A 144,179-nucleotide genomic window follows, 5' to 3' on the forward strand; every position below is an offset into this window, starting at 1 on the left:
AGTGTTGGAAAGTTCAAACATTCTACTTCACATCGTTTTTGCTCTTTGGGAAAGTATGGTAATGTTCCAACTGGCCAATCAAATCTGTTATTTGTCTTTCTATTTATTTGATATTTCACTCTGTAAATGTACATTTAATGAGATTTACGATTATCCCGATTCGGTGACATGCGTTTTAAATTATATACTACTAGCAAATAACTATTATTATTATGAAAACATTTAGTCCGTTATTTATGTGGGGAGGCGGTAAGGGACCTGGAAAATGGATGGGGGGGCCTGGCCCAAAAAAGGTTTAGAACCACTGGTCTATGTTTTGTAACTGTGCATGCATGAAGTTTATGGGTTGTATAAATTTAGATAGATAAGGACACCTGACAATTCTGTAGTGTGGGATAACTGTGCACTTTTCATTCTGATGCATTATTGATCGATATCCCCTCACTATATTACCTTAATTTTGAAGTTCATATTGCGCATGCGTGATCCAGTCTGAGCCGCGCAAGCCGATCTCACGTCACTCGCGTACTGTGTCCGTTTTGCCACCAAGCGCTTATCTCTGTAATTATCTTGCAAAAAGCACAACTAAGCAGAAGAACTCTCGGTTATCTACCCTCGCACATTTCCGATTCTACATAGCGACAAACGGTTCTCCACCTGTGGATCTGGTGCGGGCGTTTATCCGGCGTATGAATGGACCCGACATGGACGAGATGCCGTTTCACAAAGTCAAGACCCGGCGGAAGAGAAGCCACTGCCCGCCCGGTGTTATCGCCTGCGAGGACGAGTTCGACTGCAAAGAGCTCGAGTCTCTCTTTCACAACTACAGCCTGAAGCTGGAGCAGACATCCACTCTTAAAGCGCTGTCCGTGCTCATTCTGATGACGTCCAGTCTGAGTCTGCTGGAGCTGCTGTCCGGACCTAATCTCACCATCTCAAAGGGCTCGTACCCCGTGCACTTTATCATCTTCATCTCCCTCTTTATCGTTACCAATGTCAAGTACCTCCAGTTGACTCAGCTGCAGCAGATCGTGCACCTGACTCTGCTCTTCAGCTTCACATTCTCCATGCTCTGCTGTCCGTTTCCGTACGTGTCCGGCGGTTCCGGTCCGGATCAAGGCGTGTGGCAGCTCGTGCTGCTCACATTCCTGGCGTACTGTCTTCTCCCGGTTCGGACTTTGCTGGCTCTGCTGTTCGGGATCATGGTCGGTGTATCGCAAGTGATAATCACAGCCACGTCAGTCTCGATCAAAACGCACAAACTGTGGAGGACGGTAAGATTATAAAACATGTGTAATTCGCTTGTTTGTTCAAATGTAGTAATTGGTCAACAGTTATTTAAGGGTGCAATAACTCGTAAGTTAAATAACTTCAAATGGGTAGAAAGGAAACTGTTAATAAAGCGTTACCAAACTGCCTGTGCCCTGCAAGTACAATACAAAGGCTATATGAGTAAAATTGCAACACTTTTCCATGAACAAACAAGCCGCTTCGACTCGTGGTTTATACGTCAGAATGTATTCGGCATTATTTGCTTTAAGAAAAACCACAAGCTAGGAATTGTTCATTTTCAACATACATTTTCATTATAATTTACAGAAGATGTTTGTCTTTTTTTGGTCGAAAATAAATTACGGTTTTTGATGAAAACATTCCAAGATTATTTTCCATATAGTGGACTTCAATGGTTTCCAAACGGCCACTATATGGAGAATAATCCTGGAATGTTTTTATCAAAAATATTCATTTCTTTTCGACTAAAGAAAAAAATACATAAACATCTTGGATGACAACAGGGGTGAGTAGGCTACATTATCATGAAAGTGAACAATTTCTTTATCCGTTTTTAATTCGAAATTCTGCGTTTCCATCGCTCGTTTCTGATGCCAAACATCACAATGCACATATGTCACTTTTGCAGCTGCAATAAGTTGAAAAAACACCAGTATTGTACTGATTAGTCACTGATCAAATGTTCAACTAAAGCAAACACTGTGTTTCACAATCTCATATTCATCTTGAGTACCTATACATTAGTGTTCCGGCATCCAACCATTTTGCCAGATTAAAAATAAGCAATAAGAAAAGAGTTGAATTAAGGCCACTACAATTAGTATTGCATAATTGGTATCTTGGAATACTATTTAGTTTGTTCAAATTAATAAAAGCGAGAGACTCAGACATATGACTTAGTTTGACTTACCGCGTTCGATTCATGTCCGGCATCTTTTAGTACTGGGATCGCCCCATCTATCAGTTTCAATCGATCTCCAAATCCAGCTCTAACCACCGTTTACATTCGTCACCGAAATGCAGTGAGCAAAAAACACTGCTTAACTATCACCAGCCGAGTGAAGCGGCATTGATGGGCGGCTGTGCTCCTTCTCACGCTATGTGTGTGCATGGCCTTTCGCTCTGTGGATGACGTGTGGGTGTGGTTTTCCCGGATCTCATTTTAGTAAATAATTTATTATGTCTTTTCATGTGACAGCACTGAAGAAATGACACTTTGCTAAAATGTAAAGTAGGGAGTGTACAGCTTTGTATAACAGTGTAAATTTGCTGTCCCCTCAAAAAAACTCAACACACAGCTAGGCATGGGCCGGATACCGGTTTCAAGGTATATCAAGGTTTGAAAGAGTCAAGGTTTTAAAACCACTTACATTTTTTGTGATACCGTTTCCAATGTATGAGCTGTGTTTACACAAAAATAAATAATTAAGTCATGTAAAGCAATGTTTGACTTTTCGAATGGAATTAGTCATTAGAAAAGATACATTTTGTTTTTTTTGAAAGAGTATAATAATTTAAAGTTTTTTTTGACCTGATATATATGTGCTATGAATGTTGGTAAAAAATTAAATGTAATTGTGTCCAGTTTTGCAGACATTTGAAAAATAATACATTATAGTGTTGTAATTGCAATACCGTGTAACCATGACACTTTTGCTAAAGGTTTGTTAAACATCAAAATCTCATACCGGCCGATGCCTACACACAGCCATTAATGCCGCTGGCAACAAAAGTACACCCCAAGTGAAAATGTCAAAATTGGGCCCAATTAGCCATTTCTCTCCCCTCATGTGATTTGTTATTTGTTACAAGGTCTCGGGTGTGAATGGGGAGCAGGTGTGTTAATTTTGGTGTTATCGCTCTCACTCTCTCACACTGGTCACTGGAAGTTCAACATGGCAACTCATGGCAAAGAACTATCTGAGGGTCTGAAAAAAATGGGTTGTTGACATAAAGATGGCCTAGGCCAGGGGTCAGAACCATTTTTAACCAAAGAGCCATTTTTCCAGTTTTGATTAATTCATTTTTGCAAAAGAGCCTTTCCAAAATGACAATTTTTTTGAAAAGGCTCTTTTATATACAGACATATAAAATATATACAGGTGCTGGTCATATAATTAGAATATCTTCAAAAAGTTTATTTATTTGACTAATTCCATTCGAAAAGTGAAACTTGTATATTATATTCATTCATTACACACAGACTGATATTTTTCAAATGTTTATTTATTTTCATTTTAGTGATTATAACTGACAACTAAGGAAAATCCCAAATTCAGTATCTTAGAAAATTTGAATATTACTTTAGACCAATACAAAGAAAGGATTTTTAGAAATCTTGGCCAACTGAAAAGTATAAACATTAAAAGTATAAGCATGTACAGCACTCAATACTTAGTTGGGGCTCCTTTTGCCTGAATTACAGCAGCAATGGGTGTGGCATGGAGTCGATCAGTCGGTGGCACTGCTCAGGTGTTATGAGAGCCCAGTTTGCTCTGATAGTGGCCTTCAGCTCTTTTGCATCGTTGGGTCTGGCATATCGCATTTTCCTCTTCAGCATACATCTGGGGCTCCAAAAAATGATTTCCATTACTTACTGTATAAACAACTTAGGCTACAGGTTTACATTAGGCCTCCATTCAATTAAACTTCATTATCTAAACTATAATGTTTGAAAAAGTGCACGTTAACATTTATGCATTTGGCAGACGGTTTTATCAAAAGCGACTTACATTGGATTTTAGACTGCTGTGGACTGATCTGCGAATGTCTGACATCAAGATTGTTTTGAAAGCACACAGAGCTCTGCTCTCATGGCACTTTGATGTCATATGCCGACCGGTCTGCGCAACACCTCATGAAAGAGACATAACTTGTGTCTTGCTAATAACGTTGTAGTTCGGTTTGTACGTGGTCAAGAGAATGACACACCTGCATTGAAACTCCTCTGTCAACCTTGACAGCTGTATGTATGGACTTTATATGATTCACATGCGAGAAAGACTGTTCACACGGATATGAGCAGCTAAACAAGCGCACCCATACTGACGCGTCACAGTTTGCTTCACTCAGCTCACAGGATACTTTGCTGCATGGTTTGTTTTAAAAGCTTTTTACACATGATTACATAGTGAAGCAACAAGTTCTGTATCATACACCACAGAGAGGCGTAACTTTCAATAAAAGCATGACGCTTGCACTTCTTAACTTCTCGCGCTCTGGGAACACTTGCACATAGCACTGCATGCGTGTATTGGCCAGGACATACCTGAAATATTCATATGTATTTTTATGTTTTTTTACGATCAATGTTGTTAAAGGCTAAGACATTAGGCAAGCCACATGATTTTTTAAAAGAGCCACGTGTGGCTCGCGAGGCATAGGTTCCCGACCACTCGCCTAGGCTATAAGAAGATTGCCAAGACCCTTAAACTAAGCTGCAACACGGTGGCCAAAATCATACAGCGGTTTAACAGGACAGGTTCCACTCAGAACATGACTCGACATGGTCGACCCAAGAAGTTGAGTGCACGTGCTAAGCATCATATCCAGAGGTTGTCTTTGTAGTAATGCTGGCAGCACTCATACGTCAATTTCCCAGAGGTTGAAGGGGTGGGGGTAGGCCTGTCAGTGCTTAGACCATATGCCGTACACTGCATCAAATTGGTCTGCATTGCTGTCATCTTAGAAGGAGGCCTATTCTAAAGATGATGCACAAGAAAGCCCGCAAACAGTTTGCTGAAGACAGGCAGACTAAGGAAATATTATTTGGATCAGATGGTGTCAAGCGTGTGTGGCGGCAAACAGGTTGAGGAGTACAAAGACAACTGTGTTTTGCCTACAGTCAACCATGGGGGTGGGAGTGTCAAGGTCTGGGGCTGGATGAGTGCTGCCGGCACTGTGTGGAACCATGAATGCCAACTTGTACTGTGACATACTGAAGCGGAGCATGATCCCCTCTGTCTGCAGGGTAGTATCCCAACATGATAATGATCCCAAACACACGTCCCTGACGACCACAGCCTTGCTTAAAAAGCAGAGGGTAAAGGTGATGGACTGGCCAATCATGTCTCCAGACCGAAATCCTATTGAGCATTGGTGGGGCATCTTCTAACGTCATCTGTACAGTACACGCTTCTCAGTTATATACTCATGTGCATCTTCTTTATTCAGCGAGAGCTGCACAGACACGCGTCGTCTTCATACATTTATGAAGTCAGGTGGGTCTGCGCAAGCTGAGCGTCTTCTTTAAACACCAAGAGCTGCACAGTTATAAAGTCAGACACATCTGATCTGTATCGTGCGAGTTTATAAGCCCCTTTTGCCTTGTTTATATTTGTTTACAATGTAATTTGAAGCACAGAGCAGTGAGAGTAATGTGACGAAAGGGACAATATCAAGGAGGCTCAGCGTTTTGATACTGATTTGATACTAATAAGAAGGGTGCAATTCCTCCTATATTGCGGTTAGAGCCAATCAGAGCAGAGCTCAACATTCATATTTGTGACCCCTCCAAATAGGGTAATAACACACCTTTTCATTCTAAAGACACTTCCTAGGGTTGTAAATAAACAACCGTTTCTGGATCATTTGTGCACTTAATAAAACGACATACATTCTATGTAGATATCAGAGAACAATTGAACATATAGTATCTATTAGTTCTTAGGCACCTTTACGTTAAAATCTAAATCTTGACTAGCCATCTCAAATTACATAAGTTAGATGGCTTGGGTGGAGCATCTGTTAACTCCTCCCCTTCAACTGTCAGTCTACTCACAGTTCCATTTCGGAAGCAACAGCTACTTTTATGCATCAAATCGTAGTGAAAAAGGGACTTTAATTAAAAATAAATATGAATTTAATTTATTAAACAAAAAAGTTGTCACACAAGGTAAACAGGTCAACATTAACAATGGGTCAGGGTGGGGCAAAGGAAGCAGGGGGCGTTCAGTGCGTTATGGTTTTTCAGTTTAGTTAGAGTACTGTTACACAACTACATAAAGGGATATTATAAATCATTAATAATTCAATTAAAAACACAGAACTGATGAAAGTGCTTTGGGTATTGACAACTGACCTCTGATTGGTACTGCAATGGGTATTCACCAAACCATTTGAAATATTTCAGCATGATTGGTTGTTTGATGTATGTGTATTGTCCACCGCCCAAAGGTAATTTCATACCCTATTCACTATAAAGGGTTAATTTTCAAAGGCTCCCAACGTAAACATGCAACTGCTCAGTCCTGCAAATCCAGCCATGGAATCACTAATGACAGGTGGTACTGTAACTTCTTTTAAGTAACATTTATTTTGCATGAGGTTACTTTAACTGTCCTTTGTATCTGTGTCAACACAATTGTTCAATTTACTTTCACTATTTAAGATCTTTGCTTGATGAAAAAACCCTGAAAAGTGATATTTCTCCACTGTCAAGTAAAGGCAGTTCAATTCAAATCTTAAAGAGTTCAGAGAAGTAAGTCCATTTACTGCTTAACTGGATTACAGGCACTTACAGATCTCTACAGGACACATGCTCAAGGGCCAGAGGATTTATTTAGCCCAACGTACTCTGCCTAGGGTACGAACAGACTTTCAGTTAAGATTTAAAATATCTGAATGTTACTGCAATAGATAATACCAAATATATGATTTACACTTGGTAGACACTTTTGTCCAGAGTCACTTACAGGCATTCATTTCATTAGATCTGTTTTTTAGGAAATCAAACTTATGACATTTCTGCTGCTAATGCGATGATCTACAAATCTAAATGACACAAGTTACTGAAACTATAAATGAATGTTCCTTGAGTTCTCCCCTGTGACCTAACAGAAAATCTCAGGTGGTGTTATTCTTAAATGCTACACAATTCTATTGTTAAAAAACACACTCATACTTATGCATTGTGGTGGCGTGATCAGCAGAAAAATAAATAAATACAGCTCTGACAATTAAGAAAGACAAAGCATCCAAATCCTGCATGACTATCCCCAATACAAAGTTGTCTATCGCGTTTTTGCACAATGCCAAATTTACATTGCAGAATAGATTCCCGCTGCCATATATATAATAGTTATGTTCAGTTTCATTGGGTGCATTCAGCATATGACATCAGAGTAGGGGTGAACACACGTCTACCAAAGAATCTTGAGAAAATATTTCTTATGAAATTTAAACATGGTTATTTTTTTAAGGCGGGGATCCGGCGAACGTAAAATAAGACTTTTAATAAGACAAAGTAACAAACCGAAAGTAAAATGCCGGCAGCTCCCTCACGGTTGACTGCCGGCCACACAAAAAAACTGTCCCCGCACCTGACGACCGTAGAGCAGTTGATGCCTGCAGGACCACCTGATCAAATATGGCAGCCATTGATCCCATTCCGAACCGTCTTACCTACAAACTTACAAAGCATTGCCTTTAAGGTCTGCCTAGCATTGTATAGACTTCTCTGATCTGTTCGAAGTGAAATGTTTTGCTTGGTCTGTAAGGATTTCGGGAAAAACAACTGCACCGGAGTTTTAACAATTTGTCTGGTCTTTATCTTTCTAAGAGGGAATGCATCGGGGTACCTTGTAACATAATCACACTGATTTACTTCTCTCTAAAGGGCCCACAATGTCCATCGCTTCTCTACTAAACGATACATCAATTTTGGGCAAGTTGACCAGAGGTGCTCCGTTACCTTTCTTAACTGGGGCTGTTAACTGCCATTCTGGACAGGACTTACAAAAATCTATAACATCCATGTATGAACGTGGCCAATAAAATCCATTTGCAATTCTTGCTTGGGTTTTCTTTTGGCCTAAATGCCCTGCCTTAACTTTGGAACAGTCTTCCTTGCACTGTCAAGGAGGCAAACACACTGTCAGTTTAAATCTAGACTAAAGATGCATCTTTTTAATCTTGCATACACTACACTATCATAATATATATATTCCGAAGATTTAGGCTGCACTAGTTAGATCAACCGGAACCAGGAACACTTCCAATAACAACTTATGCATTTGTTGCATCAAAGAGTGCAGAATAGTACTCTACTCTCAGCCAGTCTTGTCTCATTTTTCCAAGGCAACTAGAGGGGGCAGGACGCAGTCCAAGGTTACCAGAGCGGGCAGGGCACAATCCATACCCAGACCTGACAAATGCTGTGATGATAGAGCTGGACAAAGGACAAAAGGACAAACCGACTCTACAAAACTTCAGCCGCTATTAGATTATTAATGATAATCTTAAATCAATTTTTGCCTTGTTGTGCAAACACTGTCGAGCTTGTGCAGAGGCTGCAGCTTTTGCCAGACGGGAACTGGAATCCACTGGTCAGGCCTGGTTTCCCTCTGAGGTTTTTTTCTCCTCCAATGGAGTTTTGGGTTCTTCGCCACCGTTTGCATACTGTTTTGCCTGGCCGGGTGGGCTGCTAGAATTTTATAGTCTTATTTAATTAAAACTGCATATAGGAATTTATTGTGTCTGATAGTTGACCTTTGTTTTGACTTACATAACCTTTTATGTTTTGCTATAGTCAATGTTTTCTTGTACAGCTGCTTTGTAACAATGAAAATTGTATAAAGCACTGTGGTGAGGAAGGCGAGACGAGAGCCGTGAGCCGGGGCATGATTGATAGTTGCAATCAGCTGTGCGCGCACCGGTCCCGCATATATCACAGAGGAGATAGGAGCTTAAAGAGAGGACCGGGCCCGGACATTTGTTAAATTTGTGTTTTGTGGCCGGCAGTCTACTGTGAGGTAGACTCATATGTTACATTCATAACATGAGCCTGTGCTCGTCTGTAGGTCTCAGCGTTGATTACAAACTTGCATAGAATTGCCTTCTTGACTTTACAGGCTTTAAGCAATCCGTTCAAAGCTGGTTATATAGTGTTCAATATCATCATCCTCATGAAAGATCTCACCCTGTGGGGTCAAAATGATCATTATGATGCTGAGTTGCACCATACCTACTGTGAAGCATGGGGGTGGAAACATTATGCTTTGGGGAGCAGGACGACTGATCCGTATAAAGGAAAGAATGAATGGGGCCATGTATCATGAGATTTTGAGTAAAAATCTCCTTCCATCAGCAAGGGCATTGAAGATAAAACGTGGCTGGGTCTTTCAGCATGACAATGATCCCAAACACACCACCCGGGCAATGAAGGATTGGCTTCGTAAGAAGCATTTCAAGGTCATGGAGTTGCCTAGCCAGTCTCCAGAGCTCAACCCCATAGAACATTTTTGGAGGGAGTTGAAAATCTGTGTTGCCCCAAAACATAGTGCAACACAGATTTTCAACTCCCTCCAAAAATTTCTACACACTGTTGCTGGTAGTTTGGCCCATTCCTCCATGCAGATCTCCTCTAGAGCAGTGGCTCTAGAGGAGATCTGCATGGAGGAATGCTAGAGGAGATCTGCATGGAGGAATGGGCCAAACTACCAGCAACAGTGTGTAGAAAGCTTGTGGAGACTTACAGAAAAGGTTTGACCCCTGTCATTGCCAACAAAGGGTATATAACAAAGTATTGAGATGAACAATGTGATTTTCTGGATTTTTTTCTCATTCTGTCTCTCATAGTTCAAGTGTACCTAGGATGAAAATTACAGGCCTCTCTCATCTTTTTAAATGGGAGAACTTGCACAATTGGTGGCTGACTAAATACTTTTTTGCTCCACTGTATGCCCTCTTTCTTGACAGTGTATGGCTCGCATTCACAAGAGCACGTCTTGTTCGTCGTCTTCTTGGACGAGACCACTTTGACACATGCGTATTAGGTTTGTGTGCCGAACGCCGCATGGGACTTGCCCCTATTGGATGCCGGTGCTCTGACTCGCAACACGGAAGTGCAAGTCTGTGTTTACAGAAGAAGATGAAGAAGTGCTCTCCTGAACGCGTGCCATACACTGACAATATGTTTAACGTATGTTTAAAAATCACACAACGTTGATAATACAAACGCAAAATACTTGGAAATTAAGAAAATGTATCAGGAGGAAATTGAAGCCACCATTAAAATGCTAAAAGTCAAAGTAAAGTTTTTAGTCTGTTTTTTTCTCACTTGCAAGACTACAATAAAAAAAATTGTTAAATAAAACTTCCATCTTAATGACATTTTGGTAGGCTGGTCTTCACACTGAGATTAGCTTAAGTAATATTAAATTGTATTGCAGGTTATTTTTATGGTATATGCTTTAATGTTTCTTTTTTAAAGTGATGGTGTTATGGTGGTACATTTTACAAGTATTACCATATTTTAGTTACAAGATATACACAGGTTAAAAACTGCAATAAGCAAAGGCACTACAGTCCCCCTTGTGACTTCTATAGAGATGTGAAATAATTGTGATGATCTGAAACCACCGCGATGAGAACATTATTTTATAAAGTGAAAGTGACCCATTTGTCAGTTATGGTGACCCATAACTGAAATGTGACCTCTGCATTTACCCATCCAGTGAGTAGTGAACACACGTACTTCAAGTCGTGAAAACACACCCGGAGCAGTCCGCAGCTATAAATGCAGCACCCGGGGGTGAGTTGCCTTGCTCAAGGCCACGTCAGTCACTACCTGCTGGCCCTGAGAATTGAACCGGTGACCTTCTGGTTATGAGTTGACTCTCTAAACATTAGACCACAACTGCCCCGTGAAATCGTGAAAGCCCTCCGCGTGACACACAATGGATTTGTATGTGTCTTAAACACATGAACATCATGTCCAGAGTTGCCCTGAGAGTTTATTTCAGGTGCATTTAACGGTTTTCTTTGTTTGAGAAAAACTAACGTCACGGAACTATACACATTGAAAATCAAGTGTGGGAGCGTCTTCACAACAACCCGCAGGGTTCTCAAGTCTCACGCATTGGCCGTGAGAAACAGGCAATTCAAAAAGTTTACAGGCCACACCATGTATTTCTCACGCCGAAAAGGCAATGCCAACCAAGTTGTCCTGCAAACTTTATATATAACGTTGTATACGAGGCGCAGGCACACAAAGTGAAGTTTCCTGCCGCCAGCACGTATCTCGGCCAGATTGCGTTCGTTACTAGGCAACATAGATGCACGAACACATGGAAGTTGACGGAACATTCTCAGCCACCGTACAGTATGTTCGTTACTAGGTAACCAACAATATCGCGCAAACCAACGTCGTGATGGAGAAGGTAAGTTGGAAGAAAGCTATTCTAACATTTTAGGATAGAACCTTTAATATATAGCCCATCGTATACATATTGATGCAGTCAAAACATTATCTGAAAACTAAGAGAAATGTTAAAGGATATGGGAAGGAATGAAGATGTATTTCTTCATTTTATATAAAATTATATACTGTATTAATAATCTTTCTAGTTACATTAATAATGCTACATGTAATTTGTGCTGGTTAATTGTGAACAATGGGTAAAATTGGGGCGGGGCTCCATTAGGGTTCCTCCCCTAACTGCATGTGATCTCACTCCAAGCTTTTGACAAAACTTGAGAACCCTGAACCTGTTAAAATAGAACACAGGTTAACCTAATCGCATGAATATAAAAATATAGTAGTGTTCTATAGTATTTGATATAGAAAAATGTAGTATTCTTAATGCAAATTGTTCAACTGAAGTATACTTTAATATGTAGGTTCAAAAACACTATGTTATCTAGGATATTTACTGCCGTTTTTTTATAGGCGTTGTAAATACTATAGTATAGGCTAGGTGGATCGAGATTCTTTGTTATGAAGATCGTTATATGTTTTTTTCGGAGGATCTCTCAGCCCTACATCAAAGTAACACATAAGTGATTTAAAAGCATAGGCTGCAGTCTAAATTTGAATCGCTTTTATGGTACATGGTTAATGTTAATACTCTGTGCCACATGAAGTCGAATACACATACTGTTGTCTATTTTATTATATACAGTATCTCACAGAAGTGAGTACAACCCTCACATTTTTGTAAATATATTTAATATTATTATCTTTTCATGTGAGAACATTGAAGAAATGACACTTTGCTATGATGTAAAGTAGTGAGTGTACAGCTTGTAAAACAGTGTAAAAATTGCTGTTCCCTCAAAATACACTGAACAAAATAATAAATGCAACACGTTTGAGCTGTACTCAAATATCTTAAGATATATAAGACTTTTTCTAAAGTGTGTCATGTCAACTTTACATATATAGTGCTTTTTACAATTTAATTGTTTCAAAGCAGCTGTACAAGAAATATATTGACTATAAGCAAAACATATAAGGCATAAGACAGACACACAGATTCAAACACACCCACAAAAAAAAACACTCCACACAACACAGACCAACACACACACGCGCGCACACACAGATGCACATTCACACGCACATGGGCCATCACCGAGAAACACACACACACAAGATAAGGAGAGAGAAACACAGGTCAAATATTTCCTATATACAGTGTTAATGAAAAAAAACTTCTAATTCTAAAGCAGCCTCCCTGGCCAGGCAAACAGTGCAAAACATTTAACCAGAGTGTGTCTGACTCCCGGACAGTGCAGGTAAGACTGTTCCAAAGTTTAGGCGCTAGATAGGAAGAGGATCTGCCGCCTGCACTTGATTTTGAAATTCTAGGGATTATCAACTGACATGACGCCTGAGAGCCTAGTGGAGGTGAAGGACTGTAATACTGGAGAAGTTCACTCAAGTAATGAGGAGCTAAACCATGTAGGGCTTTATAGCCAATAAGCGAGATTTTAAAGTTAATGCGATGCTTTATAGGTAACCATAGAGTGTGCGTGTGAAGCTAGTTTTGTAGTGTGCACAAAAGAGTTTGACACTGTGACCGTATAGTACTGTATGAGAGAGTTTGATAGTTTGTGCGCGAGTAAAGTTTGTAATATGTCTTGCATGGCCTCTCATAATTTAAACCTGCAAGCACAAACTCCAATCCAGTCAGGCCCCACGATTAATTCAGTTCCTCCCTTTTATTTGCGAAAACTCTTAAAAAGGGCAGTTTTCAACCAAGTTTCCTCATACCTATCCCAGAACAATCTACTGGATGACAAGCAGTCTGGCTTCAAAACAAACCACTCCACTGAGACTGCACTGCTATCGGTCACAGAAGCACTGCGGCTAGCCAAGGCCAAATCCTCGGTCCTGATTCTGCTAGACCTATCTACAGCGTTTGACACGGTCAATCACCAGATACTGCTAGTAACCCTGTCATCCTTAGGAATCTCAGGCTCCCCTCTCCGCTGGTTCCATCAATCTTTTTTCCATCTACATGACATCCTTAGGTCCCATCATACAGGCACAGGGCTTCTCGTATCACTGTTATGCTGATGACACCCAGATCTACATCTCGTTTCACCCAGACGATACCACTGTAGCAGCTCGCATAACAGCCTGCCTAGATGAAAGGCAGGCCTGCCTCAGCTTGGATGAAAGAGCATCACCTGCAGCTGAACCTGGCCAAGACAGAACTACTCGTGTTTCCGGCACACCCCACGGTCCAACACAATCTCACCATCCAGCTTGGCAATTCCACTATCACTCCCTCCGAATCAGCCAGGAACCTCTGAGTCATATTTGATGAACAGCTGTCCTTCAATGATTACATGCCGATATGCCTTATTTAACATTCGCAAGTTTAGACCCTACCTCACTGAGCATGCGGCACAACTCCTTGTCCAGGCCCTGGTAATCTCAAGGTTGGACTTCTGCAATGCTCTCCTTGCTGATCTTCCTGCAAAGGCTATCAAACCACTTCAGCTTCAAAACGCAGCAGCACGCCTCATCTTCCAACAGCCCAAAAGGGCTCATGTGACACCCCTTTTCATCATTCTCCACTGGCTACCGGTTGAAGGCCGGATCAGATTTAAGTCACTGATGTTTGCCTACAGGACTATCACTGGATCTGCGCCGGCATACTTTCACACCCTACTACACCCCATCAAGAACCCTGCATTCAGCAAACGAGCTGCGCCTTGTAATGCCTTCTCATAAGGGCACTAATTCCCTTTCCCGCTCATTCTCCTTTTACAACTCCTTCCTGGTGGAACATTCTTTCCAATGCGGTCCGGCCAATCACATCTCTCATTACCTTCAAAAAACTACTTAAAACACACCTCTTGGGCGAATACTTGACAGACAAATTATAAAACAGGAAAAAAACGTACACTAACCTTCTTTTCTCAAGAGGTAGTGGTCTAGCTTTTGTTGAAAATAGTAACTTTGTATTAGCACCTATTGTACTATTGTTATTTTTATGACATATCGCTTATTGCTCCCCAAACTCTTTGTAAGTCGCTTTGGATAAAAGCGTCTGCTAAATGACTTAATGTAAAAGAAAATGTATGAACTTCCGATGTCGTCAGAGTTTGGGATACAAGTTTCCGGTTGAATTACTTAAACTACTTAACATACCATAACAATGACCAGGGAAAACCAAATAATCTTTTTTGTCGCCAATATCAAACATCAGCATGATATCAGAAAAGTTGTATGTTCTCAGTTGGCGCTGCCTTGAAATGAGCTGTTTCCTTATAATGGACTTCTATGGAGGAGAAAACGCTTGATGTGAGATTATTTAATATAATAATAATGGCTTGTTCTTGTTCAACAGCTAAGTTTATTACAAGTGACATTTTACGTGGTTTTAATTTAATGTGGTTTTCTCCAGTCGTTGTTTAGGTATGTAAAGATGTTTAAGGAATGAAAAACAGCAGTCAGTTAAATGGCCTTATCCACAGCAACGTATTTATAAACAGCCGGTTTCAAAGCAACAACATAAACAAACGTTGCTCAGCATGCACAATTTTGTGGCCCAAATTTAACTGCTGGTACACATCTGCAAAGAGTCACTGCAGATCATTTCTTATAAATTAAATTACATTAAATTAGATAAATTTCAGTTTAAAGTTTTACCAGTAGAAGAACTATTACTTGGCTGTACTTAAATAAAACAAAGTTACATGACACATTCAACAAATTGCATATTAAATACAATTATATACAACAAACTATTACATTTATTTAATATTAAAACAAATTTAATTTAATTTAATTTAAATAGCTAATAGTTACCAGCACCAAATGCCACATTCAGTTAAATTAAAGTATGTTATGTGCAGAAAAGGGTCCGTCACAGAGTTTAATCTACATCAATGCCTTATACTCTTTAAAATAATAATAATATCAATATTTGTTTAAAACAAAATCCATCAACCGCAGCAGCTGGTGCACCTGTTAAATTCTGTGTTGGATAGATGGTCTCATTTCGGTTCACTTCTGGACTTTGAAGGCTGCATCCTTACAAATCTGAGTCCTCTCCTTCGGAGGTTGCATGCAGTTGCATATAAATACATGTGGCAAAAAGGAAATCTTATCATGACTAATAGCTTATTTGCTCATTTAGTACTTGGGCAGGGTACTGTGGCGCTCTGTTGAATGGGTATCAGCCCAATATGTTTCAAGGGTTGTTTGATTTTTATGTATGTTGTTTTGTAATAATACATTTGTTAATTAATTTGAATAAGTTTCAGTAATGCTTTTTATTTAATTTCTCATGTGTGTGTGTGTGTAAAACAGTTGGTTGCGAACATGGTGCTCTTCACGGGTGTGAATCTATCTGGTCTGTTTGTCCGAATGCTGACAGAGAGAGCTCAGAGGAAAGCATTTCTCCAGGCCCGAAACTGCATTGAGGAGAGATTGCGCATGGAAGACGAGAATGAAAAACAGGTGAACACATTATATTTGGGGCTAGTACTTTGCCTTGAATCATTTGTCGACAGTTCTGTTTAGTGACACTAGTGCAGCAAGATAATACACTTTAGCTTTATGAATAAGAATTACATCAGTTAATTGTCTGTCCTGTATAATTTTAATTGATTTATTACATATATTGTGTTCATGATTTTTTTATTTGTCCTTTTTTCTCCTATTATCATAAAAACACAAAATGAATGAAATGAAAAATGCTAATTCGTCGCACACTCTCACAAAGGAGCGTCTCTTGATGAGTCTGTTGCCCAGGAATGTTGCAATGGAAATGAAGGAAGATTTCCTTAAACCCCCAGAGAGGATATTTCACAAGATTTACATCCAACGGCATGACAATGTCAGGTAAAACTCTGTTAGCTTATATTTTTTGTTTGTGGTATGTTTCAAGCATTGGTGGAATTTAGGAAAAATAATTCTCAACTGGAGGGCTAGTTTTTCTCCGGAAATTGAATTGCGTTGTGTTCACTATATATTAAAGTATTGCACTCCTACTCATTGAATTATGGCATCAGCCGAATTACCGATTGTTTTATTTAAAGTTTTTTTTGGATTGGATTGGATTCAATTTATTGTCATTACACACATACAAGTACAGTGCAACGAAATGTATTTTTAGAAGAAGATAAAGCATAACATGGGGAAGGTGAGGAGAAAAACATGTACACAATACACCATAGACAAGACTTGCAACAGGGATAAGTAATCCAGTTCCGACAAACAGCCATCTGATCCTGCTGCCATGGTGGCGCCGTATACAGACCCGCTTGTCAGGCTGGCGGGTCAAAGCGACGGAGGCGATGGATCTGGGGATGGGAGACCGCCCTCGAGTGCGGCCTATGTTTGTGTGTGTTGTGATAGTCTGTGTGATAGTCTGTGCAGGTGTTTCAGTAGAATGGGGGAGGGACGCAAGAGCGTCTCTCCGTACTGCTCCACTCAGGGTTGAATTCCAGCAGCAGCGTTGGCCAAGGCGGAGTCAAAAAAGATAAGATTGATTGTTTAGTCTTGGGGCGAGCAACCGCATTCCATTTCCACGGCTACTCTCTTTGTCCATTTTATCAATTTTGGCCTCCAACAACATCAATTTTCCTTTGCAAAGTCGTGAGCTTCTCCGTGATAGAATCCATATTGCGGTTATTAGTCTCATTTCCAGAGCCGACCGCTCTTCCCACGACTTCCATCATAACGGGCAGCCTTGTGAGACTTTTGAGAGCTGTTACCGTTTTCTTAATTTCTCCATAACTAAGGGCACAGCCTAATCCAATCAGCATAATACCTGTTATCATGGTTCCGAATAAGTAGATATCTTCAATGTCCTCCACGGAAAGAGGAGCCAGAAACACGATCCGCCATCTCTCCCAGGCGTCCATCGGGTAGCCAGCTGCGAACGTTCCGTCAGGGCAGACAGGTTCCCCCGAACCCAAGCTTCTCGTCGAGAAGATCGTGTCAATAGCGTTGAGAGACCAGTTGATCAGATCCATAATTTCAGTTGTAGAGCAGTGCAGAGAGAATCTCTCAATAGATGATACGAGACGAGACACGAGATCAGCAGGAAAAAAAGGGGAGGACGGGAGCAAGAAAAATGCGAATGCCTCCTTTGAGAGAGCGAAGAGAAGAGTATAACGCAATCTAGCTTACGGTTCGGGTGTGATGTCTTTACTTTATAATATAGTTACGTTGCACTAAGTGTGGAATATTTTCAAGTCCATGCTGGCCGGAATTTTTTTTTTTTGAGGAAATTTTATGTATAACGCAATCTAGCTTGACAAAAGAAGCACATAAGTAGCAAAAGTATGTGACTTTACAAAATGGCAAACAGAGCAGCAGGAATCCTGGCACTGCAGCTTGATGGATCTGAAGAGAAATATGACCTTTGGGAAACCAGATTGAAAGGCTATTTACATACTCTGAAGCTAAAACAGACTATTTTGCATGAGCCCACTGATGCTAACGCTGAACACCTAGCTTGAAGATAGACGTACAAATGTTGATTGCTATGCTGAACTAATAAGACTGATAGATGATAAAACTACGAAGATGTACAAAAATCAGTTATGTGGTGTGTGTACGCAGGGAAAATTCACTCAGACAAAACACTTTCAAATGCGCCGGCAGTGTGTAGTAGTTTTCTGATGTTAAGCATCTTATAGGTTTTTGTTTTGTTACCTGAATGGTCCACGCTCCAAACCCTGTTTCCATGTTGAGCGATGGGTTTTGCACACCCCAACCGGGACCTCGCCGCCCTAGTGGGGGCCAGGTCGCGGCGGAGAGGCTGATGGCCTCCGTCTGCTATTTCGTCAAAAGACTCGAAAGTCTTCGATGATGCCCAAGCAGCCCACGCTGTGCGATGGGTGCATCAGGAAAGCGGACTCTCTCGACGCCTCCCATCTGCACAGAAGAAACCACCGTCCGCAGGGGGGCACCTGAGGAGGGGGCACCGGAACCATGGGTGGAGGTACAGGGCTGCTGGGAGGATGCAGACACCAAGCGGGACCACAACGCCCTAGTGGGGGCCGGGTCGTGGCGGAGAGGCTGATGGCCTCTGTCTGCTATTTCGTCAAAAGACTCAAGTCTTTGACAATGGGTGCATCAGGAAGGCGGACTCTCTCGACGCCTCCCATCTGCGCAGAATTGAGCCAGAGGTGTCTCTTGGACCACAAGAGTGGACATCATCAGACCCAGTGTGCGCATCATCACGGAGAGCGAGGTCTGCGGCTGTGCGCAGGATCTGTATAACCACTGGGTTCTGAGCCTTGGTTGGTGCCTCCAGGTAGCACATCTGTGGACACAAGTGCACTTGTGCCACGAGAGCATGCTCTTCCTGGGATACCAACATAGCCCTTAGCTGCTTCAGAGTCGAGGGAAGTCACGGCGACCGAGCCCGTCTGCCGCCAACGTGCCGAAGGGGGCGTTCCCGGTTTCCGTAAGCTCGTCGTGCAATGCCTGAAAACAAAGAGTCGAAGATGACTGGTTCTCAAGTCAAACCCCATTCTGTCAGTCTCGACACAACGTCGAGAGACCGACAGAAAAGGAACACATTAACCTTGCATTACAAGTGTATTGTGATTGTCAAAACATTTGAACTGTCCCTTTTAAAGATGTTTCCACCCCATTCACAGTTGGGATGGTGTTCTAGGATTATACTCATCCTTCTTCCTCTAAACACAATTATAAACACTAAATGAAAATGCAATTATAACAACATAGGCAATAAAATACAAAAGTGCATCAAAAACTAGTCCACAGTATACAAAGCTAAGAATAGTTTTTTTATTTTATTTATTTTTTTGAATAAGAAAGAAAGGGAAAGAATTAGAATAAAATCAATCAGCGAAGTGTTGACGGAAGAGATGTGTTTTTAGGCGTTTTTAAAGATGGCAACAGAGTCTGCTGATCTTGTAGCAGCAGGTAGATCATTCCACCATTGTGGAACAGATCCAGAGAAGGTACGGGAGAGTGACTTTTTTCCTTTTTTGGGATGGTACCACTAGTCGTTGTTCCCTTGCAGACCGCAGTGAACTGGAAGGAACATAGCGAGTGGAGATACGATGGTGCGGACCCGGTGGTGGTCTTGTAGGCCAGGAGCATAGCTTTGAACTTTATGCAGGCGGCAACAGGGAGTCAGTGTAACCTGATGAAGAGCAGAGTTACATGTGCTCTCTTCGGTTCATTGAAGACCACTCTTGCCGCCACATTCTGGATCATCTGGAGAGGTTTGATTGTGCAAGCAGGAAGTCCAGTCAAAAGCGCATTGCAATAATCCAGTTTGTACAAGACAAGAGCCTGGACTAGGACTTTTGTAGAGTGCTCTGATAGGAATGGTCTAATTTTCCTAATCTTGTAGAGGATCAATCTACAGGACCGGGTGGTGCTGGCAACATGACTTGTGAGGTTAAACCGATCATCGATTACCACCCCCAGGTTTCTGGCTGTGCTGGACGGTGTAATAGTTGATAAGCCTAGTTGAATTTATTTTAGATTAGATTCAACTTTATTGTCATTACACATATACAAGTACAGTGTAACGAAATTTAGTTTAGGTCTAACCAGAAGTGCAATTAGCAAGTGCAGGATATACAGTTAGAATAAATACAGAATGCAATATTGAGAAAACATTATACAGTGGGCGTGGATTATGAAAATATTTTACAGTAGGTATGTACTATGAACAATATATACAGATGACTATATACTATGAACATTAACACTATGAACATTAATGTACAGGTGGATATGAGCAGATAATATTTTAGACTAAACAATAGTGCAAGTGATTTAAGTGTGCATAAATTATTGACATTAGCTGTTAAGGTTGCAATGCAATAGGTAAGTTAATGCAGTTGTTGAAGTAACAATGCAGTGGATGAGTTAAAGCGGTTATTAAAGTTACGGTGCAGTAAACAAGTTAATAATAGGTTGCAGTCCAGAAGATGAGTTAATGCAGTTAATTAGGTTACAGTGCAGTAGATTAGTTAATGCAGTTATTGGGGTTACAGTGCAATAGCTGAGTAGATGCAGTTAATAGAGTTACAGTGCAGTAGATAAGTTAGTGCAGTTATGAAAGTGGTCCATTAGTGCAAATGAGCATTCAGTTAAATATTTCAGATGTGCAAGTGAGCAGTATAGAGTGCAAATGATGCTGTGCGTGTGTAAACAGTCCAGTAGAGCAGATAACATGAAGTACTGGTGTGTACAGTTCAGTCATGCATGCAGCCCTGTAGTGCAATGTAAACGATGTTATAGCAGCTTGGAGTTCAAGGTAAGAGAGGTAGTGGAATCAGTGGGGGGCAGAGTTCAATAATGAAACTGGAAGCGCCTACCGGAAGGCAGGAGAGTAAACAGTCTATGAGCGGGGTGAGAGGAGTCCTTGAGAATGCTGCGAGCTCGACGCAGACAGCGTTTCTTCTGGATGTCCTCAATGGGAGAAAGGGTAGTCCCTGTGATGCGCTGGGCTGTTTTCACCACCCACTGCAGTGCCTTGCGCTCAGCAACAGAACAGATCCCGTACCAGACTGTGACACAGTTGGTCAGGATGCTCTCTATCGTGCAGCGATAGAAGTTCACCAGGATAGTTGAAGACAGTTGGTTCTTCTTCAGTGTCCTCAGAAAGAAGAGACGCTGGTGAGCCTTCTTGACCAGGCATGAGGTGTTGGTGGTCCAGGACAGGTCCTCCAAAGTCCCCAGGAACTTAAAACTGGAAACAGCCAACTTTTCAACAGCCATCCCATTAATGTGGATGGGGTCGTGTGTGCCTCCTTTCACCTTCCTGAAGTCCAAGATGATCTCCTTTGTCTTGGAGGTGTTAAGGAGCAGGTTGTTGTCTGAGCACCATGTGGCCAAGGTGCCGGACCTCCTCCCTGTATGCAGTCTCATCGTTTTTGCTGATAAAACCAATCACCGTTGTATCGTCTGCAAACTTGATGAAGGAGTTAGATCCGTTCACAGGCCTGCAGTCGAGTGTAAAAAGGGAGTAGAGAAAGGGGCTCAGTACGCAGCCCTGTGGTACACCAGTGTTGAGGGTGGTGGTGGTGGTGGAGCAGATGTGGCCTAACAAGCTGAGGCCTGTTCGTCAGGAAGTCCATAATCCAGTTGCAGGTAGGGTTATTAATGCCTAGGTTTCCAAGTTTGACGATTGAATGGCAAGGTTGTGGTGAATCTTTGGGTTGGCCGGGATCACAAGCAGTTCCGTTTTTGCAAGGTTCAGCTGCAGGTGATGATCCTTCATCCAAAGCGAGATGTCACTCAGGCATGCCGCGATGCGAGCAGATACCATCGGATCGTCCGGTTGAAAAAACCTTGCGCGCTGCAGGAGTTTAATCCATGGCGGTGTAGTGTGTTACTAATAGTAACCGTTAAGACGGTTGTCCGAGCTCTCTTCAGGTAATTGACCATGTCCTCCCGTGTAGTTCTAGGCTGATCCCTCACTTTTTTCAGGATCATTGACACTCCACAAATCAAGATCTTGCATGGAGCCCTAGTCCGGGGGAGATTGACAGTCATCTTGAATTTCTTCCATTTTCTATTAATTGCACAGTTGTTGCATTCTCACCAAGCTGCATATTGTCCTGTATGCCATCCTAGCCTTGTGCAGGTCTACAATTTTGTCCCTGGTGTCCTTAGACAGCTCTTTGGTCTTGCCAATAGTGGAGAGGTTGGAGTCTGTTTGATTGAGTGTGTGGAAAGGTGTCTTTTATACAGGTAACTAGTTCAAACAGGTGCAACTAATACAGGTAATGAGTGGAGGATAGGAGGTCTTCTTAAAGACCAACTAACAGGTCTGTGAGAGCCAGAATTCTTCCTGGTTGGTAGGTGATAAAATGGAAATTAAATATTTAAAAATCATACAATGTGATTTTCTGGAATTGTTTTACATTCTGTCTCTCACAATTGAGGCGTACCTACGATGAAAATTACAATCACTCCATTCTTTGTAAGTGGGAAAACTTTAAAAATCAGCAGTGTACAAATACTTATTTGCCCCACTGTATTTATTAATTTAAACTTAAGTCATTTTCAGCAGATTAGTAGAGCCGAAAGTGTGCCTCGCTCTCTAGTCCTTTCTGCCACCATGTTGCTTTTTTTGTAGCCGTTGCCATGGTGAATCGTAATATTGGATCTCCATTTTTAATGGCTTGTTGTAGATGTGGTGCAAGTGCTTAACTCAAGTTAAGCCTACCCAGAGTTGATATAACTAATTCAAAATGTTCTGAAACCAAAAGCTCAAAATTTGAATCTCTGTGTAAATGAATTCCGAGTTCACATTTTAACTTATTGAAAACGGGGTCCAGCTGGGGTGTATTCCAGAATGCTGGGTTAATTTACAGTCAGTTTAACCATGAACAATCTGTTGATTTATCGAGACCTTGCTTACTCGCGAGGTATGTCGGTTCCAGAACACATTTGAAGGGAAAGTTTAATCAACCTCCAGCAAGTTACCCAGAGTAGACTCTCGCTCACAGGAACAACATGATCTCACGAGTTACCATAGAAACGGTTACAAAGCTTAAAGTTTTTGACAATTTGCTACTATGTAAAGTAGTGAATGTACAGCTTGTAAAACGGCAACAAATTGCTGTCCCCTCAAAATAACTTAACACACAGCCATAAATGTCTAAAAGTGAGTTCACCCCAAGTGAAAATGTCCAAAACTTTTTATCAGCTGATGAACAGCCTGTTTGAGTTTAAATGAAGTATTGACTAATCTCTGCTTTTTGTCTCTTGCTTCTGTTTCTTGTTTTGGCATTTTGAAGCAGTACTTATAACCTGGTTAGATCCACCAGCGAGAAATGTGAATATTTCTATTGTTTCCCCCGGTCTTAAGATTTGTTCAGGAGTGTCTATATATATGTCTTTCTAAAATTCAAGCACCTTACAAAAATATGATTATAATACAAAATTATATAAAAAGTAAATGGAATAAAAAAGTATTTTCTTTTTCTTTTTTTAGCATCTTGTTTGCAGATATCGTGGGCTTCACCAGTCTGGCGTCACAGTGCACTGCACAAGAGTTGGTCAAGCTCCTAAATGAGCTTTTTGGCAAGTTTGATGAGCTGGCTACGGTGAGTCATTGGCAAATTTTTTATTAGTGTTGGTGTGGTGAGTATGCTTACAGGAGCAACAGAAGGATGGGTGATGACGGAAGTGGGAACGGATATAAATCAGTCTGCAAGTTAACATTGATAAATACATTTTCACTTTAATAAAATAGATTCTAAAACAAAAAGGGTAAATACCACTATTTTAGAGAATATCATGTTTTATCAGTTTTTTTAAGCAAGGACGCCACCATCTTGAACTACGCCCTGTGGCGTTACAGGATTTGTTCTCTGCCCAAGTTAATCACACAGATTGATAGAGAGATTGATAGACAGGACAGAAATAAAAGACAGAAAATAGATTAAAGACAGAAAAGACGTTAACAAGTTTGGATTATTTTTTTCTCTTTTACATTTTCTGGGGACCCCTTGCAAGCTTTTGGAGGCTGCCTGGGGTCCCAGGATCCTTTGGTGTAGGGTAGACTTTTCTGTCGTCTTATTAAAAAAAAATATTGTACTAACCTCACTATTCTTAGCTTTGTATACTGTGCTAGGCTTTAATGGACTAGTTTTGATGCACTTATGCATTTTGTTGCCTATGTTGTTATAATTGCTTCCAATGTTTCCTCATCTATAAGTCGCTTTGGATAAAAGCATTTGCTAAATGACTAAATGTAAATGTAAATGGGTAGAGTCTTGCATGCGGGCGGGTACTAGCAGGTACCCAATGGGGTGAACCGCTAATATTTGATGTAATCAACGGCATGAATAAATATGTCATTTGCAGTTTGGGCTATAGTGAGGACTCAATTCTTGTCACAATTTAAATAAACATTTTAGCTCATCAAATTTCCTGGTCCCTTTTCTGCATTAAGCTTAATTTAGCCTTGATGGCAGCTTAGCCTTAAGCGGGTTTGGTATAATTTTACAGAAAAAAGGTAAGGGAAACTATTGTTAATATCACATGAACAATATAGGCTATTTTTATTTTACAAATTTTGTATAGATCAAAACACAGTTCATAAATCACTAATGAAATACAGAATAGCCATTTTATAAAAATATTTTAGTGGATTCACTCTTCCCTATTGAGTTACTACGTTTCAAAATGCATTTAACAGAAATTCGTAATATTTTGTTGCTTGTAGCATGAGAAAAAATAGTTTTGTCTACATAATTAGATGTAATGCGGGTGCGGTTCGGGTCGTGATATTTTTGTCAAACAGGTAGGGTCAGGTACAGAATTAAATTAGCGCTGCTGTAAGTTGTCGGGTCAGGTGTTCTTTTAATTACTGTGGGTAATGGTGTGTGTTTATCAAACAGGACCCGTTCAGGACTCTGGTGTAGAGGACATAAAGTTGTTATAAATAGGCGGTGAAAGGGAGAATAGCACTGCATAGCTGGATAGCGGCAGTGAACCCTCTGGCAGCAGTGATATTCATGTGATATTCACACTCAACAGGAAACAAAAATCGCCCTGACTTTGTTTTTACTGCCATTGTAATGGTTAAAGCTGCCGTCCACAGTGTATCATCATACATGTGTGGTTTGTCATCACAGCTGCATACAGAGAGACAAGGTGGTCTGGATTAAGTGCATGCATCACATAAGTGTAGACCTTATGGACCGATAGTCTCACTTCATATATCCAGGAAGCGAAGCAACACTATTAAAACTTACCAGCAGTTACTGCACCACCCGGCTGCTTTAAAGCTTAACATCAACCTCCTAACCTTAGTTCTCAAGTCAAACCCCATTCTGTCGACACAACGTCTCGTTCCCTCCATCAGGGAATGGAGGTTACATACGTAACCGAGACGTTCCCTTTCTGTCGGTCTCTCGATGTTGTGTCGACAGAATGGGACAGGCCAATGAAAATTGACGAATTAAATTTGCATGCCGGACTCCGCCCCCGGATATCCGGGTATAAAAGGAGCCGGCGTGCTGCATTCATTAACCTTTTGTTCTTCGGAGCCTTCGCATCCTGATGCTGACGACTTTGCGGACTTTCTTCAAGTGTTGCTGGTCTTACGACGTGGTGCAGCGGACTGTCCCTTCTCCTGTGACTTCCCCTGGGCGTCTCGGCAACTTCCAAAGCTTCTCTCTAAAAGAGCAAATTTCTGACAGCGCGGCATGTCCCACTGTGCTCGTGGGTGCAACGCACTCATCGAGGAGGGGGCCGGACACGATGTCTGCCTCAGGTGTCTGGGACTCCGGCGGAAGATGTGTGGATGACGGGATCGGTTGATTTAGGTTCGAACTGCCAATGATTTTCTGGAACCGTTGCGTGCATTCACACACATCCTAAAGACATGTGATGTGTACACACATTTGTGGATGCGAAGACATGCGAAGACATCAGTGCATACATTTGTGGAGCGAAGACATTTCGGATCATTATCTGGTATCATGCTTGCTTCACTACCCAATGGTGGCAAATCAAACTTAAAAACGTAAAAACGTCTAGATCCGCCTACCTTTCATCACTAATAGAAGAAAACCAGCATAACCCTTTTTATGTTTTTTATGTTTAAAGTTTTTATGTTGATACAGATTAACCAAAAATGAATCGTCAGCGACTTCTGATTCTGTATACCAGCATAGCAGTGATGAATTTATGAACTATTTCACAAATAAAATCCAAGATATTCGAGAAAAAATTATAACTATGCAACCAGAAGTGAAACCCGCTGAACAAACGACTAACTACACCGCCTCTAAGGAGAAATTACGCTTATTTTCTACTATAGATCACGATGAACTATCTAAAATCATTAGATCATCTAAATCAACTGCATGCATGCTAGACCCTATACCTACAAATCTACTGAAAGAGATGCTCCCAGAAATTATAGATCCTCTACTTAGCATTATTAACTCATCTCTGACATTAGGACATGTGCCTAAAGCATATAAGGTGGCTGTTATAAGGCCCCTTGTCAAAAAAAAACATCTGGACCCTGGAGAACTAGTTATCTACAGACCTATTTCGAATCTACCTTTCTTATCTAAAGTTCTGGAAAAGTAGTCTCAACTCAAATATGTTCCTTACTCCAAAGGAATGAGATTAATGAAGATCTCCAGTTTGGATTTAGAGCACATCACAGTACAGAGACTGCTCTAATTAGAGTTACAAATGATCTGCTTATGGCGTCTGACCGAGGTTGTATCTCCTTATTGGTGCTGCTGGATCTTAGTGCTGCATTCGACACCATTGACCTCAGCCCGCTCCTACATAGACTCGAAAATGATGTCGGTATTAAGGAAATAGCTTTGAAATGGCTTAGATCTTATTTATGCGACCGTTTTCAATATGTAGCAATAAACAATGAGGTATCACGCAAATCGCAAGTCCAGTATACTGTATACTGGACAACCAAGTATACTGCTTAAGTATTGATGGATGTTCCATAAATCCATCATCTTCAGCGAAGAATCTTGGCTTTATATTCGATAGTACTCTGTCATTTGAGAACCAGGTCGCCAACACCTGTAAAATTGCATTTTTCCATCTTAAAAATAAATCTTAACTACGTCATATGCTGTCACCATCAGATGCAGAGAAGCTTATACATGCCTTTATGACATCAAGACTAGATTACTGTAATGCACTATAAGGTGGTTGCCCTGCAGGCCTATTACAAAAACTCCAACTGGTCCAATATGCAGCAGCTCGAGTTCTTACACGTACAAAAAAGTACGAGCATATTAGCCCGGTTCTGTCAACCTTGCACTGGTTACCAATAAAGCATCGCATTAACTTTAAAATCTTGCTTATTACCTATAAAGCCTTGCATTGTTTAGCTCCTCACTACTTGAGTGAACTTCTCACATATTACAGTTCATCACGTGCACTACACTCTCAGGCGTCAGGTCAGTTGGTAATACCTAGAATTTCAAAATCAAATGCAGGCGGCAGATCCTTTCTCCTATCTAGTGCCTAAACTTTGGAACAGTCTTCCCTGCACTGTCCGGGAGGCAGACACACTCTGTCAGTTTAAATCTAGACTAAAGACGCATCTTTTTAATCTTGCATACACTACACTATCATAATATATGTATTTCAAAGATCTAGGCTGCACTAGTTAGATCAACCGGAACCAGGAACACTTCCAATAATAACTGATGCATTTGTTGCATCAAAGAGTGCAGAACAGTACTCTACTCTCAGCCAGTCTTGTCTCATTGGTTACTAGAGCGGGCAGGATGCAGTCCAAGGTTACTGGAGCGGGCAGGGCGCAATCCATACCCAGACCTGACAAATGCTTTGATGATAAAGCTGGACGAAGGACGTGGCGACTCTACAAAACTTCAGCCGCTATTAGATTATTAATGATAATTTTAAATCTAACTTTTGTTATTTTGCCTTGTTGTGCAAGCACTGTCGAGCTTGTGCAGAGGCTGCAGTTTTTGCCAGAGGGGAACTGGAATCCCCTGGTTAGGCCTGGTTTCCCTCTGAGGTTTTTTTTCTCCTCCAATGGAGTTTTGGGTTCCTCGCCACCGTTTGCATAGTGTTTTGCACTGTTTGCCTGGCCAGGGGGCTGCTAGAATTTGATAGTTAGAATTTTAACTAACACTGCATATAGGAATTTATTTGACCTGTGTTTTGACTTCCATAACCTTTTATGTTTTACTTGTAGTCAATGTTTTCTTGTACAGCTGCTTTGTAACAATGAAAATTGTAAAAAGCGCTATATAAATAAAGCTGACTTGACTTGACTTAATGTAGTCGTGAACGTAGAGCTTTCAAAGTGAAGGAATGTTTCTTGCAGTGATTTAGGCTTTTTTTAATAGTTTTTAGTCATCGAGATTGTACTCCCCAGTGCACGCTTTTATCAACCCATAAGCGCTTCAGTCGTTTGTTACTAACATATGGACAATGCATATAAGCACAACCAATTATTACTGAGTTTTTGTGGAACGTCTAACATATATTTATGGTTCACTTTTTGTGCATATGTAAATTTAAAAAAGAATTGTGACACTACATTTATTTGCGGTTCATATTTTATTTATTCAGAATAATGCAACAATTCTCACCCCATAAAAGAAACACCAGAAAACTGGTTCTTCAGAACAGCTTCTACAGTGTTAGATGCCTAATGGGGTTATCCTTAACTTCATATCAATACTTACAGACTTTATGCTTATATTTTACTTATGTATTTATAAGTATATTTTACTTATGTATTTATACGTATATTAATTGTATATAATATAATAAAATAATTGACTCTTCTTGACATTATAAACAGTGCATGGATTAAGACACGCATTAGCTGTCATAGTTTTGTTTTCAGAAGCAGTTTAAAAAAAACCTCCTTTTCCTTTGTATTTTTGTAGGAGAATCACTGTAGGAGAATCAAGATTTTGGGTGACTGCTACTACTGCGTTTCAGGACTAACACAACCCAAAACTGACCATGCGCACTGCTGTGTGGAGATGGGTCTGGACATGATCGACACAATTACGTGAGTCTGTCCTTAATTCCAGGAGTCATTTCTGACAGACACTAAAGGCTGCAAAATAATTCTATAGGACATGCAATAAAGTACTGAAGAACACGTAATGGTACTAAAACCCCCAGAGTAACCAGCTGTAAAGTGTTTAGCTCAAGGGCAAAACGATGATGGTTTTTCTCTATAAGTCAAGCCCCCACAGTAGAAGTTTGAAGCACTACATTTATATGTATACCAAAAAGTTTGTGCAATTTGTAATTTCATAACTTGTTAATTGTATTAAAATGTAAATAAAATAATCTTTAAATATAAGAAAAACATTATATATAAGAAAGGATCACAGAAGTAAACATTCTGGAAAAGATAAACTGCCTCGTATGTCATGAACGTGGACAGAACCCAAGTGCAGGCAGATGAAGGGTTAAATATAAATCTTTTATTAAATAAAAAACCCACGATGGGGAAAACATTAACAAAACAGGAAGGCAAACAAAAACTTCACACAAGGAGGAAAAAACAAAACAAGGTTCTTTGAATAATAAAATAATAAGTCAAGTATGCAGGGCAGACAACAGTGGGAACAAACAATGAACCTACGAGGGACAGAGCGCAACTGGGACTAGATAAAGGGAAATACAAAAGAGGACTGATTTCATAGGGAGAGTGGCAGCAGGTGACTGGGATGAACACTAAGGGAAAGCTAACAGGAGGATTGCACGGAGCAGGTGAGGGTAATGACCAGGGACGGTGACGGTCAGGTGACAGGACTAAACACTAATTCGGAACTAACGGAGAAACAAGGGGACGGGGCTAAAGGTACCAAAACAATGCCCTTTCTCGACATAAAACACATGGGTCTGACATTGACATTGTATGTCTGTGTTTGTTAGCTAGCTGTCTATCTTAAATTACGCAGTTGCGTAGCTGTTTGCTTTCAATACCGTCATCCCTTCCAAGCTAATCGTCAAACTTGGAAACCTAGGCATCAACAACTCAGCTTGTTAGGTTAGGCCCCATCTGCTCCACCACCACCACTCTCAACACTGGTGTACCACAGGGCTGCGTACTGAGCCCCTTTCTCTACTCTCTTTTCACACTCGACTGCAGGCCTGTGAACGGATCTAACTCCTTCATCAAGTTTGCAGACGATACAACAGTGATTGGTCTCATCAGCAACAACGATGAGACTGCATACAGGGATGAGGTCCGGCACCTGGCCACATGGTGCTCAGACAACAACCTGCTCCTTAACACCTCCAAGACAAAGGAGATCATTGTGGACTTCAGGAAGGCGAAAGGAGGCACACACGACCCCATCCACATTAATGGGATGGCTGTTGAACGTGTTTCCAGTTTTAAGTTCCTGGGGACTCACATTTCAGAGGACCTGTCATGGACCACCAACACCTCATGCCTGGTCAAGAAGGCTCACCAGCGTCTCTTCTTTCTGAGGACACTGAAGAAGAACCAACTGTCTTCAACTATCCTGGTGAACTTCTATCGCTGCACGATAGAGAGTATCCTGACCAACTGTGTCACAGTCTGGTACGGGAACTGTTCTGTTGCTAAGCGCAAGGCACTTCAGCGGGTGGTGAAAACAGCCCAGCGCATCCCAGGGACTACACTTTCTGCCATTGAGGACATCCAGAAGAAACGCTGTCTGCGTCGAGCTCGCAGCATTCTCAAGGACTCCTCTCACCCCGCTCACAGACTATTTACTCTCCAGCCTTCCGCTAGGCGCTTCCGGTGCCTCCGGACAAGAACCAGCAGACTAAGAAACAGCTTTTTTCCCAGAGCTGTTTCATTATTGAACTCTGCCCCCCACTGATTCCACTACCTCTCATACCTTTAACTCCAATGCTGCTACAACATTGTTTACATTGCACTACAGGGCTGCATGCATGACTGAACTGTACACACCAGTACTTCATGTTATCTGCTCTACCGGACTGTTTACACACACACAGCATCATTTGCACTCTATACTGCTCACTTGCACACCAGGAATATTTAACTGAATGCTCATTTGCACTAATGGACCACTTCCATAACTGCACTAACCTATCTACTGCACTGTAATTCTATTAACTGCATCTACTCATCTATTGCACGGTAACTTCAATAACTGCATAAACTAATCTACTGCTCTGTAACCTATAAACTGCATTAACTCATCTTATGGACTGCAACCTATAAACTGCATTAACTCATCTTATGGACTGCAACCTATAAACTGCATTAACTCATCTTATGGACTGCAACCTATTAACTGCATTAACTCATCCACTGCACTGTAACTTCAACAACTGCATTAACTCACCTATTGCACTGCAACTTTAATAGCCAATGTCAATAATTTATGCATACCTAAGTCACTTGCACTATTTTAGTCAAAATTATTATCTGTTCATATCCACCTGTACATTAATGTTCATAGTATATAGCCATCTGTATATGTTGTTCATAGTATATACCTACTGTCATATTTTCATAGAACATTCCTACTGCAAAATATTTTTATAGTCCATGCCCACTGTATTATATTCTCTCATATTGTATTCTGTATTTATTCTAACTGTATATCCTGCACTTGCTAACTGCACTTCTGGTTAGACCTAAACTACATTTCGTTACACTGTACTTGTATATGTGTAATGACAATAATGTTGAATCTAAAAATCTAATCTGTTTGCAAACTGTTTAGCACTGTTTGCCTGGCCGGGGGGCTGCTAGAATTTTATAGTTTTATTTAATTAACACTGCATAGAGGAATTTATAGTCTGTCTGATATTTGACCAGTGTTTTGACTTTCATAACCTTATATGTTTTGCATATACTCAATGTTTTATGTACACTGACAAACGGTGGTTTCCATGGTGATACCGGTGGAATATCGCACGGCTCTAAGCCAATCAGATTCGAGAACCAGAAAGAACAGTAGTATAATCAGGATTAACACCCTCTAGCGCCAGCAGCTGATTTACAACCAAAGATTATGAGTATTGACGTTAATGGGATTCATTTAAGTTGTTCACTTTATGCATTGATTTGTTTACATTTATTATAGAAGTAATAGTTTTATATGAATATAATGGTTGTTATTTTGGAGTCCCTTACCTAAACCTAAACCTAACCATCTCTCAACCATACAATATGCAACACATGAGTGAAAGTACAGTAATATGTATTTATTGAATAAATTGACACAAAGTCACGGAAAGTCACTGTAGCCAAAAGGTAACTAAATGAAGAAATCTATAAATGAAACGCACAAAGTCAAATGTAAGTCATGATGCAATCGGTCACAAGAGCAATGCCATTTTGTAATCATATCTAACGTATTAGTTCGTCTTGCGGTAATTTTAAATGTGTGTTCAATAGATGCGAGGAATTACTTCACTCACTTTAGTGTCTTTTCATCATAAAAATAAATAGTTTGACCTCGTTACACTTGAGAAAATGAAACTTTTCACAATGCCCGACCTGCTAAATTTGAATTTCTTCCAGTTGTTATTTCATGTCGAAAGATGATTAGAGCTAGTGTGTGTGATTAGTAAACTGCGGGTCACGCGTCACTGATGAAATCTTAAACTCTGAGTTGGTTTACTTGGAAATTAGAAACTTTGAGTTTTTGGTTTCAGAACAGCTGATTTGAGTTAGTTCTATCAACTCTGGGTAGGCTTACCTTGAGTTAAGCACTTGCACCACAACTACGATTTACGACATTGAACTATGATCAATGAAATTTTTCACTCTTTGTTATATTGCAGCCATTTGCTAATATCATTTCAGTTCATTTTTTTTTCTCATTATTGTACACACAGCACCCCATACATTTACATTTATTCATTTGGTAGACGCTTTTATCCAAAGCGACTTAGAAGTAGTTCCATAATCCTTAAATGAAAACCCTTCCTAGAGCTGGCCGTCCGTCCAAACTGAGCTATCGGGGGAGAAGAGCCTTGGTGAGAGGTAAAGAAGAATGAAAAGATCACTGTGGCTGAGCTCCAGAGATGCAGTCGGGAGATGGGAGAAAGTTGTAGAAATTCGAACCATCACTGCAGCCCTCCACCAGTCGGAGCTTTATGGCAGAGTGGCCCGACTGAAAGCTTTCCTAAGTGCAAGACACATGAAAGCCTGCATGGAGTTTGCTAAAAAACACCCGAAGGACTCCAAGATGGCGAGAAATAAGATTCTAGAACTTTTTGGCCTTAATTCTAAGCGGTATGTGTGGAGAAAACCAGACACTGCTCATCACCTGTCCAATACAGTCCCAGCTGTGAAGCATGGTGGTGGCAGCATCATGCTGTGGGGGTGTTTTTCAGCTGTAGGGACAGGACGACTGGTTGCAATAGAGGGAAAGATGAATGCGGCCAAGTACAGGGATATCCTGGACGAAAACCTTCTCCAGAGAGCTCAAGACCTCAGACTGGGCCGAAGGTTCACCTTCCAACAAGACAATGACCCAAAGCACACAGCTTCACAACAACTCTGTGACTGTTCTTGAATGACCCAGCCAGAGCCCTGACTTAAACCCAATTGAGCATCTATGGAGAGACCTGAAAATGGCTGTCCACCAACGTTTACCATCCAACCTGACAGAACTGGAGAGGATCTGCAAGGAGGAATGGCAGAGGATCCCCAAATCCAGGTGTGAAAAACTTGTTGTATCTTTTCCAAAAAGACTCATGGCTGTATTAGATCAAAAGGGTGCTTCTACTAAATACTGAATACTGAATACTTTTCTTTTTTAATAAATCTGCAAAAGTGTCAACAATTCTGTGTTTTTCTGTCAATATGGGGTGCTGTGTGTACATTAATGAGAAAAATATTTACTTGAATGATTATAGCAAATTTAAGGGGGTCTGAATAAGCTCCGTACCCACTGTATGTCTGTATTTATTAATGCACTTTATTTATACTTTAAGTAATCTCTCATCGTCCACAGAACATTTTGTTCTGATGTAAATACATGTACGGTGTTTGATGTTATTGATGGAATATGTAATAATATATATTTTGATATATCTAATTCGCTGTAAAGAAAAATGGTGCAGTTTTAATAAAAATGCACCGGGAAATGACAAAATTCCACTCGGGTCCTAAATTGCTCTCCTGAAATCAAAGTACATTCCTATGAATTAATGCAGCTTCTTCATTTACTGAATCCTCTGTACAAGTAAATATCGAGATGGTCTCTGTGTGATCAAAATGTGTGCTATCAATGACTGTATTAATGAATGAGGTACACCACTTGCGTTTTAAAAGGGCGAGGAGATTGAAATAAACTCTGGGTTTACCAAAGAAAACCTGCTCCCGACCAGGTGAGGTTCACAGAGTAAGTTACTATGGTTACTGAGTATAAGTGACCTCTCTTTTAGAAACGGGCTTTCTCGAGTTTGACATACTTCGCATTCTGAAACAGAAAACCCAGAGTTTCCCTTATTTCAGGGTTAATATACTCCGAGTTTAATGTGGACTCGGCTGTCAAAATTCTTCTTGGGAATGCAGTGTTTCCCACAGGATTTTGAAAGACTGGGGTGCCGATGATGTCACACACTAATTAGCATATTTGAGACGTAAGACATCATGTTTGCGTTTGGTCTAGTTTTGACACTTGAAATCTGTTTTGCTTCTACTCCCTGATCATATTATACAGTGATTATACAACTGAATGCTATTATCTGTTCTGTTGTACACCACTTGCATTTTTTATATCTAGAATTTTATACTTTTATATAATTAACCCTGCATATAGAAATGTATAGTCTTGTCTGATATTTGACCTGTGTTTTGACTTGCATAACCTTATATGTTTTGCTTATAGTCAATGTTTTCTTGTACAGCTGCTTTGTATCAATGCAAATTGTCAAAAGCGCTATATAAATAAAGCTGACTTGACTGTTTTATACACGTTTTATGTCTGACTGTGACGACTCAATTAAAATCTTGTGTTCAATACAAGCAGCTGTCACTTTAACTGCTGCTAAAATCCATCGTCTGAAAAATTGAGATATATGAGGTGATTTTGGCTATATCAGCATACAGGGCTCCAGACAAAAAACAACATAGGCTCCTACAAGTGAAAAAACAGGCGCCAAATAGTTTTTTTAAGAGCCACATAACAATGAATGTAAATTTTTAAATCACTTACTTCTATCCAGGTGTGTGAACATCTTTAGACGTTTTCAGCATTTTCATGTTGTATATGTTCTGGGAACGTCTAAGGCCACTTTTACACGATGAAAAACTGAAAAGTTTTTCTTTTGCGGTTTTGAAAAGTTTCACGTACACACGACAACGTTATTAAAACAATCCGCATTTACACAGATCCGCAAAAATGACTCAAACGCTGTATTACGGCATCACTTTGTAAAGAAAAAATAACAGAGTCCCTGACGATTGATTGACGGCTTATTGGAAGGCGGACCTCAGTTGCTAAAGAGACCATAAATCTACACTTTGCTGGAGAAGCGTTAACAAACTGTTGCGCATTCTTGCGTACTTCGGGGTTTACACGGAAGTTTTAAAAAGTTTGCATTATCAGTCCCCTAAAACGCTGTTTCCGTGTAAACGGACAGCCAAATCGCATAAATTGTTTTGCGCTTTCACTTGAAAACGGTCTCATGTAAACGCCCCTAACTTAAAAACTGAAGGTCTTTTCCAACTTATGAACTATACAAACAGACAACAATTTGTCTTTTTCACTTGCCACTGCTTGTAGTTTGGCTGTCTCTTTTTTTTGTTCAGTTTGTATGGTTCAGGATGAAACCATTATGACCCTTTAGTGCTGATCCTGATTAAGTTTTCCAAGGTTGACACTTGGATTGAGTTGCGTTCTTTTCACTTTATACTGTTTTGAGCTGAAAAGCCACGTTTGCATTGAAAAGCCAAAATTGGTAGGACAAACATTATCTCAACTAGATGCAAAACATTCTGGAAATATGTGCGATAAGGTTCTTTTTTCAGTAGGACTTCCCACAATCTGCAATGGGATTTATCTGAAAATGGTCTCCTATTTCTTCTCTTAGGAGAGCACCTACTCCACTTGAAGCAACGTACTCGGTTACTAACGTAACCTCGGTTCCCTGAGATACGGGAACGAGTACTGCGTAGCAGGACGCTATGGGGAAAACTCCTTTTTCTCCGATGACTGAAGCAATTCAATAGCGCAGTGAAACTGCACGGTGATTGGTTGGAAAAAAGTAAAACTTTAAACCAATCGTAGCGGAGCTGCCGGACCAATGGCGATGGCACCCGCCAAAATGGGCGGGGCTTATGGCTATATAAGCAGACACATCGCCATAGGGTCTTCAGGTTACTTCGACTGAAGCGACGACAATGCAGCTCGTAGCACGGCAAGGAACGCAGTACTCGTTCCCGTATCTCAGGGAACCGAGGTTACGTTAGTAACCGAGTACGTTCCCTATCGATACTTCACTCGTACTGCGTAGCAGGACGCTATGGGGAACCAGTATAATCACGCCGTGCTACAGATGGAACGAAAAACACAGAAAGTCTCGGAGCCTTGGCTCGGAGACGGGGTAAAACAGGGAAACCCTGAAATGCGGAGAAGGCCAAGCTAGTAGGTGGCCTAGTCCGGTTATCGTCCCAAAGTTATTAAGCGCTGGCGTGGCTATAGAGCCAGGGCTCAGCGACCTAATTCAAGCAGAAAGGACCCGGGCCTGAAGGGCCGGAACGTCCAGATTGTAATATCTTGTAAAAGTGGACGGCGAAGCCCAGCAGGCCGCCGCACAGATATCTTTTATAGAGACACCGCTATACCATGCCCAGGAAGAGGCAATGCCTCTAGTGGAATGGGCTCTAACTCTCGTGGGACATTGAAGGCCCAAGGAAGAGTACGCCAGCGATATAGCCTCAACTATCCACTTTGATAGTCTATGTTTCGAGACCGAGGACCCTCTGGTACGGTCACCGAAGCACACGAAGAGCTGTTCCGACCGTCTGAATAGGGCGGAGCGCTCAATGTATATTTTTAATGCTCTGACTGGGCAGATCAGACTAAGCTCTAGGTCTCGCTCGGAGGAGGGGAGAGCAGAGAGCGTAATAACCTGTGCTCTGAACGGAGTAGAGAGCACCTTAGGTACATAGCCATGCCTTGGTTTGAGGACGACCCTGGCGTCGTTAGGCCCAAATTCAAGACAGGATGGGCTCACAGAGAGAGCCTGTAGGTCACCCACACGCTTCACCGATGCTAAAGCGAGAAGCAGAGCGGTCTTGAGCGTTAATGAACGGAGGTCCGCAGATAGCAGAGGCTCAAAGGGAGGACCCTTTAGAGCCCTCAGGACCGTGGGCAGATCCCAAGTGGGAACTGTAAGAGGGCGAGGGGGGTGTAGCCGCCTGGAGCCCTTCAAGAAACGAACGATAAGGTCGTTCTTGCCCACTCCTTTTCCTCCGATGTGGGTATGTGAGGCTGAAATAGCTGCCACATAGACTTTGAGCGTGGAAGGGGCACGGCCGTTCTCCAACAACTCTTGGAAGAATGACAGTATCAGCGATATGTCACAAGATATCTGCTCCCCGGTTCAGTTTGCCTGGAACATGAGTTGCCCTCAGTGAGCGCAGATTGGACTGGGCCCATTCCAAGAGGTGAAATACTAGGAAAAAAAGGCGTCTTGAGGAGAGGCCTCCCTGGTGATTTATGTAAGATACCACCGTCATGCTGTCCGATCGGACTAAGACGTGACGATCTTTTAGCACCGGTAGGAAGTAGCGGAGAGCCAACCATACTGCCTGCATTTCCAGGTAGTTGATATGGAGGCTTCTTTCCTGGTTCGACCATAGGCCGAAGGCCGGTTCGCCATTGCACAGAGCCCCCCAACCCGTGTTGGAGGCGTCTGTCGTGACCACTTTCCGGCTGGATGTGGAGCCCATGGGCATACCCTGCTCTAGCCAAAGGGGATCTTTCCACGAGGCTAGGGCGGTTACGCAGGCTTGGTTCACCAGAACACGCAGACGTCCAAGACGCCAAGCGTGTGGAGGAACTCTGGGCTTCAGCCAGTACTGGAGGGGGCGCATCCGGAGGATGCCCAGACTCAGCACTTGAGATGCAGAGGCCATAAGGCCCAGCATTTTCTGAAAAACCCTGAGGGGGCTTGAAACCCCGGGTGTGAATGAGGCCGCAAGCCGTCGAATGACCAGAGCTCGTTCTGGCGATATTCTGGCGGTCATGCGTTTTGAGTCGAAGACTGCTCCCAGGAACGAAATACGTTGGCTGGGTGACAGTGCAATCTTGGCAAGATTGATCCTGAGTCCCAGGCACTCCAGGTGGCTGAGGAGGAGGGATCTGTGGGACCTTAGCTCGTCCTCCGACTGGGCTAGGACAAGCCAGTCGTCGAGGTAATTCAGAATGCGGATTCCCTTCTGTCTGAGAGGGGAAAGAGCCGCATCCATGCACTTCGTGAAAGTGCGGGGAGCTAGAGAGAGTCCAAATGGAAGGACCATGTATTGATAAGCAATTCCCTCGTCGGCGAATCTCAAGAATCGCCTGTGACGGGGGGCTATCTGAATGTGGAAGTAAGCATCTTCCAGGTCCAGAGAGAAGATCCAGTCCTCTGGGCGTATTTGCGAGAGGATCTGCTTCATCGTGAGCATTCTGAAGCGCCATTTCATAAGGGCGCGATTCAGATGTCTGAGATCGAGGATGGGGCGGATGCAGCCGTCCTTCTTTGGTACGAGGAAGTACCGGCTGTAGAAGCCTGACTCGATTTGGTCTGGGGGAACCATTTCTATGGCTCCTTTTCCCAGTAAATTACTCAACTCCGTGCGCAGAACGTGTGAATTTGAGTCCTGCACTCGGGTGGGGACGACCCCACGGAAGCGCGGGGGTCGACGAGCAAACTGGAGTGAATATCCTCGGGATATTATATCCAGAACCCAATCTGACACACCGGGGATGGCTCTCCAGGCCTTGGCCCGGGTGGCAAGGGTTTGGGTGCAATGAGGAGGTACGCCGCCTTTTGGGGGCTTTGCTCCCAAGGACAATGAAAGAGGAAGTTCGCTCTTTTTTTGACAATGTTTGTGTTTTATTAAACATTTTGCAGAATGTGGTGTGGGCGTTAGAAAAGGCCCCGCACTCACAACTTTGCACATTGTCAACATTTTGCCGGCACCCGGAACTGAACGGGGTGACCAGGCGGACATGAGAGCAGTCTTTGAAGGAGGGCCAGCCGGAGCGGGCCCCGTAGCCTTCCTCTTCCTCGCATCGGTCTCAGGATGGGGCCTGAGGCGCAGGGTCCAGCGTGATCTTAGGCCGGGGACCTTGTCATGGAGGATGCGGGTAGCGTCGTCCAGATCGGGAGCGTTGACGGCTGTCAGCTCCCGGAGCCTTCTGAGCAGCAGGGGTTCTCACCGGCTGTTGCGTCGGAGCTGGCTTAGGGTGGGTCGCCACCGGTCTGGATCCGGGTCTCTTCGGCAGAAAGTGTCTCATGGCCTGCGAAGACTTCTGCGCAGCCGTGAAGCGTTCCGCGAAACCCTCCACCGCCGGTCCGAAGAGGCCGGTATTGGAAATAGGAGCGTCTAGGAAGGGGACCTTGTCTGCTTCCTTGATCTCCGTAAGCGTCAGCCACAGATGACGCTCGAGCACTACTAAGCTGGCCATGGATCTTCCTATCGCCCGGGCCATGGCCTTGGTGGCGCGTAGAGCAAGATCCGTTGCGCTCCGTAGCTCTCTGAAGAGCACAGGGTCAGGGTCGGACTCGTCCATTCCTTGGAGGAGCTTGGCCTGGTATACCTGGAGCACCGCCATGGAGTGTAGCGCTGAAGCCGCCTGGCCTGAGGACGAGAATGCGCGTCCAGCAAGGGCCGAGGTGGTTCTGCACGGCTTGGAGGGATGAGATGCTTTTGCCTTCCATCCGATGGCGGTGGGCGGACACAGATGTGCGGCCACTGACTCATCGAGGGGGGGCAGCTTCTCATATCCTTTCTCCTCTGCGCCGTCCACGGAGGTGAGAGCAGAGGAGGAAGAAGGTCGAAGAAGGGCCGAGTAGGGGGCGCGCCATGACTTTGTGAGTTCGCCGTGAACTTCCGGAAAGAACGGTGAAGTTCTTTGACGAGGGGCCTGACGGCGCCCCGGCAAGAACCATTCGTCCAGGCGGCTACGAGTGGGTTCCTCTGGGGGAGACCACTCTAAACCCAGCTCGTTAACCGCCTTCGTGAGGACCCGGAAGAGCTCGGAGTCCGCACTTCGCCCGTGTCCGCTGGGTTCTGGAGACGGCGAGGGGGCGGGGTCATCTAACGAGCCCGCTAACTCCTCCCCGTCTGAAGCCGCTAACGACATTGTGTCGTCTTCCTCGAGTTCGTTTCCACCGAACAAGATCATGCCACAGGCGGCCGCCAGCGGACGCTGATCTGTCCGGGTGAAACAGACCGGGGAAAGCTCTCTCTCTGGGGAAGGCGAGGCACGGCGAGCCGGCGTGAGCTCGCGCTTCCCCGAGCGCATAGTTCCTCTACCCCGCTGCTTCATTCGCACAGTGGCCTGTGCGGGCAGAGGCGGCGGGGATCGAGGGGCGGAGTCACTCTCTGAAAAGAAAGCTATCCGCGAGCGCAGAGAGGAGAGACTCATACTCTCGCAGTGAGAGCATTCCGTCTCTTTGAGCGCGTTCTCTGCGTGGGAGAGACCCAGGCATGAGACGCACTCGTCGTGCCCGTCAGCGGCGTGTAGGGAAACCCCACACGAGCGACAGGGACGACGCGGCATTGTAGCGCAGTGAAAACTGCACGTAAATACCGCAGGAAATTTGCTCAGAAATTTACTCTTTTAGCGTCGCCGGATAGCGGCAGGGAAAAAAACGTTGCTGAGTAGCGAACCGTTCGCCGTCAACAGAATCCTCCGGAGGGGAAGCGCTGAACGAAGTCGCTGAGCGAAGACGCTGAGCAGGAGGTCGAATCCGCTGCAGGTGCTCTCTCGACGGCGAAGCAGTCAGTCTCGGGAAGCGAAGATCAGGTCGTCGCTGAAGGAGAAGAGATCTGAAGACCCTATGGCGATGTGTCTGCTTATATAGCCATAAGCCCCGCCCATTTTGGCGGGTGCCATCGCCATTGGTCCGGCAGCTCCGCTACGATTGGTTTAAAGTTTTACTTTTTTCCAACCAATCACCGTGCAGTTTCACTGCGCTATTGAATTACTTCAGTCATCGGAGAAAAAGGAGTTTTCCCCATAGCGTCCTGCTACGCAGTACGAGTGAAGTATCGATAGGGAACCATGTTAACTGCAGCCAAAAGCAGAAATTTTCTTCTGCCACCAATCATGATCAGTTTGTTTACAATTGCCAAATGAACATTTTACTTTAACCAATACTACATGCAAGGCAGTGCTTAAGCTCAGCTAAACCAATAAACTGGTTCACTGCTACACCTGTCGAAATGTGCTTGCAGTATACAATAACATTGTCTTTCCAAGAAATGTGTATGCCACTGTCAGTGATAATGGAGATGTAATTAGCTGTATGGGCAGTGTTTGTGCTTTGATCTCATCTGCAATGCATCCTAAAAAGTTGGCACATGCCATTTCGTTGTCATACGTTTTGCTGTGAGAAATTCTCTCATGTGTTGTTGTGCTTTGTTGTTCTATGTAGATCTCTACATAGAAAGATATTTGGAAGAATGTTAGCAATTTTCAATTCTGTCACATCATTGACTGCCATAGTAGGGAAAATTAAATGGTAGTCAAATGTGCCCCAGAACTGTTTGTGTTCCTAAATTTTTCAATAGATCAAAAATTAACAAAAATATTTCTTCAATGCTAGTGGATGATGTCACAGAACTGAAAATTGCTAACATTCTTACAAATATGTTTCTTTGTGATTAACACAACAAAGAAATTTATATTGGTTTGAAACAACCTGAGGATGAGTAAATTATGACACAATTAAAATTTTTGAGTGAACTATCCCTTTAACTGGGTACGGAGGCTGACACAGAACTTAGGTGTCGTCACGTTTATACTCCTCTCTTCGGTTTTTCCAATTAGGGCTACTGTAGAATTAACATGACGAATTCCATGCAAGGAGACCCACAGTGTATGTAGATAGAAATAGCTCATTCTAAGGTAATAAAAACAACGATTTTCTAAGTAAGATCTACAGTATATACACCTCTGTAGACATACCTATGTATATTTTATTGCATTTCTATACTGATAATTATTGAATTGCATTTTAGCAGATGTTTGAAATTATATATAAAATTACGAGGATCCAAAGTCACATACATATGAGGGAGCATTTAATCATGCCATAAGAATTTAAGGCTTTGTAATGCGGACACTGAGATTGACTTCTGCCTAGCAGGTCTGTAGCTGAGGCCACTGAGGTGGATCTGAACATGCGTGTGGGGCTGCACACAGGCCGTGTGCTCTGTGGGGTGTTGGGTCTCAGAAAGTGGCAGTATGACGTGTGGTCAAATGATGTGACGTTAGCCAATGTGATGGAAGCAGGTGGACTACCTGGGTGAGTATAACAATGTAACCAAACCGATTCACTAAAATGTTTCATTAGCTTTCATTCACTCATTTATTAACACTGTCATGTCAATGAACATGATCATTTATTCATGCACTGTTTTATGCATTGTCTAAGCCCTAGGAAGGTGTGTATGTTTTTCTGTCATCTTATTTGTTTAGGGTCTTATTTAGGTTGGGTCTCTTTAAATAGGAAAGTGCATATCACACGCTCTACACTAGAGAGTTTGAATGGAGATTATGAGGTGGAACCAGGAAATGGCCACGAAAGGCACTCTTTCCTTCTCGAACATGACATTGAAACATTCTTCATAGTACCAAGTCACCGAAGAAAGGTAAGTGTGATTATGAATCACCACAACAGAAACCATTATGGTAGAATTTACAATAAAGAATGAAACTCTTAAGAAACAGTACCAGGCACTTTGTGTTGGGCAATTTTACAGAATGCAAAAATAAATCTACAGTATCGTATTAACTATAAAATAAAAAATAAAAATGATGTTGCCATACAGCAGATGTAAAGCTACAAAAAGCTGATAGTAAATCAGGGTTTCTATGTTATTTTATTATAATTTTGGGGTGTAGTATCCCTTTAAAGGATTCTAAATTCTGATTGGATTGTGTAGTCCAGATTTGGTTTCATCTGCATTTTTATTTTATTGCTCTGTTTTTTTTGTCACTACAAAGTTTACATAAATGCACATAAAACAAATAGGTCACCCAAAAATTGTATTACTAATTTACTCATCGTCATTCCATCATATATGGCTTCCTTTTTTGATCTGAACACAATCCAAGCAATTAAAAAAAATTCTATAAAAAACACAAAACCTCATAAAGCCGGGCTTCGACTATAGGACTCTCAGCCTGATTTTCCCCCAATTTCTTTTTTCTTTAAAATAATTGTGTCAATGACCTTGATCAGGTCCGCTGCTCGGTCCAGATTATCACGTAATGTGAGACATTCACAGATCTAATTTTACACCTTCCAATCTGCTTCTAGAAAAATTGGGGCGGCACGATCATATCAAACATGTTTGATATTTAGGGTTTTAAATGAGGTTGATGACATTTACATTTAGTCATTAATCAGCAGACACTTGGTGGGATGGTTGATGAGTCCAGTTGAATGGAGAGGTTGTAATGAATGTTTGGGTTGGCCAGTATTACAAGCAGTTCTGTTTTTGCAAGGTTCAGCTGCAGGTGATGGCCCTTCATCCAGAGTGAAATGTCACTCAGGCCTGCTGAGATTCGTGCAGAAAGAGTCAGATCATCAGTCTGAAATGACAAGTGTAGAAATGTATAGCAGTGATAGAAAAAGCCATGTTTCCGGATGACAGAACCTAGGGATCTAATTTATATGGAAAAGAGCAGAGGTCCAAGCACTGAGCCCTGAGCCCTTTTTATATTTTAAAATGAAACAATATGTTATTTGAACAATTACACCTTCTTGAGCCATCAATTTGGCAATATTTGATTATTATTCATCAATTAGAATTCCAAGCACCACAGAAGTGCTCGTCATGTACAGAGGGAAAATGCTTTATTTTGAGGTAAAAAACTGTGTTTTCTTCCATTTAAAATACAATAATGTGTCCATAACTATCAAATATATGATGTAAATTACATTAAAAAACTAAATGCTAAATAAATATTATAAAATATATAATGAAAGTAGTGGTCCCCTGGAGTTGTGTCACTGGTGTTACTGTTGAACAAAAAAGCTCCTATCTTTAAATAAAAATAACACTGATGACATCACTTGACTTCCTTCTTCCAATTTCCTGGAGATCTATGAAGAGAAGCCAATGGTAAGTCCACTGTCTCTTTTCAATTATCAGAAATCTTCTCATTTATCTCATGATTTCATATGAAGCTTTTAGTCAAAGTCACTGGTATGACCTCCTTTATTGTTTGGGAATTGTAAAAAAATAGAATACAAATGGATTAAACTACTTAATTTAGTGAGTATACAATGATTGACAACATGTGGTTTGATACCTTGCAGCAGCCATTTTTTAAAATGCAGATTTCATGAAAATTGTCACTGGTGTTAATGTCACTGGTGTTACCTTCCTTATGGGAAACACTGGTGAAGATCAGTAACACCAGTGACTCCCTTTTATAGATAAACTTTGTTCAAAGCTATTCATTTAGCATAAAATAGCACTAAATCACAGTGCGATTCTAACTTTTCTTTGTCATTGTTAATCCTCCTTTGGTCAGGTATTTCTAAATTGAGGTTATGGCTAAACTGAGTGCAGCTGAGAAACAGAGACTATACAGAAAGCGGAGGGATGCTGATCCTGAATGCAGAGCAGAGTATTTGCAGAAAAGGATCTCCATGACATTGACACACAAAAAAGAAAGAGAATAAGTGATTTGAGTGAAAGGGAGAAGAGATATGAGCGAAAGGCATGGAGGGTCCGTCAGCAAAGATGCAGGCAAAGAGTCAGAGTAGAAGCATTGACACCCCCATCATCACCAGATAGATCACCCAGCGTTTCAAGGTACAAAACTTCTCTCTAGTCACATCAATACCATCTCACATAACCTTTTCACTAACTCCTTCCCTATCACCTTTTCTTCACATTCACATTCACACGCACGCACGCACGCACGCACGCACGCACGCACGCACGCACACACACACACACACACACACACACACACACAGAAAAAGAGAGACACACACAGAAAAAGAGAGACACATAGACATACAGAGAGAGCAAGAGAGGGTTAAATGAGTGAGAACTTTTTTTTCAAGAAAATATTTTGCTTTAAAGCCTAATTCTTAAGTGTAGCAGAATTCAATTGTATTTGCTTGTTTATAACTGGTGTTCAAATATTTTCATTGTTATAGCAAATAGATGGTTGTGCAATTGAACTAACATCAGTCAGTCACACTTTTAACAAAGCTGATTAAAATAAATGAAACAATCTCCTTATTAGTTAGATTATCATTAATTTTCTGTACCTCTGACTGCATGTACTGAATTAAAAAAAAAATTCATAAACACCTTTAATATTGCTAAAAAAGTAAGGTAACACCAGTGACAAAAACATTTTTATTCTGTCTTTAAGTACATGCACACAAAAAAATATAAAAAATTAAGCTGTCATTTATGTGTACTCATAAAGTCAAAGGGTAACCTAATAATGTGGTCTTAGTTTAATTGTTAGAAAAATAAATCAATTTTAAGACATCTTGCCATACCAAAAGTGGACGTTTCTGTAGAACGACCCACTTATTAAAGCCAAATAAAGGCGTACATTATAGTCGCATGAGCAGCCATGTCATAACCATTTGTTTGAAGTGAGGTCCTTAAAAATCTTAGATTAAAGGGCTATGGCCCTTACCCCTACCCCTCAACCAAAAGAGAATCGAGACACCCACTCACGGGTGTAGGGGAAAGTGTACGGGTAGAAAATACAATTGAGCCTAAGAGTGGGTTTCTTCAAAAGATGCAAAGTTATCAGCTGTTAAGTCCGATGAAGGTGAGAGGCAGGCGGGCAAAGAAGAGCAGAGATGGTTTTAAAGAAAGGACGAGAGTCAGGCGAGTTGTTGTTTTTAGAGTGTGAGTATGGAGTTTCCGCAGAGGGAACATCAGCGTAGAAAGAAGGGAGGAGAGCCCCGAGTGTGGTGCAATGCTCACAGAGAACATCAGATAACGAGATGGCCTAGATGTAAGAGGGCATAAGCTGTCTAAGGAGGAGGGCACTGTTAATATCCAAGAGAGAGAGCTGTTCAGAGGGACGGAGCATAGCGGAGACCGCAGAGGATAAGCGGGAGAGTGTACGTAGGTTGCCCCGGAATGTGACAGGTGGGGAAGCGTGTGTTGTGTCTGGAGAAGTTAGGTCGAAATCAAGAGTGATGAGGAAATGATCAGACATGTTTTTGGGTTGTGGTTGCAGTAGGGATTAGAATACACTTGGTCAAAAGCAGAGAATAAGAAATATACAAGATACTTAAAAAGAAGAGAATAAATAAAAAGTGTATAAACGTAATACTGAAGTGCGGTACACAAGTGCCTTGTCGGTGTCCTTGCTCGGTGAAGGAAGCGTCGCTGGTTTTTACACTCTTTGGTCTTCACGCAATGAGGCTGCCGCGGTGGTTAATCACACTTATATACCTGTCTGTATCACGTAATTGAATTCAGCTGGACACAGCTTACAATATCCCACAATAAACAATCGAAACCAGCACGAGACTGGACGAGAACAAACGGGACTTCAACAGGTGACATGGCGGTAGTAAACAAAGCAACGCTTCCTAGCAATGACACTGCATTAAACTCAATAAGACAAGAATCAATACACTTTTGCGCTTCAGTTGACTTCTGCTGCTAAACTTTTTCTACAGACGTTGGTACTAACAGCCAATGACAGAACTTTAAAAATGTGCAGTACGTTGAATAGTAGAGACGTAGGAACAGCTTGTTTAAATGTGGCAACAGAACAAATACTTCTATAATTCATCCTTCAAGTTGTCGCTTCCCAATGTCTATAGTATTCTGTATTAAAAAAAAGATGTGAACATGAGCTGCTGCTTTTTACACAACTTGAACTGCTTTCAGAAACAAAACACCCCTGCATGACCACCATTTAATATAATGCTATACTTCCACTACATGTCCTCATGTCACATCATACATTACACATTGTTTATATTCACATCCCTGGGAGATCATGTGATGATCCACAGCAGAGAAGAAGAGCACCAGGGCGGCGCCGGCAGAGCAGGCAGGGCTTGACGTTAGGGTGGAGCAGGCAGGGCTGAGCACAAGGGCGGCACAGGCAGGGATTGACAGAGGAGGCAGGGCTGGGTGCCATGCCTGGGCTGAATCCCAGGGCTGGTAACAGGCAAACAAGACAAAAAAGTATTCCAACAAATAGTAATCCAAAAAAATAGGCAATGATGATGATCAAAGCATGGAACAATGACAAGACAATGGCATGAACGCTCAGTATGCAGATAAACCGACAATATATAGCAATCTGAATATGGAACATTTATGACTAAATATACTACAAACAGGAAGTGATAACAGAAGAAGAGAGAGGATTTGCACAGTCAATTAGTCGTAAGGGGTGCTACCCGGTGAAATATATAGGCATAAAGCCCCTAGAGTTAAAACACATGCAGCACTGATACCAAAGACCAAAGCCTGGGGAGATCCTAAGTTTCAATTTCTATAACTGGAGTGTAAATTTAATGATGACATTTCTGCAAAGTTTAGAGGGGTAAAACAGACCAGACGACATGCTTGGTCATTAAAGAGTCGTTGCAAGGTCTTTTTACCCCTCAGCCATTTTCCTGTTTAAAAATCATTCAATATTTGCACACTATAGTCTGTTTTGTGGTATATCTCTTACCAACATACCCCAATATAATTACTTGGTGTTTGCTGTTTTTGATGTGTGTTTTCAGATTTTTCCTGGCCTGATCCTATCAGACATCAAACCTGCTAAAAAGATGAAGTTTAAGACAGTGTGTTATTTACTGGTGCAGCTGATGCACTGCAGAAAGATGTTCAAGGCTGAGATTCCCTTCTCCAGTGTGATAACCTGTGAGGACGGAGATAAGGTACAGTGCATCAGTATTCTTCACTTTAAAACACACTTAACATAAACACACACACAAAACACATCTTGTAGAAACCCTGAGAAGGGTTTACACAGACAGTAATGCTGCGTAATGCTGCTTCTGTACAGAAATAAAACTTGATTTTCTTGATTATCTGAATTACATTGACTTACTTGAGTGTGAGTATGTTGATGATGACAAAGACGATATATGCTGCTGATTAATCTACCGAACAAAATTATAAACGCAATACTTTCGTTTTTGCCCCCATTTTTCATGAGCTGAACTCAGAAAAAGTCTTATATCTTTATGTACACAAAAGGCCTATTTCGCTCAAATATTGTTCAGAAATCTGTCTAAATCTGTGTAAGTGAGCACTTCTCCTTTGCCAAGTTAGTCCTTCCACCTCACAGGTGTGGCATATCAAGATACTGATTGGACAGCATGATTATTGCACAGATTTGCCTTAGGGTTGCCACAATAAAAGGCCATCTAAAATGTCTAGAATGTGCAGTTTTATCACACAGCGCAATACCACGGATGTCGCAAGTTTTGAGGGAGAGTGCAATTGGCATGCTGACTGCAGGAATGTCCACCAGAGCTGTTGCCTGTTAATCGAATGTTCCTATGTCTACCATAAGCCATCTCCAAAGGCGTTTCAGAGAATCTGGCAGTACATCCAACCAGCCTCACAACCGCAGACCACGTGTAACCACACCAGCCCAGGACCTCCACATCCAGTATCTTCATCTCCAAGATCGTCTGAGACCAGCCACCCAGACAGCTGCTGCAATAATCGGTTTGCATAACCAAAGAATTTCTGCACAATCTGTCAGAAACTGTCTCAGGGAAGCTCATCTGCATGCTCGTCGTCCTCATCTGGGTTCTTGACCTGACTGCGCCGTAACCGACTTGAGTGGGAAAAAGCTCACATTCGATGGCATCTGGCACTTTGGAGAGGTACTCTCTTCACGGATGAATCCCGTTTTTCACTGTACGGGGCAGATGGCAGACAGCGTGTATGGTGTCATGTGGGTGAGCAGTTTGCTGATGTCAACCTTGTGGATCGATTGGCCCATGGTGGCATTTTATTGATGGCATTTTGAATGCACAGAGATACAGTGACGAGATCCTGAGGCTCATTGTTGTGCCATTCATCCACGACCATCACATCATGTTGCAGCGTGATAATGCACGGCCCCATGTTGCAAGGATCTGAACACAATTCCTGGAAGCTGAAATCATCCTACTGGCATGGCCAGTATACTCACAGGACATATCACTCATTGAGCATGTTTGGGATACTCTGGATCGGCGTGTAAGATGGCGTGTTCTAGTTCCTGCCAATATCCAGAAACTTTGCACAGCCATTGAAGAGGAGTGAACCAACATTCCACACGCCACAATCAAAAACCTGATCAACTCTATGCGAAGGAGATGTGTTGCACTGCGTGAGGCAAATGGTGGTCACACCAGAAAGTGACTGGTTTTCGGAGCCCACGGACCCCCCTGATACAGTAAAACTGCACATTTTAGAGTGGCCTTTTATTGTGGCCGCACCAATGCAAAAATCATGCTGTCTAATCAGTATCTTGATATGCCACACCTGTGAGGTGGATGGATTATTTCGGCAAAGGAGAAGTGCTCACTAACACAGATGTAGACATATTTGTGAACAATATTTGAGAGAAATAGGCCTTTTTTTGTATGAAGAAAAAGTCTTAGATACTTCCTGGTAAGAGCGCTCAGCTGTTAATAATTTTTTTACTTGTCAATAAGAGCAGGGATGTGCACAAACAATTTAGGGGCAGGTGCTCCGACGAGATAATAGGGCATATACAGTTGGAGACAGAAATATTAGCCCCCTTGGTAAATATGAGCAAAAAAAGTCTGTGAAAGCAAATCTTCATTGTTTCTCCTTTGATATTTATATATTTTTATTACAAAAATCCAATGTTTTATTAAAGTAACACAATTTAATGTTGGGGGAAATCATATTATGAAATGCATGTTTTTCTCTAATACACACCCTCCACAAGTATTAGAACTTGTGTATTATCGTTTAATTCTTTTTGCTACCTCCATTTCCAAGAACAACAGTCTTCTCTAAAACAGTATGTCTGATGATGTTGAAGAATACATGACAAGTGATCTTAGACTAGATTCCTCCATACAGAATTTCTCCAGATCCTTCAAATGCTAGTGCTCCCTCTTCTTCGGTTCTGCCCACTCTCTTTCAATAGGGTTCCGATCAGGAAACTGGGGTGGCCATGGCAGGATCTTGATTTTGTACTCATTAAGTAATTTTTGGTTGACTTTGACATTTGTTTTGAACCAGTGTGCTGATGGAAGATCCAACCACAACCTATTATAAGATTTATAGCAGAGCAAATCAGGTTGTTATTTGATATAAAACATGATACCATTTAACTGAACAAGATGCCCAGAATATCTGGTATAATATAAATAATTTATATATCTTCAATATATAATATAAACAGGAATATTTAACTCTGGACATGGGGCAATTGTTTTTATCCCTGTGTGCACCAAACCCATATTGTGTTCTTGCTGCCAAAAAACTCTTTCTCATTTCATATGGCCATATGGTCCTGGTTGATGTTCTAGTATGGCAAATTAATATGGAGAAGTTTGTTATTGCATGAGAGCAGAATATTAGTTTTTTAAAACTTTGTGGCAATGACGGTGCAGTTTCTATAAATATTTTTATAGATACTTCCTGACTCCAAATGATGACTCCTCACCATTGTAGACTGAATAGTAGTCAAGTCAAGTCAGCTTTATTTATATAGCGCTTTTTACAATTTTCATTGTTACAAAGCAGCTGTACAAGAAAAAATTACTATAAGTAAAACATAAAAGGTTATGGAATTCAAAACACAGGTCAAATATCAGACACACAATAAATTCCTATATGCAGTGTTAATTAAATAAGACTACCAAATTCTAGCAGCCCCCCCGGCCAGGCAAAACAGTGCAAAACAGTGGCGAGGAACCCAAAACTCCATTGGAGGAGAAAAAAAACCTCGGAGGGAAACCAGGCCTAACCAGGGGATTCCAGTTCCCCTCTGGCAAAAACTGCAGCCTCTGCACAAGCTCAACAGTGCTTGCACAACAAGGCAAAAATAAAAAAAATTAGATTTAAAATTATCATTAATAATCTAATAGTGGCTAGTACTTTCACAGGCTTGACATGATACCTCATGCCTTCTGGAATCCATGCCATGGTCTCATGATCATCATCATCGCCGTCATGTGCTGTTGCTGCTGCACTGGGGCCTTCACCCTATCACATTTAATCTGATTCATATTGAGGCTAGTAGACAAGACATGCCAGGCCTATAGTATGCCTTTGATGGATCAGCATCGTCTGGTGCTTGTGCTGGTGGCTCTAACAGTAACACAGTGCTGCCAGACACTGCAAGGCAATAGGCAAACCAAAGTCAGACAGTCCAAATGGATTCAATATGAATGTGGTTGTGTCCCATGTAGAGATGGAAGGACATACCTTGTACTTTATACAATTTCACTCATATCTGCAGTCCATTTCAATAAAAAAAATTTTTTAATACAATTTAATAATCTGTATTAGTAATGTTTAATAATCAGAGTACAACTGCATTTTTGGAGATGTGAATTAACTATTTGGATTGTAATCGTGATGTTTCAGCGGAGCGGTGAGTGTGTAATTGTGCACTACTTACGCATTCAGGTGGTCTGCAATACTTTGACATTTCGTAGCGCGCACCTATCCAGGATTGGTTTCACCTGGCTTGATGAATCCGTGTCTGCTTATCCTTGCTTGGTCTTTGTGCAACCAATTAAGCCTGGACGCACTTGTTTTGGCTTCACTGAGCTCAGCTCAGTCATTTATCCTGGATAAATGGTCTTAATTCTACTTTTGTGCAACGGGCCCCAGATTCTATTCTAAATCAAAACATGAAGAAAAGGGTCAAATTAGTTTGAAAGTTAGGCTGTTCAAAAAAATTCAAACATTTACTGTATGACATTTACATGTAGCAGACGCTTTTATCCAAAGCAACTTACAAAGAATTCAAGGAGCAATAAGTGATATGTCATACAAGAACAATAGTATGATGGCACGTTTTCTGAGAAGTGTTTCATATCTGTGTTGCATGGAGTCGCTCAACTTCTGTCACCTGTAAACAAGTATTCCAGCCCAGGACGATTGCACTACAAAACACAATTCCTCTGCCTTTCTTGGTTTTGCCACAGAAATAGCGTTTTTGAAGTCACCCCACAAGTTTTCCATTGTATTAAGGTCTGTAGATTGGGCTGGCCACTTCATAACGTTAATCTTGTTGGTCTGGAACAAAGATACTGCTCGCTTACTGGTGTGTTTGGGGTTGTTGTCTTGGTGAAACACGCATTACAAGGGCATTTCCTATTCGGCACAAGGCAACATTACCTCTTTAAGTATTTTAATGTAAAGAACTGAACCATGAATCCAATAAATAGGAATCCCGGAATCCGATAAATAGGCCCAACACCATAGTTTGAGAATCATCCCCATATCATGATGCTCGCGTCCCCATGCTTCACTGTCTTCACAGTGTACTGTGGCTTGAATTCAGGGTTTGGGGTCATCTGACAAATTGTCTGCGACCCCTAGACCCAAAAAGAACAATCTTGCTCTCATCAGAAAATATTGCGCCATTTCTCTTTAGGCCAGTCAATGTGTTCTTTAGCAAATTGTGACCTCTTCAGCACATGTTGTTTTTTCAACAATGGGACTTTGCAGGGACTTCTTGCCTATAGCTTGGCTTCACTTAGGCTTCTTATCCTTCTTACAGTACTCGCAGGTAACATCAGACTTTCTTTGATTACCCTGAAGCTGATCATCTTTGCCTTTTTGTCTATTCTTTGATCCATTCGAATGGTACTGTGGTTGTCCGTTTTCTTCCACGTCTTTCTGGTTTTGGTAGCAAATTTAAAGCATTTGATATCCTTTTTGCTGATATCTGACCTTTATTCTGCATCTTTTTTATCATTTTTTTTATCATATCGTAATTTTATCAAAGTACGCTGTTCTTTTGAACAATGTCTTGAACGACCCATTTTACTTAGATTTTCAAAGAGAAATGCACAGTACAACATTTTCTGCCTTTGTCCTTAAATAATGGCCACTTGTGTGACACCAGTGTTTTCACAGAATGATTTACCTCTCGAATTGAACTCCACACTGTCACAAAAGCTGTGATGATAGAGCTGGACAAAGGACGCGGCAGACACTGCTATTATTTTGAACGCACCCTTTTCAATAAATGATTTAATTACACAGAACTAGCAGCATGCATGTCATGACTGTTGGGTCTGTTGGTTTTCTATTACTCTACTACACCCACTAGTCAATTTTTGCCATATAGAATTATAATTTCTACCAAAAACATTGACGATCTGGTTAGTGATGTTGGACTGCTATTATTTTGAACATAATTGTATTTTCACGGAATACTGCTTCCAGCCTCTTTTGCACACACACACACGCACGCACACACGCACACACACACACACGCACACGCACACTCAGTCATCCACAGGGTTTTGTCTGTCTTTATTGTAAATATTGTCTTGTAAAATGGAAGAATCTGTCCCATTCACTCCTGTGTTGTTTACCTGCTCTTGGTGTCAGCAGGCATAACAACCTCTTTCATATGTGACCGAATGACCTATCATTAACTTACACTGGTAAGGCCCGTACTCAAGACCCCAAATTTTCGAGCCTCCCCAATAGCAGACTTTCAACTAAATGAAAAGGACGAACAGAGACAAAACCACGGATTACTAGTTTATTTATCAAATAGTTACTCAAAACCCCTGGAGCTCAACATCATTGATAAAAAGATTAAATCAATGTAAATGAATCAGCCCAATGGGCTTCGTTTAGGTGGTTCCCCTGGGCCGGCCACCCGTACACTGGCCAAACACACCAAAAATAAAAATATACTAACAAAAGAACACTTCACAAAAAGATAAACTAAACAAGTTGGTTTCTTTCTTTAGCATTATGTCTTTGCATAAACATTTCACCGCTCAACTCATAAAACAAAATAAGTACAAATCAAAACACTTCAATCCAACCAAACCCAAAAATACAATGATTTTAAACCCACTCGACACCATCAAATCAACAGAGGTCAAAAAGAACAAAAGAACAGATAAACCACAATTAATCAACTCCGTAATGGAGCAGTATCAATGTAAAGCAAGACAAAGAAAGGATACAACTAACCTAAATAACGAAATAACCAGTCTAAATAATTTGGTCAATAAATAGGACCTTATAATAATAATAATACAATAAAGCAAGCCAACAAAACAACACAATTCAATTCAACTCCATTGCACACACCAGGTGAACCAGGTGGCGCCAGAATCAACGACCACAGGTTAGAGCGCATCTAACGGGAGCGTTGTACAGGCAATTGAAGACTTTCAATGCAATCACGAGCGTTCAATGCAAAAAAAGAAGATCTCGCGTCCCAAACTGGAAACGTTATTTAAGCCGCAGCAAAACAGCAGCTGGCAGCTTCTGAAAAACAAATAGACATTTTCGTTTGCTTTCTTCTCCCTCCCCACTCCTCTCAGATTTATAATCACACAAACAGGGTAAGGGGAAAATAATATAACCTTTCACGTGTAAGACACTCACTCACACATGCTCACTAACAATGTCTGGATGCACCCGACTAATCTAAAATTACACCAAACAAGCACATTAAGCAAACATGTGAATTAAGTTAAATTCCCACGAACACCCATATTCTAGATTTATATTTCCCTCCCGTCTATGAGCTACCAGTTTAACACAACTTACCTTTCCCGAGGAGTGAAGGAGATACAAGACCTACACAAACAGGTCTCATCGGAACAATGTCATGAAGAAATTAACTCTCACCTGCGTCTATATAGCTACATGATTACCTGACGTACCCACCAACTTAATGCCTTGCTATTTTTAAAGGGCCCACGCAGACTACTCTTAAAGGGGCAATCCCACTACACATGCAAAGGAAAAGCTTGAGATCCGCCAATATAAGCCCTCTTGCATGCGGAAATCTCAGACCCAACCCATTACAAACTCTCTGCTGCGAGCAAAAGCCTGAGCTGCGCGTGCATTACAAGCTCTCTCGTGCAAGTAAATCCGTCTTCATTTGTTTTAAAAAAAAGACCCTGGTAAAAGGGCACTTTCGAGGAAGTGAATGGTTAGGTCATTGATATCTTTTATATCTATGTGTGCACATGCCTGAATAAGAGTAAAATGCTGTTAAAACCCACCCACATGTGATTTTTGTGCCAGAAAGGTGAACATAAATAAGCGTAAACGAAAACATCTTGGTTATGGCTATAACTTCTGATCCCTAGCCATTCTTCACTCCCTCACCTTAACATCCTGGACAAAACTGTGACTACTGTGATTCAGGTTCCAGGGTTCCACTATCTCTCAGGACCTGAAGTGGGAGTCCCACATAGATTCCATTGTAAAGAAGGCCCAGCAGAGGTTGTACTTTCTTTGTCTTCTGAGGAATTCAAAATCAAATTAGATCGCCTAAAAGTACAACGGACAGTTCGCAGTGCTGAAAAGATTATTGGCGCTCCCTTGCCCACACTTCAAGACCTGTATGATTCCAGAATGAAGAACAGGGCAGGAAAAATCATCACAGACTCCACACACCCTGGACACAAACTTTTTGAGCTGTCGCCCTCTGGATAAGGCTTCAGAGCAGTAAACACCAGGACTTCTAGTCATAGATGCAGCTTTCCCCCCAGGCCATCTCCCTCCTAACCAGTTAACTGCTCCACAAGAGCAATATTCCACTTTTTTAATACTTCTATAGTGTACATTATAATGCCTTATGTACATGTAAAGTGAAAGTGACCTATTTGTCAGTTATGGTGAACCACCTCTTCACCTCTGGTGAAATGTGACCTCTGCATTTAACCCATCCAGAGAGTAGTGAACACACACACACCCGGAGCAGTGGGCAGCTATCACTGCAGCGCCCGGGGAGCAAGTATTGGTAAGGTGCCTTGCTCAAGGGCACCTCAGTCGTTACCTGCCGGCCTTGAGGATCGAACTAGATTAGATTCAACTTTATTGTCATTACACACATACAAGTACAGTGTAACGAAATGTAGTTTAGGTCTAACCAGAAGTGCAATTAGCAAGTGCAGGATATACAGTTAGAATAAATACAGAATACAATATTGATAAAATATTATACAGTTATGAAAAATGATACAGTAATGAGAACTAGCAACTTTCTGGTCACGAGTCCGACTCTCTAACCATTAGGCCACGACTGCCTTAGATGTATATAATGTACATATAATAAGTCTACCTCTGCACACAACATTATCCATTTGCACAAGTGTTAATAGCATCTGTAAATATGTAAATTCAACAATATACTACCCTGTACAATGTACTCTATATGTTATTATTATGATTTTCTGTACAATAGTCTTTTATTTTATATACATAAATAAAAACAGTAAATCTTTATTATAATTAGGGGTCAGGTCCCGTAAGTCTTTTTCTTCTTCTTCCATTTCTTCTTCTGCCCCTCCTTCTTCTTCTTCTGCCATGGCAGCCCATAGAACCGTAAATAGGAGACTATGTGCCAAATTTTATAACATTCCTATGTACTGCAGCAAATTTGGAGTCTTTAACTAAAACCCTCAAGCGTCACCAACAGTCCATCATTTCACATAGATTTTTGCATAAAACATCTGAACTGTACGCTGTAGAAATAAAATGTCATGAAAATTGTATTGCCATTTTGAATTATTCGAAAAAGTACTTTATTACTTTAATGAAACTTTGATGTATTGACAAGAAACTTTGTATATGGCAAAAAAGTCGAGTTGTTCCAAACAATATCAAATGTTTCTCGGTCGGCCATTAGCGGCGCAACTCATTTCAACTTTTGTCATTAAATGCAGTATTTTATGAATGCAATGGCAGGAACCTTACGCACAGAGATGGCGCCGCTATGTTTGGCATGCCGTCTGTTGCTCCCTTCGCTCTGGTTATTTTTAAGTGCAGTAGTAGCTAACCACAGATCTGGTCTGTTTGTATATGACCGCACATTTCTGGTAGAAATAGAAAATCTCATCTTAGACTCTGACACTGCTGGCGTCATTTGTTGTCCCCTGGACCAAGCGCCGTAAACGCCAAGGGAAACAGCTGGATCACAGTGAGACTGATAACTACCTTGGGGTTTCGTGGTCGACGGGCTGGTAGCCTTAACTTTGAGGTTTCATACAGTTGGATCCGTCCGATCATCCCAGAGGTATATATCCTTCCCCTATGACTCTTCTGCTCCAGGACTTACCGTGAGGGAGTAAATGCGCACAACACAAAAACTAGACTGGATTAAGGACGACGTTCAGAATTCGTTCTTAGACCTTGTCCCTCCAAATTGCTCTTTTTTTTTAAGTACTCCGTGACCGTCAGGATAACCTGGAGGGGGATTAGCAACTGTCTAACAAGGACTCTTTCTCTGGTTACGCTATTCCATCCGGGGTTTTTACACTTGGTCTTTCTATTTCGGACATGGAAACATGTGACGCTGGCTTGTCTGATCACTCAACTATTCTATTTACCACTGCTTCTCCGGGTCGTCCTGTTTTATCAATGTCTATACCGCGTTGGTGTCGCATTTTTCCGGCTGACGCAGTGGAGGAATTTCGCTCAAACTACAATGCCATTTCAACCAGTTTCGGCAATTTGGATGCCTCTTTTGGGAACCCAAATGCAGATGAGTTCCTTCATGGTTATAATGACTTGTGCTCAAACATTCTAGATGCTATCGCTCCGCTGAGTATTAAACACCCTAAGTTAAAAAAATCATTTGAGACCTCACAAACAGCCTGATTTGGCTCTCTGCGGGATAGAATGGAGCCCTGCCATCTGGTCCTCTTTTGATTCGGTAAGTCTCTCCACCTGTAAATCAATCATTGAGAACTTAATAACTACTACCTGTTCTCATGATATCTTGCCTACGTGATTTTTAAAGTCAACCATAGATTATGTTGGCCCTGACATACAGCACTTTGTCAATCAGAGTTTGAGTACAGGAATGGTTCCAGATATTTTAAAGCATGCAACAATCACTCCCATTAAAGAAAACGGATTTGGATCCACTGGAGCTATCAAACTTCAGACCTATCTCCAATTTGCCTTTTACATCAAAGATCTTGGAGAAAGCAGTGCAGCTGCAATTATAAGCCTTCCTGGACTCAAATCACATTTATGAATTGTTTCAATGAGGATTTAGGAAAAAGCATAGCACGGGAACTGCCCTGTTAAAAGTCCTAAACGACATCTTGCTATCCACCGATGCTGGTAATGCTGTGGCATTAGTCCTGTTGGATCTGAGTTCAGCTTTTGATCTGGTCGATCACACTGTACACATTACACATCTGCAAAACTGTGTTGGTATTAGAGATACCAGTTTAAACTGCTTTAGATCTTTTTTTAAGGAATCGTAAGATGTCTGTACATATTGGTCAAAAATCTTCCTCAACTGCTTCATTGACTCAAGGTGTTCCCCAGGGCTCCATCTTATCTTCAATTCTTTTTCCTTATACATACTGCCTTTGGGCAATATCCTACAGAAATATGGCGTTTCCTTCCACCTATAGGCGGATGATGTGCAACTGTACCTTCCTCTAAATTGTAAGAAAGAATCTCAGATTGGAGTATTACATTCATGTATCAATGAACTGAAATTATGGTTGACCAATAACTTTCTCACCGTAAATTAAGGGAAAACAGAAGTCATCCTATTCGGACCTAGTAATGCTTTTTTAATGCTTTTTAAATAATCACAGGGTAAAGAATCTAGAGTTCTGTTTCGACACCGGCCTCAAGTTTGAAAAGAAGATAAATGGAGTTGAATAATTTCTGTCTAAAGAAAATCTTGAAATACTCATTCACGCTTTTGTGACTTCTAGATTGGACTATTGCAACTTCCTCTATCATGGAATACATCGGTGGTCTCTCGAGCTCTTACAATTGGTCCAGAATGCAGCTGCTAGGCTACTGACTGGGACACATACATTTTAGCACATAACCCCAGTTCTGTCTGCGTTGCAGTGGCTCCCGGTTAAGCTTAGAGTGAATTTTAAATTACTAGTTTTAGTTTATAAACCGCTGCACAATCTTTCCCCATCTCCCTCTCCGAGTTGTTGCATCCACCAAACTTAGTGCGATCTCTTAGGTCTGAAAAATTAAAAATGTTGTCAGTCCCAAGGTCTAGACTTTAATTCCGGGGTGACCAGGCGTTTTCCATTGCCGGCCCTATTTTATGGAATTACCTTCCGACTGTGATTCGTGCAGCACCGTCTTTATCTAATTTTAAATCTCTGCTTAAGGCATACTATTTGGAACAAATTATGTCTAGCTAAATAGTGTGATGTCTTGCTCTTGTTTTAGTATTTATATTGGTAATGTTTGTTTTTATAGAGTTGTGTATTTTAAAACCCCTGCTGTAGGGATCTGTTATTCTGTGTTTTATTTTATTTGATATGTACAGCACTTTGGTCAACCGAAGGTTGTTTTGAAATGTGCTATAGAAATAAAATAAACAAACAAACAAACATGATCATTCTGAGAGTACCTGTAAAGCCATTTTTGGGCTTGACCTCGATAAATACTGCTTGCAGCTTTAATTTGTCTTGTCATTGTGTTGAATGTGTGTGTAAAGAAAATTCCTTGTGTGTGCTAGAACACTTTGCAATAAAGCTCTTCTGATTCAGTATTTCATTGATGGATCCTGTGCTATCATTCTTACAAGAAATAAATATGTTTATAAGAAGATCTATGAGATCTGACTGATAGAACTGAATCGTAGTTGCACTATGCAGGGAAATGTCTTGATATCGTAAATGCTGTATGACGGAAGATGTCTACATGTGTTGATATTGTCCTTCAGTTTGGGATCATAATTTTTAACCTGTCAATGTAAATCCTGTATAAACTAGAGATGTTTTCAACACGTAGTACCCTTTAATTTGCAAACCTTGATTGTGTGCATGTGTGTAATGGCGTAGAATACACAGGGGGACATGTACCCCTCACTTTTAGGTTAAGATGATTATGTCCCCTGCACTATTCGCCACCATTCCTGTCCACGTTCTGGACGTGTGTGAGTGTTACGAGGCCAATGATCTTCCGTGGATCTGTTTAAGCTGCAGTTCAAACGCATGGAACCGGTAACAATGCACTATTGTATACTTTCGTAGCGGCAAATTAAAACAGGGTACTTGGCACTGATTAATAAAAGTATGGCCTATATACAAGCATTTAAAAAGCTATAGTGTCGATAATGTATGCGAAGAGTTTGTGGAAGTAAAAGCACTATTAAGAGTGCAACACATTCATTTTGCAGTTGAAGCATAGAGAAGAACGGTGTTATCACATAGCAATTGATTTATATGCGTTAACGTTTGCAGCAGAATCTTTAACAAGAATAGAGGCACATATTGTGCTTAAAAAGAGTGTTTGAATAGCTGTGTGCAAAGGATGGTGCGATCAGAAACTGACGTACCTTAACCTTGGAGTTCAGCTATTATTCTTGGTTCTTTTTCTACCAGTCGCACTATCCTTCTGTTCAATCTGGGGTGGATTTTCCTCTTGCGGCCATCAAGTCAAGTCATGCCGTGCCCAGGGAGGTTGGCTACACTTCCATGGACCTTAAACTTCTTAATATTATTTGCAACATTTGTTACAGGACCTTCAAGCTGCCTGGAGATAGTCTTGTAGCCTTTACCTTCACGATACTTGTCTATTATTTTCTTTCTGAGCTCCTCAGACAACTTTATCCTTTGCTTTCTCTGGTCCATGTTCAGTGTGGGAAACATAATGATATATACTTATTTAGAGCAACAAAACTGCAACATTGTGCTACGCCTGGTTGTGAAAGAACACTGTTGCTTCCTTCGGATTCTGTTATTAGGAATGTGTGGTTGACGTTTATTTTTAAGTAATGTTACATTCCTGCTCACGTGGGTGAAACATTGAGCATTTTTTCGTTTGCCGTGGATTCCTTTGTAAACAAGGCACAAAGAGTGTTTGAATAGCTGTGTGCGAAGGATGGTGCGATCAGAAACTGACGTACCTTAACCTTGGAGTTCAGCTATTATTCTTGGTTCTTTTTCTACCAGTCGCACTATCCTTCTGTTCAATCTGGGGTGGATTTTCCTCTTGCGGCCATCAAGTCAAGTCATGCCGTGCCCAGGGAGGTTGGCTACACTTCCATGGACCTTAAACTTCTTAATATTATTTGCAACATTTGTTACAGGACCTTCAAGCTGCCTGGAGATAGTCTTGTAGCCTTTACCTTCACGATACTTGTCTATTATTTTCTTTCTGAGCTCCTCAGACAACTTTATCCTTTGCTTTCTCTGGTCCATGTTCAGTGTGGGAAACATAATGATACATAACAGCACAGTGACTACTTTTCTCCGTCTAAATCATCTGAATGACTGATTACAAGATTGGATACATGTGTGATACTAATTAAAGACAAAAATTAGTTTGAAATATCATGACAATCCAATTGTTTATGATCTTTTCTATACCAACAAATGTGTCCAGGCCATTTTAGAATATCTTTGTAGAATAAGCAATAATTCATCTGTTTTCACAGCTTCTTTCGTTTATTCTATGACGTACCAAAGGCATGCATGTATACATGATACAATAGCTTTTAATTTCATCACTCTTCAGGAGGAGTAAAGCATTATTTTAATGAGCTGTAAGGCTAACAACAAATTTGAGCACGTCTGTATTTAAAAGTTAGTTAAAAGTGTTGGTTTGAAAAGTGCATGGAATATACCCATATACAAAATGTATTTTGGTTACAAGAATTACATCAGCACAGTCTGTGTTCTGTACATTATTTCTTCTGTCTAACACAAATTGAGACTTTTGAGGAAAGCTTTCCAGGGTTCTTATCCATATAAAAAATGATTTAGAGATTTTTTTGATCTTAAAAAATATCTAAACAATTTGCATTTTAAGATTTGTTTTATGTCTTGTCTTTATTTGCTTCTATGAAGATCTGGCAACCCTGTCACTTTAGCGAAGGGCTCTTGAGAGCGGCAAAAGTAAGGACTTTTTCACTTTTCTACTTATTTAGAGCAACAAAACTGCAACATTGTGCTACGCCTGGTTGTGAAAGAACACTGTTGCTTCCTTCGGATTTTGTTATTAGGAATGTGTGGTTGATGTTTATTTTTAAGTAATGTTACATTCCTGCTCACGTGGGTGAAACATTGAGCATTTTTTCGTTTGCCGTGGATTCCTTTGTAAACAAGGCACATGTCAATGCTGGATTTGCAGAAAGAATGAGATTAAAAAGCAATGCTGTGCCATCAATATTGAATCCGACTGGAATCTAATGTGAGTAAAAATATATGCAAGATGCGTCCACTATTGCTCTGTTAGAGATCGCTTTATATGTCCTGATAATGTGTAATCTACATTTCTAACCAAGTTTACAGAAGGCTCCAACTAGCACGTAGCTTGTCAAACAGACAAACAGAAATCTACATCACAGGGCACACTGCTGTCTTTTGGAACTGTTATCCAATCATAGCAGTGGCCGTTATATTATAATATTTAATATTTATGGGGCAGTCGTGGCCTAATGGTTAGAGAGTCGGACTCATGACCAGAAAGTTGCCAGTTCGATTCTCAGGGCCGGCAGGTAACGACTGAGGTGCCCTTGAGCAAGGCGCCTTACCCCTACTTGCTCCCCGGGCGCTGCAGTGATAGTTGCCCACTGCTCCAGGTGTACGTGTGTTCACGACTTGCTCTGCGTTTGTTCACTACTCTCTGGATGGGTTAAATGCAGAGGTCACATTTCAGGTATGGTTCACCATAACTGACAAACATGTCACTTTCACTTTCACTTTATTGAAATAAATAGTGGTAGCAGACAGTTTGTTTACAAACATTATCATTGTGTAAGGAGCACTGAAACTTTTGGTGGTGACTGGAGCAGTCTTCCACTTCCAGACGCTGTATCTGCTGCTCTCGGTATCTATCTCAACAGTTTTTTTTGTTTGCCGGTGTGCAAATTATTTTTGTTTATGAGCTTAAAGACAACCCCCTTTTAATGTAAACCCCTCCCTCTTTCCACACAATACCCACCTACATTTGGAAAACACTTTTGAAATCTTTGGAGGTGTAAGAAAACTGCTGAAGTAGGGGGCAGTTTTTGATACTTATTTAACCCTGTATACACTTTTGTGTTCAAGGCCATGACCGTCAAAATGTTGCAGCTGTATTTTGCTGTCACTTACTCTTTTTTTAACAGTGTGGTAATTGTCAGATTTTTAGACTTGTCAAACTCTGTTTCTCTGGCAGAAAAGGGTGCTTTGCTCGGCACCAGAGAAGCTCGGAAACCGGACTTCAGTATCAGCAAATGCCACTCAAAGCAGTCCGGGAGCAAGAGTAAACCGTTATATCAGCCGCCTGATTGAGGCCCGGCAGACAGAGTCTGACACAGCTGACCTGCACTTCTTCACACTCATGTATAAAGACTCTGAGCGGGAGCACAGGGTGAGAACTAAGCATATACAGTACAATAAGACATGCCACTCACAAAACATAGCTTTACAATACCACTACAACACTTTCACAGGTTTCAGGAGGTTAAAAGTTGTAAAGCTACCATAAGATCCTGGTCAGGTTATCCTGTAAGATAAAAAGCTGTCTAGGAAACTCAATAAAGCCTGACTAAAGACATAAAGCTGCTAACCGGATTATCCTGAGCTCTCTCTACACTCATGCACTTAAAACATGATAGGTTATTTCACGACGGTGGATAGTAAAAAAAGGTATATGTAAAAAAGATAGATCTTTAACAACGATGACAAGGTTTACCCAAGAACTCTATCATGTCCTGTTAACATTGTGAACGTCCAGAATGTAGCTAGACTGCTTTAACATTTGATTATATTTCCTATTCTTACAATCAACAGAGGGAGCCCTTGGCAGACTACTGGTCACTCTCTATTTCCTATATTTATATTTCATGTTTGCACTGTATACATATCTTCTCTGTGTCTAAAACTGCCTACTGTGACCCAGAGTCGGCGCCAGACCACAATTAACCGGAGGGCAAGTAGCTCCCAACCGGAGGCCACACAATCAGCATTATTAATACAAAATGGGTCAAAACTACATGATGTGTGCAAGGGCACTTAAACAACTCGTAAAGGATGCTGGCAAATTTTTCGGTACATACAAACAACGACACAAATTAAACGATATTACCACAGTCAACAAAATCAACCGGTTGACAGTTATATGCCATAATTTAATGCTCATTTTCATTCAGGCCTGCAAAAAGTGAAAAGTACCTTTTTTGAAAGGCTGAAGTCGCCGCGTGCGAACATTAAACCTCCTTAAAATTGTGTTCTTCCATTCGGCTGTACATTTACAAGTAAGGTCCTTTTCAAAATTCAGCGGAACTAACTGGGCCTTTTGTTTTTTAAAGAAATTAAGCAGTGAAGAGAGAATTCACACAGGTTGCGTCGAAAATCAGAGCAGACAGCAAAATCAAAACGCTGCAACGGCCTTAACGCTATACTCAAGCCAGTCTCGATTAGTATACCAACTAGAAACAAAAGCATGTTTTCTGCCACTAAAAATGGGAGTAGAAAACTATCGTAATATAACTTGATTGGGTTGATCAATCCCGAGATCATCCACGGCCTGAGGATGTATGTTCTCTTTGGAAATTGAGCCGATATGTGGTTGAGTTGTGGATTATGTAACAGTTAGGTGGTGTTAGCTGAGAAGGACTCGACAGAGTTCTGGTACATTCTGAATCTGATGGCCTTGCTGAAGCAGAAGCACCGCCACAGACAAGCTATTTTCTGATGTCTATGTTTTATATGTGATCTATAAAATGCTGTGACAACAAGCACTTACTAATTTGTAGCAGCTCCTACACTCTGACTTTGTGCGTATATGTTAATACGATGCATTATGACGCATCATCACAACAACCATTCACATACGTAGATTCATCTTTTTTAAACCAAAATAAACACACGGGCTACCATTTTTCTTTATTTCTATTTGTTTAAAATTATTTATATGTTAAAACATTTTTCTTAATTTTCAGTAGGTATTACATTTTTTTTTAACTGTTGTTGTTGCACAACAACCCACTGTGGAGGGTATGGCCTGCGGGTGCTCCCCCGTGGTGCCGGCAGTGCTGTGACAGTACGTACTGAATTAGATAAAATATCTGATACGCATTGCTCCGAGGCAAAAATTAGTAGATCTTAACGCAGTTTTATTAATCCAAAAAAAGAACAGTCTGAGGTCTTGTAAGGCAGACAACAATCATAAAACAAGAGATCAGGCAATGGTCAGGGCAAACAGCAGAGGTACATGAAACAAGAAACAATCCAAAATCAACAAACCAGGTCATCCAACAAGACATGTGTTGTGGAATTTTCTTATTCCTTAATCAAGGTGAGTAAATTTTGACAAACGCAATATACAGAGACATCAGGTACTTTGCAAAGTATTTTATTGTCGTTTAATCTGCATCATAAGCAATGAGCATGGTGCAGAGCAAAGGCACTCTTTCCTTCTGCACCCAGAGTTTATATATTAAAACGTGAAAACCCCCTCCCTTTGCCCCCTAGCCAGAATCCCGAGCTGGTTTCCGAGAAGTGATGCCCGTTATTCCAAACAGAACATCTTGGCCTCTGCTCGAGGGCAAAGGCAGAGTGGTATGACGTGTATAGAGAAAAACATGATAACATAGAGAAGAAAACATGGATAAAAACTTCATAAACATATAGATAGACACATCAAGAAGCTAGACTAGAAAATTTCCATTACATTCCCCCCTTTTATCATATATGATAACCAAAATCTTTATACTTTGACCATGTAAGATGAGCAACGCCCTTTCTCTTACAGGTTTCATTCTTCTATCTAAACAGTTCTTAAAATCCCACTAGAATCGGTAACACCACCTGCTTCAGCCTTCGTCACTTTCCATATTTCCACTCTTATTTGGGAAGTTGCTCCCGTTCCCTCATAACTAAAATTTTTCTGAGTTACAGCTAGTCTAAAACTTTCTCCTTTGCCTTTTTATTTGGCCGTCCCAGGGGACATAATGGCCCACATTTTCAAATTTTGTTGCCTTATCCACCACATCACCTGAGGTACACGTACCTCTACACAAATACATATTTGTTCCCCAGTACCTAGCAGAATTAGGGTAACACTGTCCCTCCCCATACCATTTTATTAAACTTGGAATATAGTGTTGCACAAAAACAAAATTCTATAATCTCTAATTTCTCGGGGTTCGATGCGTCCCCGACTCAACAGTTGATTCCCTTTGCGAGCACCAATAGTGCCCCTCCTGTCGCTTCAGTCAGCACGACCATTGCGAAGAGCCATTGTGGATGCCATTTTGATGGGCCTATGGTTGGAGTTGCCACTCCTTGGACCTTTTTGCAGTGGGAGGTGTGTCTTTCCTACGACTTCCTGGAAGCTGTGTATTGATTTGTCAGCTCCATTTGCTACTGCTCTTTTGACCTGCACAAAAATTTTGAGAGCAAAAAACACAAAAACACATTGCTTGTAACATCCCCCCTTTTGACACGTGGTCTAGACCACGTGTCAAAATTGCAAAAGCAGGGAAAAATGTTTTGGCAAACAGGTGAGGCCATTTGGGCCCCCCCAAACATTGTCTGTGTATTTACATGAGCACTCCTTCCAGAGTGCACGCTCAGCTGGTTCTGCAAAATGTTTGCATCTCTGCAAGAGAAAGAGTTTTGTTAGTGATTTCTGGAGACAATCTGTCTGTCTCTGATGTTGCTTGCTTTGCTGCAAGGTCAGCTCGTCGGCTTCCTGCAAAAATTGTTTCAGATACAAAAGTGTGTGTGTCAGAGTCACACACAACAATGGCAATTGGGAGAATAATGGCAGATAGCATATCAGCAACCGGTGTGATTAAGAATGTTTTTACCATCAGCTTTTAAAAAGTTTCTGTGTTTACACAGTGTGCCAAAATCATGAGTTACACCAAATGCATATCTACTATCTGTGTGAATGTATGCATTTTTATTCTTTGCTAATTTGCATGCGTGTGTGAGTGCAATGAGCTCTGCTGTCTGAGCAGAGAAATGGTCCCTAAAAATGATATCAATTGCTTCTTTGCTTTTGGACTTGCGATGTCTGTAATTGCAGACACGCTTTGCGGACAGCTGTCTGCCGCGGTCAGTAATTTCGTGACCTAAAAATGAACAAATCGTTTTGCCAGCTGGACTTGAGACATTTACTTTTTGTACTTTTCTCTTATCTTTTAAACTGGAAACAAAGGCCTGCGCACCGGTATATTTGGACATGGCACAACTATGCCTTTTTTGAGAAACTCATTAAATATCGGCCTTATGCCATTGAGGTCTTCTGATTTGAGGCTTCTGTTTTGAGGGGGAATTGCTGTTTGCGTGGACGAAAATTACCCTTGGGCGTTATCACACAACAGGTTCACAGTTCCTAATCAACCAAACATAATATTTTCCTGTTATCAACAGTTGTACGGGCACCTTTCCCAAAATTTCTGGTATGTCAATACTAATCATTAATCTTTTTTGTGTGTGAAAACACTTCAAGTCCCCTTGTTGCTGACAGACAGGCATGATTCTCATGATGGGCATGCAACAAATTTGAATATTGCACGTCGTCCCTTTTAACCCATTCTATGGCGTGCGCATATTTGTCAGCAAAACACCCACAGCTCCCCACACCACTGTAATCAACGTCATGAGGCTCTGTGAGGCAATACTTTCTACATCGTACTTACGTAATTCAATATTACATCGTACAGCTGTACGAGCGCTGCACTCGGGTCGTGTTGGTATCATGCTCAATCTGTCATCATACACATTATGACTCTGCCCAGCAAATGAATCGGGCAGCAGTCAGACATGAGAAACCTGTGTTGATATTTGACACTTCCCAACTCACATTGCACCCTTTTGACATAAATTATTTTACATTAGAGCCACTAGCATTTAGGGAAAACACAGCTAGTTTAGACTCTGGCAAATTTAAACACTTCTTGCGAATCACAGTAGGCTATTTGTTGCCCCTGAATCTATCAAAAATTCAAGCGGTTTGTTGCACACAAGCATTGTGCATTTTAGCAAAGTTCGGAAAGCGGTTTCATTCATCATGGAATGTGAGCTAAGCAGATCTTCATTGCATACAGTAGGAAAAAGCATTTCTTCATTGCATATGCTAAGGGAAATCATACTCACCACCCTCGGAATGATGCCTCACCTCCTCACTTCCATCTACCTTTTCTCTTGACCTCCGCGATCTCCGAGGCTCAGGACAATCATTTCGCCAGTGCCCCGTTCTTCCACAATTGAAACACTTCTCTCCATACATGCCAGAGGGTTTAAAACCTCCTCTCCCTCGCCATCTTCCTATTCTTCCGTGTTCTCCTCCGATATTCATTAGAGCCATGTGGAGTTCTTTATCTTGTGTGTTTTTCTTCTGAAGCTCTTTCTTGCCTGTTTGTCTTTCGGCGTGTACAGCATGACGGACGATCTCACTCATTCTCGCACGATCTGGCTCGATGCACGATTTTTCCACTTCTCGTCTCAGCTCTTCTCTGAGGTTCCGCAAAAAAGTGGATCTGAGATGTCCTTCGAACGGACCAATGTCTGGTCCGTCTGAATCAGGTTGAAGTCCAGAATGTTCTTTAAATACTTCCTCCACAGGCCATTTACACTGTAGCTTTCTCAGGTCAGATGGTTTCAGTTTGACTTTCAACAGTCTCTCTAATTCTTTCATTGAGGGTGAGAATTCTTTGCAAAATGTCAAAAGTTCTTTGTTTGTCGGTGCTGGACGCGCTCTTTCTTGCTTTTGACGCACCACGGGCTGCGGTGGAGACGGCACTGGTGCTGGTGGAGATACTGGTGGGGGCACTGGAGCTGCCTCGATCGGGTTCAGATGTCGGTGAGGAGGGACACAATCATCCTCCGGTTGGTGTTTGTACTCAATCATAGATGGGGGTAAAGAAGACAGAGGGGTTAAATCATTATATTCAAGCAAAACAGGGTACAATGGAGTTTTCGGTGGTGGCAGTTCTTCAAATGCCATTTCTTTAAAAACATAGTCACGTCTATTTGCTTCCTTTTCCCATAATTCTAAACATTTACACGCTTCGTCATATTTTTCCCTTTCTTTTGTAGACATTTTAAATATGTCCTTTTTCCCCATGTGTTCTCTTATTTTCTCTAATTTTGTGGTCCTTAATTTACCGTTTTCTGGAAAGTTAGCTTTTCCTATTAAATAGGGTACACCTTGTAAACTTCCCGTTCCCCACCTTTTCCTCATTTCTCTGTATGTTGGTTTATCCATATCATTTCTTAGTAGTCCCCCAGACTGTTTAGAATCTCTCTCGATTCTGAGTAGTCTCCCCTCTTTAACCAGACTGTTTTAAGCAGTCCCCCAGACTGTTTAGAATCTCTCGATTCGGAGTAGTCTCCCCTCTTTAACCAGACTGTTTTAATCAGTCCCCCAGACTGTTTAGCGCTAAGTAGTCTCCCCTTTCGTTCCAGACTGTTCAGAAATCTACCTGACTCACCACTTTTCCTTTTTGTGCCTTGCACTGAGTTCTTTTGGGATCACGTCAGCTTGGGGTCCGGAGTAGAGTTCTCTCATCCCTGTATGGGGTTAGAGCTGGATTTGCTATGTCCAGGATGATCAGTCAACTCTAGTCCGTTCTCCGTCAGCCTTGTGATCCCATCCTCGTCGCCAAATTGTTGTGGAATTTTCTTATTCCTTAATCAAGGTGAGTAAATTTTGACAAACGCAATATACAGAGACATCAGGTACTTTGCAAAGTATTTTATTGTCGTTTAATCTGCATCATAAGCAATGAGCATGGTGCAGAGCAAAGGCACTCTTTCCTTCTGCACCCAGAGTTTATATATTAAAACGTGAAAACCCCCTCCCTTTGCCCCCTAGCCAGAATCCCGAGCTGGTTTCCGAGAAGTGATGCCCGTTATTCCAAACAGAACATCTTGGCCTCTGCTCGAATGCAAAGGCAGAGTGGTATGACGTGTATAGAGAAAAACATGATAACATAGAGAAGAAAACATGGATAAAAACTTCATAAACATATAGATAGACACATCAAGAAGCTAGACTAGAAAATTTCCATTACACATGAATACTCTGAAATGCAGAAGTAAGAATACATGTAAGACTAAGCAATGACAGACTGATGAACCAGACTGATAACTTCAGTCAGGATTCCTTTACTGTGGGTTTTTAATGCTCTAAGGGCATGAAAAAATAAGATTTTCACGGTTTCATTTTCCACTTAACATGTGTCAGGACCCACTCACCTTCGTAATCATACTTTATATTTAATACTGTCTAACGGAATAAATGTGGACAACATAAATTCAGATCATTATGTGGTATCATGCTTGCTTCACTACCCTATGGCTGCAAATCAAACCCCTAGTTACAAATATCAGAATCAGAATCAGAATCAGAACAAGCTTTATTGCCAGGTGTGCTTACACACACGAGGAATTTGTCTTGGTTACAGAAGCTTCCAGTACACAAGTAAGGTTACAAGACAAGTAACAATCAACAAAGGCAACGAAAGTACAGAATAAAAATAAAAGTTAAGCACACAAAGGTGAAAGTGCAGTGTGACATATTAAAATATACAAGTTATGAGTTTATATATGTGAAATGTCTGAGGGAAAGTATTGCACACATTTATTGCACTGTAGGGTGTATGATATGTATATACAGATTATATGAGATATCTACAGGTGTTTAAAATATACACATTTTAAGGTGCTATATACGAAAAATCTGGCACAAAAATATTGCACACATTTATTGCAAAAGGTGAACTTTTAACTGTTCATGAGGTAGATGGCCTGAGGAAAGAAGCTCTTCCTGTGTCTGGATGTTTTAGTGCTCGGTGCTCTGTAGCGTCGACCAGATGGTAAGAGTTCAAACAGAGAGTGTGCTGGGTGTGAGGGGTCCAGGGTAATTTTGTGAGCCCTTTTACCCATTCTGGATGAGTACAGTTCTTTAAGTGTAGGAAGAGTAGTGAAAATGATTCGCTCTGCAGTCCGGACTATCCGCTGTAGTCTTCCGAGGTCAGTTTTGGAGGCTGAGTCGAACCAGACGGCGATGGAGGTGCAGATGATGGATTCGATAACACCTGAGTAGAACTGTACGAGCAGCTCCTGTGGCAGGTTGAACTTCCTCAGCTGCCGGAGGAAGTAAAGTCTCTGCTGGGCTTTTTTTACAAATAGAGTCGATGTGAGTGTCCCACTTCAGATCCTGAGAGATGGTGGTGCCCAGGAACCTGAATGACTCTACTGCAATCACAGTGCTGTTCATGATGGTGAGTGGGGGAAGTGCAGGGGGGTTTCTCCTAAAGTCCACTATCATCTCCACTGTTTTGAGCGTGTTCAGCTCCAGGTTGTTGTACCTGCACCATAGAGCCAGCTGCTCCACCTCCTGTCTGTACGCAGACTCGTCACCGTTCCGGATGAGACCAATAACAGTAGTGTCGTCTGCAAACTTCAGGAGCTTGACGGAGGGGTCTTTAGAGGTGCAGTCGTTGGTGTACAGGGAGAAGAGCAGTGGGGAGAGAACACATCCCTGTGGGGCACCAGTGCTGATGGCGCGGCTGTCTGACATGATTTTGCCCATTCTGACTAACTGTTGTCTGTCTGTCAGAAAGCTGGTGATCCATTGACAGACAGAGCTAGGGACAGAGAGCTGGGTCAGTTTGGTCTGGAGCAGTGATGGGATGATTGTATTGGTAGAACATCTTCGACTACAAAAGGTGCATTTCTTGATAATTTGCCTGAATTGTCTCAAATCTCTAGCATGAGTAATAACGTTGAAGTTCTTGACTTTACCATTGAAAATGTTAACGCCACCTTCTTGGAAACGCTAGACACAGTTGCTCCTCTGTGCTTAAAGAAGATTAAAAATGACAGCCCGACACTGTTGTATAATGAACACACTCAGGCTCTAAAGAAAGCGGCACGAAAAATGACCAAAAATAAATCCTCAGTGACTGATTCTGTATACCAGAATAGCAGTGATGAATTTATGAGCTATTTCACAAATAAAATCCAAGATATTATAGAAAAAATATAACTGCAACCAGAAGTGAAATCCGCTGAACAAACTGTTGTGTCTCTTAGGATAAAACACATTAGCCAGGAACAGCACATTATTAACATGTGCCGCCACACCACCAGTACACTCGTACAACGTAGCGGATACTCTCACGTGAGTTCCGGGAAGTGGAAAGGGCTTTTATTCTTAAAGGGCCGGGCACCCTTTAATCTATCATACGGTAACATGTATGATCTACACAAACGACTAACTACAACGCCCCTAAGGAGAAATTGCTATTAAATGCTAAAATCATTAGATCATCTAAATCAACTACATGCATGCTAGACCCTACATTTTAAGGATGTTTTATCCTTAGTATTAGGTGCTGATACATGAAGTACCATGACTTCAAAAGAATTGTATTTAGGATTAGACTTCTGGGAAATGCTAAAAGAGTTACTGTAAAGTGCAGCAACACCTCCCCCTCTGCCTTTTAGGCGAGGCTTATGTTTATAATAATAATCTTGGGGGACAGACTCATTTAAAGCAATATAATCATCTGGCTTTAGCCATGTTTCTGTTAGACAGAGCATGTCTATTTTATGATCTGTTATCATATCGTTAACAAAAAGTGCTTTATAAGAGCGAGATCTAATATTTCGCAATACGAGTCGTAACAGTTGATTATCTGTATTTTGTTCATGTTTAATTAGTTTAACGTTAATTAAATTACCTTTGAGAGGTTTACGCATTATTTTATGTTTGCTAGTCCGGGGGACACACACAGTATTTTATGATGTTTGGGAGAAATGATAATCGCATGTAGCGCATTTGCATATCGCAAAATGTATGTTGTGCATTTTGTGTGTACTCCGATGTGAGACCATTGGTTATGCCATTCTGTCTTCTTGCACTGGTCACCTATAAAGCATCGCATTAACCTTAAAATCCTGCTTATTGCCTATAAAGCCCTGCATGGTTTAGCTCCTCACTACTTGAGTGAACTTCTCTCAAATACAGTCCTTCACGTGCACTTCGCTCTCAGGCGTCCAGTCAGTTGGTAATACCTAGAATTTCAAAATCAAGTGCAAGGCGGCAGATCCTTTTCCTATCTAGAGCCTAAACTTTGGAACAGTCTTCCCTGCACTGTCTGGGAGGCAGACACACTCTGTCAGTTTAAATCTAGACTAAAGACGCATTTTTTTTAATCTATGCATACACTACACTAGCATAATATATATATTCCGAAGGTTTAGGCTGCACTAGTTAGATCAACTGGAACCAGCAACACTTCCAATAACAACTGATGCATTTGATGGATCAAAGAGTGCAGAACAGTACTCTACTCTTAGCCAGTCTTGTCTCATTGTTCCAAGGTTACTAGAGCGGGCAGGATGCAGTCCATGCCCAGACCTGACAAATGCTGTGATGATAGAGCTGGACAAAGGACGGGGCCACTCTACAAAATTATTAATGATTATCTTAAATCGAATTATTTTTTTATTTTACCTTGTTGTGCAAGCACTGTCGAGCTTGTGCAGAGGGTGCAGCTTTTGCCAGAGGACACTGAAATCCCCTGGATGGGTATGGTATCTCTCTGAGTTTTTTTATCCTCCAATGGAGTTTTGGGTTACTCGCCACCGTTTGCATACTGTTTTGCACTGTTTGCCTGGCTGCTAGAATGTTATAGTTTTATTTAATTAACCCTGCATATAGGAATTTATAGTCTGTCTGATATTTGACCTGTGTTTTGACTTGCATAACCTTATATGTTTTGCTTATAGTCAATGTTTTCTTGTACAGCTGCATTGTAACAATGAAAATTTCAAAAGCGCTATATAAATAAAGCTGACTTGACTTGACAGCTTTTGAATAGTTGTTTACTGTTGGGACCTCTATGCATGAAAAGGTTAATTTAAACATGTCTTCGTTACTATATCACGCTCACATTCTTCTGGTATTGTTCATTTTTTATGTAGATCCCTTGTGATCCTAATGGTATCCATTCAATACATGCTAAGAAATATTGGCCAAAGCAGTAGACCATAATTCTAGTTGGGACGTTTTTTAAATTAAAGGAATTTCAAATCACATGAGGCAATATTTTATTCACAATAGAACATAGAAAATGTTTAAACTGAGAAAGTTTTCACTTTTATGGCACTAAATTAGCATTTAAAATGTAATGCCTGCTACGGGTATCAAATAAGTTGGGACGGGTGCATGTTTACCATCGTGCAGCATCTCCTTTTCTTTTCAAAAGAGCTTGAAAACGTCTGGGCATTGAGGCTATGAGTTGCTGGAGTTTTGGTGTTGGAATTTGGTCCCATTCTGGCCTTATATAGGTTTCCAGCTACTGAAGAGTTTGTGGTCGTATTTGACGTATATTTTGTTTAATGATGCGCCAAATGTTCTCGATAGGTGAATAATCTGGACTACAGGCAGGCCAATTCAGTACCCGGACTCTTCTACGACGAAGCCATATTGTTGTAATAGCTGCAGTATGTGGTTTTGCATTGTCCTGCTGAAGTATACAAGGCCTTCCCTGAAATAGACGTCATTTGAAGGGAAGCATATTTTGCTCTAAAACTTTTATATACCTTTCAGCATTCACAGAGCCTTCCAAAATATGCAAGCTGCCAATACCGTATGCACTTATGCACCCCCATACCATCAGAGATGCTGGATTTTGAAATGAACGCTGATAACAATCTGGAAGGTCTCCCTCCTCTTTAGCCCGGAGGACACGCGTCAGTGATTTCCAACAAGAATGTCAAATTTGGACTTGTCTAACCATCGAACACTGTTACTCTTTGTTATAGTCCTATTTATATGAGCATTGGCCCACAGGACACGACGGTTTTTCTGGACCATGTTCACATATGGCTTCCTTTTTGCATGAAGGCACGGCGGATTGGGTTTACCGATAGTGGTTTCTGGAAGTATTCCAGGGCCCATTTAGTAATGTCATTGCATCACTCATCGGAACATAGATCTGCATTAGCGTGTGGAGATACGATGGTGCGGACCCGGTGGTGGTCTTGTAGGCCAGGAGCATAGCTTTGAACTTTATGCGGGCGGCAACAGGGAGCCAGTGTAACCTGATGAAGAGCGGAGTTACATGCGCTCTCTTCGGTTCATTGAAGACCACTCTTGCCGCCGCATTCTGGATCATCTGGAGAGGTTTGATTGTACAAGCAGGAAGTCCAGCCAGAAGCGCATTACAATAATCCAGTTTGGACAAGACAAGAGCCTGGACTAGGACTTGCGTAGAGTGCTCCGATAGGAAAGGTCTAATTTTCCTAATGTTGTAGAGGATGAATCAACAGGACCGTGTGGTGCTGGCAACATTACTCGTGAGGTTAAGCCGATCATCGATTACCACCCCAAGTTTCTGGCTGTGCTGGACGGTGTAATAGTTGATGAGCCTAGTTGAATGGCAAGGTTGTGGTGAATCTTTGGGTTGGCTGGTATCACAAGCAGTTACATTTTTGCAAGGTTTAGCTGCAGGTGATGATCCCTCATCCAAAGCGAGATGTCACTCAGGCATGCCGCGATGCGAGCAGAGACGGTTGAAATGACAAGTACAGTTGTGTGTCGCCGGCATAGCAGTGATAGGAGAAGCCATGCTTCTGAATGACCGAGCCGAGGGATGTCATGTAAATGGAGAAGAGTAGCGGTCCAAGCACTGAGCCCTGTCGCACCGCCGTGTTGAGCTGTTGGGACGCGGAGACCTCATCTCTCCAGGATACTCTGAATGACCTACCTGAGAGGTAGGACTCAAACCATTGCAACGCCATTCATAACCAGGGAGCCGATGGGGGTGCACGGGCTGGTCCAGATGCAAGAGGGTTGTCCAAGCAGGATGAACGTGTGGAACACAGAGTGTCTGTGGCATTGTCTGTATTCAAAAGAGAGAGCTCATCAGAGGGGGGAGTGCAGAGAAGACAGTGGAGGATGAACAGGAGAGAGGGAGGGACCGCAGATTGCGCCGGAAAGTGACCATCGATAAGACATCTGTGATGTCCGGAGCAGACAGGTTGAGGTCGAGGGTGACGAAGAAGTGATCAGATGTGTGCAGCGGGGTGACCTGAGAGTGATGAGTGGAGCAGTCCCTTGTGAAGATCAGATCTAGATGGTTTCCAGACTTGTGGGTTGCTGATGTGGAAACCTGCTCGAGGAGATGCGGTCAGGTTGATGAAGTCAGCAGCCTGTGGCTTTCCAATGTGGATATTGAAATCACCTAGTACCACCATAGGAGTACCATCCTCAGGGAAGGATGAAAGAAGCACTTTCTATTTATATTGCCGCCCTTTTTAGGGGGGCTTCACTTTCATTTATATAGTGGTTTTTAAAATTTGCATTGTTACAAAGCAGCATAACATGAAACATATTGACTATGAGCAAAACCTTACAGTAATGCAAGTAGAAACCACAAAGTGAACACACACGGCCACATACATAAAACATAAATGGTAAATCCATTTAATGGTAAAAAAGGTAGATTATAGGTTTAATACTATCATTAATGTTGTAATTGCAGTTGAAAATTCGTAGTAAGGACTTGTCGGGTCGCTGCTTCCCTTTCTCAGTTGTACCATCTGTTCTGGGCATGGTCTGCATCCAGCTTGCTATGGTAACTTAGGAACAATGAGAAAAGACAGAGAGTAGACTAACCATTCTACAATCTTTGATGCAACAAGTGCTTCCGTTGTTATGGGAAGTGTTCTTGGTTCCGGTTACTATATCTAATGCAGCCTAATTACCTTTAGTGGATATGTATTATGGAAGTGTTGTGTATGCAAGGTTGAAAAGATGCGTTTTTAAACTAGATTTAAATTGATAGTGTGTCTGCACTTGATTTTAGGATTCTAGGTAGTACCAACTGACCGGAGCCCTGATAGCGTAGTAAACGTGAAGGACTGAAATATAAGAGAAGCTCACTCAGGTACTAAGGAGTAGGGCCCATACTTTCATACTTTTTGTTCGTGTAAGAACTCAAGCTGCTGTGTTTTGAACTAGCTGGAGTTTTTGTAATAAGCCTACAGGACAACCACCTAATGTGTTAAAATAATCTAGTCTTGATGTCATTAATGAATGAATTAACTTCTCTGCATCTGATAGTGGCATATGCATTAGTTTAAACTAGGGATGCACCGATACCAGCAGGGGCGTCACTAGGCCCTTTTTAGGGGGGCTTCAGCCTAAACTTCTGCCCAGCCCCCCTAAAAATTATTTGATTAATTAATTTGTGATCGCTTCAGTCCCCTTTAAAAACTAATTTGTAACGGCGGCGCTGCGTCAAGTTTCGGCTCCTCCCCTGATCTGAGTCTACACGGATTCAGCACGTTTTTCAATCCGCAGGGGCGCCGAGCAGAGCGAACATCAGAGAGTACAAGGTGTGTGTGTGTGTGCATTTATTGATAGATTGCTATGATATAAGATCTGCATCGGTGCAGTTCTTTTAATTGCAGTTTACATAATGTTACTTGACCAATACACGGTTCGGTTTCTCATCCAATAACAGTAGGTCTTCGCTACAGTGTGGTAGTTGTTTTTTCTTCCAACAAAAATGAAGCGATTAACACCTATGAAAACATACTTTAGAAAATGATCATGATTTATTTTAATTTACTTTTTAAAATTTAAAACATATTGTTGTGTATCTCGGCATTACATTGTGCAGCCATGCCCAGAAATGGTTAAATACACACATCATTGTCTGAAAGCAACAAATGGCACAGAGAGAGAAACATCATGTGGAGTTATTTTGTTTTGTAATATTAAATATTTTTTTGTATTAAGTAATAATGAATCATTAGTGTATCATGATACATTAGAGTAAGAGTAGAGTAAAGGGATTAGTGTTTTATTTTAAGTAATTGATTTATAGAAGTGGCAAATTGATAATTCATGTTGTAATTTTTAATAAATAGAAATAAATATAGAACAGATTAAACATATTTCCAATAGACAATTACATTAATACATGTTTTGTCTATATTCTTATACATACACTTCTAGAATACAATGAAATAGTGGATATACAAGTAGTGTTTTGTTACAGTGGCACATTACTGCAGAGCAATCAGGGGTAAGGTGCCTTGCTCAAGGGCCCTTCAGTCATGACCTGCTGGCACTGAGATTAGAACCGGCAACCTTCTGATCACGAGCCCAACGCTCTAACCATTAGTATCGGTATCGGGCCCGATACCAAGCTCATGTACTCGTACTCGTAAAAATTCCCTGATACCAAAGACCGATACCTCACGTGACCTAATTGACAGAACGTTCCAGTGTACACAGAGACACCTGCCGTTGCAGACACAATGTCATAGAGTGTTCACACCTATGTAGTGTATGGATCATTGAGAGGAATACCATAACCCCCCCCCCCGCCCCCCCACTGGTTCCTTGATTGCCATCATCAAAGGGCAAACCCTTTTGCTTCTCCGTGGGGTATTTACTACTCCGAAGCTTCAAAGCAAGCAAAAGGAGATATGAGAAGACTCTGTTTGCATTTGTAGTTTGTCCAGAGTCACTTATCAAAATCAAAAGAATTTCAGCTAAGTTTTATGAGAAGACCCCCATCACCTTCCACAGACAAAGACAAATTACTTTCCCTCCAAAGGTGCCACCGTTTGATTGGGTCAGTCACAGCTATAGGGCGTGACCTCCTCACAACCTAAATAAGAGATCACTTCTCTCTTCGCTCGGCTCTTCCTTGTTTTTCACCTTTGGACCTGCCTCGACCAGAAACCAGTTCTTGGAGTCTCTTCGGAGATTGCCTTCACCCCCATCGGGGGGGTGGGAGCAGGAACAATGGACTGCGGCCTACCACTGAGCCACGAGGCCAGAACTTTTCCATCGAGATCGCATCCTGAAACCAATTGCAACCTTGCCATCCCTCCAAACGCTACGGATACAAATACAGCACAGAGCTCGCAAGTATTCCGTCCTATTCATAGAATAGCTGCGTTAAGTTTGTGCCTCTGTTAAAGATGTTTTATTGTTGTTCAGATGCTTCTCCATGCTACTCTCACAATCTATTCTTCTCACATTTCTATCTCTCCTCTCTCCATATGTGTATTCATGTTGTGTGTTTGTTTGTATTTGCGATTGTTAAGTGTACCATTTAGATATAGTTTAATAAACAACCATATATTCATCTGTGATGGGTTTCTGTGATCAATGCTCACAACGCAAAGTCAATTCAACCGTGTTAGATCCAGGATACCTCTGCTCCAGCCTCTGTTTAGTGAAGTAACGTAACTTATGGCCATGAGATAACGTAAAGTGTATTAATAATTGATGCATTCGCTGGACGAATGAATACCAATATTGTTATACTGTACATTACTAATCAGAGACTGTAAAATATGTATATTTAATAACGATTATTATACATATTGTACATTGAGCTAAACTAATTCCTTGACTGTACTGATGTTTAAATAACTCAGTTCATTAATTTGATCTAGACAGATCTGGTGGAGAATTTATTTGGTGAGCTAAGCTCGTCATTATTTTAACATGCAGCTAAAACCGCTACACCTAAATCGCGCTATTCGTGTGTAGTTGGACGTTTGAACATTTTGAGTTTACTCACTTCATTTACGCATGGAATTGGCTACATTCGCGAGTGAAATTCGCGTCATTGGAGGGGCTTCTGGCAGGCGGCCCCGAAATGGCGGACATGGATTTTGTTGAGCAGGTAGCTGCGCATTATGTGGTATGGAAGTCTGAAGATAGACGTAGACTCGTTCGGCGTCGTGTCTGGGTCCATCAGATCCTTCAGAGGCGCAGTCCTTCATTGTTGTTTCAGATTTCTGCCTCCACTCGCTATGTCATAATCACATCACTACTAGAGCAGGATCTTGATTGGTTAATGCGGCGCAAATTTTCGCCAAAGTTCAGATTTTTCATTGCACCGCAAGTAGATCTTTGCATTGACTTAACATGTAAATCACTCTCTCTTAACGCTTGATTCTCGCTTAGCAGTGTGGAAATATTTCAAAATCAATGATGACGACCCACGCATGGCAATCTGCATGCTTATGTCCTTGGTTTTGCCCTTTGGAGGTTATTTGACAGTGTGAATTTTGGGCTTTAAAAATGTTTGATAAGCACAGAAGATTGATTTATTTTTTCATAATATGAGTTGAAGTTGTTAAAAATACAGATGCTGATATGTTCATTAGTCTTATTGTCTTGTTCTTAGAAAATTGCCACAAACAATTTTTGGGTAGGGCATTCTTTTAAATGCAGGTAAAATACATAATTTGCACCAGAGCTGAAGAGGTTAATGTTAACTGTGAAAATAGTTATTTTTAGTTTAATTGTGTGGTTTGGTTCTCTTGCAGTATCATCAGGTGAATGATGAGTATTTCACTGGCGCTGTGGTGCTGTCTCTGTTCTTCGCTGCGATGTTTGGCCTCCTCTACCTACTCATCATACCACAGTATGCTATTCGTCTGACTGCAATAACTTTTACATAAAAAAAACATTTCATGCAATTGATAATCTTACGATTGAAGGACTAGCGCTGATTCTGATTGTTTTCCATGTTTTTAGGGGGACTGTCGTGTTGGTACTCTTGGTTTTCTGCATTTGTTTTCTAGTGGCATGTATTATGTATTTGCACATCACCAGAGTTCAGGTAATTTGAAGGTCATGAGTCCAATTCAACAATTAATGTCAGACTTACAGAAGTAAAATTTGAATATTCATAAGATTTTTAGTTTTGTACAATGGTAAAAGTTTTTAACTTCATTTTTAGGGTAAAAGGCATTTGATGGATTAATCTGACATACATTATAAACATTTTATAAAATGAAAACGATACAAATTTAATTGAATTTTATTTAAGGCATATTAGCTTGTTTACCAGTGTGCAGATGCTTGGCTTAAATTATATTAAAAAGTTTTAAAACAATACATTTATTCATCATTTATGTAAAAGGGATAGTCTCTTCAGCAGAACAAAACCACAGAGACATTTCTCACAATATTTTGTGTTCCACAGAAACACATTATGAACAATAGTAGGGTAAATAAAGGATGCCAGATTTTGTATGTCTGGGTAAACTGTCCTTTTAAAGGCTTCATCGTTATTTCAATTCTTGACATATTAACCAATTTTTTTCATAAAACTCATTGTTGGTTTGGTAATCTGGGGATATACATAATCTCTCTCTCTCTCTCTCTCTCTCTCTCTCTCTCTCTCTCTTTCATTCTTAGTGTTTTCCTGGGTGCCTCACCTTACAAATCCGAACAGTTCTGTGTGTATTCATTGTGCTCCTCGTATATGCTGTGGCCCAGGCCTGTGTGGTAAGTCTTTACAATTTTTACATTCCATTACATGCCCTAGGACATCAAGCAGGAGTCAAATTTCATAGTTATTGTTCACATTTAAAATATAACATAAAATAAAAACAGAACAGCTATTCCAATATGTCTAGGTCACTGTAACAGTCAAAAAATTCACTGTAACCAAATAACTACAGACAGAAGAGATGTAAGGATAATAGTGAAGAAATAACAAAAAAAGTAACACTTCATAACAACTTTTATAAATAAGTCATTATCACATTTTATATAATACTTAACAAATCCAGGCATTATATACTATTTGTTCATCATTATTAAGTGAAGGTTAAAGTGTTTCTTTTTATATTGTTTTATCAAATAGCTGTACTTAGATCGGTACTTAGCTGTACCTTGTGTCGTCCTGAATTTCTTGGCCAATGTTACATAGTGCTATTAAGCATGTTGGCCACATGTATAGTGAATGCTAATTCCATACATATGACAGGGACTTTGTGTCAGAGATGTGTTCTCTTACCACACAAGTTGCTCTTTTTCAGGTGGGCTGCATGCCGTGGCTTTGGATCACCAATTTCACTCACGCCATTGTTATCATTGACACTACTGGTGGGGTCAACCACACCATGGCCGAGCTTCCATGTGATGGGGCCCAGTACACTTTTTTATGCTGCATGGTGGGCACACTGACAGTGGCACTCTTCCTCCGAGTGTCCTGGGTGTCTAAAATGGTCCTATTATTAGTACTGTTGCTGATATACATTACAATTCTGGAGCTCAGTGGATTCAGACGATTTTCGGGGTAAAAGTATTTGATAAGATTATGCACTGCATACTTATAAACAAGACAAATTAGTTGCTATGTAGACCTTGATAGTAGCAGGGGCTAGTATACATGCTAAGAAATGCAGGAACTTCTGCACTAAACCAGCCGGGCAGTGAACTGGGTGGAAGTGGCAATGTTTTCACAATGATGTGAAGAGCGCATGCAATATCCTAGTTAGGCTTCTCTAATGTTTACAATGGTCTCAACAACTTTGGACTAGAAACAATGATTGGACTTATTATAAAATAAAGTTATTAAGACCTGGGTTTTTTTATGCAGGTCTGGTTTGATCAGTAGTTTGGAGCCCATCCTTTCTCTAACGGTCTTCTCCACCGCACTGGCCCTACACTCCAGGCAGCTGGAACTTAAACTGCGCCTTGACTTTCTATGGGCCACACAGGTACAAAAAAACCACACATGGAACATTTTAGATTTTTCTCTCCTGGGTTTGTAGTACATTTTCTGGCACGTAGCATGCAGCGTTTGTTTGTAGCTTATCTGCATTTTGTGAGTTTCCTTACCTTTTAGTTGAATATGTGGTTACTCATAGCTATATATAGCTCAGTGATTAGACTCCACGCTCCACTTTTTTCCTGTGATTGTCTACATTTTATTACTTTTTCCAACAATCCAACACTGTGCATCTGCATACCAACTCTACTATCACAACATCACTAACTGAGGTATGTCATGCCTTCCTCTCTTGTTAATGTGTCCTGCACCTCATGCCACATGTATAGTTTAGCTTCTTCTGTCAGGGAAGAGGGTTTTACATGTGCTTAATTTAAGGAAGAAGTCAGACTGATGGAGAAGATCACAGAATTAGAGACACGCATCAGAAAGGACTGTAAGCGTGATAATGTATTTACTGTTTTGGATGCACCAGTAACAGCAAGTAATGAACACAATGTGGTTCTGACATTAAACGCGATGCGGCGGGGAAGCTGGTTGACTGTTAGGGGACATAGTCACAGAGAAAAGCAGCACCACACTCTTGTTATCATTTCAAACAGGTTTTCCTCCCTCAACGACACACTGTTTAAGACGCCTGTCACAAGTGCCCTGATTATTAATGATTCTATGTCATGAAACATGTTAATAGAGACAGAGTGTCGACATTAGTTCAAAGCTGAAAGTGCTGGCTAATACTAAACATAAATGCTCTTAAGATTATTATTCACGTTGGCAGTAATTATGTTTGACTTCGTTAGTCACTAAAGTTAATGTTAAAATGGTGTGTAAGCTCACAAACACGGGGCTCTAGACTGACATTTGGGAAAGGTGGCACCAGCCCTTAATTTGGGGTGAGGTAAGAAAAAAGAATCATTAAAACTTGATAATCAAATATGTTTAATACTGTAACAATTCAGGCTGGAAGCGGATCCACGTTCAGTAGCAGATTTATTTAACAAAAGATGAAGTGAATAAAAGATAAGACAAAATAACAAAAGAATAAAGAAACAAGGAACATAAGTACTTAAACAACAGGGACACCAAAGCAACTTCAAATAACGACTGACACTAGAAATCTGAACACAAGGGCTTTAATACAGAGAACATAACAAGAAGACAAGGCCTGGGCGTGGAAGTCAGTGCTGTATGTCTGGGCATGGCAGGCCTCTGGAGCAGAAGAGCAGTGCAGAACCCATACACACCAGAAAGCTGCAGCCACAACCGACAAAGTGGACTCCAGTGACAGGACCTCAGGATCAAATTTGGGACCACCAGCGAAGCAACTATGATGGCTGGAGGTTCTGGTTGGCTGCCATCTTGTGAATGGGCTCTGGGCTGGCGGCCTTCTTTCGCATGGGCTCTGGGCTGGCGGCCTTCTATCGCATGGGCTCTGGACTGGTGGCCATCTTTCGAACGGGCTCTGCACTGGAGGTGATCTTTCGAAGAAGCTCTGGACTGAAAGCCATCTTGCAAACGAGCTTTGGACTGTTGGCCATCTTGCGAGCTGACTGTGGTTAGGCGGATGATGACCGGGCTAGTCACCATTAATGTGGAGCATGCAGGGTGCCGTCTGCTGGGCATGGGTCTTCGTCTAATGGATCCTGAAGACATTTTGTCACAAATTCTTGAGTAAGAAGGCGTGAACAAGAACTCAGTTAAATTTTTTGTGCTCTGACTATCTGGGCGCGCCAATATCTCAAACAACCCATGAGGCCTCATGAAAGCTGCATTGATACACGTTTGCTTTTCGTGTGAAAAGTTACAATTTCAGTTTAAATACATTTAGGCATTTGGCAGACGCTTTTATCCAAAGCGACTTACATAGCATTATCCTATACATTTTACATAGGTATCTGCAATCCACTGGGATCGAACCCACAACCTTGCATTGTTAACGCAATACTCTTACCACTGAGCTACATCCCTCCTGGGATCTGATTAGAAGTATTTCATGATGCATGAGACAGTCTCTGAAACTGCTAGGACTGCATATCTTTTGCATATCTTATATATTTGTAACAGTGGTGCCTCGAGCAAAACCCTCAAGCCTTAAGTATAGTGTGGATAAATGTTTCGGATTTTATTTTGTGATTGTTGTTTCTTTGGTACTTTGTGGGATTTTTATGTTGTAAACTTGTATATATATTTCACTGAGGACTGTTTTATTTATTGGCACTGTAAATAAATTACACCTTGCAGGAGACTGCTGTGCGAGTAAGCTATCTTTTTTTTGTCACTCAAATCTTTGACTTGGATTATCTGTTCCCTAAGCGAGTGGTGGCTCTCGAAGCATCATATTTGGTGGCAGCGGTGGCATGGGTACTCGCATACTGCAGTCGATTAGACCGTCAGAATCCTCGCTCGAGGTGGAGAATATGAGAATGGATCTACCAACACCAGCGGCACAGACCAGCATCAGTCCAAGATTCAGCCACAGCACCAAGCGAACCAACACTGTGGTCTCAGCCGAGGATGCCAATCTTCCAGCAGGTGGAAGATAATGAAATGATCAGGCTGAGGTCTACGCTGATCTGAAGTAGGCACTACTGGAGAAATTATGCTTCCGATTATCCAAAGTCCAAGCAGGAGAAACACCAACAGAGACCTCTCACTGCCTAATGAATCTGTACCGGCGGAGGGTGCGACCAGAGGAGCACTCTAAAGATGAAATCAGTGGGGCCATCCTTCTGGAGCAGCTTCTTCGGGTGTTCCCCTACAAGACGCATACCTGGGTGAAGGAACATGAACCAGCCTCAGGACTTGCGGCGGCAAAGGTAAATTAGCAGTACCTGAACACACATCGTGGAGGTTTCCGTACTCAACCACTTTAAGCACTGTTTCCCAGAGCTCTGGGGCTGAGGGGCCATGTTGAACTGTTGGACAATGCGCCGGGGCCAAGGGGTACTTTAAACAGAATTATGTTGCTTTTACTGTCAACGGCCAGGGCACAAAACGTCAGTGTATCCCGCACGCAAAGCAAAATTTACAGGGTTCTTTTCCGTACCAAGAGAAGGGGACTGTGATTTTGACTCCTGGAGGATTGTAAAACTCTTTTGATAGTAAATAAACATTATTTGAAAGCTCTCTTGGACACCGGAAGTTGAATTTCAACGGTGAAGTCATGCTTTGTAGCTAATGTCAATTTTGTAAACACCACCGCTGTTCAGTGTGTGCATAAACATAAAGCAGTATCCCCGAGCTGAGGTGATGGTGAAGGTACAAGATCCAATGTACCAATTGAGCGTTGCTATAGTTGGCAGTTTGCCTACAGATATGATTCTGGTACAAGATTAACAGGTATTGAATGAACTTTTTCAAACCAATGTTAAAAACTCTGAAAATTGTGTTTATTCCACTTGTTAAAACCTTGTAGAAGTGTCATGTCCAGCTGTTACTCACTTACAAGTCAGGGCAGGTTTCCAGCCTCTGCCAGGTCTTGATAGTAGTCTGTTGCAGGGTGAGACCAAGGCCCTTAAAATCACATATACAAAAAAGGCTTGAAAGGTACCTTGCTACCCCATTCTTTGAGGTTTCTGGAAAGGGCCTTGGTTCAACCCAGGGTTAGAGTGGCTGGCAGGTATCATGAAATATTGCCAAGTTACAGCGAAACGATGAAACTTTGAAACCCTTGTTTAAAAAAGCTGTGCAATGAGATCTATGTTTTACTTAATAATGTGTTGTATCTGCAAACCAGTGACATGACCAGTCTTGTTGTACCAACTTGTTGTCGTCCACTTGTCTTACACTTGGCACACACAGTTCCATGGGCTGGCCATCTGGGCCAACAAAAGACATGCACGCATCAGCTCACGCTTTCACTGGTCGACATTGTGTACTGAGACATTGCCACTCATGCTCCATATGCTAGGAAACCACTGCTGAGACCCAGTGGAGCAAAACACCCTTGCAACCCGTCCCTGTCATCTCTGATCCTTTTAGCCGGATCGCTATGGATATTGTGGTGCCATTAGAAAAGAGCATTGACGGACATCGCTACATTCTAGTAATCTGTGACTACGCCGTGAGGTAGCCTGGGGCCTTCCCACTTCGCTCCATCACGACACCCAAGATCATTCATACCCTGGTTCAACTCTTCTCCAGAGTCGGCATTCCCAAGGAAATCCTGACGGACCAGTTGACAAACCAGTTCACATCATGGCTGACGGGGCAGCTGAACAAACAACTGGGAATAGCTTGTAACTCCCTACCACCGACGAACGGACGGTCTTCTGGAGAGATTCTACCAGACTCTCAAGAATATGATATAGAAGGTTGTTACAGACACAGGACAAGACTGGGACAAGTGGCTACCGTTTTTTCTCTTTGCTTGCAGAGAAGTCCCTCAAGCTTCTACAGTTTTCTTACTGTTTGAGCTTCTTTATGGGTGGCATGTGTAAGGACCGCTGGAGGAGAATGATATTATACAATATATTCTAGAGATGATGGAACGTCTAGACTCTAGAGCAATACAGAGAGGAAGCAAGAGAAAACCAGCAAGCCAAACAACAATTACAGAAACTAGGGTACGATTTCAAGGCGATGACAATTGCAACAAGGACAGAAGGTGTTACTCCTACTACCCACCTCTTCAAACAAGCTGCTGGCAAAATGGCAGGGCCGATACAGTGTGGTCTGGAAGAAGGGGCCGGTAACTTATGAGGTTCACCACCCTGAAGTCTGCTGAAAATGTGCAGTTTGCCAATTAAGCATTTATAGATGCAGGTTGTAAGAGAACCTTATGTGAACAGCTTCAGTTTTTCACTGAAATTGGACAGGAAGAGCACACAACTGGTAAAAGTCATCATGTCAAACATTCCATTGTGTAATAAGCATTAGGATATATCCCAGATTCTTTTCAAGCTAGCAGTCACCAGTCCAAAAAAGCCACAACTCGATACGGTTGAATAAGCTAACTTTAGACCAATCTCAAATATCCCTTTTTAATGTAGCCTTAAGTCAAATATGTACACTTCTGCATGGAAATAGCTTATTTAAGCTTATTTTGGCCCAACCACAGCACAGAGACAGCAATGCTTAAAGTAACTAATGATCTTCTTGTAGCATCTGATCGTAGCTTCTTCTCTCTTCAAGTCCTACTGGACCTTAGTGCAGCTTTTGACACTATAGAACACACCATTCTAATAGATGGACTAGAAAATTATGTTGGTATTGATGGTCAGGCTTTAGCCTGGTTTAAGTCTTATTGATCCAACCTTTAACACTTCGTTTGTCTAAATGATGAAATGTCGATTAAATTCTGTGTGCCACAGAGATCAGTTTTAGGTCCGACCCTTTTTTCACTGTACAATTAGGTGACATTTTCAAAAAACTTTATGTTGATGATACCTAGCGTTTCTCAGAACCGTGTAATGCTGACCAGTTTTCAAAGCTTAGTGACTGTATTAATTACAACGAAAACTGGATGGCCAACAACTTTTTAATACTAAATTCTAACAAGGCAGAGGTTTTAATTATTACACAGAGTACCGGTAAATATAAAACAAGTAGAGTGCAACATTTCTTTAGAGCAGATATACCCAAACTAGGGCCCCACTCATTCACGAAAAGGGGACATAGGGACAAAATGTAATTTACTTAAAAAATTTTTGGGGATAAAATCTCCTCCAGTGCTTTTGTATAAACTCCAGCTCTTTCAAAATGCAGCAGCCAGAGTGCTTACTAGAGCAAAGAAATTTGACCGTATAATCCCAATTCTACTATCTATCCAAAGGCTGCATAATAAAGGGACAGTTCAGGACAGTTCACCCAAAAAAAAAAATTCTGTCGTCAGTTACTCACCCTTGCGTTGTTCCCAATCTGTTTAAATTTCTTTGTTCTGATGAACACAGAGAAAGACAGTTGGAAGCATTATCATTTATATAAGCCCTATTGCCCCTCAGTGTCATGGTGAACTATTGTCAGACTACAATCCTTCACACACACTGTAGTCGTAAAGCCTCTGGTCTGTTCATATTTCCCAGTCTTTCAAAGGTGGTCAGTCTTGTTATTACTTGGCTCCTAAACTCTGGAATAGCCTCCTCAGCCATGTTCTGGATTCAGATTTAGAAACTAGACTTCAGTTTAAAACTAGACTAAAGACTCAACTTTTTACTCAAGCATTCCTCCAATCCACAGTTTAAACAAGTATATTCCGCAACAAAGTTAGCTTGTAAGAGTGACACAAACAGCTCCATCATACTGTTTTAATTCATTTCACTTTCTTCGAGCGACCTCTACGCTAATATCAGTTAGTTTGTTTTTCATGTCTCGTCCTCAGGTTCCAGTGGACCCCCGAGGCTGTCAGTCCCAGCTCCGGTTCTGGCCCGATGCTCATCCCATTTCAGCCAGACGCTTTTGCTTCTGTCACATGATGATGACTACAGACAGATCTTTTGTCCACCATAGCCAGAATAATATTGGACAAACCTCACATAAATTATTCCCTCTGTAGTTTCAGTAGTGTTAATAAGAAAGAATAGCAGAAACTTATTAAGTGCACATTTACACCATAAGGGTAAAAATTTATATAATTGTCAACTGGAGATTGTTGTGAAATGGGTAACATTACATTGTGACTACCATTCTGGAATAGGAATTTTAGAACAGTTTGAGCTGTATTGGAAATAATGACAATGTTAGAGAGCGTAAGTTGAGTAAACATGATGGATGTTCGCTACTCCTGTCTCGTATGCTTTACTGTTTCATTATTCTGACTTATTTTGGAGAGTTAGTTAGAGATGTATTATTTTTTTAGGCAGAAGAGGAAAGAGATGGCATGGAAAAAGTAAAACTTGACAACAAAAGAATTCTGTTTAACCTGCTGCCTGTACACGTGGCTCAACACTTCTTACAGTCAAATCCGCGAAATATGGTGAGTCATACATTGACTAAGAATGTTTTTGTGAACAGAACATAAAGATTTCCTTGAAAATAAGCAACAGATGATTATAGGAACATTCAATCAAATATAGTATAGACCAAATTATTGCAGATATAACATTGTTCCAAATGCTATAGATCTAACAATTCGCTAATTTCCTTGGTGCAGCCTGTGTATTTTTACAGTTGTTTCTAATATAAGTGCTGCACTTACAACAGCAGTTGCATTCCCTTGTGATGGAAATCGTCACCACATCGCCATGGCAACGCTAGGGGAACATCTTAGCATGACTACATCTGAAGCACTTACTGTAGGTCAAAACATCCAATCGCGAAGCGTTACGTCAAAGGCGGGTGAAGTATGGACCAAGAAGATATAAAAGGGCATCCGGATTCTGTGTTTTTCAGCTTTTGATGCCTCAGCAAAGTGATCTCTGTGTGGTGTGTGTGTCTAAAGTAGTTGTGAAAAAAGAGATAAAGATATGCAAGACCTGTGTGTAGTCTGTTTGGTGGTGCAGCATGCACGGGAAGCTCTCGAAAGGGCATAATGTGCACACTGCCGAGAGGTTTAGGTAGGCTCGTAAGCAGGCGGTGGAATTCAAGCACAATCTTTTCACATCTCCATCTTTCCCCAACACAAGAAGTTCCTGAGGTTTTCATTTAGGAGCATAGCGTACCAGTATACCGATCTGGCACATTAGGAGCCCGGACCAGGAAAGACTCAATTTTGTCTGTCCGGTTTGAGTTCTGGACACCTATGTTCAAATGATCATTGGAGGAGATCTGAGCAGATATTTTTGTGCTTTGGTTCACTAAGAAGGAGAATCCCAGCAAATAATTAAACTCTAAGTAGGTGGATAGTGGATACTAACTCACTTGCGTATGAAGTTAACTGTAGACGCTCACCTTTAGCCATGAGGGCCCACTCCACTAGGGGGAGGTTAAGACCTTAGGGTTAGGCATTTCTCTCTAAGAGGTCTGTAACACACACAGTAGATATGCCGCGGATCGGGCGGATGACGTGACGAAAAATTATATTTTAGACTCTAGTCGAGTCTATGAAGACTGCTTGTTATTATCAGAGATGGCGACGCCGGCGAAGGAGGTACGTGACAAACTCATAAAAGGCACTGTGCCTGAAAAAGACGCCCTCCCCGCTCTCTTCCCGTGCATTCAACATTAACGGGAGTCTTCAGAACAGCATCGTCCTAGTCGTCACCCTGACATGGCAGTGCGTAGGCTATAGTTAATTAGCCTATAATGTTAATGACTTGTTATTTTATTTGAGCTTTCTATCTATTTGCTAAAAAAATAAGTGAAATGGGCATTCATTAGAAGTAGGCTAAATAGCAGCCTGCTGAAATTCTTTGCCAAAATGCGTTTTCTATTAGGCTACAATGAAAATATTGTACAGTAGCCTATCAGATAAGGTCAGGTTTGCCGAAGTGTGTTTAATTTAGTCTATTTATTTATTTATTTTTGTCCCTGTGCGCCGATCGGAGTTCACTGCTGATATTCTGAGGTAAGAGCTTTCTAGTCTTGCGGCTGTCATCAGAAGTGCCTTGCATCGCCCAATCAGCTGATGGTTTGCTGGTGCAGTTTTGAAAATTGCTCAAAAACGTTGTTGCAGATGGATGGTGGACGGATGATGAGTTTTGTGATGCAGTTGCGGATTAAATAATAGCCCATCCGCGCATCTGTAACACACAGTTCACACACGCATATGGAAACATGGTGACATGGGCATTTTGTTCCCATAGCGCTGCCATGGCGACGCAGCGACAATTTACATCGAAAGAGAGTGTATCAGGTTAAATCTGTAACCCTGGTTCTCTGAGAAGGCAACGAGATCGTTCCCTTGCCATACTCCCTGCATCCCTTTAAACTATTTGTTTATGCACTTTTCTAGCTAAAACGTCGGTTCAGGACGTAAATATATGTATACATGAACATACCTTGTCCATATGTCACTCGCATATGACGTATTGCTTCACGGTTGAATGTTTTGACATACTGTACGTGCTTCAGACGCAGTCAGGCTAAAGCATTCCCCAAGAGTTGCCATGGCAACGCAGCATCTAGTTCCCTTCTCCGGGAACCAGGGTTACAAATACGTTAATTTTTTCACGTTAATTTGCAGCGTTAGTGCGATTAAAAAATCGATAGTTGAAAAATGTTCAGTTGTGGAAGAATGCTCAGATCATCAATGTCACTTTTACTTAAAAAGTGCTGTGCAGTGCAAAAAATCACAGTGCAGGAGGGGCAGAACAATGCCAAATTGGACACACAGCTTTTAGATGCTCCTAATACAGACAAGACCAGGTGGGTGGTGGAGCAGTGGTGAAATGAGTTGGTGTAGGGCCAGGTCCATGCTGTGGCAGAAACAAAGACTTACCAAGGAGGACACAAAGACCACCAGAGATGAGACAAAGACCACCAGGGAGGAGACGAAGAAAACCAGGGAGGAGCTGGCACCGGAGCAGAAGATCATGAGGATGAGGGAAAAGCCGATGGCGAAGCAGACTGTACAGGCGGCCAGGGTGGAACAGGCTGGATGGCCAGCCGGGTAGGATCCGGTGCGTTCAGGGGCCACAGTGGAGCTAGTATCCAGGGGGAAGCTGGTATCCAGGGCGGAGCTTGGGAGTGCATCATCTTGGCTGCGTCAAAGTTCAGAAGGGCTCTGAGACGGACATCTTAACTGAGTCAGAGAACATAATGGACTCAGGAATGGCTATTTTGATTGTATGGTGCACAGGGGACTCATGTTTACCCATCTTAGCCATGACAGGGAGCACAGGGGACTGGAATAGTCAAACCCGTGTACAGCCCAAATGCACAACAAGGCCATAGCCACCACAGGCAGAGATGATTCCAGAGGCAGGACCCATGGACATGCGATGGGCTCTGAGAAGGCAGCCATCTCGTGCACTTCCCTAAGACCTCGGAATACTAGCTGCTCATGCCGATGTCAGCAGCGGGTCCATCCAACTGGACAGAAACAGGGCTGAACCATAACCAATGCAAAGTCCAATTTTATGGTTCAGAAGGGTGTTAACGAGTGCAATATGCTGAAGACATTTTGCCATATTACAATAATGCTCATACTTTGTTTACATTATTTCCATATAACAGGATCTCTATTACCAGTCCTATGCTCAAGTAGGGGTTCTTTTTGCATCCATTCCAAACTTTAATGACTTTTACATTGAGCTGGATGGCAACAACATGGGCGTAGAGTGTTTAAGACTCCTTAATGAGATCATCGCTGACATTGATGAGGTCCGTTTAATGCTTTTCTCCATTTTCAAATATATTCCTGTTAATAAACTGAGTTATGACTGACATATCCAAACTCTTGCAGCTCATGGACAAAGAGTGCTACAAAGATATTGAGAAGATCAAAACCATGGGCAGCACGTATATGGCAGCAGTTGGATTGGTGCCCACCATTGGAACCAAGGTCGCCGAATCACTTGACAATAATAATAATAATTATAAACTACATAAAAATGCTAAAATTCCAATATATTTGAATTTTCACTTCTTTATAGGCAAAGAAATCCACTGAAGCCCACTTAAGCACAATAGCAGACTTTGCCATTGAAATGTTTGATGTCCTTGATGAAATCAACTACCAGTCATATAATGATTTTGTATTGCGAGTGGGTAAGTTCTGGAAACATATTCCATAGTATATTATTGCAACTTGTCTGTGCAATCATTTCCTAGTCTGTGTTTTTTGTTTTGTTTGAGTAATTGGTTTTATTTTTGTAATATTTCAATTCCATTTACCAGGTATTAATGTAGGCCCAGTAGTAGCAGGGGTAATCGGAGCTCGAAGACCACAGTATGACATTTGGGGGAACACAGTAAACGTTGCCAGTCGCATGGACAGCACTGGTGTCCCAGGAAAGATCCAGGTACTGTCAGTTAAGCAGTTAAGATTTTTGTCTGCAGCAAACAAAGGTTTCCTTTATAGATTCACTCAGTTTCAACAGTACTTTATTAAAATAAATTTTTTGCACGACAATGTCAAGCTCAAGGCCACTGTAAGTAAAGAGATGAGGAGATGAACAATTCTATAGCCTTCCCTCTCTGACCTAAAATCGCTTCGGGCATTGCTGATGTTACTTTTCAGAAATTTCTTCAAGAGTGAAATAAGAAAATGATCTCAAAAGAGGTGTTAAAAAATAGAAATAAATATATAAGTGATGCACAATATAGAATTTTTGCAGATATGCTGATATTTTTCCAAGTCATTTGTAAGTCTGATGTAAGTCTTTTTTGGGTTTTTTTCTATAATGACCTTCCCGAAAATAGCCACCAGATAGCCGCTGTTAAATAACAAACTTATTGCATGCTTGTGAAATATGAATCATGGTTGCTTGGACTATAAACATAAGCCTGACTGATCAGATATTTGGTAGTTTTATCAGAGGATCATATTAACATTTCATATAACTAACATGTCTTTTTATTGGCAAAGCTTATCAGTGAAATTGTTTATATTGGGTCAATGCCGATTTTTAATTTATAAACCAATATCGATCAATAATATTTGCATGTCAATAATATTGTACATCCCTAATGTGTATAATGCTTCTGTAAACACGGTGCTATTATGAGAGCTGCGCTTAACAATGTTTCAGTCTATGTCATGCAAATAACGAAAAGATGTCAGGCGGCTGTATTGCCGGGTGTTGTGAATGCTGACTTTAGCCATTTCTTAGTGAAGCAGAGGAGGTTGAAGGCTTTAATGTCCCTCTGTAACTTGACCCTGACCTGTGTCTTGTTTCTCCCAATTGTTTTCTCTATTTAAACCCCTGTGCTTCTTGTGTTGATTGTTTGGTCTTGTTTCCATTATTGTGGTGTTCTCTTGTGTTCCTTGTTGTTTTTCGGTAGATATACCTTGTTTTGGATTAATAAAGTTACTGCTGCATTTAGATCCTGCCTCTTTTTATTCACTACACCTACATGTTACAAATTAACGAACCGCCTGCAGCAGTTTGCCACCATGTGTTTGTCTCCTCCTCCTTCACCAAGGCTATGTGCTTCTAGCTCTGGTGACCACAGAGCAATGTACTAGGAGTGTTAAGCCAATTGTAATGCATGTGCCACTGCGATTACTCTAAATAGAGAGGGAATGCAACACTAAGTATGGCACAGTGCCTTAGGGGGAAGATGTCAGCATCTTTAGCCAATTAATTTACATTTCTATACAGCATTCAGATAAGTATTAATACAAGTGTGGTGTTTCCATATCGTAACCTCCCTTGGTAGACGTTTCTCAGTTGCCTTTCTGTTTGACTGTCTGATATTGTGTATCATGACAGAACTGGGTTTGAACTTGAGAACCTATCATCTCTGATCATAATGCTAGTCTCCGCCCTGTACATACATTTATAAAAGGAAGATGACATCTGTGTACTCTGTGTTCCTCATGCCCTGTCATTGCGGGGTGCGTGAATCCGCGCTGGCTACCTGTCGTCTCTCGTCAGAACCTGTGAGAGTATAGTGGAGACAATCATCAGAGACTTCAAGTTAAGGAGTCATAGCTTACCGTGCTTCTCGTGAGATCGGCTCTTGACGACCGGCAGCTGCGCCTCGTTGATTCCCACTGTTCCCATGGCAACGCAGATTGCGCTATGGGTGACTCGCCACATCCCCCCCAAGAGTCGACATGGATTGGTGGGACTTCCTGCAGCTAGGCAGTGGGGGCCAAAGGAGGGGTGGGAGACGCATACCTGACTGGGACGTCCCACCTGACCACATCCTTGATAGAACATCGACATTGCCGTGAGAGGCCCCAGCTCTGTGTGTCACGGTGAAGTGGAAGTCCTGGCGCTCCAGGAACCAACGGGTGACTCGGGCCTTCGCGTCCTTTGCTTTAGCCATCCATTTGAGAGGTGCATGGTCGGTCACTAGTGTGAAGCTTCTTCCCAGCAGATAGTACCGGAGCTCCAGGACTTTATGGCCAGGGCCTCCTTCTCCACGGTGGTATATTGAGACTCGGCAGGGGTGAGTCTCTTGCTGATATAGACAAGCGGGTGTTCCTCACCCCCCCCCGAATCTGGGACAAAACTTCGCCCAGGCCGGTATCCGAGGCATCTGTCTGTAAGGTAAAGGGGCAGCCGTAGTCTGGGGCATTCTGTAGGTGATGATGACTAGGCCCATTTCAAGGTATGGAAGCCTTTATCTGCTTCAGGTATCCATATGACTTTCTCCGGCTGCCTCTTTTTGGTCAGGTCGGTTAGGGGACTGGCTACAGACGAGAAGTTAGGTATGAAACATCTTTAATATCCCGGCAGCCCCAGAAAAGCTTGTACCTGGGGTTTTTTCCGCAGTATCGGGGCGTTCCTGATTGATTCCACCACTTTTACTCCATGGAGTACGAATGGGAGCACCCGGTATTGCCAGTGTCCAGTGGGGGTCTTTTCCCTGGTGTCTGAGGCCAGGGGTACCTGCCAATACCCCTTTGTCAAGTCCAGCGGTGTTATATACCGTGCTATATTGTGTTCAACCAGCTCTCATCCTTTCTCATGCGAAACAACCTCCTGACAGCAATCAATCTGGTTTCAAGAGCGGTCCTTCCACAGAGACCGCTGCTCTTAATCATCGAAGCCCTGAGACTGGCAAAAGCATCATCCTTGTCATCCTTGTCATCCTACTGGATCTGTCTGCTGCTTTTGACACTGTGGAACATCAAATCCTCCTGTCTTCTCTCAGTGCTATGGGTTTCTCTGGAAAGGCGCTGCAATGGTTTGAGTCCTCCCTCTCGGGTAGGTCATTCAGACTAACCTGGAGAGATGTGGTCTCCGCGTCCCAACAGCTCTACACGGAGGTGCCACGGGGCTCAGTGCTTGGACCGCTACTCTTCTCCATTTACATGACATCCCTCGGCTCGGTCATTCACTGCTATGCGGATGACACACAACTCTACTTGTCATTCAACCGGACGATCTGACGGTCTCTGCTCGCATCACGGCATGCCTAAGTGATATCTCGCTTTGGATGAAGGATCATCACCTGCAGCTGAACCTTGCAAAAACGGAACTGCTTGTGATCCCAGCCAACCCAAAGATTCACCACAACCTTGCCATTCAACTAGGCTGATCAACTATTACACCGTCCAGCACAGCCAGAAACCTGGGGGTGGTGATCGATGATCGATGATCGGCTTAACCTCACAAGTCATGTTGCCAGCACCACCCGATCCTGTAGATTCATCCTCTACAACATTAGGAAAATTATACCTTTCCTATCAGAGCACTCTGCGCAAGTCCAATGCCAGGCTCTTGTCTTGTCCAAACTGAACTATTGCAATGCGCTTCCGGCTGGACTTCCTGCTTGCACAATCAAACCTCTCCAGATGATCCAGAATGCGGCGGCAAGAGTGGTCTTCAAGAACCGAAGAGAGCACATGTAACTCCGCTCTTCATCAGGTTACACTGGCTCCCTGTTGCCGCCTGCATAAGGTTCAAAGCTATGCTCCTGGCCTACAGTAGGGGACACCGTCTCACTCATCTTCTCTACAGCTCGTTCCATGTGGTCTTGCCGTTTAGACAGTGCTGCTTATGGACAGTGATGTCGGTGAGCCGGCGGATGATTTCATCCATGCTTCCTTCGTCTCCACCAGAAGAGAGTGTGGTGGGTGGAGGAACTATATGCACGACAATACACAGTTTAAGGGCCCTGGAGGGTAATTTATTACAGACGCGGCGGCCCGTGGCCGTCAAGGAAAGCAGGATTTCCGGGTCTGGGAGTCCCGGAAAAGGGTTGTGAGGCTGCTATATGAAGAGCGATTTCATCTGTGAAAGAGATCATTTTACTTCTGGATACACGGCACCAAGAAACTCCGCGTTCTCTATGCGCCTATCTCGCAAGCTGGGCTGTTTAGTGACACCATTGTTAAAGACTTCTACCAGCAGTTACCGGCCGTAAAGCAGCAGATGGAGGCAATAACAATAGCTAGAGAAAGAGACCACGAAGCAGACCTCAAAGTGGCCCTGCTAGAGGTTGTGACATGGCTCGGCATCATGGTGTTCCGTATAGGGACCCCATTCGGTCTCAACAAAACATTGAGAGATTGCCAGAAAGGGAGCTTTTCGGTTACATCTGTTCCCTGATTGAGGGAAGGAGACATTGAGTTCCTAATACCACAAAGCTTTGCCGTCTGCTGCAGTGACTGGAGGATGCCTCCCACGCACACCATCTTCCTTTTATACCCATATGTGCAGGGCAAAGACTGGCATGCGAATGCCATTTGCCAAATTCATTGGCCTTTTGAAATTTACAATGGGAGATGATCTGATCTCAAAATCAAACCCCATTCTGTCTTGAGAATATGTCTCGTATCGTCCATCAGGGAAGTTTATAGTTCTAACCAAGACGTTTTATATATACTGATTATATGCGTTTGTGTGTGTGTGTAAGCTGTATTTATGTTGTTCTTAGCCAAAAACTTTTATTGAACCCATAGTTTTCCCAACCTTTGGCCTCATGAACAGATTTTTGAAACTAATATCAAATTAAAACCAAGATTTATTTTAGTACAAACATAAATATTTTCATGTTACAATGTAACCTTGAGATATGTGTAGCCAGGGTATCTCCTTAAATATGTAGGCTGTGCCAAAAATGTTTAGTTTTTTATTGTTAGCTTTTTCTTTTCCTATTTATGAATGTACCATCTTTTCAGGTTACAGAGGATGTCTACCAGTTGCTTCAGAACAACTATGATCTGGTGTGTCGTGGTAATGTCAGCGTGAAGGGCAAAGGTCAGATGCTTACATATTTCCTGGAGGGCAAAGCCCAGGACACAGGCAACAGAGCACCACATCACACTGGTGGTCTAGAGCGAAGAGTTCATGCCATAGCTCGCAGCAGTAGTGCACAAACCAAGACTGATAGTACCTCATCTGTCACCTCATGCTTTGTTGCTAGGGTTGGCATAAGCAACAACAGCCAAGGGACACACAGCCGCAGTGCTGCCACCTATATACCTACTGTAGAAGAAGGAGAGGAGACCAAAGAGGAAAGTGAGTTGTAGGAGGACAGATCTCAGAAGGACAGAGAAATGTCAGTGAACAAACTGAATGACATATTTGGGACAGAGCTGTGAAGGGTGAAAAACTGTGGATTCCATGATTTAGAAAAACTCAAGACGAGTGAAAATGTTATAAAAACTTCATGTAATGTGGAAGATGTTGGAAGAATGCAAAACTTGTCTTCCCTTTTTGTATAATATCCCTTACCTGATGCTTAGTACTGATGCTTGCATCAGCTTTCTCATTTGGTCAACATTACAGTTTAGTCAATCAATGTTAAATCCAAATTGACCCTTTACTTTTTATGACACAATTTAAGTGTACAATAAGTCCTTTGTTACATATTTCAAGGCTTTATTCTGCACAATTTGTAAGCCTCTTTTAACCCAACGAAGAAAAATGTTTGTCTTTATGATCTTGCTATGCCACTCAAATGACTTATTTTGCGGGTGATGTCATATAGGCTTGTGTGCAGGCTATTGTTCAGATTTACCCAACAGGCATGGAGCTATTTATGCACTGTTTCAAGCTACTTTTTTTAAAGAAATACAGCCTTCGAAAAATCTTATCAATAGTTCATACAGTAATTTTATGTTATTAACATAAATAAAGGTTTAAGCAATAACAGCAAATAACAATTTGAAGAACTACCATTGAGATGTTTAATGTACTATAGAGGAAGGACATAATCTCTAGACTGCATACTATATAAAGGTCAAAGAGGTGTAGTAGTGTTTCAAGAGGGATGTTTCCTTCTGGAACGATTTGGAAGCCAAATGGGTTGTGAGTCCCCTTTCAAGTTTCATGACGTTAAATGCTCAACATTTCTTTTAAACATAAACAGTTTTCATATTCAAAAAATCATGTGTGCACACCTACTGTACAAGACAGTATATAATCACAACGTATAGGGTATTTTAAAGATGTATTTATTTTTAAAGGAAGTCTTCTGTTTCTTAAACTGCAGGAAGTGTGCAGTGTGAAACAATTTTTTTATTAAGGCTCTTATTAAACATCATTAGCCAAAATGTTTAATTTGTGGCTATACTTTTTAAAATATTCCTGAACCATGAGCAGAGCTTTGTGAACATGCTCTATTCGCTAAAATATGTTAGTAAGATTTTAAACAAATAAACACATTATTCCACAATAATGGAAACAAGACCAAACAATCAACACACAAACACAAATGTGAATTTATTATTGAAGTAAATAATAGAAAACTGGTCATAATATTTGCAATCAGTGAAGCTGACATATAACTTGTTAAATTTAAGGTGAAATGCGGCGCTCATCCAATCACAAGTGTAGGAGGGATTGGACAAATACGAACCGGCACATCCTACTGTGTACTGTTGCTGGTATGTGAGTGTATTCCACGGCCTCCCACGTTAATATTTGTTAATTAAAAATCTGCAAAATCAAATAACACATTGCTTCCTCAGATATGTATCGTTTTATAGCAACCAAAGAACCTCACCCCTTATTTACACTGCACACGTATGGGGCATGATACGACTCCAACTCTGCCACCAGTGCTGATCACAGTCAGTCTAGTCAATGACCGTGTTTAGGCAAGGCAAGTTTATTTATATAACACATTACATTAAGGTAAACCAAAGTGCTTTACATAGGAATGAATCACACATTTAAAAATTACACATAATTAAGAATTTAAAATAACAATAAAAAGGATATTTGAAATGTGTATAAAAAGAACAAAATTTTGTGGAAATGAAATAAAAGTGCAGAGGGTGTGAACCAGAAGCGATGCAAAAATTGAGCCCTGTGGAACTACATATCATGGATGTACACACAGATTTATGTTCACAATTCAATTCAATTCAATGCAATTTTATTTATATATCGCTTTTCACAATTTGCATTGTTCCAAAGCAGCTTTACAGGGGAAAAATGAAAAATAAAACCCCCAAAAAAGGGTAAAACACGCTACATGGTGTTTTATATAATAAATTAAATCATTCTAGTAAATAATATCTAATGTCAGCATCTCCTGGTGGTTTATTTAGCATATGTTGCATTAAGTGAATGCTTGGCTGAAAAGATGTGTCTTTAGTCTAGATTTAAATTGGGCGAGTGTGTCTGATCCTCGAATAATATCAGGAAGGCTATTCCAGAGTTTAGGTGCTACGTATGAGAAAGCTCGACCCCCTTTGGTGGATTTAGTTATTCTAGGTATTATCAAAAGTCCTGCGATTTGAGATCTTAGGGAGCGTGATGGGTTGTAGTGTGACAGAAGCTCTGTTAGGTAGGTAAAGGGGCTAAACCCTTTAAGGCTTTATAAGTGATTAACAGAACTTTAAAGTCAATACGATACTTAATGGGTAGCCAGTGAAGTTGATAAAATTGGGGTTATGTGATCGTATTTTCTGGACCTGGTTAGAACTCTGGCAGCTGCATTCTGAACTAACTGTAGTTTGTTTATTGATGATGCAGGACAACCACTAAGTAGCGCATTACAGTAGTCAAGTCTTGAGGTCATAAATGCATGAATAAGCTTCTCCGCATCAGCAACACAGAATATTTCCTAACTTGGCAACAATTCTTAGGTGGAAAGGCTGTTTTTGTGACATTTGAGATGTGATTTCGAAATGACAGGTTGCTGTCTAATACAACGCCTAGATCTTTTACTGTATTTGTTGGAGTAACAGTACATCCTTCAACTTGCAGTTTATAATCAGAAATATTCGGTTTGCGTGTCTTTGGTCCGATAAGTAATATTTCTGTTTTATTAGAATTTAAAAGAAGGAAATTACAGGTCATCCAATGTTTTATATCTTAGATGCACTCTGCCAATTTTGATAGCTGGGAGGAATCACTGGTCTTGATGAGATATATAGCTGAGTATCATCTGCATAGCAATGGTAGCTAATTCCATGTTTTTTAATAATGTTTCCGAGGGGCAGCATGTATATGGAGAACAGCACGGGTCCCAGAACCGATCCCTGAGGTAATCTATAATTTACTTGCGTTAGATTTGACGATTCCCCATTTAAATGGACAAATTGATGTCTGTCTGACAAGTAAGATCTAAACCATTGTCGTGCCTGTCCCTCAATACAGGTATAATTGTGTAAGCGATCTAGAAGTATGTTATGGTCTACGATATCGAACGCAGCACTAAGGTCAAGCAGGATCAGGAGTGAGATGTTACATTTATCTGATGCTATAAGCAGGTCGTTTGTAATTTTAACGAGCGCAGTTTCAGTGCTATGATGCGGTCTAAAGCCTGACTGAAATTTTTCGTGTATGTCGTTATTTTGTAAGAAAGAGCACAACTGAGTGCACACTACTTTTTCTAGAATTTTAGACAGGTATGGGAGATTTGAAATCGGTCTATAATTTCCTAGTTCATTTGGATCTAAGTTTGGTTTCTTGTTTAGAGGCTTAATGACGGCCATCTTAAAGGGTCCTGAGACATGGCCTAGATTACTTGACGGGTTGATAATGTTATAAATGGGCTCAATTGCAACAGGTAGTAACTCTTTTAATAATTTAGTTGGTATGGGGTCTAATAAGCAAGTTGTAGGTTTAGATGTTGCAATAAGTTTAATTAAATCTTCCTGTTTTATAGGTGAAAAACGCTGTAGCCTTTCTTTTGGAGCAATGGTTGGTGCTAATTCATAGGACAGATTTGGAGGTTGAGTTTTTTACTATTTTGTCAGGAATGTTTTCGATTTTCTCTGTAAAAAATATCATGAATTCATTGCTACCGAGGTGCGGCGGAATAGCCAGGTCAGGTGGAGTCTGTTTATTTGTTAATTTAGCGACTGTGCTAAATAAAAACCTTGGATTGTTTTTGTTGGTTTCTATGAGGTTACGAAGGTGCTCAGCATTTGCTGATTTTAGTGCCTTTTTATAACAATTTGCACTCTCTTTCCACGCCATTTTAAAGACCTCTAATTGCGATTTTATCGATTTGCGCTCTAGTTTGCGAGTTTCTCTTTTAAGGGTGCTATTGTACCATGGTGCAATATTTTTCTCATTAATCTTTTTTGACTTCGTAGGTGCGACAGCTTCTAATGTATTAGAGAAAATAGTGCCCAATTTGCTGGTCATGTCATCGAGCGATTCTTTATTTATTGGTATGGTTATTAAAGGAGTCAGATCTGGCAAGCTCTTTGCGACTATCTTTAGTAGCGGAGGTAATTGTTCTGCCCTGTCGATAACGAGTTAAAGGGCTGATTACTGCCGTGCGCAAAGTACCCGTTATAAGATAGTGATCGGTGACATCGACGCTTTGAGGCATAATATCTATATTGGTTAGATCGGCTCCGTGAGATATAATCAGGTCTAGTGTATGATTAAATCGATGAGTGGGTCCTTTAATGTGTTGTATTACCCCAAAAGATTGTAGTAGTTCTGTAAACGCCACTGCTAATGCATCGTTAGCGCTATCTACGTGGATATTAAAATCTCCGACAATTAGTATTTTATCAACGTTAACCAATAGGTCCGATAGGAAGTCCACAAACTCTTTCAGAAAATCAGTATAGGGACCAGGGGGTCTATACACCGTCCATCCATCCATCCATCCATCCATTTTCTTCCGCTTTAAGTAGAGATGCCCAGACATCCCTCACCCTAGACACTTCCTCTAGCTTTTCTGGGGGGACACAGAGGCGTTCCCAGGCCAGCCGGGAGACATAGTCCCACCAGCGTGTCCTAGGTCTTCCCCGGGGTCTCCTCCCGGTCGGACAGGCCCGAACAGATGCCCAAGCTGCCACCTCAGCTGACCCCTCTCGATGTGGAGGAGCAGCGGCTCTACTCCGAGCTCCTCCCGGGTGGCCGAGCTTCTCACCCTATCTCTAAGGGATCGCCCAGCCACCCTGCGGAGGAAGCTCATTTCGGCCGCCTGTATCTGGGATCTTGTCCTTTCGGTCATGACCCAAAGCTCATGGCCATATGTGAGAGTAGGAACGTAGATTGACCGGTAAATTGAGAGCTTCGCCTTGCAGCTCAGCTCTTTCTTCACCACGACAGACCGGTACATCGACCGCATTAATGCAGAAGCTGCACCGATCCGTCTGTCAATCTCCCGTTCCATCCTTCCCTCACTCGTGAACAAGACCCCGAGATACTTAAACTCCTCCACTTGAGGCAGGAACTCTTCACCAACCTGAAGTGGTCAAGTCACCCTTTTCCGACTGAGGACCATGGCCTCGGATTTGGAGGTACTGATTTTAGCAGAGACGAAATCGTGTGGTCCCCAAACCTGACACCCTCCGGCCCCTGGCTGCGCCTAGAAATTCTGTCCATAAAAATTACGAACAGAACCGGCGACAAAGGGCAGCCCTGCCGGAGTCCGACATGCACTGGGAACAAGTCCGACTTAGTGCCGGCAATGCAAACCAAGCTCCTTCTTCGTTCGTACAGGGACCTGACAGCCCTTAGCAAAGGACCACCAACCCAATACTCCCGAAGCACCCTCCACAGGATGCCGCGAGGGACACAGTCGAATGCCTTCTCCAAATCCACAAAACACATGTGGATTGGTTGGGCAAACTTCCATGAACCCTCCAGCACTCTGTAGAGGGTGTAGAGCTGGTCCAGCGTTCCACGGCCCGGACGAAAACCACACTGTTCCTCCTGAATCCAAGGTTCTACTATCGGCCATATTCTCCTTTCCAGTACCCTGGCATAGACTTTCCCGGGGAGGCTGAGAAGTGTGATCCCCCTGTAGTTGGAACACACCCTCCGGTCCCCCTTCTTAAAAAGAGGGACCACCACCCCGGTTTGCCATCCCAGAGGCACTGTCCCCACCCGCCAAGCGATGCTGCAGAGGCGTGTCAGCCAAGACAGCCCCACAACATCCAGAGACCCGGGCAGCAGTCCATTTGGCCTGCCAGTACCCGTCAGTTGCCTCAGGAGTCCCACAAGCCAACCAGGCCCGATAGGACTCCTTCTTCAGCTTGACGGTTTCCAAAACACACGGTCGGAGGTCAGATGAAACGACCACAAAGTCGATCATCGACCTGCGGCCTAGGGTGTCCTGGTGCCACGTGTACTGATGGACACCCTTATGCTTGAACATGGTGTTCGTTATAGACAAACTGTGACTAGCACAGAAGTCCAATAACTGAACACCGCTCGGGTTCAGATCAGGGGGCCGTTCCTCCCAATCACGCCCCTCCAGGTGTCACTGTCGTTGCCCACATGGGCGTTGAAGTCCCCCAGTAGGACGATGGAGTCCCCGATCGGAGCACTTTCCAGCACCCTTCCCTGAGACTCCTAGAAGGTCGGGTACTCTGCACTGCCGTTCGGCCCGTAGGCACAAACAACAGTGAGAGACCAAACCCCGACCCGTAGGCGCAGGGAAACGACCCTCTCGTTCACCGGGGTAAACTCCAACACATGGCGGGAGAGCTGGGGGGCTATAAGCAAACCCACACCAGCCCGCCGCCTCTCACCATGGGCAACTCCAGAGTGATGAAGTGTCCATCCTCTCTCGAGGAGTATGGTTCCAGAGCCCAAGCCATGCGTAGAGGTGATCCCGACTATCTCTAGTCGTAACCTCTCAACCTCACGCACCATCTCAGGCTCCTTCCCCGCCAGCGAGGTGACGTTCCACGTCCCTAGAACAAGCTTCAATGTCCAGGGATCGGGCTGTCGAGGCACTCTCCTTCGACTGCCACCCGATCCACTATGCACCGACCCCCTATGGTCCCTCCCGCACGTGGTGAGCCCACGGGAAGGCGGCCCACGTCGCTCGCTCGGGCTGAGCCCGGCCGGACCCCGTGGGGAAAGGCCCGGCCACCAGGCGCTCGCATACTGGTGGTGCCCCGGTAGCGCCATACCGGGCGGCGTCACGGTCCTTGATTTAGTAAGCATCATAAGGGATTTTTTAACCACTCTTAGTCTGACCCGTCGCCTAGGACCTGTTTGCCTTGGGAGACCCTACCAAATAGCCCCAGACAACATAGCTCCTAGGGTCACTTGGGTACTTAAACCCCTCCACCACGTTAAGGTGGCGGTTCAAGGAAGGGGTCTATACACCGTAGCCAATGTAAAAGAAAGCAATGGTTTTTTACTTTTGTTAGGAACACTTATGTTCAACGCAAGCCCTTCGAATGATTTAAATTTATGCTCTGTTCTCTTAGTTACAGTAAGAAAGTTTCTAAATATTGTAGCGACGCCGCCACCCTGACCAACCGGACGTGGCTCATGCATATAACAATAGCTTGGTGGGGTACACTCATTTAGACCGAAATAATAATTTGGTTTAAGCCAGGTCTCGGTAAGACAGAGTATATCAAAACTGTTGTCCGTGATCATTTCATTTACAATAACTGCCTTTGAATTTAGTGATCTAATATTAAGTAGGCCGAACTTTATGAATTGGTTTTGGTTGTTTATTACATTGTCTTCAGGTTTAATCACGATCAGATTTTTTCTCTGACTTTTACCAAAATATTTACTTTGTAGTATTATTTGGGGGACACATACCCACGTCCTCTTCTCGTCGCTCTCTCAACGGAGGCAGTCGCATTTTTCTTGCTCCCATCCTCCCCTTTTTTTCCTGCTGATCTCGTCTCTTGTCTCGTATCATCTATTGAGAGATTCTCTCTGCACTGCTCTACAACTGAAATTATGGATCTGATCAACTGGTCTCTCAACGCTGTTGACACGATCTTCTCGACGAGAAGCTTGGGTTCGGGGGAACCTGTCTGCCCTGACGGAACGTTCGCAGCTGGCTACACGATGGACGCCTGGGAGAGATGGCGGATCGTGTGTCTGGCTCCTCTTTCCGTGGAGGACATTGAAGATATCTACCTATTCGGAACCATGATAACAGGTATTATGCTGATTGGATTAGGCTGTACCCTTAGTTATCGAGAAATTAAGAAAACGGTAACAGCTCTCAAAAGTCTCACAAGGCTGCCTGTTATGATGGAAGTCGTCGGAAGAGCGGTCGGCTCTGGAAATGAGACTAATAACCGCAATATGGATTCTATCACGGAGAAGCTCACGACTTTGCAAAGGAAAATTGATATTGTTGGAGACCAAAATGGACAAAGAGAGTTGCCGTGGAAATGGAATGTGGTTGCTCGCCCCAAGACTAAACAATCAATCTTATCTTTTTCGACTCCCCCGTATCAGCCTTGGCCAAGGCTGGTGCTGGAATTCAACCCTGAGTGGAGCAGTATGGAGAGACGCTCTTGCGTCCCTCCCCCATTCTACTGAAACACCTGCACAGACTATCACACAGACTATCACACACACACAAACATAGGCCGCACTCGAGGGCGGTCACCCATTCCCAGATCCATCGCCTCCGTCGCCTTGACCCGCCAGCCTGACAAGCGGGTCTGTATACGGCGCCACCATGGCAGCAGGATCAGATGGCTGCTTGTCGGAACTGGATTACTTATCCCTGTTGCAAGTCTTGTCTATGGTGTATTTTGTTCATGTTTTTCTCCTCACCTCCCCCATGTTATGCTTTATCTTCTTCTAAAAATACATTTCGTTGCACTGTACTTGTATGTGTGTAATGACAATAAATTGAATCCAATCCAATACGGTCTCTATATATTTGGAAACAGTAACATTTATAGCAGTTGAGGAGCACAGACTATGGTTAAAGTTTTGACTTACCTGAGGGAGACTTACGGGAGGGAGAAGTAGTCAACAGGTGCGTAGCGCATTCGAGATGTTGTCGGACAGGACAGCCGCTCCGATGCTGCTGGGGTGCAGGCCGTTGGGGCGGAAGAGCCTGCTCTTTATTAACAAAGAGCAGCTTCTGTTCAATACATCATGACATCAACCAATGATTAAGCAAAAAAAGTCTACTGAACTTTTCATTCCCTCGTCGGTAGGTAGGCAGCGGTCCTGATACGATGATCCTTGCTGCGGGCGATGTGTTGCGTACCATCTCGATCAGACTCCTGAAGTCCCTCTTCAGTATCTCCGACTGCCGCATCCTGACGTCGTTCACTCCCGCGTGCAGCACGACAGCTCCGACGTTAGCGTCGTCCTTCAGGATTGCAGGTACCTGCGCAGACACATCAAGAACCTTACCTTTCTTCCTTTTCGGGATCTCAAAGGAACGGTTACTGGTCGGGATCTCGAAGACCGGTGGCGGCAGCTGAGTCATCTCACTGGTCCTGGCTTACGCCTTTCGCCGTGGGTGTGCTGGTGCAGGAGTGAAGTTCATTCGGGCTGATCGTGTTCTCGAAGCCTGGGCTCTGTGCAGAGAAACACGCAGAGTAGAGGTGGAAGAAGTATTATAATCGCGATGAAAACTTACCGCGGATTTGCGAGCTTCAGCACGGGATGTTTCCAGCGCCGTTTTACGTTCTCGTAGCCGTGTCTGCTTCTCAAGTAAATCCTGGATCTGCTTCTCCACAGCCTCCAATTCCGACTGAAGCGCAAGCGTTTCCTCATCTGCACTCAAAGGTACAAACAGGTCTGAAGCATTAGCATTAGCCATTATTATTGATGTAATAATGAGAACAGCGAGTTAAGCAGTATGCAGGCTGGTAATGCTAACAGCCTAAAGGCTAACACAGAAGGATCTGATAAAAATTGTTTATCAGTACGTTTAACAACGATTTTTGTTTATGATATACTTAAGGATAGGTTTCACCCTCGCTTAATAACAATTTAAGACTCAACTCTTCAAGATATAACAAGAATAGACGATGTATTAGATTTGAAAGAGCTCCCGCTCAAACCATGCGCTCTCAGTAAACTCTCAGCAAGCAGGAAATGACGTCAGTCTCTCTCTCAGTCCGTCATAGTAACCCCTTACTTTTATGTATAACCTGAACCACTTAAGGACCAACTCAGAAAGCCCTAACCAGTTTCAGCCTATGTAGTAGTATGGTGTGAACTATCGTGTCAAAGGCAGCAGTTCTAGTAATATCAGACCTGACATCTTGCCTGAATCCAAAATTTAGGAAAACAAGACAATATACAAGACAATATTCAACTAATTGAAGACAGGCTTTTCAATGATCTTGTCCATAAAGTTTTGAAATAGGTGTGTAGTTGACGGTATGGTTCTTTCCAGAATTTTGTGGAGCGTTTTGACAACTGCAGATTTCAGGGAATCGGGGAAAGTGCCTGAAAGAAGTTAAAAATGATTTTGAAAAGGATGTATGATTTTGAAAAGGATGTATGTGTCAAGGCTGGAAGAAGATCACAAATATCCTATGCATCCTATATCATATGGATCCTGTACTGTTGATGCGGTACTGTCTCTCTAGCTTTGCCTCATTCCGCATTGAAAGCACAAACACTGTCTATAGATGCTACAACGTATCTGCGAGTGTTGTTTCTCGTAAAGTTCTTTTAATTCTCTGCAGTAATCGTTCTAACCTTAAGTGGAAAAAATGTCATCAACAGCATTTTTTACTTTTGAGTTAAAGCTAAGAAAGAGAACATCAACAGCATCTTCAAATATACTTCAAGACAAAGATATAGCATTCATAAATAGCTCACTGGTGTTGTCATATATGAACCTTTTTTAAGCAATAGTGGCAGGACATATCAATATATCAAAGAAAATAGAGAAATTATAATGTAGTGCTACATGACAATGGCAATGGCAATGGCATTTTATTTATATAGCACGATTAATTTCAACCAGAGGTTGACCAATGTGCTTTAACATCAAAAAGAGGTAATATTATACATTGTTATAAGATTAAAAGGAATAGTACAGAAAATATTAAGAAACGACAAATTAACTAACATAAGCCTTATCAAAGAGATAGGTCTTTAGCTGAGTCTTAAAAGAAGACACAGTTGGAGCCTTTTTTATTGTAATTGGCAGTGCATTCCAAAGTTGAGGGGCAATAAATGAGAAGGCTCGAAAACCCCTGCGCTTTCGATTCATCCTAGGAACAGACAGAGTCTGATCGTTAGAAGACCGAAGAGATCTACAAGTCTTTCTCTCAACCAGTAGATCAGAAATGTAAGAGGGACCCAGACCATTTAATGATTTAAAAGCAATAAGCAAAAGTTTAAACACTACTCTGTGGCACACAGGCAACCAATGTAGAGATCTTAAAACAGGAGTAATATGAGCACGTTTATGAGTCCCAGTTAAAAATCTAGCTGCTGCATTTTTGACCAGTTGTAGTCGGGACATAGAAGATTGACTAATCCCAAAATGTAGTGAGTTACAATAGTCTGGACGTAATGAAAGCATGAATGACTTTCTCTAGATTTTTGAACGAGAGAAAAGTCTTAACCTTTGACAGGAGTCTCAGCTGGAAAAAGGATGATTTTACCACTACATTTATCTGCCTATCAAACTTCAAGTGTTCATTGAAGATAACACCCAGATTTTTTACATGGTGCTTGACACAAGTGGACAGCTCCCCAAAATTTATATTGGGGCAGCCACAGAATCTGAAGGTCAGAATATATTGATTTCGGTCTTATCTTCATTAAAATTTAGAAAGTTTAGCGATAGCCATGCCCTTACATCACACAGACAGGCAAGAAGGTCATCGACACCTTTAGAGCTTCGCTTAATAGGCAGATAAATTTTGCGTGTCATCCGCATAACAGTGAAAAGTTCTGTTTGTAAGGTACGATTTAACCCAGTTCAGAGCTCTGCCTGTAATGCCTGCACACTGTTCCAGACGACCAACAAGAATAGCATGATCAACTGTATCAAAGGCTGCAGTAAGATCTAACAGCACCAGCGCAGCATAGTCACCTGAGTCACATATGACAAGCAAATCATTTAAAACCTTCAACAGAGCCATCTCAGTGGAATGATGTTTCCTGAACCCAGATTGAAAAACTTCAAAAATCATATTATCAGGTAAATGACTTTGCAATTGTTCAAGAACAGTTTTCTCCATAATTTTTGTAATAAAGGACAAATTAGAAATAGGTCTAAAATTTGCTAAAATAGTGGGATCTAGACTTGTTTTTTTGAGTAATGGCCGCACAGTTGCATGTTTTAGCAGATCTGGAATAATACCAGTTTCTAGACTGCAATTTATTATAGACAGAAGATAAGGAGCTACCACATCCAAAACTTGTTTTAAAAGCTTAGGGGGAATTACATCAATAGCCGAGCCAGAAGGCTTGAGCAGAGTCACTAATTTAATAAAATGGCCGTCGGAGACCGGGGTAAAATTACTCAGAACAGCAGGACATCTTTGGTACTCCGAGGGATCAGGCTCTAGATTATTTATCCCTGTTCTGAGATCATTTATCTTACTCATGAAAAATGATAGAAAGTCCTCGCAAAGTTGCGAGGATCCTTCTAACAATGAGCCAGAGGAGGGGTTAAGAGTAGCATTTATAATATTAAAGAGAGTTTTAGGTTTATGACAGTTCTTGTTTATAATTTCAGTGAAATATATAGATTTTGCTGACTTAACAGCTTTCTGGTATTGTGATAGGGATTCTCTTAGTATTAGAAGTGAGACATGAAGTTTATCCTTTTTCCACTTTCGCTCTGCTCGCCTACACATCTGCCTACATCCCTTATAATGGTGGATGAAATGTATATAGACTTTTGCTAATGAGCAGATCCAGAGTGTGTCCACGATTGCGATTGTGTGTGGGACAGTGCACATGGTGGGTCAGATCAAAACTGTTTAAAACAGTTAAAAGTTAATTTGCAGTGTTATTTTCTGTTTAATTCTTCACAAATATAAAAATTTGCTGATAACAGTTCTGATCCGAGTAGTCATCAGCAAAGACTGGTAAGCATTTGTGAGGCCTATAAACAGAATGTGTGTTGCACCTTTTAAATCAATATTCAGGTATTTCAAAGGACAAGTGGTCAAACTTACACTCTAAAAAAAAAAATTTCGGCTGCTTATTAAATATAATTATTCTAAACAAAATTGACTATAAAAAAGTATGTAAATATATCTAAAATTATATCTTTAGTTGGATATACAAAAATAAGTTTGTAAAAAAACAACAGTCAAGTACCTGTTATGGATTTTACTCGTTTTGAAGGAATATACCAGAAGTCTGATTTTGGAGTTTATACGTTTACTTTTTTGAGAAATAATTTACCTGCTTTGATTTTTATTACTTTTCTGCTTTTGGACAGACATCCTTTACTTTTGCTTTATTAAATCCCATTTTCTTATCCTGTTTGCCTGTGGTGTGTTCATCTGTCCGAGCTTGGCATGACAGTATACTGAACCGCAATGGATTACATCTACATCTCTCCAGTGGACGAGCTCGTAGATCTTCGTCAAGACGGACGGCCACTGGAGAGGTAGTTGGAGTTCTTTGGGGTGTGACAAAATCTCCGGCCTTCCCGGGCACAGCTACCGGTCCTTGTTGCACCAGAGAAACTCTGGGAGTTTGATCCTCTCTGGTGTTCCGAGCCTGCGCCCCGAAGCACTTCCGTGCCTGCGCCCCGAAGCACTCCTGTGCCTGCGCCCCGAAGCACTCCCGAGTCTCCCCAGAACCATGTACCTGATCCCGAGCCTCAACAGGTGTCCGTACCGGATCCCGAGCCTCACCAGGCCTCCGTACCCATCCCAGAGCCCTCTCCAGCGTCACCAGAGCCCAAGGAACCCCTGGGACCAGCCCGAATATTTTTTGGGAGGGTGCACATTGCGTATCTGGGGAGCCTGGCACCCACCAGTCTTCCCAGGGCCCCGGATATCCCAGAACCAGAGCAGAAGCCTCCGGACCTAGAGCCCGAACCGGAGCCGAAGCCTCCGGACCTAGAGCCCGACCTTGTCTCATTGTCAGCCAGTCTTGTCTCATTGTTCCAAGGTTACCGGAGCGGGCAGGGCGCAATCCATACCCAGACCTGACAAATGCTGTGATGATAAAGCTGGACGAAGGACGTGGCGACTCTACAAAACTTCAGCCGCTATCAGATTATTAATGATAGTTTTAAATCTAACTTTTTTTATTTTGCCTTGTTGTGCAAGCACTGTCGAGCTTGTGCAGAGGCTGCAGTTTTTGCCAGAGGGGAACTGGAATCCCCTGGTTAGGCCTGGTTTCCCTCTGAGGTTTTTTTTCTCCTCCAATGGAGTTTTGGGTTCCTCGCCACCGTTTGCATACTGTTTTGCACTGTTTGCCTGGCCAGGGGGGCTGCTAGAATGTTATAGTCTTATTTAATTAACACTGCATATAGGAATTTATTGTGTGTCTGATATTTGACCTGTGTTTTGACTTCCATAAAGCTACAGCCCTGTGGTGCGTGTGGTCTACGCTCTGTTCCTCAGTCACCCCAGAGGTTGCTGAAGCCCAAGAACCCGAGCCTAGTCCAGTCCTTAACTCCACTCCTGAACCAGGTCCAGTCCACAAATCATTCCTGAGCCCAGTCCACGAATCTGTTCCTGAGCCAAGTCCACAAATCCGTTCCAGTCCTAGAGTCCGTTCCAGAACCGAGTCAAGTCCTCCTGAGTTTAGTCAAGTCCAAGAACCTGTACCCAAGTCTAGTTAAACCCAATAATCTGCCCCAGAGTCAAGCCCAAAAATCCAAGTCCAGTCCACCAGTTGGTTTTTCAAGTCCAAGAGCCTGTTCCAGATCTTAGTCCACGAACCTGTTCCTGAGCCAACTCCATTCAACGAGTTTGTTCCCGAGTTTTCTGTTGATTTAAGTAACACAGAAATCATTTGTTTAATGCTTAAAAATTTTAGTAATAATCGTAATTAATTATACATAATTTTCTGGTAATATCTAATTAGCAGAAGTAATAATGATATAGATTCTCATGTATTAGTTTAGCAAAAAAAGTCTGATAAACTCTACATATTATCTCTTGGTCGCAAAAAACACACATCTCCACTTCACAGAACTTAGAGCATAAGGAGAGAGAGAGAGAGAGAGAGAGAGAGAGAGAATGCTAGCTAAAACATTTGTGAACATCATGAAACAATCACCTTTCAAAAGACTTAAGGTGGCTAATATGAAATAGGACCTGGATACTTGCATTATCTCAGTGTACACAAGTTTCATCAAGTGCCAATCTCTGAAGTTTAGTGACTTGACAACGAACTTTGTCATGATGATGAGCAGAGCTTGACATTGCTCACCAGCCACAGTAACTAGTGGGTTTTCCAAAGTTACTACAGCGTTTTCCCTGGCCATAATTTCTTGTTAAGGAAATACATTTTACATACTTAAAGTGGACTTCGGCATACTAAAATGTATTGATTTAGAGTAATTTTACTTGATTTAGCTAGATTTAAAACCTTTTCAATGCCATAGGACTGTGCCATAGAGCTGCTGCTTGGAGCCATCATGCCCAGAGGAAGGATCTACCCACTTTCAATTCTGGAAGGGAAAGCCATGGAAGAGTATATCGAGGAGGCATTGAATCAGGGATTCGTCTAAGGCCTTCCATTGATTACTGGACACTAAACCTCCACATCATCGCTTCTCCTATCCGCTTCCCACAGGTAAGGTGGTCGTACCTGTCAGTACAACTGCTTTGGAACGTGATGTACAATTGCTTTTGAAACCACATTGCATTTGTTTCAGCTGTGTCATATGACTCCTTTAAACACATGCGCGGTTAAGTCTACGAGACCCAGGTATGTCAGTGGAGGTTTCGGAATTCATGCTTTCAATCCTAATTATAAAGGCTAGCTGATATGTTAAAAGCAGCGGAGGTAAACTCATATGCTGGTTATAATGACAGAATGTAAATAGTCAATAATGCAATTCAGATATAATCTTATGGTGTGGAGTGCAATAAATGAGGAGACAGAGATACGTCGAGTCAACTTTACTCTCCACTTAAAACAATAAATCATATGAACAGCTAGTCAGAGTAAACTTCCACACACCGGTTAACACGGAGCCCACAACTTACAACATCCAACCCTTAAAGGTACAGTCCCTTGGTGAATGTCTCTTTCAGTCTTACTTGTGGGTCACCACAATGTTTTTTATATATGATGTTTGGGTAAACTCACTGGCATGGCTCTTGGCAAGCACTCTTTCTATGAGCGGCATCCATGCTGTCTTTAACCTATCAACATTTTACTGAGCTCAAAACACGGAGAACATAGTTTTAATAATGGAATTTCCGAAGTTATATGACATAATAAAAACAAGACAAATAAAGAGATTTAAATAAAGAATAAAAGTGGGTTGATTTGCAAGTTAAAATACACGATACGTGCTAAATGTCTTAGTAAAATGTGCCTAACAGTCATTAGTTTAGTCTTTACTGCAAAAATTTACTGCATTTTGTAAATATACATAAACTTGTAAATATACATAAACTAAAGTTACAGTGCAGTAGATGAGTTAATGCAGTACCAGTACACAGTTCTGTAGTGCAAAGGATGCAGTGTGTGTATGTATATCTTGCCTGAATCAGAATCTACTGCACTGTAACTTTAATAACTGCATTAACTCATCTACTGCACTGTAACTGTAATAACTGCATTAACTCATCTACTGCACTGTAACTGTAATAACTGCGTCTATTAACTTTATTAGAAAATGCTTTGTCTTTGAGATTAAAACGCCTTATCAATTTGGTATTTTAATTAGTTGTCAGTTATAATCATCACAATTAAAATAAATAAACATTTGAAATATATCAGTCTGCGTGTAATGAATTAATATAATTTACAAGTTTCACTTTTTTAATGGAAATAGTGAAATGCATCAACTTTTTGATGATATTCTTATGATATGACCAGCACCTATGGTTTCCGTAAGCCTGCCATCTAGTGGTAGTTGTTGTTTTCTGCACGGTTGCGCATGGATCTGCAGTTGCGTGTGTGTGTCCAATGCAAAACCGCGTAAAGAAAGTCCCAAAATCCAAATGAAGCGAACAGGATGTATGAACGCGCGTCACAGGATCCACAAATGCACAACTTCTCATTGGTATGCGCAAAATCAATATAGGCTACATGAACATAAAATAAAACATTGCGATCACAAATCTGCCTCTATTTGTACAAATCGCTTCGTGTTTATTCAAATCTACATTTCACAGAATCAAATCATAAGGCATTTGTTTGTGAATCGTAAAATACAAATGAAACGTGTATCACGTTCACGGATGACTTTGCGTGCATTTGTTAGTCATTTTGAGTCGAAATTCATCCCATACCATTGTGTTATGACTCAATTCCGTTGTGTTGTGACTCGATTCCATTGTGTTGTGGCTTTATTCCATTGTGTAATGGCTTGATTGCATTGTGAATTTATATTTGCTTTTTAAATTTCGTTGTGTTTTGCACTAGTGGGTCAACGTAATTTGTTGTTTAAAAATGTAACGATTGATTCACAAGAAAAACTTTCAATTCTACCACAGAAACATTAGTGACGATACAGAAAAGCACAACAGATTTATTTGTTTTGAATCGTTTATTTTGTTATTTATTCTAATACCAAACAAGTATATTTAATAGGATTTCAGTGTCAATTTTTTTTTAGCAACTGTTATTGAGTAGTTAATGGATAGTTATTTTAAATGGGTCTTAGTTGTTGAATCTTCTGCAGGAAGACATACAGCATTTAGTTGTTGTTAATTGTGTTAATTTTCATAAATCACGGAGACACGGTTTCATGCGGCTTGTTGTTCAACTGAACTCTTGTTTATTTATTCTTTTGCAGGTTACAACCTAAGGAATAATAACACAATCAACATACATCACATCTCCTCTCTTAAGAAATAGATTACACAACACAACTGCTATTATTCATTTCTCAATTAACACTATAACTTAGATAAATCAGTGTTGTTTCCATAACCGATTAACTATAAACATCTCTTTACTCTTTATCTCCTCTTTAATGCATTCATGGAGAGTAGAGTTTTGGTTGCCTAATCAGTCTTCCCCAGCTTGACCTTTTGACCTGTTCTTCCTTGTCCACAGTTGGTGTTACAGGACTTTTCACTGGTGACAGTGCAGGTGACTGCACTCTTGTACTACTATCTTCACTCTCACTGTTTGCTGAAGAACATTCATCCAACTCTATAGAGCTTGGTTGTGAACAAAATAGTTTCTCTGGCTTTAAGCAGGTGTCTTCTATTTCTTCTGAAAGTGTTTCCGTCAGGCCTTTGAATCACATATGATCTCGGTTGTTCATGACTCCTCAACACCATTGCTGGTTGCCAGTCGTTTTTTACTTTTACTCTCACTTTTTCTCCTTCTGCTATAGGTGGTAACTGTTTTGCTCCACAGTCAAAGTATCTTTTCTGTTTCAGCTGTCTGGCCTTGATGTCTTTATGTACATTCAGTTTTGGTCTCAACAGCTGTGTTGATGTAGGTAATTTTGTTTTCAGTCTTCGACCCATAAGCATCTGTGCAGGAGATAGTTTCACACCATCCAAAGGAGCATTTCTGTACTCCAATAGAGCAGTATAAGGATCTCTTTGGCTCTCCTGTGCTTTCTTTAACAGGTTCTTGACAGTCTGGATTGCTCTGTCATGATTCTGCTGCATCATGTCATGTTTCTCTTGGTTTAGTGGCAGGATCATGACATAACCTCATGTTAAATGTGGAGAGAGACAATTATTGTTCTTATGGCCTTCCATACTCTCTCCGGTCTCGTCTTTGTTCCCATCCTCTCGTTACCCTCTTTATTGATTAATGCCTACACCTGTTTCCCTCTTGATTTGCTCCCTTATTTAATGCCCTTGTGTCTTCTGTCTTGTGCTGGTTCATTGTGGTTGTGTGGTGAGTCCATGTGTCTTGTCAAGTCTAGTTCAGTGTATTTGTAGTTCTTGTTTTGAGTTTATGTTAAGTCTTTGTGTAGTTAGTCTTAGTCATGTTATTGTATCCATGTTTTGTTCTGTTACCCCCTCGTGGGTCTTTGTTTTATTATTTATTAAATTATTTGTTAACCCCTTACCCGCTGTCTGCACCTGGGTCCTCTGTCCGTGTCTCACCACGAGAATCATGACAGAATGAACCAGCCATAATCGGACCCAGCAGACAGAGGGATCGTTGTGGCAGCAGTTGAGGCTGCCGGATTCCCCTCCAGGGCTAGAGGTTGCCGGACTCCCTTCCAGGGTCGAGAACGCCGGACTCCCTCCTGAGTCGGGGCCGCCGGACTCCCTACCAGGGTTGAGACTGCCGGATTCCTACTCAGGGCCGAGACCGCCGGACTGCCTTACAGGGTTGAGACCGCCGGTCTTCCCTCCAGGGTCGAAGCCGCCGGAATCCTGTGGCCACCAAGGATCCCCAGCCGGGCATTCCAGGTCGGTGCAGCTGGGCATTCCAGGTCGGTGCAGCCGGGCATTCCAGGTCGGTGCAGCCGGGCATCCAGGTCGGTGCAGCCGGGCACTCCCGCCCGGTGGAGCTGGGCACTCCCGCCCGGCGGAACCAGGCATTCCCACCTGGTGGAGCCGGGCTTTCCTGCTTGGCGGAGCCGGGCATTCCAGCCCGGTGCATGCGGCCATTCCAGCCCGGTGCATGCGGCCATTCCAGCCCGGTGCATGCGGCCATTCCAGCCCGGTGTATGCGGCCATTCCAGCCCAGTGCATCCTGTTCGTGTCTGCCGGCTCTCCTGTTCATGTCTGCCGGCTATCGTGTTTGTGTCTGCCGGCCATCCTGTTCATGTCTGCCGGCTAGTGTTTTCGTGTCTGCCGGAGCTACCCAGTCCGTGTCTGCCCCTGTTTGGACTTCCCTTTGGACTCTTGTGTGCCCCTTCCCTTGGACTCTTGTGCTTGCCCGTTTTGATTTATTGTATTGTCATGTTGTATTATGTTGCCATTGTCACAGTCTGTCTTGTCTTGTTTGTGCCTTGAGGAGCATCAGGTTGCTGCTCCTTTAGGAGAGGCTTATGTCATGATTCTGCTGCATCATGTCATGTTTCTCTTGGTTTAGTGGCAGGATCATGACATAACCTCATGTTAAATGTGGAGAGAGACAATTATTGTTCTTATGGCCTTCCATACTCTCTCCGGTCTCGTCTTTGTTCCCATCCTCTCGTTACCCTCTTTATTGATTAATGCCTACACCTGTTTCCCTCTTGATTTGCTCCCTTATTTAATGCCCTTGTGTCTTCTGTCTTGTGCTGGTTCATTGTGGTTGTGTGGTGAGTCCATGTGTCTTGTCAAGTCTAGTTCAGTGTATTTGTAGTTCTTGTTTTGAGTTTATGTTAAGTCTTTGTGTAGTTAGTCTTAGTCATGTTATTGTATCCATGTTTTGTTCTGTTACCCCCTCGTGGGTCTTTGTTTTATTATTTATTAAATTATTTGTTAACCCCTTACCCGCTGTCTGCACCTGGGTCCTCTGTCCGTGTCTCACCACGAGAATCATGACATGCTCTTTCACTTTGCCCATCCAGGACTCGAGGTGGTATGTCCAAACTCCCAGTTTTCTGCAAATGCTTTGAATTCTGCACTTGAGAATTGCGGACCATTATCCGAAAAAACACTTCATCCGGGATCCCATGTCTCACAAAAATGGATTTAAGAGCTGTCACCACATGTTTGCTTGTTGTCTGTGTGAGTTTAGCAATCTCTGGAAACTTTGAAAAGTAATCAACACACATCAAATACTCCTCTGTCGAAATGAAACAAGTCTACTCCGACTTTCGCCCATGCTCTGTCTGGAATCTCATGTCAAATGAGTGGCTTTTTGGTGTTACTCCGTCTGAAAGTATTACAGATAGCACACTTCAACACAACATCCTCAATTATTTTTGCCATGCTGGGCCAAAACATCACATTTCTTGCCCTCTCTTTGCATTTGACAATACCCAGATGTGATTCATGAACTCTTTTTAGCATGTCTGCTCTCAAGCTTTGTGGAACTACAATTCTCCAGTTCTTAAAGAGTAACCCATCTGAACAGGTAAGTTCTTCTCTGTAAGTCCAGTCCTTTTTTATGTCTGCTGGAACTTGTCTTATGTCTGCAGGCCATCCTGACTGAACTGCTTCCACAACTTTTTGCAACTCTTCATCTTCTGCTGTTGCTGTTCTGAATGTATTCTGCTTTTCCTTTGAGATTGGCAGACAACGTATGAACTTGTAACTCATCTTCCAGAAGTGGTTCCGTTTGTTCTCTTAGGTTAGCTCGACTCAGAGTGTCTGCTATGTATAATTCCTTTCCTGGCTTGTTGCTGACATGTATATCATATAGCTGCAATCGCATCAGCATTCTCTGCAGTCTCGGAGGAGCTTTTTGGAGAGACTTTTTACACACGGTCTCCAAAGGCTTATGATCCGTCTCCACTTGTACTGTCTTTCCATAGACGTACTGATGGAACTTCTCGCAGCCGTAGACAATCGCCAAGAGCTCTTTTTCTATTTGGGCATATCTTTTCTGACACTCAGTAAGAGACCTTGAGCCGAATGCCACCGGATGTCCTTCTTGCATATAGAATATGAACTCATGTACACATACGTATAATGTATAATATGTAAACTTTCCTGTAGCTCAGTGGTAAGAGCATTGCGTTAACAACTCAAGGTTGTGGGTTCCATCCCAGGGGATTGTAGATACCTATGTAAAATGTATATGATAATGCTATGTATGTCGCTTTGGATAAAAGCGTCTGCTAAATGCCTAAATGTAAATGTAAACTGGAAATGTACAGTAAATACCAATATTGTTAACATTTTCCACTTAAATTATATCACATGCATATAAAGTAAACAAAAATACTAGTGAAGTCAACTTTATTTATATAGTGCTTTTTACAATTTTCATTGTTAAAAAGCAGCTGTACAAGAAAACATATCGTCTATAAGCAAAACATATAAGGTTATGCAAGTCAAAACAAAAAAGTCAAAACACAGAGACAGACACATAGATTCAGAAACACCTACACACAAAATACTCCACACCACATGCACCGACACACATACAAACACGCACACAGACAAACACGCAGACACACACGCACACGGGCCATCACCTTGAACCACACACCCAAGATGAGAGAGAAACAGAGGTCAAATATTAAATGGACTATAAATTCCTATATGCAGTTTTAATAGAATAAAACTTACTTAAATAACCCCCCCCCCGGCAAGGCAAACAGTGCAAAACAGTATGCAAATGATGGCGAGGAACCAAAGGGGGGGGGGGGGGGGGGGGAACTCAGAGGGAAACCAGGCCTAACCAGGGGATTCCAGTTCCCCTCTGGCAAAAGCTGTAGCCTCTGCACAAGCTTGACAGTGCTTAAACATAAGGCAAGATAAAATTAGATTTAAGATTATCGTTAATAATCTAATTGCTGCTGAACTTTTGTGGTGAAGACGTGTCAAGTCGCTGCGTCCTTAATCATTTAAAGGTTTAGTCATTTAGCAGACGCTTTTATCCAAAGCGACTTGCAAAGAGTTCGGGGAGCAATAAGCAATACCCCTTCCATTTAAACCCCTTCACAGAACAAAATGGTTGAAATGACAGATAAATGGTTTGGTGTGTTTCTGCAGGTGGATCTGCCCCAGGAGAGGTCACACATGTCATATATTTTCCACGGTGGCGACTAAATATTTGTTTAAACAATTTGAATTTGCATTTCTTTATTCCTTGCATTTTCTTGTATGATTTCCTCAATAAAAGCAAAGATGTGGAGGGCAGAGGTTTATCATAATGTCTAGTCAATTTTTTTCTTTCCATAATCTTTGTGAAACACATTGTGCTCCTATTGATGTACTCCTAAGTCTACAGTTGTCACGGTTGAGGAATTCATTGACTCTTCCTTGCGCTGTGTTTTGTGTCTGTAGGCGTGGTCGCCGATGATCCTCCGGGAGAATTAGCGCCAGCTAATTATAGTATTTATACTCATCTTCTGTGTGGTTCAGTTCCTGCTCGGGTCTCTGCGCTGCAGTTCCGGGACCAGTGTGAGAGAGGTCTCTCCTGTGGCAGTTCCAGACTTCCTCTCGCATCGTTTTAGGAAACTTCACCCGACCCTTCCTCGGATCACCGAGTCGCCCCGACCCGAGCAAGCCTGCGCTACGCGTCCTGCCTGATTGTGACCAACACAGCACGGAGAGACTGTGCCTTTGTTTATTCTCGTTTTGAGTATTGAACTTTGCTGGTGCAATAAACGTCAGTTCAACTTGCTTTTGCCTCCGCTGTTCTTTCGCCCGTGACAACAGTAAGCCTGAAGGATTCAACATTTTGTAGCGTTATATAATATAAAAATAACGATATAGCTTTACAGTTCACCCCAGAATAAAAAAATGATAATTTCCTTACCATCGTTTCCTTCCAAAACTGTATGACTTTATTCCTTCTACAGAACACAAAAAAATTTAAGAACATTGATAAAGCAAACATTGGTCCACATTGACTTCTATTGCATGGACACAAAACCATATTTGTCAAAATATCTTCTTTTGCGTTTCATAGAAGAATGAGTCATAATACAGATTTGATGAATGTATAAACAATGGCACAGTTTGTGTGTTTTGGTTGTCTATCCCTTTATGTGGGAAACAAATACAGTATGTGCCCATTGTTTTGCATTTTAAAAATTAAATCTGTATGTCATTGAACATTACTCACAAGAGCCTGATTTTTTTCTATTAAAATATCAGATTTGCCATTTTTTATTGCAAAAGCAATAGTGAGATGTCAGAACATTTTGTGTATAGCAAGTAAGCTTGAACTATTGGCTGACCTCACTTTCATTGTTATTCAAACATTGCTCCTGAAATGTCCAAAGTTTGCTGTAGATTAGCATGACTAATACTACACCAGGAAACTCTTAATGACCACACATTATGACAAACATGTTGTGATTACTTCAAAGCAATCCGTCTAGTTATGCAACAGCCAAATGACCTTGTTTTATGACCCAACTCAAAAACAATGTATTGGTTTACGCTTTTATCAAAGTATTGTGGGTTCCTTATGTAACAGAGTGGACCATATTTTCATCTTCCTTCTAATGTGATGTTCCAAATAATAAAATTTATATTATTAAAAACAATTTCACAAAATAAACTGAAGAATCCTTGTAGCACTCTCTGTTCTAGAGTAAATATTGACATCAAGTGTACGCAATCCGAGTTAAAACAGACGAATTCATACACATGACCAGCATGTCAATGATTAACTTGTCATGCATAAATACATACGTGCAGTGCAGATCTAAAAAGAACCAGATCTGATAAACACAAGACCAGACTTTCAGTTCAACACTAAACAGCATCTGTTTAGCAAACTTTTTATTTACTATGAAACGATTGTGTTTGTTTTTGTTGTTTGTGAGCATTCTCCAGCCAGCAGAGCATTCACCTGTGGTTGGGACTGAACCAATCCGCTGCGTGCTGTGCTCCCCGGAGCAGCTTCGTGCCTGTCCAGATGTATCCTCGGACTGTGTTGAGGTCCTGAAAGAACCGGGCTGTGGATGCTGCTTCACCTGTGCTCTGAGGAAAGGGGATTCTTGTGGAGTATACACGGCTCATTGCGGTAATGGATTGCGTTGTACACCAAGGCCCGGTGACCCACGGCCACTGCACACGCTTACCCGTGGCCTAGCGGTCTGCACTGAATATGATGAGGCCGAAGGTACGTCTCTCAACAGCACCAGTAGATTAGTAAATATCTGAATACTGTCTGCATATACATGGAGTCTATATCTAGATTAATTAACATTATCGCTTTGTTAAATGTTTGTATTTAACTATGTCAAGTCAAGTGAACTTTATTTATATAGCGCTTTTTACAATTTTAGTTGAAACAAAGTAGCTGTACATGATACATATTGACAATAAGCCAAACATTAATGTTATACGTTAAATAAAAAAAGTGAACACATAGAATAGTTACAGACATGCACACAGGTTCATAGACACCCACATGCATAAAACACAACTCCTCACGCACAAAGCACAATATACACGCTCACTGACACACAGCGTGGATATCTCAGAGAAGCATGCATTTAAGATAAAAGAGAGAAACACAAATCAAATATTATACGACTATAAATTACTATATGTCATAATAAATTAAGCAGAATGTTACATTTTAAAGTCATATTAATCAATACGAAAACTTTTAAAATTTTAAAGCTGATGTCAGCAGCCCCAAAGTCAGGCAAACACTGCAAAACAGTATGCAAAGGATGGCGAGGAACCAAAAACTCTAATAGAGAAAAAAAACCTTGGGAGAACCAAGGCCCAACCCGAGGAAACAATTCCCCTCTGGCAAAGACTGCAGCATCTAAGCTCGACAGTGCTTGCACAACAAGGCTTAGTAAAAAGAAGAAAAATAGGTTAAGGTAGATAATAGGTTTAATATTATCATTAATCTAATAGCTGTTGACATTTTTGTAGTGAGGACTTGACGGGTTGCCGATTCACCCTCTTTTAGCTCTACCATCTCAGCTCTTTTCAGGTTGCCACTCCCCTCTCTCCGCTCTAACGCCAGGTCTGGGCATGAACTGCATCCTGCTCGCTCGGGTAGCCTCGGAACAATGAAATAGGAAAGCTGAGAGTAGAGTACTGTTGTACATTCTTTAATGCAGCAGTTGTTATGGGAAGTGTTCCAGTTGATCTAACTAATGCAAACTAAATGCTAGAATTTTATAGTTTTATTTAAATAACACTGCATATAGGAATTTATAGTCTCTCTGATATTTGACCTGTGTTTTGACTTGCATAACTTTATATGTTTTGCTTATAGTCAATGTTTTCTTGTACAGCTGCTTTGCAACATGAAAATTGTAAAAAGCGCTATATAAATAAAGCTGACTTGACTAAAGCCCCAACGGATTTGTATTATGGAGGTGTAGTGTATTCAAGGTTGAAATGGTGCGTTACAATAACCTAGTCTTGACGTCATGAATGCATGAATTAGCTTCTCTGCATCTGATGACATAACTGTTTTACAAAACGCAGTTTTACAGGTGTTGGCGACATGGCTTTCAAATGACGGATTGCTATAGAATAAAACGGCAAGTTTTTTTTCTGACGACATGGTTTTTATGGAAAATCTGTCAATAGTTAAACAGTATTCTTGGTTGTTACGTATGGCGGTTTTCAGTACACTACCTAAAACTTCTGTTTTGTCAGAGTTAAAGTGGTTGTATCTCAGACAGTTTTTTATGTTATGTTGACATGTTAATCTAGACAATGTTAATCTTGAGTATTTACAGAATAGTATCGCACCCTTCAAATATCCGCAGAGTCTTTAATTTGATCACATTTATAAAAGACAGATACAGCTGTACTATTATTTCCGAAACCATGCGACGCATGTGGGGTGGCGGGGCTGAACGAAAGCATGTGCGCACACATTGCCAAGAAAACACAGATTCCTCAAACTTGACTATTTAGAGGAAGTAAACTCACTTATCGCGATTCATGTCCGGCATCTTTTAGCGTGGGGACCGCCGCTGCATCTATCAGTTTCAAACGATCTCCAAATCCAGCGTTATTTCCACCTTTATTTAACATTCATCACCCAAATGCTCCGAACAAACAACACAGCTGAACTTTGCGAACATAGTGCTCTTTCTCTCTCCTGCACACAAGTCAAAGTGACTTGTGTGCATGCTCCTTCTGCCGCTTTGCATGGTTGATGCGTGGGCGTGCCGCGCGCCTTTCCGGGAGAAGTGTCTAAGAAAAGTTGTTACGTACCGATTGTTCATGTCCGAAAATAACATCCGAAACCTGTACAACCACTGGGGAAGTGTATCGAGCATAGAAGTACTAAGTAATATGTTCAAAAAATGTTTTGACAAGTTAAGCATGAGAAGACATTTATCATGTCAGAATGCATGACACACCGTTGCATCCGTCCTTTAAGAAATAAAAAGTTGTATGTACTTAACCATGCTTCCTAGAGGTCGTTTAATTTATTTTCCAACCAAATTAAGCCAAACTGACAATGACTTATCTATGTCCCTTTTTAGAAGAAACATATATCACTGACCAGAGCTCTTTGCACAACCTGCTGGGACTCAACAGGCCACTTGACGCACAGGATGGTGCCGAAGCACAGGAGAGCATGAAAGCTAAAGTGAATATGATCCGAAAGAAGCTGCTAAAACAGGTACTGTCACTCAAAACTATCGTTCTATTGCTGGGTCAAGGATTAATGGGTGAAGGCATTAAAGAACTGAAATAGTTAACCCAATGAACAATTCTCTCATCCCGTGTTTAACATAATATTCTTTGTGCTTTCTCTGTTTTCCTTTTTTTGTATTCCTTCCAACTAGGGCCCCTGTCACACTGAACTGCATGCGGCTCTGGACATTATTGCTGAATCACAACTGATGTTAGGCGAGAAGTTTTCAACTTTCTATCTTCCCAACTGTGACAAGCATGGATTCTACATAGCCAAACAGGTGAGCCGTCCTGTCTATCTATACCCTTAACCTTTTTGCGCTTTTCTTTTGGGGTGTACACTCATGGTCTTTGGGGTCTGCAACAAAATATAATTTTGTAACAAAATAATATTTTTTTGACTAATGTCAAAAAGATTTACCCTGTTTATTGATGTTTTTACTCCATATTTGTGAAGCTTTTGGAGGATATATGATTTAATTTAAATAAATTAATATCTTTTTAATAAGTTTTTATAGAAAAACAGCTTTTTTTTGTAAAATTCACCTTATAAAAGACCCACATTTCTTACTGTCAATGCAGTTTTAAAAGTATTTTTTTTTCACTTTTATCAGTAGATTGCTTCAGTTGGATATTGCAGTTCATATTATGAAATCACAATTATAGCAACAAAAATACTAATGATTAGAATCAAACCTGAACAAGATACAAAGAGAAAGTTGCAGTCATAAGTTTATAATTTATTATCGTAATTTTCGTATAATTCTACAAATTTAATCAAAAATCAGTTAATCGCTGTAAAAGAACTGTGTGTCTGTGTTTAATTGTTTTGTCCTATTCTTTTCATTTCTCTATCTCTCTATCGCTCTCTCTCCCTCTCTCTCTCTCGTGTGAGTGCCTGTGATGATCATGATCCTTTCACATTGGGGATGTTTTTTGAATTATTGGAAGTGGGCTTTGTTTCTTTCTATGTGTGATCTACGTTGTTTCTGATTTTGAGGATGAATTTTGTCCATTTTTTAAGCAGGGTCTCCTAGAGACCCTGAAGACCATGAATGTGACTTTTTTCCGCACCAAAATAAAATCAAGATATCATTCCAATTGTTTTTGTTTGTCTAGTTTATGTTATCTAGAAAGTGTTTTTACAAAGTATCAAGTATCAGTATAAAAATTTTTTAATTTTCAGGACAAAAAGACCCCAAAGTCTTTAAAGAAAAAACATAAGTGTTAAAGCAAAATTTCAAGTGTCTTTTTTTCTGTTTGTTATTTCCTTTTTCTAGTTTCTGATCCACAAGCAAACAATGCGCTTTACAAAAAACACCGTAGAAATAGAATTGAATTTCAAAATCTGCATGTCTGTTGCATTATGCTAAAAGAGGCTTGACAGCAATGCAATGATGTATTGTACTTTTATGTTTTTCTGATCACTGACACCTTGACATGTACTAAGTTGAAACATGTTTCCTGTTTTCAGTGTGAGACATCTCTCATTGGTCAGTCTCCACGATGTTGGTGCGTGTCTTCCTGGAATGGAAAGAGAATTCCAGGCACTGGTGATTTAACATCAGATGAGAAATGTCATCAGGAGGTCACCCCCTGAAAACATGACTTGTTACATAGCAACGGTTGTTCTCTACATTTATATTCTATAATGACTATTTATTAAAAGTGTTATATTTTTTTATATTTATAACATAGTTTTTGACTGAATTCTGCAAGAGGAAACATACTGATGTTGAAAACCTCACCCTAAGAAAGATTGAATCTACAAATTCATATATGGAGGTGGTGTATTTTTCTGCCCTAAAATTGTAAAAAGGACTGAAAAATGTAATGCTTTGAGAAAAAAATTGCCTATTATGCCAGGGACCTTGTTGCACCCTACTATCTTAATGCTCCAGGTTAACATTTTGCTTTGTAATCGGTCATTTTATTTTTCCTTTATTTCTCATTACCTGGTATTTTACCTCACACTTTGATTCAGTATTGTGTATCTGTTTATGCATATCCAGTTTCACTCAAAACAACTTCTTTGGACCTTACATTAATGTGGAAATTGTTTCATTTTTTTCTTGTGATCTGTAAGTACAATTGTAAGTTTTATTGTTTTTTTGTCACTTTTCGACTAAGCAAATGTCTACCTCTACACATGTTTCTATGCTTTTTTTGGGTTGTAATTATTGTAGTTTCTTTTAAATGAGAATATGACATTACATTATTAACTTCCTGATATATTGCCATATGTTTGGATTTACTTGTTGCTGTATGCATTCTGAAAGCCCATACGGAAATGTCATATATGACATGCATGTCCCTATATCAGTAGTGATCTTGCCATATACAGTATGTTACATATAAGACAATAATATTATTAACACATGTATACTTACATCTTCTAGATAAATGTAGATATGTGTTTATAACATACTTAAAATGGCCATAGTAAATTTGTATATAAACATATATTTAAAGTATGCATATGGTTAATTTTTATATGGTATTGCATGTTATGACCATATATGTTAACGATATACAGTATATACATTTTTTTATTGTATTATATGATATAACCATATAAGTTGATAATATATTATATTATATGCAAGTTTATTAACCATACATACCTTAAATATCTTATTTATTGTAAATGATTAAATGCTAAAAATTACTTTTTGCTCAAAATTTTCCATGTTTCAATAAAATTTCCTGGGGAAAAACTACAGATTAATTTTTTATAATGATTTTAAAATTTTAAGACTAAATGTCAATTACTTGTTGTAGAACAAGGAATGTTTTGTAGAGCTGTATCAGCACTTGGTTTAACATTTCCATATGGGCTCTCATTAGCTGATCACCCTGGTAAATATGGCGGCCTAGCCTGTGCCCATTCCCAAATTTGCTGCCAGAGCTCCCTCACAAGTTGCACCCTCAAGAGCTGTTGCTGGCACCTCGGTTTGCCACCTGATGGCGCGATGCTACTTTGTGATCTGCCTGTGTTTTGTGAACATTAATTATAGTCTTTAAAGACTGAAGTACGGGATAATTGAAAGCGATTAAAGTGAAAGTGACCTATTTGTCTGTTATGGTGAACCATACCTGAAATCTGATCTCAATTAAGCAGCCTTTAGCCGTGACCATATACACCAGATGGGATGGGACCGCTGTAGCGTTGAGTTATTATGCTGCATCCAACAGCTAGAAGAGTTTACTGCGTTTACTGGTTCTGTATAAAATAAACAGGTGGTGGTGTTGGTGTAGTGCATGTAGAGAGGAGCATGTTGAAAGTGATGAAGAAGTGGTCAGACGTGTGAAGATTTATGACTTTAATGTTGTCTGTGTTGCAGTTATGGGGACCTGGTGGGCAGTAAACTACGACAATATTGAGCGGAGTAGGAGAAGTTATATTAACAGCCTGGTATTCAAACGAATAGTTGTTGCACAGGGAAGATAGTGTGGAATATTTCCAATTATTGTTGATAAGCAAACCTTTGCCTTCTCCTCTTCCAGTTTGGCATGGAGAGTGGGAGAAGGAGTAGTTAGAGGAGAGATGACGAATCCATGTCTCAGTAAGTCCTAGAATGTGAATGTAAGACTGACTAGCAAAAGCATGGATGAAGTCCGTCTTGTTCACCGCTGACTGGCAGTTCCAGAGACCCACCGCGCCAGCACAGAGGCCCTGTTTGTATTTGTTGAGATGAGGACGAACAGAAAAGAGCTTAACACGCCTTCTCGATTAGCAAAACAAAGCCTGAATAGCTTGAATGGGCCACGGATCAAACAGCAATCAACTAGCTCCATGCTTTTAAGTGAAAAACTATAATCTCTAGCCGTAACGAGTGGCTAACGGCAACTTAATGTCACTACAGTAGCACAGTATTCAAATGGAACAACAAACGCTAACACCTGAGCACTCAGTCAACGAGTAATAATACAACAAGTTAAAATCATTTTAACCAACAACAGGCAACAGTCCAGTTCAACGGTTAAAACAAGATAGCAGGGTAAATAGCAGACTTGCGCACTACTGCAGACTTCTGGTGACACTTCCCCAGACTTCTGGTGACTATTCGCTTCTCCTATAGATTATAGCTAAAAGGGATATATATTTCTTACCTTTGTTCTGTGTTTCAAAGTCCGAGCATGTGGATGCTAAGGTGCTTGCAGCAACTTACAAGGTGGAAAGCTAAGTGTTTAGGTGACGTAGCTCGTCTCCGCCGTTCTGTTACTAGCCTCGGGCTCTCAATAAGCAATTATACGGATTTGATCTTTCTCCTATCATGAGTTTTTTTCCTTTCTCCGCCCACTTTAGCAGTTAGCTGCTCTCTCTTTGTTTTCTCAACTGAGATCCAAGAGACAGGAACAACGAACTCCGCTGGGACTTCACCTCCATGCTCCATGCTCCATGAACGTGGCGTAGCTCATAATTTTCTGTTTAGGGCTAAGCACCTATAATATGAATGTAGCGATGCATTAAAATAAAATAGGACACTTATAATTTTGCTGATGTAAATAATTAACTCAAATACTCTCTTTTAATCGTGTTTTTCCCATCCGGGCTACATCCTCCCCTCCCGAACTCATGCACGTCCAATAACTGTTGGACATTTCAGGCGGGTTGTCGACATCAGAAGTACTATCAACATCCTTAGCATTTACCGGACTCTCAAAAGAATGAATGCTTGGAGGTTTAGTATGCCGCGCATCCAGGACATTGGTTAAAGGTAGATCAGACTCACAGACCGTGGGTGCAGAAGGACTTAAAAAACTGGAATAAGTACTTAATTTCCTTCATCTGAGGAATCCTCCTCCTCTACAGCAGGATGTCAAGTCAGCTTTATTTATATAGCGCTTTTTACAATTTTCATTGTTAAAATAGCAGCTGTACAAGAAAACATTGACTATAAGTAAAACATAAAAGGTTATGGAAGTCAAAACACAGGTCAAATATCAGACACACAATAAATTCCTATATGCAGTGTTAATTAAATAAGACTATAAAATTCTAAGGATGTGCACGGGTTCTGGACTGTCCAGTACTGGCTTTGGTACAGGGTCACGACTTTCCTCCACAGGCAGAAACCCATGTGGAAGTAACAAGTCCCTATGTAATGTCTTAAGTGGACCATCCCTGTTTTCAGGTTTAACTGTATAGATTGGGAGAGTGCCTGCTCTTCTCATTACTACATGGACAGCGTTTTCCCATTTGTCTGAAATATCATGTTTGAGCTTTGACTTTCTCTGCATGTGTACTGTCTTTGTTGGTCTTGGCAGTTTTGCATCTGCGGTTGTCATTGTCATTCTTTACATCTGAGGGACATTGTTGATTCTCCTCAGCCCCTGTTTGTCCCACAACAGGAACTGTTAGCCTTTTAAGGGTAAGTTTGGAAGGTTTTGTGCTTCCCACCTGTGCTGTTTTTCCTGTAACTGCTTTTCCTGTAACTGCTTCTTCTTTTCTGCCGCTAGCATGGGTTTGCAGGATCAGTGCAGCAGGAAACAATGTGGCCATCCTCGCCGCAATTAAAACAGTACCAGGGCTTAGGTTTATATACCCGGTTCCTTTTAGTCTGTGTTTGCATTCCTGTATCTGCATCAGCTGACTTCAACACACTCCTCTGAGACTTCCCTGTAGATCCCTTGCTGCTAATCCCCTTTGGTCTTTTCAGAGACATGTAGTTAATTGACTTTGCAGGCTAGCCACCTGCTTTCTCAGATCCTCAGTAGCACTACTACTGCTCTCATGTTTCTCTGGTTCACAAGCATATGCACCATGGATCTGCAACTGAGCTCTTTGCTTTGTGATGCCAATATGTTTTCTCATGCGAATAGCTTTTGCTTGCTGTCGGTCCTCTTCACGAATCATTAGCAAGAGGCTTGAGAATGGGGCTGGATTGCTTTTTCTTTGTTCAAGCTGCAGGACACTGAGCAAACGTGATCCCAAACCCCCCCGCAGAACTGCTTAAGGAGGTGTTTGTCTACCTCCTCACTTGTAACTCATTCCCCCTTTTGATGGCTCTGTTTAATGGTAGCTGGAGGCGATGCAGGTAGATGGATGGCTTCTCCCCTGGATCCTAGAGAGTATTCAGGAACTGAGCGAAAAGCTCCTACCCATCTTCCACAGTCCCAAAGGCAGAGTCTAGGAGCTGCAGGTAGGCACCAGGCGGTGATTCCGGCAGCAAACCATTAACTACACATAAGCTGCTGGGGAGAGCAAACTCTCACAGATCTTTCTGGATTTTTGTAGAGGGGACATGCTAGGATAATTCTGAAGCAGTTCAATGTGTGTGCGCCATGTATCATAATCAGTCTCATTATTAGGTCTGGGAGTCTTTCCGGAGAAGGGACGGAGCCTCACCTGGTATTGGATGTGTGGGACGATGTCCTGCCTCCGTACTATGTGTTCTTTCTATCTGGATGTCAGGTGGGTTTATGTAACTTACTGACAGGGACAGGGCTCTTCCCCCATTAGTGAGGAAACCATGGTCAGTGGCACCATTGTTGCTTGGTGAAACATCTGAGGATGAGGGTTGCAGTTGTTGCTCTGGAGCAGGTGAGGATGAGACAGCGGTCTCGACGAGGTTGGGGAAGGATTCTTCAATTGTGGGTTGCATGGCTTCAACATCTCCACGATCTGAGAAATAATGCTCTCCTAGATAGGTCTTTGTGACATTACTTCCAACCTTGGTGGTGTACACACTACTGAGTGCCTTAACTTCATAGACATTGGCGGGGTCACCATGTGCAATGTACACATACGGAAAGTGAGATTCTAAATTTTCAAAGGCTGTAACACTGTAATACTCAACCATCAGGTTTTGGTAAAACTCGGACAGTGAACCAATAACTGCAAGAAGCCATTAAATTTTACCATACTCTTTCAGAAAGTCAATCACCTGTTCATCTTGTTCAGCTACCCGAGTTATCCCACTAACAATGACTGCGTTTGGGATTTGGACACCTGTCTTTCGTATGAAATCCATACTGGTCATTGCTTCAATATTGATGACATCAATTGGCTCCTGGCTGGCTCACCACTTCTGTAAACAATTTTAGGGGTATAAAAGTGAATTACAGTATAATAAGAACTGGGATTACTAATAAACCAAAGCCAGAGTGCTACTCTTGCCTTTGTTTGACATGAGACAAAATAAATGTTCCGTTTACACAAATTATATAACAATAACCAAATTGACCAGAAAACATATAACTGTGTGCACACCAATACAATTTTGTTGAAAGTGTACGTTGGGGCTCTTTTCAACTTTTTTTAGAATGGTTGCAGATTTAACCTGATGTTAAATGTCCAAGGAATGTGAGTGTGTGTACGTGTTTATCTCCTTGTCAGCGTATTTTCCTTCAAAGGTTTGCCTCGCCATCTGACACAATCGGGATAACGTCATGGTCCTCGGATTTTCCCATCCTCTCAAAAACCTGACCTATAAACAAGGTCTTACTTATCATAATCTAAATTTCAGATGCATCTTCAAAGGTTTAAATGTCATGCCGTTACACATTGCATCAAACCTCATACATCTTAAATATTAATAAATCTCAAATCTTTAGTTTCGCTAACACACTGAGAAACAGCACAATAACCCCAAAATACCTAAAAGGGATATATATTTCTGCAAAATATGTAAATAAATGTAATTTGTGATATAGCTCTTTGCAATTGCAAGATTATCCATATCCACTAGGGAGCGCTCCTTTGATTGAATAACATATAACTGTGTGCACACCAATACAATTTTGGTCTATTTATTCAAAGCAAGTGCAAGCAGCTCTTACAAATTTTAAGGTAAATACAGCAGTTTTTTGCCTCTGGTGATTTTTATTTCATTGCAAACACTTGAGCATCCAAAAATATGGCTGCAACTATGCCGAATGCTATGCGCAATGACGTAGATCCCCAAGCTCTATATCCAGAACATGATGCATGATGGGATTCACTGTTTGCCTGGCCGGGGGACTAATTTAGAATTAGAATTTTAAAGTTTTACTTAGACAATACATTTCTATATGCAATATTAATTGTTTAATATTTGACCTGTGTTTCTCTTTCCTTTATCTTTAATGTGTGATTCTCAGTGATAACCACTGTGTGTGTGCATGTTTATGTGTGTGTCTGCGTGTCACTCTGTGTTAATTTGTGTGTTTGTCTATGTGTGTTAGTACGTGTGCATATTGAGTGTGTTGAGTGTTTTGTATGTGGGTGTGTTTGAATCAGTGTGTGTGTGTGTGCCTTTTTTCTAAGTTTTCACCTTTCTTTGTTTTTAATTGTTTAACCTTAGACAGTATGTTTTGCTTATAGTCAAAATGTTTCTTTTAAAGCTGCTTTGTAACAATGACATTTTTAAAAAGTGCTATATGAATAAAGTTGACTTGACTTGACTCATTTGTATTGCAGGGGTAGATTGGGGTACAACTCGGCATTCATTGAAGACAGTGTATTGAAATAAGGCCAATAATAGATTATGGTTGTATAGTTTATAGTTCAGCAGCTCAATCTTTACTTTAGAAAATTTATGGAATTCAATCTCAAGCTCTTAGAATAGCGTGTGGGGCTTTTAGGAATCTCCTGTCTCAGCTATGCAGGTTGAAATGGCAAAAATGCCATATGAGTTTAGAAACATTTAAATTTAAAATGGCGTATTGGTGCTCTATGAAGGGACATACAGAATCACATCCAGTTAAAGGTGTGGTAAGAGATTGTTGGGAACATAAATACGCAAGTAGCAAGATGTTATACACATGGCAAGGGTTTAGGTATTGACAATATTGATTGGTCATACACTGTAGTTACATCGACAATACCTCCATGGTTGTACAGTATGCCTTCAATAGCAAATTTCCAGCTGCAAAACATAAAAAAAACTAAAAGGCTAGTTATATACCTATAGATACAACAGTGGCAAAGTATTTAAATCTAAAACATAAAGACGGGGAAGATATTTACAGATGGGTCTAAGAATACAGAGTCTGGAAATCGTGCAGCAGCGGTATATATTTCATTTGTAGAGCATAGTATTGTTAAAAGATTACCTAAGTACATCTCAGTATTTACAACAGAACTCATGGCAATACTATAAGCAGTGTTGTTGGGTGGAAGATTCCAACCTTAAAAATGTATTATATGCTGTGATCTCGTGTTCAGCATAAAGCATCCTTAAAAGTGAACAGTCATATGCCAGACAGGACATATTGTTTGAATTTTTAAAAATATAATATAGTCTAAATCCTCTACGAATATATTACATTCTTATGGATTCCAGCTCATGAATAGAATGGAATGATATGGTAGATAAATTGGCAAAACAGGGTTTAAAGAAAAGTGAAGTTAATATACAAATACCATTAAGCAAAGCTAAGGCTAAATAATAAGGATATCTGTTATGAAAATATGGCAAGAGAAATGGAATGAAGAGTTAAGAGGAAGACACCTGTTTAACATACAAGTCAAGTCAAGTCAGCTTTATTTATATAGCGCTTTTTAAAATTTTCATTGTTACAAAGCAGCTGTACAAGAAAACATTGACTATAAGTAAAACATAAAAGGTTATGGAAGTCAAAACACAGGTCAAATATCAGACACACAATAAATTCCTATATGCAGTGTTAATTAAATAAGACTATCAAATTCTAGCAGCCCCCCCGGCCAGGCAAACAGTGCAAAACAGTATGCAAACGGTGGCGAGGAACCCAAAACTCCATTGGAGGACAAAAAAAACCTCAGAGGGAAACCAGGCCTAACCAGGGGATTCCAGTTCCCCTCTGGCAAAAACTGCTTCCTCTGCACAAGCTCGACAGTGCTTGCACAACAAGGCAAATACCATTAATAATCTAATAGCGACTGAAGTTTTGTAGAGTCGCCGCGTCCTTCGTCCAGCATTTGTCAGGTCTGGGAATGGATTGCGCCCTGCCCGCTCCGGTAACCTTGGACTGCGTCCTGCCCGCTCTGGTAACCTTGGAACAATGAGACAAGACTGGCTGAGAGTAGAGTAGGCTACTGTTCTGCACTCTTTGATGCAACAAATGCATCAGTTGTTATTGGAAGTGTCCCTGGTTCCGGTTGATCTAACTAGTGCAGCCTAGATCTTTGAAATATATATATTATGATAGTCTAGTGTATGCTAAGAGTAAAAAGATGCGTCTTTAGTCTAGATTTAAACTGACAGAGTGTGTCTGCCTCCCGGACAGTGCAGGGATGACTGTTCCAAAGTTTAGGCGCTAGATAGGAAAATGATCTGCCGCCTGCACTTGATTTTGAAATTCTAGGTATTACCAACTGACCTGACACCTGAGAGCGTAGTGCACTTGATGGACTATAATACGTTAGAAGTTCTCTCAAGTAGTGAGGAGCTAAACCATGAAAGGCTTTATAGGTAATAAGCAAGATTTTAAAGTTTATGCGATGCTTTACAGGTAACCAGTGCAAGGTTGACAGAACCTGGCTAATATGCTCATACTTTTTTGTATGCGTAAGAACTCGAGCTGCCGCATTTTGGACCAGTTGGAGTTTTTGTAATAGGCCTGCAGGGCAACCACCTAATAGTGCATTACAGTAATCTAGTCTTGATGTCATAAAGGCATGTATAAGCTTCTCTGCATCTGATGGTGACAGCATATGACGTAGTTTAGATATATTTTTAAGATGGAAAAACGCAATTTTACAGGTGTTGGCGACCTGGTTCTCAAATGACAGAGAACTATCGAATATAAAGCCAAGATAAAGTGGGAAGTAGGAAAGTAGGAAGTATGGAGACAGAATGGATGATGTCATCATTTCCAGGTTACGTGTCACCGGGTGAAAAAACCAGGAACCAAAAAGATTTTGACTCGTTGCTAGGGGGAAGAAATGCCGGTGTGACACCATAACGAGCACCAGCTGAAGCCAATGATTAGCGCTTCATTGAAGCGGCAGTGAGCGGCGAGTGAGGAACAGTAACTGTACCAGCTGGGGAGATCATTGAGTTCGGGCTTATCTTCTGAAACCACTATCCTTTGGATCATCCACCCTTTGAAGAGGAGAGAAACGAGTTGATTAATCGCTGTAAATATAGAGTGAGTTTGCAGTGTCTGAAAGAGTGAAACCAACACGTGTGAGGATTTACCAGAGTGATTTATGCACGAGTGTGGTGAGATCAAACAACTGTGTTTTCTCTGAGTCTCTGATGGATGAAACTGGTCCATAACTTTGAAGATGCTTTCAAATTGAACTGTCCCCGTAGTTGTTTCCAGGTCCCTAAAGATCGTGTGCATGGTGTAGAGGAGGAAGGAAAACTCAACGCACAGTTGTTGCCACAAGTCACGAGCACTGCATCACACATCAACGAAAGTCCAGCCTTACCATTCTTCTGACGATGCCGTTCCATTACACCCAGAACGAGAGCGAAGGCTGGTAAAGTACCCCGTTTTCTGTCTCACCTACTACTGTCCGTCTCACTGTCGAATTGTCCGTCCCTTACAGGGAGCAAAGAGGGAGCTATTGTGAAGAGTTGAATGGTGGCTTTGCGAGCACGTCAACGAATCCGAGCCCGGAAGCTGCCTGCCCCACGAGTACTTCCACGAGTCTGACGACGAGGAAAGTCCCGGTCTGTCCCACGAGGCCTACCTAGAGAGGAATATACTTACCTGAAGAACGGAAAAGTACCTACCGGCACCCCCCCCTTCCTCACTTCATCAATGCCACAGGCCCACCTAGAGAGGAATATACTTACCTGAAGGACGGTAAAGTACCTACCAGCCCCCCCCCCCTTCTTCATTGCGTCCACGCTACAGCCACGAGCATCCCTACCCTTGCTTTTTATCCCTTTTTAGATTAATAAAAACTTACCTTTTTAAACGCATCCTTGTTGTCCGCCTCTTGGTGTTTTCTGGTGTCTGCTCCTCCGGAGTGTGGTAAATAACCCTCTGCCCTGTCACGGGGTGACATACGCATTGAACACACCAGGTTAAATCTACATTTGTACATTATAAGGAGTGAGTCAGATTGTTGCTTGTATTTTGGGATGGCAGAAACAGTTGAGCATGTAGCCTATTAAGGAGTGAAGATTAATGTTGCAGAACAATGCAAACTGAAAAACGAGCATAGTCCTGCAAATAAACAATCAGGTTGGGTACCATTTTTATTTAAACTTTAAATTGTACGAAAATGTACGCAACACACATAACGTGGTCTGAAGAATGTGCTCAGAGTAGGCCTATGTGTTTCTTTGGTTACATTATTTTGGGGCTTTTTAAAGTTTTGTTAGATTATGTATAGGCCTATAGCCATGTTCAACCCTAGTGTTGGTTTGCGGAAATTTGACATTTTCTTCCTAAACACATAGTGTCTCATTCAATAAGAATGCGTTTGCAATATTTTTTGCGTGAAACCTGTGTGGAACGTTTTCACGAACAAATCATGATTTACTAAAACCTTTGTACCACCATTTTTTCCTAAATATTACTAAAATGATAGGAACAGCTGAAAGCACACGCTGGCAAAAATCACCAGTCTCTCTAGCTTTCTTTGTTCAAATTAAATCTTATTTAATCTTAGTGGCAATTTAAAAGGAAAAATAAATGTTATGCTCCATTATTCTTTTATATATTTTTAAACTTTAAACAACATGCTCATTTTGACTAAATTTCTACATACATATTGTGTTACAGTTAAATGACAATATAACATTATTTCAACCACATTTTGACATTTGATTCTCCAAAAACTAAACTTTTACTTGCATTTAATGTGCTTTCTTTGGACATAGAGGCCCAGTTTCACAGACAAGACTTTATGCTAGTCACAGATTCAACAAAAATATCTTAAGAAAACTAAAGACTGGAATACACTGCAAGACTTTTAAAATCTGAACAGAAACTAGGCAAAATCTGAGCAAAAGTCTTGTAGTGTATTTTAGCTTTAAACAATAGTCCTGGATTAATCTAAGCGGTGTCTGTTAAACCAGCCCAAAATAACTTTTCTTTTGATGGGGACATATTAACGTCTTTGACCCATACTACTGTGGGAATTAAGATCAATCGATATAGAAATGGATGAGTAATTTTGTTTTAATCAAATGTATTTTCCCACGTGACATTAAAGTTTAGATTAAAGTTGATTAAAGTTTAATATATAGACCTGATTGGTTGCTCAGGGAATTATGACCCGCAGAAGACATTAACATATTCTGTTTTCTGTATATAATGTGTGTGAAAAACTTCCTTTGTGTTGTTGACTGGACTCGTATGGAGATGGCAACAAACCATCGATGTGAAGACCTTTTAAATCTGATGAATAAACTCTATTACTTTTAAAACAGTTTGTTCCCCTCATCCTTCCAAATTTTGAACACGCAGGACTAGCAAAGATCATTGAGTCCTACACTACATGTATATGAAAAACTTTTATTGTGCATTCCCATTAATAAAACTGCTGTTTGTTTGTTTTTATTTAAGCCATAATATCTAATAAAATACTGCAAATTTACAGCTAAACAGAATTGTTTGCTCTAATAAATTCTTCAAATGATCATCTTTTGTGTTCAACAAAAAAATTTAAATTTTCCTACTATGTTGGTGTAATGGAAATTTTCTAGTCTTGCTTCTTGATGTGTCTGTCTTTATGTTTATGAAGTGTTTATCTTTGTTTTTCTCCATACGCGTCATACCACTCTGCCTTTGCCCTCGAGCAGGGGCCAAGATGTTCTGGTTGGAATAACGGACATCACTTCTCGTAAACCAGCTCGGGATTCTTGGGGGGGCAAAGGGAGGGTGTGTCACGTTTGAATCATATATATACTCTGTGTGCAGGAGGAAAGAGCGCCTTTTTTAAACGACAATAAAATACTTTGTAAAGTACCTCACCTCTCTGTGTTTCGCTTTTGTCAAAGTTGACTCACCTAGTTTAAGGAATAAGAAAATTACACAACAATTTGGCGACGAGGGATGGAATCACAACGCTGACGGAGAACGGACTGGAGTTTACTGATCATCCTGGACATAGCAAATCCAGCTCTTACCCCATACAGGGACGAGAGAACTCTACTCCGCACTCCAAGCTGACGTGATCCCAAAAGAACTCAGTGCAAGGCACAGAAGTGAAAAACGGTGAGTCAAATATATATTCTAAACAGTCTGAAAAGAGAAGTGACTACTCAAAATCGAGATAGATTTTTAAACAGTCTGAGAAGTGACTACTCAAAATCGAGATAGATTTTAAACAGCCTAAAAAGAAAAAGAGAGGTGGAATTCCCCAGACTACTCAGGAAGAGTAAAAATGTGACAAGGGAGATTCCATATGAATATGGGTAAACCAACGTACAGAGAAATGAGGAAAGATTATGGAACGAAAAGATCAGCAGGGTACCCTATTTTAAAGAAAAAGCTAACTCAGAAAAAAAACTCAGAGGGAAACCAGGCCTAACCAGGGGATTCCAGTTCCCATCTGGCAAAAACTGCAGCCTTTGCACAAGCTCGACAGTGCTTGCACAACAAGGCAAAATAAAAAGAGTTAGATTTAAAATTATCATTAATAATCTAATAGCGGCTGAAGTTTTGTAGAGTCGCCACGTCCTTCGTCCAGCTTTAACATCACAGCATTCGTCAGGTCTGGGTATGGATTGCAACCTGCCCGCTCCGATAACCTTGGACTGCATCCTGCCTGCTCTAGTAACCTTGGAACAATGAGACAAGACTGGCTGGGATTAGAGTACTGTTCTGCACTCTTTGATGCAACAAATGCATCAGTTGTTATTGGAAGTGTCCCTGGTTCCGGTTGATCTAACTAGTGCAGCCTAGATTTTTGAAATATATATATTATGATAGTCTAGTGTATGCAAGATTAAAAAGATGCGTCTTTAGTCCAGATTTAAACTGACAGAGTGTGTCTGCTGTGGGAATTAAGATCAATTGATATAGAAATGGATGAGTAATTTTGTTTTAATCAAATGAATTTTCCCACGTGACATGATTAAAGTTTAATAGATATGTTTTAATCATATAACCTTTGTTTTAACCATATTGTGTGCTATATAACCACTGAAATTTTGTCTAATTACATGGACACAGAAGGCAATTTAACTTGCAAACAAAGGGTTTCTGGGAGCATCTCTTTCAGTAGATAGTAGGTATAGTGTCTAGCATGCATGCATGCAGTCGATTTAGATGATCTAATGATTTTAGAGAGTTCATTGTGATCTATAGTAGAAAATAATCGTAATTTCTCCTTAGAGGCGCTGTAGTTAGTCATTTGTTCAGCGGGTTTCACTTCTGGTTGCATAGTTATAATCTTTTCTCGAATATCATAAATTCATCACTGCTATGCTGGTATACAGAATCAGAAGTCGCTGACGATTTATTTTTGGTTCATTTAGCCACTGTATCAAATAAAAACCTAGGATTATGCTGGTTTTCTTCTATTAGTGATAAAAGGTAGGCGGAGCTAGACGTTTTCAATGCTTTCCTGTATTTCCTTCCAGGCAGTACGAAATACCTCTAATTTACTTTTCTTAAAGTTGCGCTCCATTTTTCGTGCCGCTTTCTTTAGAGCCTGAGTGTGTTCATTATTCCACACTGTCGGTAGCGTTTCCGAGAAGGTGGCATTAATATTTTCAATGGTAAAGTCAAGATCTTCAACGTTATTACTCATGCTAGAGATTTGAGACAATTCAGGCAAATTATCAAGAAATGCACCTTTTGTAGTCGAAGTTACTGTTCTACAATGTTTGTAACTTGGAGTTTGATTTGCCACCATTGGGTAGTAAAGCAAGCGTGATACCAGATAATGATCCGAAATGTCTTCGCTCTGCTGAAGGATTTTTACGTCTTCCACATTTATACCGTAAGACAATATTAAATCTAAAGTATGATTATGAAGGTGAGTGGGTCCTGACACATGTTGACACATGTGTGTCTTTAAAAGCCATTCCTAAAGCATCTGTATCATTATCTACATGAATGTTAAAGTCACCAACAACAAGGACAATTTTCTAAGAACAACACAATGAGACTAATGAACATATCAGCATCTTTATTTTTAACAACTTCAACTCATATTATGAAAAAAATAAATCAATCTTATGTTCTTATCAAAACTTTTCAAAGCCACAATTTACAGTGTCCATCCAATAACCTCCAAAGGGCAAAACCAAGGACATAAGCATGCAGATTGCCGTACGTGGGTCGTCATCATTGATTTTGAAATATTTCCACACTGCTAAGTGCGAATGAAGCGTTAAGCATGAGTGATTTACATGTTAAGTCAATGCAAAGATGCAATAGACCTACTTGCGGTGCGATTCACGCGAATGAGGCGGCGTGAATTGAGCGTTCGCGTTATTCGCGCGAGTTGAAAAATCTGAACTTTGGCGAAAATCTGCGCCGCGTTAATCAGTCAGGCGCCTGCTGTAGTAGTGACGTGATTATGACATAGCGAGCGGAGGCAGAAATCTGAAACAACAATGAAGGACTGCGCCTCTGCAGAACTGCGCCTCTGGACCCAGACACGGCGCCGAACGAGTCTACGTCTATCTTCAGCCTTCCATTGCACATTATGCGCAGCTACCTGCTCAACAAAATCCATGTCCGGCCGCCATTTCGCAACAAGACTGGAGCCGCCTGCCAGAAGCCCCTCCCATGACGCGAATTTCACTCGCGACTGAAGTGAGTAAACTCAAAATGTTCAAGCGTCCAGCTACACACGAATAGCGCGATTCAGGTGTGAACACTCTAAGACATTGTGTCTGCTACGGCAGGTGTCTCTGTGTGCACTGGAACGTTCTGTCAATTACGGCACGTGAGGTATCGGTCTTTGGTATCGGGGAATTTACGAGTACATGAGTACATGAGCTTGGTATCGGGCCCGATACCCGATACTGGTATCGGTGCATCCCTAGCTAAAAGAGTTACGGTAAAGTGCAGCAACACCTCCCCCTCTGCCTTTTAGGCGAGGCTCGTGTTTTCTAATAATAATCTTGGGGGACAGACTCATTTAAAGTAATATATCATCTGGCTTTAGCCATGTTTCTGTTAGACAGAGCATGTCTATTTTATGATCTGTTAACATATAGTTAACAAAAAGTGCTTTATTAGAGAGAGATCTAATATTTAACAAACCGTGTCGTAACAGTTGATTATCTGTATTATGTTCATGTTTAGTTAGTTTAACGATAATTAAATTACCTTTGAGAGGTTTACGCATTATTTTATGTTTGCTAATCCGGGGGACAGACACAGTCTCTATTTTATGATGTTTGGGACAAAGTATTATCGCATGTTGTGTATATAGTGTGTTCTGCAACGTGAGACGGCAAGCAGACCGTTGGTTAAGCCATTCTGTCTGCTTCCTGACCTGGGCCCCAGTGAGTCAAGTTTTAGCATTAAGACTATGTGCCATATTTCTAAACAGAAGAAAAGCTCCAGCCCAGGAGGAGACCATCACTTTTCAACAGGTCAGGTCTGCCCTCAAAACTCTTCCAGTTATTTATAAAAACAATATCTTTCTGCAGGCACCACTCAGACAACCAGCCATTTAGATATGATAATCTGCTATGTATCTCATCACCACGGTAAGCAGGGAGGGGGCAAGAGAATATGACAGTGTCTGACATTGTGCTTGCGAGCTCACACACCTCTTTAATATTATTAATATTAATTCTGCATAAACTAATCTGATTAGGCGACAATGATAATAGGACATGATACATCAAACATAGTACTTTGGTTACATTTCAGCTTCTCTCCAGTTTGACTCCAGTCTTCCTGCTGAAGCTGATTTGTGTGACATTTGGTGGGGGTTAGATCAGAGCTGCGGTGCTACTGGCCTCACAGTGTCTGATTTCGATGCAGTAGCTAGAGGTCTACGGCTATTGCGGCTCAATGACAGCTTTGTAAAGGTTTTCTATGCTCAATGCTCACAATGCAAAGTCCCTTAAACTGTGTTAGATTTATGCTACCTTTGCTCTAAATTCTGTTTGGTAAAGTCACGTTATTTATGGCCATGAGATAACGTAAAATGTATTAATCATTTATGCATTTGCTGGATGAATGAATACCAGGATTGTTATAATGTACATTACTAATCAGAGACCGTAAAATATGTATATTTAATCACAGTTATTATACGTATTTTACTTTGTGCTAAACTAATTCCTTGAGTGGAACTGATGTTTTAAATAACTCAGTTCATAGATTTGATCTTGATAGTTCTGGTGGAGAATTTTTTTTTGGTGAGCTAAGGTCATCATTATTTTAACTTACTTCAGATGGAGGTGTGCAATCACTTCTGGTTTTTGCTGGCCCATTGGTGAAGGTCAAACCCTCCAGAGAGTATTAGCTGTCGTAGGCCATCTACAAGAGCTTTCGACTTCTCGGTTGTATCTAGCCATCGAAGACAATTGTTTACATAAATTGAATGGGTAACTGATTACCCAATGCAGGT

General features: G+C 41.3%; 2 protein-coding genes across 5 annotated transcripts; both read left to right on the top strand.

The window, feature by feature from the left end:
• The first annotated feature begins 486 nt into the window (after positions 1–486).
• Positions 487–100,266, top strand: adcy1b (adenylate cyclase 1b). 4 transcript variants are annotated; one of them, XM_079452385.1, is made up of 21 exons: positions 491–1,274; positions 15,842–15,991; positions 16,257–16,375; positions 23,478–23,589; positions 28,909–29,036; positions 42,335–42,493; positions 42,698–42,839; positions 47,939–48,094; positions 62,207–62,254; positions 63,519–63,713; positions 80,678–80,775; positions 80,889–80,973; positions 81,555–81,644; positions 82,181–82,440; positions 82,744–82,864; positions 89,672–89,788; positions 92,929–93,075; positions 93,158–93,256; positions 93,348–93,462; positions 93,592–93,716; positions 98,495–100,266. In XM_079452385.1, the coding sequence occupies exons 1-21, from the start codon at positions 690–692 to the stop codon at positions 98,843–98,845; spliced, it is 3,402 nt and encodes a 1,133-aa protein (XP_079308511.1). In that variant the 5' UTR covers positions 491–689; the 3' UTR covers positions 98,846–100,266. The 4 variants fall into 4 exon arrangements, with proteins under 4 accessions (XP_079308513.1, XP_079308511.1, XP_079308512.1 ...); XM_079452386.1 differs by lacking the exon at positions 62,207–62,254 and having other exon boundaries at positions 496–1,274; XM_079452387.1 differs by lacking the exons at positions 62,207–62,254; positions 63,519–63,713 and having other exon boundaries at positions 487–1,274.
• Positions 100,267–122,839: 22,573 nt separating this feature from the next.
• igfbp1b (insulin-like growth factor binding protein 1b) lies at positions 122,840–128,473 on the top strand. Its single transcript, XM_079452390.1, has 4 exons — positions 122,840–123,257; positions 125,608–125,747; positions 125,914–126,042; positions 127,236–128,473. The coding sequence occupies exons 1-4, from the start codon at positions 122,924–122,926 to the stop codon at positions 127,359–127,361; spliced, it is 729 nt and encodes a 242-aa protein (XP_079308516.1). The 5' UTR covers positions 122,840–122,923; the 3' UTR covers positions 127,362–128,473.
• Positions 128,474–144,179: the final 15,706 nt, after the last annotated feature.

This window comes from Barbatula barbatula, assembly GCF_947034865.1.
Source record: "Barbatula barbatula genome assembly, chromosome: 3".
Taxonomy (NCBI): domain Eukaryota; kingdom Metazoa; phylum Chordata; class Actinopteri; order Cypriniformes; family Nemacheilidae; genus Barbatula; species Barbatula barbatula.

Coding starts and splice junctions, on each gene's coding strand:
- adcy1b (XM_079452385.1), top strand. CDS start 690: ATGAATGGACCCGACATGGACGAGATGCCGTTTCACAAAGTCAAGACC. Junction 42,840..47,938: donor TACCAAGTCACCGAAGAAAG/GTAAGTGTGATT, acceptor GTGTGTTTTCAG/ATTTTTCCTGGCCTGATCCT. Junction 93,717..98,494: donor GTGTCCCAGGAAAGATCCAG/GTACTGTCAGTT, acceptor CCATCTTTTCAG/GTTACAGAGGATGTCTACCA.
- igfbp1b (XM_079452390.1), top strand. CDS start 122,924: ATGAAACGATTGTGTTTGTTTTTGTTGTTTGTGAGCATTCTCCAGCCA. Junction 123,258..125,607: donor TGAATATGATGAGGCCGAAG/GTACGTCTCTCA, acceptor GTCCCTTTTTAG/AAGAAACATATATCACTGAC. Junction 125,748..125,913: donor GAAAGAAGCTGCTAAAACAG/GTACTGTCACTC, acceptor CCTTCCAACTAG/GGCCCCTGTCACACTGAACT.